The 143785-nt window shown below is 42.0% G+C and overlaps 4 protein-coding genes across 9 annotated transcripts; 2 read left to right on the top strand and 2 right to left on the bottom strand.

Annotated features, from left to right (window-relative positions):
* Positions 1-25358: 25358 nt before the first annotated feature.
* Positions 25359-42761, bottom strand: SLC25A17 (solute carrier family 25 member 17). 2 transcript variants are annotated; one of them, XM_027680168.1, is made up of 9 exons: positions 42598-42761; positions 38232-38292; positions 37118-37184; positions 34489-34640; positions 33352-33468; positions 32515-32660; positions 30539-30634; positions 26472-26554; positions 25359-26008 (listed from the first exon to the last, which is right to left on the bottom strand). In XM_027680168.1, exons 1-9 carry the CDS (start codon positions 42745-42747, stop codon positions 25861-25863), a joined length of 1020 nt encoding a protein of 339 aa, XP_027535969.1. In that variant the 5' UTR covers positions 42748-42761; the 3' UTR covers positions 25359-25860. The 2 variants fall into 2 exon arrangements, with proteins under 2 accessions (XP_027535969.1, XP_027535970.1); XM_027680169.1 differs by lacking the exon at positions 42598-42761 and adding an exon at positions 39529-40206.
* Positions 42762-51139: 8378 nt separating this feature from the next.
* Positions 51140-76008, bottom strand: ST13 (ST13, Hsp70 interacting protein). Of its 3 annotated transcripts, none has more exons than XM_027680166.1 (12): positions 75928-76008; positions 68641-68698; positions 67355-67424; positions 67179-67249; positions 66601-66667; positions 65941-66025; positions 63394-63504; positions 61964-62066; positions 58288-58404; positions 57548-57611; positions 56327-56427; positions 51140-52909 (listed from the first exon to the last, which is right to left on the bottom strand). In XM_027680166.1, exons 1-12 carry the CDS (start codon positions 76002-76004, stop codon positions 52781-52783), a joined length of 1053 nt encoding a protein of 350 aa, XP_027535967.1. In that variant the 5' UTR covers positions 76005-76008; the 3' UTR covers positions 51140-52780. The 3 variants fall into 3 exon arrangements, with proteins under 3 accessions (XP_027535967.1, XP_027535966.1, XP_027535968.1); XM_027680165.1 differs by lacking the exon at positions 75928-76008 and adding an exon at positions 73233-73392; XM_027680167.1 differs by lacking the exon at positions 75928-76008 and adding an exon at positions 72800-72954.
* On the top strand, positions 74044-91606 carry XPNPEP3 (X-prolyl aminopeptidase 3). 3 transcript variants are annotated; one of them, XM_027680163.1, is made up of 10 exons: positions 74044-74137; positions 75602-75718; positions 78211-78618; positions 80491-80693; positions 81544-81606; positions 82947-83060; positions 85455-85540; positions 86184-86367; positions 87822-87942; positions 88721-91606. In XM_027680163.1, exons 1-10 carry the CDS (start codon positions 74050-74052, stop codon positions 88885-88887), a joined length of 1551 nt encoding a protein of 516 aa, XP_027535964.1. In that variant the 5' UTR covers positions 74044-74049; the 3' UTR covers positions 88888-91606. The 3 variants fall into 3 exon arrangements, with proteins under 3 accessions (XP_027535964.1, XP_027535965.1, XP_027535962.1); XM_027680164.1 differs by lacking the exon at positions 74044-74137 and adding an exon at positions 74253-74348; XM_027680161.1 differs by lacking the exon at positions 74044-74137 and having other exon boundaries at positions 74402-75718.
* A 17933-nt stretch (positions 91607-109539) lies between these two features.
* Positions 109540-122646, top strand: RBX1 (ring-box 1). Its single transcript, XM_027680160.1, has 5 exons — positions 109540-109671; positions 111961-112039; positions 119701-119771; positions 121054-121139; positions 122468-122646. Exons 1-5 carry the CDS (start codon positions 109594-109596, stop codon positions 122478-122480), a joined length of 327 nt encoding a protein of 108 aa, XP_027535961.1. The 5' UTR covers positions 109540-109593; the 3' UTR covers positions 122481-122646.
* The last annotated feature ends 21139 nt before the right edge of the window (positions 122647-143785 follow it).

Genomic DNA, 143785 nt, shown 5'->3' with positions numbered 1-143785 from the left:
AAGGCTTGTTAACATAACATTCAGCCTTCCAGCCTTAATAACAAGATTTACAATTGTGATAAGAAACATTTTAAAATGTGATTTAAAATATGTATTAAAATGGAGGAAAATGCTCTGGAGGGAAATTAGAGTATTCTAATTTATGTTTGAGAGAGGAGGTATCAAATGGAAGGGAAAAAGAAAAGGAGTGCTTAATGCTGTCCAGGAACACAGCAGCAGCCTCTCTCAGACAGGCCTGATGTTCCTACAAAATAACCAATCCAGGAATGAGTGTCCCAGATAAACAAAGAGGCACAAACAACAGAAGTAGGAATGAAATTCAAATGGAGCTGCTTTCCCCTTGCCCCCACCCCTGCTGCAGCACAACGTTGAAACTGAGCAGATCAATTTGCTCCCAAAGAAAGATATCCTTGTGTGGCAGAGACACCAAAAGCTCTTCCAGCTGCTGGCAGCGTAGCAAGAGTGATGGGCTCCTGGCCAGGGCTCTCCTGATCGAGCCCATGTAAATCAGAGAAGTGCCCGTGGGCGGTTTGTTAGCACTGGGGACTGCTCAGCTTCTTGGATGCCAACACTTCGCAACTCCTGCTCAAAGGGAGCCATTTGTCAGAGTTCAACGTCTGGTTAAAGGGGCTGATGATAAAGCATTCTCACAGAGATGATTTCTCCAGAAATGTGCATGATGCTGGTATGTAATGTAAGGAGGCAGCTTTGCCTAAAATATCTGGGGGATCTCATTTCAAAAAAGGATACTGGAGAAAGGGTGTAAGTTGGAATTGAAGGACAGATATGATTAAAGGGAGGGAGATACTGCTATGTTGAAGCCCCCTGTGATTATTTAGTTTACAGGGAGACATTCAGAAAAGGGAACATGATAGAAAAGAAGAAAATACTGAAGACTATAAAGGTATTCTAGTAGGCCCTGATTGCTCCTATCCTGAAAGAGGACTCAGTGAACCTGAAAGGTGTCACATTTCAAAGTGGGTAACAGGAGATGTGTTTATTACAGAGTAATGTTAGGTGTGTACAGAAAATATATTTACTTCAGAGTAATGTTATTTGTGAGAGTTTCACAGACTATCATTGAGAGCAAGAGTCAGATTAAGCCTTAAATAGGATTAGTGAGGGGAAAAAAGAGGATAATCAGAGGTTGTTACTTTTATTCTCTTTCATGTTTGAGGGATAAAATCCCACTAGCTTCAGGGCATAGAGCAACCTCCGAAAGCCCATGACTAGAAATAACTTCTTATGTGGGCAAATTATCCTATTCTTCTCTTGAACTTCGCTGGGAATAATTTTCTGCTGGTTTCTGTCTCAGATAGCCTGCAGGGGTGCTTTTTTCAGCATGTTTGTTACTGCTGGGGTGTAAAGGTATGAGCTGGAATTTCGAAGACTGTTTCCAGGCTACTTTCACTGGCAGAAAAACACAGTGTGACAGATGAAAATAGAGGTTGACTGACTGACACATTTTTTTGACCACTCAATTCTGTCTCAAACATAAGAAAAATGATATTAAATCTATTTTGTGACTATGCTTCAGAGCATCTCCTAGGTTAATATTGTCCAATCTTGTATCTTGAGCATCATCTATCTCCTGAACATTGTTTGCATCTCTATTGCTGTAGTGAAGAAATCCAGCCTTCTCTGCTGCCACCATGTTCCAGACATCTTAGTCTTTGGAATTTGTCAACATATGAGCAGTGGGGTCTGGCATGTTGGGAGACCCTATGTTTTCTCCCCCCCACTATGGATGTCAGTTCTCCAGCACCCCTATTCTCGCTGCTGTGTCCATAGATCAATATTGATATTTAGCCACTCCTCACATGGTGCTACCTGCATGCAGATATTCCAAAAGATTAAGTCTCTTCTGCCCCAGCAAAATGCCCAGCTGAGGGTGAAGTGAGCCACACAACTGCTCTCAGTCTGATCTTCTCTATCTGCTGGGCATTGTATCACTTGCTGCCATAGATACATACACCCCCTGATCCTCATCTGCTCTTGCACCTGAAAGTGCACATCATTCTGGGCTGTGCACGGAGCTGGCTCATTCCCCTGTGTACTTGGTGGGTCATGAGAGCTGTCACTGGGTCTCTCGATCAGGTCAGTGGCCCAAGACTGGCAGGGACTGACCACATATTTGCCAAGAGGCAGACAGCAAGCCAAAGATTGAGAGTATTTGATCTAAAGGGGATCTAAAGAGATCTAAACAGGTACCTGGAGTCCAGAAAGACTTCAAAAGGGTGTTTAATTTTCCCTTGTGATTCCATGCTTTAAAATGTTTAAACAAATCCGATGCATAATTTGGTTGAATGACAACTATATATATAGAAGAGAATGGTGACAATAATTCACGAAACTTTGGAGGATATAAATGTCAAGGAAGAAGGAGTGGTTGTGCTGGTACTAGTGTGAGAGCCAGGAGGACCCAACTGAGTTTGAGAAAAGGAAAATTTTGGCTCGGTACAAGGAACAAAAATATAAACTAAATAAAGCGACCTAAAATAAGTAACTGTACAAAGCCTAAGAAACCAAACAAAGCCTTTCCTCCAAGCAGTTATTTTGGAAGAGGAAAAGTACCAGATACTACATTGAGTTCTCCGTGAGCTTCACTCTTGTGGGTTTTCGTATGGAAGCCACTCAAAAAGTTACGGTGATGGTGGCTGCCTAAAATGGAAAGAGACAATAATAATCTCTGTTTGATTTGAACAATCCCCAAAAGGGAGAGGCTGAAACCCCTCAGAAGCAGTAAATTAAAACTGAACAGAAACCTGGCACGTATGGTAAGTGACGCATACAGTGAATGGCACAATCTTCTGTTGGGCTCTGCACATAGAGGACAGACACATCATGATCTTCTGTGTCTAAAATAAAAAGACTATAAAAAGTACTTCTTCCCATTATGGAGACAAATAAATTTGACAAGAGTGATTTATCTTCTTGTTACAGAATTTTTCTCTTTTTTTTTTCCAATTCTAAGAATTTTTCTTTTTTTCTCTCTCTTTTTTTTTTCTTTCCTCCTTTCCCTGGTGAGCTTTAATTGCAGAAAAAAAAAAGGTGTCTGATCTGGGTAAGAGTCTGGCACAGATGAGGGGTCTGAAATGGGGATAGTATTGCTCCTTTTTCACATTGACAGTGCTCTCTCTTCACTGGAGTGTCCCTGGAGTTTAGAGGATGTGATAAAGCATGTTCAGTCCAAGTGGAGGAAATGTTGAAAGTTCAGACAAAAATAGACATAGTCTCCTATTAGAAAACTGTAGCAGGAGATAAACCAAACGTTTAAAGGTGTGAAAATTTAAAGTCAGGTTAATGGTCAAAAACAGAGATCAAAGTTATCTTCCCAAACAGACTTTTTCTATTTTTCAGTGAAGGTTTTTTTAAAATTGAAGGCTAAAAATATCTGTATACTGATGGCTGCACTTTGATAGATGGTGGTAAAACAAGGCTAGTCACTGTATCAGTGGGACAGATGCTGCAAAGGAGAGCATCCTCTTGAACTTTATGAAGCACCAATTCCTGCGCCAGCAGGGAGGCAAAGAGCTGCTGCGCCATGTTCACAGTACATTAACTGCTGGCATTTTCAGTGCATTCCAAACCCCAGATCAAATAACTCCACTGTTAGATCATGCTAAAAGGCTCTAATGCTTATTTCTCTCCATCACATCCCAGTTACCAGGCTGCAGGGGCACCAGTGAAAGCGGCATGTGGAAGTTTTAAACTATATAAACTTGGGTTCTTAAAACTAACAAACGTGCAGTGAATGAGCACTCATTGTTCCATTGTTCTATGTTTATGCTTTGGTGAAGAAGGCCTACAGTTCCTGCTGAAAAATGAGATGACAAGTTTAAAAGGGCACGGGCGCAGGACCAGGCAGCAAGTCCCCGCATCACCCACTCTGCATGGCCCTGGCAGGGCCAGGCTGTGCAGAGCCATCACTCTGCTCCTTCCTGCTCCCCTGGTTCCTGTGACAAAGGCATCAGTTCAGCCCTCGCCTCTCTGTCGTGCTTCAGGGCCAGGACGGCTGGTGGCTGCTGGCAGGAAGGAGGCAGGCAATAGGAATGTGCCACCATCACAGCACTCTCCATTCCTCTCCATGTTTTTGAGTTTTCGGTCATTTTGTTTCAAGGGCAGTGCTCTCCGGATGTTTTCATTCTCGTGTATTTGCAGATGTAACTGTCTGCCAAGTGATGTGCCTTTTTTTATCTGGGAAAATCCTTGGCGTGTTTTACGAGACAGATGTATGAGGCCCAGGAAGTACCAGCACGTACAAATGTCTGCAATCTCTCTTCAGACGAAGCCCTCAGGCCCAGTGCTTGCCATCCCATCCCAGATAGAAGAAATCAGTGCTCAAAGTGGCGCCTGGGTGTTGTTTGCAGGAGAGGCTTCCCAGCTGGCCCCAGGCCAGAACCCACAGCCCGTCCCAGCCCTCAGCAGCGAGGGAGACGTGCGGGCAGTGCTCTGCTCTTTCTCTGCTCGGCACAGCAGCCCCGGGATGACAGCACTGCTGATATGCTGGAGAAGGCTCTGGACTGCTTCAGCTGGAGTAGAGTTGGGGATGAACTGCATTGACCCCTCAAATGGTAAAGCACACGGATGCAGGTTTAAATTCTCTCTCTTGTTTTGCCAGTGAGTCCTGCAATGCTGTTGCTCTGTTTTTATTTAAAGGCTTATAACCTCAACAGGCATGGAGCAGAGAGTGATAGACAGCCTAGCTTTATGTCTGAAGTCTAGGCATAGCTGCATTAGAAAATCTTAATGAAAGAGGATGTGGTTTTCTCTTTACACTAACAAACTTTGTTTCCCTTAGTCAGGTATAGAGAAATGACTGCCTTGTTTTAGCTGAAATTTTCCTGAGACAGCACAGGCCATGGACAGACACTCAACATAAAAATTTTCTGCCCACACCACTAGTCAATGTTATCAGCAACTTTAAATATGACTTGGTAAGAGGAATGGTGAACTCAGTCATTAGTATTTTCCTCCCTGTGCCTCTCATAGTCAGATCTGGCCTTGTTCACCTTGCTGGGTCAGCAGTTTTATAGCTAGGTGAGGCACTGGAAGAGCCACATACATGTACCTTCAGAAAGCTACAATATTTAGCTATTGTTTTTGGTTTGTGGCAGAGGAAGCAATGTAAAAGGACAAGGGATATCCAGCAGGATGACTTGTGGTGTGGAGGAAGAACATCTGCATCCTCTCCGAGTACCCACCCCTTATATTGCTGCTAGTGATGGGTCTGTAACACCAATGAATCAATGGTGGGATTTGTGCTTGCCACTGAAAATATGACCATGGAAGTAGCTGAACATAGCCTAGGTCAGAATCAGCAGAAACAAATGTGACTGTGTGTCTTTTCTTCAGACATCCATATCCTGAAAAAAACCATGCACTGTCCAAAACAGAGCATTCTTATATTTGCCAGCTCAAGATCTGTTTCATTAGTGATATCAAGAGGGAAAACACAGATGTTAATGAGGCCAGGCTGTCTCAGTCCACGCTTATTGGTGTTTTAGATTTGCTGTGAGCGGAGCTCCATAACCCAGTGACGTGAACAGGGGGGGCATCCCTGGCAGCAGAGCCACTGTGTTGAGGAAAGGCATGTCATTGGGGGTCCTCAGGGAGAAAAGATTCAGCCCCATGGCTTTTTTTCTATAGCCTGTGCAGTTTATCTCTGAGGCCATCATCTCCTGATTCAGGGTCCTCACTAGCAACACTGATGCTCATGGGACCATTGCTTCCTCCTTATATCTCCAGCCATTCCTTCCTTCAGCTGCTCCTCAGCACAACCACCACCTCTGCAGCACCAGCACGATGGGTTATAGAACCAGGTGTTGAACCCCGACAGAAAACTGATCCAGGCTAAAACTCCAATATGGCAGCAGGAAAAGAGAGCTAGATCTCTTTAAATGGAGGTTGCCACAAAAAAGCCCTTCAGGAAATGCAGCCCTTGGGTTCAGATGGCCAGCCAGGAGCATGAGCAGCCCTACCTGGATTTGTTGAGCATGGTCTGTGAGCACTCCCTGGTCCTGCTGCCTTTTCCCAGCAGAGCAGGTGGGTACCAGGCACTGTACAGTCTGTGGCTGTACTGTACTTCCAGACATTTGGAAACCTGCTCAGGGCTGGAAACCCCATACAAATGCCCAGAGGCCATCTGGATGACCATTTGATGTGGGAAAAGCAAACGTGCCAAAGCAAACCCATCTGTGTAGTTGTCCCACTTGGATCCACTTGAATCCACCAAGACCGACTGGGTCTGTTTCTGCGCTCATTCCTCGCATGGAAAAAAAGAAGGTAAGTGCCTTTCTTTCCCCACTTTTTCTACTTCTCAATGATTAAAAAAAAAAACGTGATTGGCACAGTGCCCTTCCTACCTTCAAATTTGTCCTCTGTGTCAAAAATCCAGGTCTCAGCAAGCTGGTTCCCTGGAAAGCTTCTAGTGATAAAGCAGGAGCAGCTATGTGAATCACCAGCTGCAGCAACACTCAGGGGAAATATGAGAGAGGGTAAATCAGTTCATTGAGACCACTGGGAGCTCTGTGTGCCACTGAGAGGACCAATGGAGCAGAAAGCAGCAATGAAAGGTAAAGTTTTCAAGAACAATATAGAACCAGTCATTGCACAGGATTTCACTGGTAAATTCACTTTGCAAATACAAAAACTCCCAGAAGTGGATGTAATCTACAGTGCTACACCCTAACTAAACCCCTCCCTCAAATCACATCCACAGACTCCAATTCTACTTGCAGTTCCACTTACTCTTACATGTTCTGGACTTCCCAGCCCTGGGCATAGCTGACAGCTATCCCCACCTTCAGAGCCTCCTGCAGCCCAAGTTCTGCTTACTCAGTTGGTGAAATGGGGTTGTCCTTTTTGAAGTTCACCACACACTTCAACCACAGCCCTGAAGGAACTGCTCACACGTGGATGTGGGCTGAACCCCAGGCAGATATTGTTGCTAAATAGCCAGTGATAACAGCTCAGTTAAAAAGCAGGAGGCATAGTAAAAGCATGAGTTTCATGGTGAAAAGGAACGGTAAATTGAGCCTTAAGCACAACATGTCTCTCTTACACTTAATTTAACACTCATTTTGACAGCTACTGGTGATGCAGACCTTTTATCTGCTCGCTGCAGCCTCTCCCACAGCAGTGACTCAGCCAGCCCTTGCCTACAAGCCTTGTTTGAGCAGTAACCTGTCCAAGAGGCCCTAGTAAAGTTCAGTCCCCATGGCCCCAGCCATTTCTGACTTCTCTAGGAATGATTGCATCAAACAAAGCCCAGGAAGAGCTGGTCCGAGTCACTCATTGTTTGGGAAGGGGAGAAGCACTGCTTCAGGCCTCAGCTCACTTGTGGCCAGGAAAACCTCCAGGCAATTGTTGTCTGTCCTCCCCATCCTGTGTCCCATGTCCTTGCTGTTTTATTATATTAGCAATACTTGAGGAATTGCATTTGCTACTCCGTTTCTGTTGGATGGGGGCAGGGGAAAACAAAGATGCAAAGGCTTGATGGTACTGCCATCCATCAGTCTGCAGGTGGGAAGTTTGGTTGGTGATTTTCAAAATGTTAGCGTCTTCTTCATAAACTGGTTTTCTACCAAGTGTTATGGTCCCCCAGCCTCTCCCTCCTGGCAGGAGAGCTCTGCCACGGAGAGAAGCCACCCTACTGTCCCTCATTGTGCCACCCATGGCAACATTGCTGCCTGATCCCATGGAGAACCAATCTAAGTAGATAGAGTTTAGAAAAATATAAAATAAAATAAAGCAGAGCTTTAAAAGAACAAACAGGAAACTTTTTTATCAGATCTGCTCTCTACACTGGCTCATTAAATGCTTCAGTGAGGATTAAACCAGAGTGAGGATGGCCTCATTTACTCCTATCCTGGCATCGCCCCTGCCCTGGCCCTGCCTGGCTGCTGTCCAGGTGGCACAAAGCACTCAAGCAGAAGATGCCAGATGCAAAATGAACCAGGTGACATCTGGGAGGCAGGATGCCTGTGAGCAGTTTGACCATGCAAATGCTTGGGACAGCTCCAAGAGGGGAATGAATAAGAGGTGAAAGCAGGGAGATGCTGAGCTCGATTCCCCAGGACCTGGCAAAGAAGTTTCCTGGGCCGTTTGGGGGATTTGTTGCATACTGCAGGACAAACAGCATTGCCTGCAGTCCCCAGGGTCAGGGACCTGAGAGCTCCCCATTGTCACCCCAAGAAGGCATCCAGAGGCAGTTTTGGTCCTGAGTCAGCCACTTTGCTCCAGGCAGGAAATTAAGAAATGTGTTTATGTCTTCCTCAAGAGGAAAATAAAACAAAAACAGAGAAAAACCCTCCACTTGGGATTACAGGAATGAAAGATGGGTAACAGGAAACACTATTTCCAGTGTTGGGAAATGCAGTTGTTATGTCAACCAGCTGCTGCTGGCAGTCCCACATGGCATGATAAATGGGATCGGGCTTGATGTGGAAGGCAGCTGGACTGCATTGGTCAAATCCTTATGGGAAGAGAAAAGAGCTTGAGAAAGTGTTTGTCCACATTCAAACATGGTTTTGGAGAACATCAGCTATCAGTGTCCCACTCATGCTGTGGGGTGAATACTGCGAGCCACCAGCACCCTAAACCCACACACAGGGTTCGCCCTTGAGGGCAGCAAGAGATTTCAAGGGAAAACTCTTTCATGGTAACCTTCTCCTTTCACACACTGCAAAACCAACATCCTGTTCTGCTCAGTCTGAGATATGATCAGGGAGCAAAAAAAAGGAAGCAAATGAGCTGAGTGTCCTGAAAGCCCTGGGTGTGCTCTTGTACGCACCGGGAGTTTGCCTTCACCTGACGCAAATGAAGAAAAGCCACTGAGAAACCACATGGACCCCTTCAACACCTTTAACCGCATCCAAACCAGCTACATGCCTGATGGAACCACTGCCTCATTGACCTCTGTCAGTGACTGAGGGCTGAAAACCCCAGTGGGCAACTTCGTTCAAAAATAAACATCATGAACACATTAGCTGTGACATTTTGTGCAAGAAATAGTGTGGCCAGCAGTACCAGGGCAATGATCGTCCCACCACACTTCACACTGGTGAGGCTGCATCTCAAATCCTGTGTTCAGTTTTGGGCCCCTCACTACAAGAACAGCATTGAGGGGCTGGAGCGTGTCCAGAGAAGGGTAATGGAGCTGGTGAAGGGTCTGAAACACAAGTCTGATGAGGAGCAGCTGAGGGTGTTGGGATCTTTTAGCCTGGACAAAAGGAGGCTCAGGGGAGACCTTGTCACTACAACTACCTGAAAAGAGATTGTAGCAAGATGGGGGTCAGCCTCTTCTTCCATGCAACAAGTGACAGGACAAGAGGAAAAGGCCTCCAGTTGTGCCTGGGTTTTGATGGGATATTTGGAAAAATTTCTTCACCAAAATGGTTGTCCAGCAGTGGAACTGGCTGCTGTCCAGGGAAGCAGTGGAGTCATCATTCCTGGAGGTATTCAAAAGACATGTAGATGTGGCACTTAAGGACATGGTTTAGTGGTGGACTTCGCAGTGCTGGGTTAACAGTTAGACTCTATAATCTAAAGGTCTTTTCCAATCTAAATGATTCTATGATTTCATGATTCTATTCTATCTTTGTAGCCCAGAGATCATACAGATGAGGACTTCCCTGTTACAGTGCCAGCAGCTCTGCAGGATAATGTGCTGACTTCTGTAACCCAGAGAAACTTGGAAGAAGTCAAAACTGCAAGTTTTCTTGCAGAAGTAACCTTAAATAGTAACACTCTTGCAGGGGCCTCACACGCTGTCCTAGGGGAGACCTTACCTGCCTGTTTTGAAAAAGCAGTGTCTTCAGACAGCTGAACAAGCACTTCTCCCTTCAGTTTTAAATAGATTTTTTTAATAAAATGATGAGTTTGTCCCTATTTGGGGGGCTAGTTGGACCAGTTTGGATTGCTCAAAATTGGATGTGAAGGATTCTCTGATACAATGAAAGCAAATTTGCCAAGCAGGATGGCTTGAGAGCTGAAACAGCAACTTAGCCCCTTTCTAACGGTTGGTGGCAGTATCTAATGTGGTGGTGACAATGTGCCTTTAAAATTCAGAGGACAATTATTGTGTCCTTCTGCCCACACCTATGTTTGCCAGTTTTGCAATCCAGCCCTTCCAAGGAGATGGGGAAAGGCAAAGCCCACAGCAGTTGATTATTGGCTTCTCTGCCCTTTATTTTTATCCTCTGCTATATGTACAGCTGGCATTTTGTTTTCACACTGCTGTATTCAATGCAAATTAATCATGTTTAAAAGGGACAGGAATATTGCTCTCAGATGTACTATAGCTTGGCCCTCCCCATAAACTCTAATTTCCACAGATTAAGTTGTTTAGAAATCTGTGGATGTAATTAATAACAGCCAAAGGGCAGGAGTATTTAAGCAGAGAACAAAAGGGAAATTCTCTGCGAAATAAGCTTGATTTTTATTGCTAAAAAGATGATTTGAACTAAAGTATTCAACTTCATCAGTGAAGTCATGACAAAATTACCAATAAATAAAATAAAGAACCCTGACAAACTCACTCTGCTCCAAGGAGCTTTTGCCATCTCATGGCAGCTGCCCTGGTACAGAAAAGTTAAACTGGTTTTGGCCAGAAGCTCCCTCCAGCAACTCAGCCCGTAGCTGCTCCCAGAGGAGGCAGGGCAGAGGGAATGCTAAGGAGAGGCAGCTTGGCTCCTGGAGCACCATGACCACCCCAGCCCTGGAGAAGAGAAGGCCCTGGGAAAAATTTATTACAGCCTTTCAGTACTTGAAGTGAACCCTTAAGAAAGATGAGGACAAACTTTTTAGCAGGGTCTTGTTGCAATAGAATAAGGGGTAAACTGAAGGAGGGTCAATTTAGATTAAAGGAAGAAGTTTTTTACAAGGGTGGTGAAGCACTGGAGAGCACACATTGCCCGGAGAGGTGGTAGAGGTTTCCATCCCTGGAAACATTCAAGGTGAGGCTGGATGGGGCTCTGAGCAACCTGGTCTAGTTGAAAACACCCCTGCTCATTGCAGGGAGGTTGCACCAGACAGTCTTTAAAAGTCTCTTCCAACCCAAACCTTTCTATGATTTGAACATCCCTGAGATTTCGGGAAACTCTTAACCACTGATGGAGAAACCAAGTTACAGCACTCTCTTCTTGAAGGACCCCCAAAGCTGGAATGGATTCCAACACAGCGGCAGGCACAGCTGGCACTGCAGTCTAAGCTCCTGTCAAGGATAGCTGAATCAGCACAAAATTAACTGAGGGAGAGGAAATGAGGGAGGGAGTGGGAAAACAAAGGCAAGATGAATGGGAAGAACAGGAGAGAAGCAACCCTGTCACTGGTCCCCACAGCACCTCCTCTGAAGGGCTCTGTAGGCTCTTGTCCACCGCCCTCACACGTGTACTCACAATGAAAAGTGATATGTTGTACAAAAACATGACTTAGTTTCCTTCTTTTCCATCACTAGCTTTTAGCACGGTGCCTCCCTCACGAGCAGCTTCTGTGCACAGAGGATGTCTTGACACCTGCTACAACAGAGCCAGACTTTTCTCTAAGTGCAACCCTCTTGCTGGCTCCAGGGCTGCTGGCACACTGAGGGGGTGAAGCTGCCAATTGTCCGAGAGATGAAAATTTCAGCCCAAAGCAGAATTAGTGGGAAGGTGGGTTGGAATGGAGGCAGGAGGAAGCAAAGCTGTATGGGTGTGAAATGCCAGGAGCACTGAATGACAGTTAGGATGGGTGAAGAGGGCTTTTGTTATTAAAAACAGCTAAAAGATGTGGGGGGCACCTGTCCCTGAACTTCAGAGCGTGGAACAAGGAGCCCATCCATTTACAGCTGTAACTCATCTCTGCTTGTCAAGGCCACTGGTGGATGTGCATGTCCATGGTGACAGATTCCAAACTTGAAAATAACCAGTGACCCTCATGTCAGCTGAGGGAGAAGCAAACCAGCAAGAAACACTGTGGGCAAGGGGCAGGAGACTGTCAAGCACAGAGGAACAGGGAATTGGTGACAACTGAACAGGCATGAAGGGGACGGAAAGTCCTCCAGGAGCAAGGACAGGAATGGAAGGATACTCATGCAGGACTCCAATGCAGTGTTTCTGGGGGCCGATTGCAAAGCTGCTCTTGGAGGCAGGGATGCACCTGAGGGACCAGGTGGACAGAAAGGAAAGGTATTGAGAACTTTTGCCACAGGGCTTGTTGCATTTTACCAGCAGATACTTTGCAGTACCTTTAAGTGGTCACCTGGGCATCTGAGAGTCTCTTGAGCCATGTTGCTGTGCAAAGGGAGCAAGTGACAACGATGATCACAGAATATGCTGAGCTGGAAAGAACCCAGAAGGATCCTCAAGTCCAACCCTTAGCTCTGCACAGGACCATCCCCAAGAGTCACACCAGGTGCCTGAGAGTATCATCCAAATGCTTCTTGAACTCTGTCAGGCTTGGTGCTGTGACCACTTCCCTGGGGAGACTGTTCCAGTGCCCAACCACCCTCTGGGGGAAAAACCTTTTTCTACTATCCAACCTAAACCTTCCCTGACACAACTTCAGGCCATTCCCTCAGGTTCTCTCACTGGTCACCACTGAGAAGAGATCGGTGCCTGCCCCCTCCTCTTCTCTCATGAGGAAGTTGTAGACTGCAATGAGGTCTCCCCTCAGTCTCCTCTTCTCCAGGATGAACAGACCAAGTGCCCTCAGCCACTCCTCATACGGCTTCCCCTCAAGGCCCTTCACCATCTTTGTTCCCCTCCTTTGGACACTCTCTAAAGCTTAATATCTTTCTTATATTGCAGTGACCAAAACTGCACACAATATTCAAGATGAGGCTGCACCAGTGCAGAGCAGAGCAGGACAATCCCCTCCCTCGACTGGCTGGTGATGCTTTGCCTGATGCCCCCCCCAGGACAAGGTTGGCCCTCCTGGCTGCCAGGGCACTGCTGACTCACATTCAACTTGCTCCTGACCCCCAGGTCCCTTTCTGTGGCACTGCTTTTCAGCATCTAATTTCCCAGTCTATATGAACATCTGGAGTTGCCCAATCCCAGGTGCAGCACTTTCTCTTGTTGAACTTCCTGATGATGCCAGCCTCCGCAGGGCCTCTGGGGCGAGAGGCAGGAGCTAACAGGCAATGGCAGCATAGGGTAGGCTGCGGTATGAGCAGGGGATAGAACTGGCAGCAGATTTGGCCACAGATTAGCTGTCTGCTCACCTTCAAGGCAACCAGAAGGACAATGTGACACCTCTACCCAGCCCTTCTCTGCTGGGAGGTTCCCAGCTGGGTTGCAATGCAAGGCCTGGCACCGCCCCTACCTGAGCGGGAAGGGGTGTCACTGCTGATTTTTTGTTGGTGGCAATAGAAATCAGTCTCCAGAAAGGCTGCTTTGCTTTCACTTATTTTTCCAGCATGTTTAAATGTTTCCAGGGAGAAGATTTGGGTTTGGGGTTTTTTTTCCATTTTGGGGCTGTTTGGGATTTTTTTTTTTATTACGCCTGGTTTAAGAAAGTATGGGCTGTGAAAAGAAAGGCTCGAAAAATGGCAGATGTGTCCCCTCCTTCAGGCAGTGGGAGAGCCTCTGGCTGTCCCTGCCATGGGGTTGTCAGCCCTCATGGACACATTTGCCTGCAAGAGCTGACAGGAATTAAAGAATAATGTGACTTAACCCGAACAGCACACGTAGGCTTGCCTGTTCCTGCAATTACACAGTTAGGAAATTAATTTTGATCAACTGCTCCTGAATACCTTCCTATGCAAGCAAAACCTGGCAGGAATTCTTTCCTCTTTTCTCATTGGGGAATACCAAAGGAGATACTGAGAGGCCCTGAAAGCACGTTATGAAACCACCATGAGGGACAGGAACCTTTGCATGAAGAAGAACTGGATTCTTGCCCATCCCAGCCAGGAACACTGGAGACTGCTCTGTCTGGACATGTTCATGGGGATGTAGTGACAGCTTCCACACTGCCTTGATGAAGTGGTCTAGATTGTGAAGGGAAGTGAAAATTGTATGTATGTGACTCACCAGGGAAATTATAAGAGTAATCTTATAAGAGTATTTCAAAAGTACTCAAACAATCCAGCATGGATTTTGTATCAGTGACCTATACACACTGTTTATTATGAGGGTTTTTTGTATCAGTGACCTACACATACTATTTCATACGAGAAGGGTAGCTGCTGTCTGATTTCAACTCAGAAACCTCCCTGAGAATTGAACCAGAACAAGAGGTACTTGCTTTAAGAAATCAACCCAGATCCCAAAACTTTTCTCAATCAGCATCACAAACTGGAGCCATCCAGTATTTTTTACCAAACAGTCCAAATTTCACAAGACTAGCTCTCACTCCAGACGAGAGTCCCAAGCTCTTTTTTGTGTTACAGATGAAGTCACAGATTTATTTTCCTTTTGCTTTCTGACATACGTATGAAGTTTTAGAAGCCAACCACTGCCCCCATGATAAGAATTTTCAGATATTTCTGGCTGTGGCCCACCTTACAGGTAAAGCCTGCCCCACAGCAGTGGAAGGAGGCAGGGGAAGTGATGGTTCCCCACCCTTCAGGACAGGGAGCCACTCAACTCCTACCTGCAGGCCATCTGCTCCGCTCTACCAGACCCCCCAGGTCACCTGTCCCAGCTTAGCAGCAAGCCTGGGAGGAAGGGAAATGCATTTAATTTCAGACCTGAAACATCAGTAGTTAGTGCAGGGAGGTGGCAGATGAAAACTGTTCATCAGCTGCTTGAGTGAGTGCGCAGAAGCAGCCTGAACTCGCTGAACTTCTCTGGCTGCTTGTGGTGGGGTCTTTCCTTTGCTATCCTGGACTGTATGCTCTCACTTTGGGCAAAGTAGCAGGGAACACTGCACTGCTGAGTACTCCTGGCCCTTTCATCCATCCAACTTGGCTTATGAAAGATCTATCTACAATGCTGCAGCTCCCTTGAGTATTGTGATAGTCCAGATAAGGACAACCACACACAAAAAAATGCCTAAGTATTTTAGCTCCCAAACTTTTTTTTCTTTATCTGAATCTACTATGAAAAAGGACAAAGGAAAAAAATACTCATTTTCTGCAAAATGACTAATTCTCTTCTGAGGAGAATTAGTTCAGCCAGTTGACTCTCCCTCACCCCAACCTCGCATCCTATGACCAAGAAGCAGAGAGAAAAATTATGCCTCTATTTTGCACAAAAAACTCCAGCCATTGAGAATGACACTGTTTTACCACTATGTGTATTTTCTCCCTTTTTCCACTTAGTATCAATCCTAGCAAAGTGACACATGGAAAACTAAACCAGGAACTTCACACTTGCTTTCCATTGAAAAGTATTTAAAGCGTAAGGTTCCCATGTATTACCATAACAAGAAGGAGTTTGTACAGGGAAGGTAGAAAGGGGAAAGGAGGCCCTTCCTTCCTTTTCTGTTTGTATCTTTTGAAATGATTGACACTAGAGAGCAGAAATATAAAATAATGGCTTGATAGAGACTGTTCTCATTCCTGCCAGATCATTCTCTCAGTAAAAGAGCTAGTAGGAAGATTTCTGATGTCTTCTGCATGATTAGCATGCCAAACTTGTCTTTCCAGGATTCCTCTACTGAAAACAATTGTGAGTTCAAACCATACTCGCATTTCTTAAATTTTTAACCTATATTCCATAATAGTGATCACTACAACAACAGGTGGAAAATACAAACTCACTATAAGATGCAGCACCACACAAAGGACAATCAGTAGGAGACCAGAATGAAGGTAGCTTTCGTAGTCCCTGCTCTTTTTGGCTTCCCTTACCAGAATCTTTGCAAGATAAGGCAGGAATAAATCATTATCAGTAGTGACGGTGCTGGTACAGCGTAGCTTCCTGTCCAGAAACAGCTGATTGCATCAAACAACTCAAGCTGGCTCATCAAAGCAGAGTCAGGGGGAATTCCTGGACAGAGTTGTTGAGGTTCAGGAGATCTCCTAAAAGGTCTCCCACCAGGTGAGAGGTCGCAGTGCACTTCCCCAGCACAAATTGCATTGTGGCTAAGAGAAGAAAGATGTTAAACTTCCATCTTGGGTTATTCAAAGCCTCTCCTGGTTGTAACACTGGGCTTTTTTAAGCACCTCTGCCTGCGTTTAGAAGAAATAGGAGATGTGTTGGGTTCACATCTCTCACTATGTGCTCAGTGGACGAGGGGACATTATGCAGCTGCATCTAGATTGCAGCAACGCATTTTAAGTGTAATCAAGCTGTAATCCCTGCTTCATCTTATCATAGAATCATTTAGGTTGAAAAAACCTTTTAGATCATTGAGTCCAACCATTAACCCAGCATTAGAGGCCACCATTAAACCGTGTCCCTAAGTAACACATCTGCATGGTTTTTGAACACTTCCAGAGATGGTGATTTTACCACTTCCCATGGAAGCCTGTTACAATGCTTGATCATCCTTTCAGTGAAGACATTTTTCCTATATCCAATCTAAACATGCCTTGGTGAAACTTGAGGCCCTTTCCTCTTGTCACTTGTTACCAGGGAAAAGAGGCTGACTCCCACCTGTATATAACTTCTTTTCAGGTAATAGTATTATCAGTAGTACCAGCAGCGTAGACAGAGTGATGAAACAAACCTGCTCTGTAAACTCTCAGAGAGAGGCCTCGTTTGCCTCATAACCTACCCTGAACTTGATTTGCCCACATCTCTGCAAGCTGATGTTGCTGTGTCAGCAGTGATCACTCCAAAAGTCAGCATTAGGCCAGCTTACTCTTCCAGCTTAAAAAAAGGTGACAGTCACATGACATTTGCATTGACCCCAAAGCACTGAACAAGGAAATTACTTTCATAAGGTCTCTCCTCTTGGGAAGAGGCGGGGTCAGATGTTATCCCCATTTTACAGATCACGAGACAGATAGAAGGCCCAGAATTTGTTGTAAAATCAAGTATATGTTCCCTTTTCTACTCAGCACGAGACACCTGGAAAAGGTTTACAACATGATCTGAACTGCACTAAGACAGCTGGAGGATTGCAGAGCCCACCGTAGCCCCCAGACCCATGGTCTCTTCACATGGAGTGAACTGCACTGTATGCCCTGTGCTCAATTTGGTATCATATAGTAGAGCCAGATGGATTTTGGACAATGCCTGCACCCATTTGGTGCACCACATGGCCCAGCTTGCACAAAGGCAGCAGTTTTTGATGGGACCTATCATCCTCACATCATAGGCCTCACCTTCACTTCTGCTTATAGAGTGGTCAAGGGGCTCTGGAGTCCCTCAGCAAAGAGGACTTGCAGCTGTAGAGAGAAATTCATCTGGCCTGTGTCTGAAACATGTCTGTGAAGGAGAGGGACCAGGAGGATGCCCCAGGTAGAACTTGCTCTGGCCATAGCTGTCGTCCCTGCTCCTGAGGACAGCTGGCTGAGCAGAGTCTGGGGAGGCTCTGCCGTGGCATTGCTGCTGCCATCCCCTGACAAGGGCAGTCAGATGTCTTTTTGTGTGGCATTAGAAAGCTGAGCTTCATGCTCAGGCATCATATCATACATCACATTAGCTGCTCCAGCAGTTAGGAAGGGACAGTCAAGATTTATTAATGCTGTTTTAACGCTAATTATGTTTGTAGAGCAGTGCTGCAGGGAGCCTTTTGACCAGCACGTCCTTCCATGGCTACATCGTTTTTCCCTTCCTTTGCCCTCCAGAACCGCACACCTCTTTCCACCAACAGAAAAAGACAGAGTATTAAGACTTGTCAGGACAGAATAAAGGAGTTCAAGGTCATTGTGCTGTCCATTTAACAGGTGACTTTTGACTTTTCCTCCCCGTTTCTTGCAGTGTATACAATACTAGATAACAGCCCTGTGGAAACTAACCTGAATCCCACTAGCTTCTGGAAAGCAACTGGAGAGGTGGCTGCCTGGGACAGTTCTTGTTGCGAAGAGTCAGTTTTCCTTATACAATGCTTTGAAGTCTTCATTTGTCGTCTCAAAAGAAGGAAGTCTGTCACCACAAACCATACAGGCTTTTACAATTGAAAAAGCATTTTCCTCAGGTGTGAGGCCACATTCTCTCATTCACCTCTGACGTTCTAATGCAACTAGAAAGCAAACTCCTCACAAGAAAAAAAAAAAAAAGAAGATTATTTCTAGGCAGGATGAGAGCTGTGGTGTAGTTTTAGCTGGGCAGAGGAAGGATGGCTCAAGGCTCAGGGACTCAAATTGCATAAGCCAGAGACTGAAATCACAGATGTTCGCTGCACCATGAAATTATTTGGTGACATCTTTAAGCCAAGAGCTAGTAACAAAACTGTTCAAAATGCAAACAATCACACAGCAACAATATCTACTTTTGCCAGCCCAAGTAATTCACTCTGCCTTACAAAATCATGTCAAATCTGTGAAATAAACATGACACTGGCAGGTTTTGTGTTGGTGGCAGCAATGTGAAAATATCCCACCACATCCCTGGGGTGGCCTGAATTCAGACAACCTTTTGCCACAATCACAGTATAAATTCTTCCTTCTTTCAACTTAATTTTTCCATTCCATGTAACTTCATGGATTTCACTCTCCCCTCTGAAATATCTTACACTGAAACATACCACTTGGCCATTTCTTTTTCTTCCCACCAAACTGTCCCGCACTTGATTCAACATGTATTTTCCCAACTAGTGAATTTTTTTCCCCCAGCAGCATTCAAGGCAATAGGCAGCACATTCAATTCATTAACATTTTGACATGGCAACAAACAAAAATTTTGCCTGTATTAAAACAAAGGCCTGAGGTTCACCTAGGGTTTTAATTCACCACAATGACAAAATGACATCAAGGAAAAAAATTAACCCCACCAATGTGTACAAGCAGTGTTGGATGCACAGCACAGTCCAAAGGCAAGCACCCCCCCACCCAGTAAGGGGATGCAGCCTTTCTATGCAGAATAGCATCAGCCCTATCCTCATTTCCACCTTCTGGTGTGCCCTCCCTCCAGGCTAAGGTTTCAAATCTTCAGACTGTATTTTGATTTCTTTTGGCTCACAGAAAAGTCCCTCTGCTTCAGTTGTTGGAAGCGAGAGGGAGTAGGGCAGGGCAGCAGGGCTTGGCTGCCACCTCCTGGCGTCTGGCCTCCTTCCTCTGCTGGACACACACCAAACCCCAACGAAAACAGAATACTCCAAAAATACAAATAATACCAGCACTGCCCTCTGGCTTCCTGAATTGAGCCCTTTCTAACTCAGCAGGAATAAAAGAGACTCCTAAAGGAGAAAGGGCATGAGATCAAGTTGCTGAGCTTAAGGGAGCCAAGTTTCACAAATTAATATAGTTTTTATGTATATGAATATGTGTACGTTTATAGTTTGCAATAATATGAAAGCTTGTGGCACGCTACATGAGCAGTTAACATCTTGCAGACAGAAGCTACAAGGCATCCAGAGTCAGTTTTCATTTCTAAAAGGTTAGTCAAACAAAATACACATTCTCAAAGGTGAGGTCAATATGCCACTCCATTACAAAAAGGCTTCCATGAATGTTTCTGCTTCAGGTTTAGATAAAACTTACGTTTATTTGCTCCAGAGAAAAGTAACAAGGAGATAATTCTTATTAATTCTTTCTCCGTTTCTTTGTCTTCTTCCCTGCTTATTATTGATAAATACTCTCAGAGTTTTGAAAGCATCATATGAAATCTCCAACTTGCATCTTTTAAGACATTACAGAAAGAGTACAATAAAAGGCTGTCATGTGAAAAAAATACAAAACCCTCATATGTTGCCTGCTGTAATCCTGAAAATCTCAAAACTAGAAAACTGTGGTGTCAAAGTATTCTTGATTCATGGCCACAAGGCAAGCCTAGGAGAAACAATTCAAAAGAAGTTAAGACATTTGTTTTGTATGCAAAGGGTGGTTCCGAGGCTTGGGACTGTGTGGATATGTGCATGAGGAAAGATTATGAGAAAAATCTATCAAATTAGTTTTCTCACATCAGCATTCATGAAAGACAGCACTTCATAAAACCTTCACATCAGCAAGTCACCACGGCTCCTCAAGGACATTAAAAGAACAATCAACTTCCCCAAACAACATGACAAAGGAGATTTCTTTTTGTTCAAAACAGCATCTCCAGGCCTTGATGTACCATCACTCAGCTGAGATAATGGAACATCTAACGGGAGGTCCTATCCTGTTTTTAATCCACCCAGACATGCTGAAATCTGTCCATCACAGATGAAGATCAGAAAGGCCAGGCCAAGAATTATAAAGTGACAATTTTCAGTAAGGAAGCCACAGTGAAGCCTGCCAAAGCCTGGTTGGCATTTGTCTCTAATTCCAAATAAATCCTATTGGGAAAAAAACCCCCAACCTCATGCTCCATATCTGGATGTAAGCGTACAGAAGAGATTAGCTGTTACTAAGAATAAGACCAACGTGCACTGTGACGACAGCTGGATAACAAGCACTAACAATTGCAATTCTCCCAGTGTGAGCTGAGCACTGGCTGAAGTTAGAAAAATGTTTTCCTATGGATAAACTGGGGCTGATACCACTGCACCAAGCTGATGGTGTTTGATCCCAGGCCTCTTCTGCACAGATATCCCTGTGCCCAGCACATGTGTATCAATCTGGTGTTTGGCATTAGAGACAAAGCTACAAATACAACACTGTGAAGAGGATTTCCCTGTGGTTAAAATCTGCTTCTCTGAGGTGCTGCTCCCAGTGTGACCAATAACTGTGTGTCTTTTAAGTCCTTTCCAACTCTCTTACAATGCTCACAGCAAATTAAAAGTGCTGAGTAATGGGGTATTCAGCAAGAAAAAAAATTCTATCCAGACCATTCCAGCTCCAAAAGAATATACATCCAATTTTTCAGTCAGGGGTTGTAAAAATGAAGACTCAGTGCTGGTACAGCTGAGAGGATGATGAGACCTGTGTAGCTCATTAGTGCTGCGATAGCACCCCCGTGAGTCAGGCCCCACCCTGCAACTCCTATGCCAGGATCTCTTCACATGCTGGAGATGGATGTCTGGGAACCTCTCACAGATAGATTTTGGCCTTGTTATCACTTGTACATCTCCATCACTGCAAGCCATGGGGGCAGACTCTTGTCTTGCTGGGCTTTCTGATCTGGACCACCACCAAATTGCTGCTCTTCCCTCTCCTCCAGCTGCAGTAACTGCACTGGTACCTCCCCAGCTGCAGAGGGAAATAAAATCCATCTCTTCACAAGCTTCTGCCCCTTACCTTGAAGTGACTGTGCTGTCCTCCAGGCTGCTTTGACACATTCACTACATTGCTACGAACAGCAGAGAAAAATGTTGTCTGCCAAACAGAGAGGTGAATAGATCTCATTTTAGTTATTATTTTCCAGAAAGTTGTGGAGTCCATTTCTTTCAAGCACAAACCAAAGGAAGAATACAGAAGTTAAAATAATTCTGTAGAAGGCAGTTTATTGCATGGTGAAGTGCCAGTTCAAAATGAGCTCGTTTGCTGTTGTTCATTGAATCCTAAAACTATCCTATTTTATCTAGTGCTATGAAAACCTGTAAGCTATAAATATTATATAAATTATATATGATGTCTCACACTAGTAATGTTTTACACTGGGTAAGTACCAACAGCCCCCTACAGATCACATGGTCATGCACAGCTTTATTTGTGCAAGACATGGACCTGGCCCCTCTCCATACCACAGAAACTTGCTTTGAAGAGGACTCGGCAGCCCACACACGCCATCAGACTGTGCCTTAAAACCCCTCTGTTTCTGTTGTGAGAGACAGCAACTGCAAGAGGCAGAGAGAGTTTTATAATGCCGATGAAGCAGCATTTGCAGAGGCAGAATTCAGCCTTATAGATTAGGTGATTAAACAATTATATAAAAACACCTGGTTTAGATATCCATCTTCCTCATCTAACTCTTTGCTTTCAAAGTCATACTGATTAAAAAGAAAAAAAAAGACATAAAACGCAACAATGGGCATAAGCCCTGAAGCACTGCAGGCCTCTCAAACAGCTCCCTCTCTCCCACGGCCCTGCACTCTCCTGCAACACGTTCATCAGTTGAGAAATGTTTTTGACGTGTGGTGGAACAATAATTCCATTGATGGCCATGAATACGTTTTTCAACAGAGCACTGTGCAGGAATATCTCTATCTTGAAAGCTCACCTGTTTTTTCCTCTGAATGGACTGTGTTTACCTGCCTTTACTACAAAAGTCCAGCAAAGCCCAGGGTCAGTACTCCCCTCTTCCTTCCTCAGCAGATGAGCAGTAAGATATGTAATGAAAGGATTAATCTGGACAAGAAGCTTTGCAGTGCAGCACTGCAGCACACTCTATTCCTTTTGGACAGACTGGAGGTAAATCTCAGTTTTTCCTCCCACATAGGGTATTGCACCAGCTTTCAGGTTTTAATAACATTCTCCAGTGCAGCCAGAAAAGGAAAATCGTTTGATGGGGAGACACTTCCAGCAAAGTACAGTCAGCTCCGGCAGCAGACACTGTTATTTAGCAGCACTCAGCAATTCAACAAAATTACATAAGACAAAAAGAATATATTCTATCAGCTGTCATCCTCCTAACTGAGGCTTAGTGAATAACATTTCTGTTATACAATATTAGATAGAGATATATATATATGCAAATAACATAGTTAATAAGTTAAAATGTGTTAAATACTGACCTACTATAGAGGCAAACAACCTATAATCATAAGAAACATGGTTTGGAATACAAATAGGAGCAGAATTCATTCCAAACATCACAAATACCTGAGATGCCACTTGCTTTGAAATCTCTAAGATGCCACAGGGATTTCCTACCTTCAGTCTAAGGAAGTGAGGTGGGGAAGAGAAAGAACAGCATAGGATTAAATTTAAATCTCCTAAATTGAGCCAAGGTCAGAATTATCCATGACGGAACTTAGCTAAGACGGACGATCCTCTCTGCTGCTGTCCTTTATAATCATCTTTCCTTTTTCTCTTCCCTCAAAAATAGTATTAAAAATTAGGGAGAAGGTCTATTTTTCACCTGAGGACGAAAATATTTTTTGTTAGGTTCTCCAGAAGTGAATTGACACAATTTTTTGAATGGAACACACAGTTATGTACTGACTGCACAGCAGAAGTATAGTGCACTGGCAACTGAGGCTGCCACTGCAGGTACTTGTGCATAGAGCTGCTGCTGCCACACCACCTCATACTCTGTTTCCATGTCTATTTCCAGCTTCAACTGACACAACCCTGTCTGTTAGGAGTCATTTTTGTCCAAAAGAACACTTGCATATTTTGTGATGTTTGACATGGAACTCTGTCATTAGTTCTCCTACAACAATTTTTTTCCAGTGAAATGACCAAACTACAGAGCCAAATTAGCTGAATCATGTCTTTATACTACCCCTCGAAGTTATATGTTTGCTTGTGAGGGGGGACATCAGCAAATAACAATTTACATAAATATATTTTAAAATAGAGTAAAATGATAGTATTTCCATTTTATTTCTGGACAGTATTCACCAAGGGTGACTTACAACTTCAGTACAAAGATTAGAAATAGTCTTTCACAGATTACTTTGATAAATTATGCTTTTTTAATCTCAAAGATACTCACCTACACCTTCGAAACCAGAAATAATTTTAGGCATTACAAGAGAAATGTCATCATCTGTTCAAACTATGCCTGAGAAAACTAAGGCAGAGGTACCAGCTGCAACATGAACATTTGCCTGCTGATTGAATGAATGACTGAACAATTCCTCAACCACCTGTAGTTTGGCTCAGTCACACAAGGTTAGGTAGTCTTTCAGTTATTTCAGACTAATGCCTAAATCAATACTAGAGAATGGAGAAGCAAAAAAAAGTTTCAAATGCCACATGTCTACCACTAAAAGGAGATCGAAGGTGCTCCCGGCTTCAGTAGCTTTTGCTTTCATTCCTTTATGAAACTGTTTCATTATAATTGGTCAGCAGAGCCAAGTAGAGACTTAAGTGCAAAATGTCTGTTCCTTCCAGACTTGATGGTAATGCAGACACAGCCAAGGCCAGCACTCATCTACGTGGGGCTTCTGTATTCAGCTTTTTTGCAAAAATGAGATACTTCTTTATCCCTTTGAGTCCACACTGGCAGACAGAAAAGTATTTTTTGGCTAGTAAATGCTAGCAAGCATTTACTTTCTTCTTCTAGGTATAGCAACCAAAAAAATATTTCTGCAAGAATTGCTCCTTCGTGCCACAGACCGCAGCAACCTGAGCTGCTAAACTACAGCTCCCAGAAGCCACACAGATTTCAGCCAGTGGCATGAGAACCACTTTGCTACCCCACAATGATTCTGACACCAGGACTTTTGATGTGAGGTAGCTTTTCAAGAGCCATACTACCGATTCCAAATTTCTTACTAAAAACACCAAAAAGACAGCAGACTACCTGTCCACAGGGCACCTTGTTTCAGTCAGAGTATTTTCATGGAAATTTTCAGAACTGCGATTCATTCTTTTCCAGGGGTGAGGACTCCAGTCTTTCATTAGGTTTCATCCTTTAACAAAGTATAATTACAGCTCATTGCACTTTTTCATTCTTACTTATCATATGTAAATCCTACTTGGACTGAAAATCATCCAGTGTTGAACTAGATTTTTCTTGTATAGGTACTCTGAATATTATTAAAAGAAGCAATTGGCCTTTATTCTTATTCAAAAGACAACATCTGCAGAATTGCTTTCCAATTTCATACTTAAAATTAAGACTCAAAAAAAAGGTGCCATTTTGTAATTCAGTAACGTATTTCTTGCAGCATTTAAGTCTTTTCCCATATGTTCTTGGTGTTAAACTGCCATGACATTTTTCAATACTTCAAATAGAAAACTGTTCTTCAGAACAATCGTACTGCAAATTTAAGGATGAACACAGCGGGATTTAATGTGGATTTTATGGTCGAGGAGTACTGACCAAAACTATGCAAAAAGAACATACACATATACATTAACTGGGACAACAGTTATGACCTTTATGCTTTATAGTCTGGGAAGATCAGTGGAAAAATAATTAAAGCACATTTTTGAGATGGCATAGCAGTTCTGAAGCATAGGGCAGTGCCCCCTGTCTGCATGAGAATGTGTGAATTCACATATTCTCACAAGGAATGGGGTTACAAAACTTTGTGTATTTCTGCGTAGCAAGTCCATTTTCTTGAGGCAGCATGAAGAAGCAACAGGTTGTGTTCCTTCTATGTAGCCAGTATCTGCATTCAAAATTTTCAAGATTCAAAATAGGTGGATTCAAGAAGACAGAATCTCTATTTGCTTGTAACGTACATTCTAGCAGTTCAGAGACCTCACCACCAGGTACTCGGGGCAATATCACATCCTGTGCCACAAACATACTTGAAGGTAAAAGAAAACTATGCCAAAAATCTTAATCTTTATGAATTATTTTAATGAACCAAATATGAAGTGACAAACACAGGTCAAGGAAAATAACACAATTGTTTGGGGGGGGTGTGTCTGAGGCACCCAAGGAAGATAAAACAAAACCAGCCCCAACAGATGCTGACAGAAGGTAAAGATACAGGAATAACTGAGGACTATTTGAGGGAAAACAAGAAAGCATAGTGAGAGAGATTAATTCTTGCCAAGAATGTCAACCAAATCATATAATCATTAAAATTTTATGTCAAGTGCTTAAATAAGGTGTCTTTGTTTCTTAAAGTAGTGAGTCCACAGAACAATAGGGAATGGGCTCTCCCTGAATTTGTGGCAACAGGTCCTATAGAGCATATTCCAGATTTCTCCAAACACTGGAGACGGAGGTGGCTAAAAAAAGAAGTAGAGGAAGTGAGGACCTTTTGTTACCCAGCCTGGTCTCAGAAACAGAATGTGTTTTCTAGACCCCATAATCTTTGGCATAGGTTCCTTTATCAATGTTTGCGTGAGTGCTTTAATCCCATGACTGTGAAGGTTGCAGCAGTCAGTTTCTCATATACCAGAAACATAAGAGCAGCAGTAAGGACTGTCTGCAGGAGCTTTGCTTCAAGGCCTTTGTAGAGTCCCACTAACCCAAAACGCCTAAGGAGGAGAAAAAAAAAAAACAAACAAGAAAATAAGTGTGAATAGCTTTCTATAAGTAAATCAGTACACTACAATGAAGAATTAATATCACAAGTTAAAGACAACTGTAGGAACCTTAAACCCATTCTTGATCTCCAGTGCCAGCTACTTTTAATAATATTTTAAAGAGAAAATTCTGCAGAAATGAAAGGTCTTCTGTGCAAGAAACCTGCTTTTCAAGATGAGAGTTGGAATGAATTGGTATCCATATGTATCCTTAATGCCACTTACTATACAGATATTTAGGTGAATTTGGGTTTGTGGACTTATTCTGCAAGATATTACAAAAACCAGGTTGACTGAAATGGCAAGTTTAAGGGAGGCAAAGAAACAAAATTCAGATCCAGCAACATTTTCACCATATTAGTAATGCCTAAGTCTTCTATATCATGGTAGGAGAAAAAAAAATGGGAAAGCTCACCTCACTCTCTGTTGAAGAAGGTAAAGAACATTTCTAAGACTGCCCAGTGTTCGGTTCTCTGGGTTCAACCTGTGGCGTCCAAACTGAAAAAAAAAGGAAGAGCATTTTCTTGTACTATTTCCCCACAGTGCCTGGCAGAGAATGCCACACATACATGAAATCTGGAGAGCCTATCTTAAACCTCTTTAAACATTTTCCATGTTATATGGCCATCAGCTTGGAACTGAGGCCAAAGCTCACAAAGCAAGCATTAAAACTGTATAGGCTACAATAATTTGTTTTGGTTTTAAGATGGATTCTAACAAAGTGTTACACATGGCCGTATTTCCTCTCTTTTGGTTGCTGTGGAAGAAAGAGTTTTCAAGATTTCAAAAGCATAATTTGCAGAGTCTTAGTAGGGATATGACATTCAAAGCAAGTTCCTTCTGGCTTGCTCAGCTTTCACTTGACAAAGACTCAGTCACACATCTGCAAACCATTACTACATTGAGACTGCACAGCTGAACACAAAATTTATCTGCCCAGCAGTGGTCTTGAAGCAAAACACTTAAGTGTGGACTGCTGTGGAAGAATCCAAAACTATTTGATCCACCTACCTGGCCTAAATAATATTTCTTTTTTACTCACTGCACTTGCCTATCCCCAAACTGGTTTTCAGTAGGCACAATAGCTGCTGCTGTAGTTTTGTGTCTCAGAGTTAAATTAGCAACTTCAGCAACTTCTTTTCTAGCATTCACTGATACTCTTATCTGATCCAGGTCGACAGTACTGTCAGCAAGCTGTAACTATGAATTATTAATATACAAGAGTGGCACACTTCTGTATTTATACCAGCACAGCCTAATAGCTTTTGAAGCCCGTAAAAGCCTTTGTGCTAAGAAAGGTGAACTTGAACAACTGCAAATGGATGAATTTTTCCCAGAACTTGCTGAAACAACTGCTGCATCTTAGGTATAAGACATTACCATCGACAGTAGGTGAAGTATGCAAGCTGATTTAGGCAGTTCAGAAACTTTAAGAAAATGCCAGGATGATAGTGTGTGTCTCAACAACTCAGATGGAAACAGCAGCAAGAGAATGCTAGTGGAAATCTCCCTTTATTGGGTAAAATATGTGCTCAAAATCCACAATCTTCTCACCAGCAACTAACTCATTTGGTATTGATTAATCAGTATACTGTCAAAGACTCAGACACACCCCCAAAAAACTGCTAACTAGGCTCCAAGTTACAGTGTCAGTCACTGCCTAGATTACTCATAGCCTTCCAAACTACACCATGATTAGGTACTTCATTCTCCTCTTTTCTCTACCACTGGATAATTTTTGTACTGCAAACAAAGATTCATCAAGAGAGAAAAAAACACATTAATTTCTCACTAGGATGTTAACAGTTCAGTGGTTACTGCAGGAGATTTCCCAAAGGGACTAGCATTCTCTATGACAGAGAAGAGAGACTTTAAAGAGAATTTCTTCAACCAGGATCACTAAGAACATTAAGTGTTGCTATATCTCCAGAGGCAATTTTAATTTATCTGCTTTTTACTGACACATAGGCTAAAGAATAGTTTCACTGCATAATGAGTAAAACCAGTGTCATGTATGTCATGTGCCATCCTGAAAACAAGATAGACATACGAAATAGCAAGGCTGGAAGCTGCTACTACTGTCAATTAATTACACAGGATAACTGTTCATTTCATCAAGAAGAATGCTGTGCCAAAGAGTTGAAAGCAAAGGTGCAGAACCTTCATTACAAAGAACCCTAATAACTTTCAAACAAAAGTAGGTTTCTAAAGGTTAAAGGCTGAAAAGGAAAAAAAGAAAGAGTCCTATACTTCTGCTTTGATGACAGAACTTAGTTATGATGTGTAAGTTTATATGAATTACATTGAGCTTGTATTAGCTTCTGTGTAAATCTGCTAAAATTGTTTCAAAAAACTCCCTACAACTATATAAAGCATACTTCATGCAGAATGCTATTTCTGAAAATACTAAACCTTTATTCATAGTCTTTTTCTTTAGCATCACTTAGTGTGAGTATCAAAAACTTCAAACAGAACAATGCTAGCTTTAGATTAGAAAATGCATCATGAAGCAGAGCAAGTCTGAACTGGACAGCACAGGTACAACAGATGCATATTTCCGCTGTTCTCAGCAGACATGTTCAGGGTTCCTGGCTATTATTTCATCAAGTGAAGGGACTGAAGTCACACCTAGTGACTGCAGAACTAGAGAGAGGGTGCTTGTGTTCCTCACCATCACAGGGAGAGGACGGCCCTGCATGGAGAAGTATCATATAGGCCACTTCATTTCACAGTGGGCCACTGTGAGAAAAATCCCCCCTCTCACTAGGACACTGATGGTTTAGCTGTGCTCCCACAGAAGGCAACTCATCACTGCTTGGGAAGCCAGCAGGGAACTGGCTCACTGCAGCTGAGGTGAGCAGGAAGCTGCAGCTGGGCAGTACACCAAGCTGGCAGCACAACTTACCAAAGCTGTCGTTCTTTTTTAAAGAATGACACTGTCATCATGAGCCAGAAGAATTTTGTTCAAAAAGCTAAAAGGAGACAGATGAAACATGAAGCCACAAGACTGTAGCCACTTCTATAGCAACCATGAAAAGGAGCAAGGGCTGAAGCTCTTATGGGGATGTAGCCCCATGAAACCTGCACTGCCATGCAATGCTCAGGCTAAAACAGAGCATTCCAACTTTCCTTCTAGTTCTCCTTTACACCAGCAGAAAAAGCATCACAAATTAAAAACAGACTGATGTTGCAACTTATGCAAACAGAGCTATATTTGCTTAAATATTTTTTGTGGCTGTCACTCCAATAATAGAGTTCTTGTTATTAGTTTAGTTTCTGAGAAGTGTCCAGGCTGTTAAAACAGGATAAGACATTGAATGAAAGCACTAGCTCAGCTGATCAAAAATTATGAAAATTTCAGGAAAGATGGCAACTGACAAAATTACACAGTAAACATATTCAAGTCCTGTTGCTTTGAAATATAGCATCCAAAGTATCTTTTTATAGGCTATGAAAAATCAAAATACATTTATTTCATTCTAACTAGAGAGAAGAATAACTCAAATAATTAAAAAATTGCTTGAAAATTTCTTGAAAATTAGTTGAAAATTAATTCTTCCAGATGTACAATTAACAAGAAAATTCCTATATTAGAGAAGTCTGAAAAGTGATACCCTTAGCACAGAAGGCTCATTTTCAACAATTCAACTAATTCTCAAAATTTATACAAGTTTTAGAACATAATGGCTTTACCATTAATTTAAGACTTCTCCTTACTTAGGAAAATAGCATCATATTTCATGTGGAAACGTTTATTAATATTTAACTGTTATAAAAACAGATTTTAAAGCACAGAAATTAAAGTACAATATGCTTATGCATGGCCAGGTCTCCTCCTTCCTCCCCACTAACAAGTTTTGTCTTGTGTCAATATTCCAACAATATTGGTACATCCTGAAAGCAGCAGCATTATCCAGCATAGATACAAGCCAAAAGTAAGAAAAAGTGCAAGTGTTACCATTACCACTACAATTAGCCTACACAGCCAGGCAAGTGGTTAAAGATATTTATGAGGGACCTCAGCTTCCCCTGATGAATCACATTCTGGATACTGACAAGGTCAGACCATCATCCGAACAACAATGCCTATGAATAGAACTTTTATTACCCTAGGTCATCTGGAAACAGACTGGGTTTAGAAGACTTAAATTTAACCTCCCACTTGATGCATTTTCCTTTTATATTCAAAGAAGTAAATGTACATTCTTGTAGTGCCTAAAAGCGGCATAGTGCATCAGCTTCTGTTCCAATGCATTATGCTTGCAATCCAACCAGCTACATGAAACAAATGTGCACCACTAACATCAAGTCAGATCAGAAACCAAGAGGAGAGACATCCTAATCACTAGCCCGCACCATGCAAAAATACCTCCCAAAATGATGAGTCCATTAATTCAAATAAAAACTAGCCATATGAATAATGCTTGCATGATACAGAACAAGTCAAAGGCAGAGTTACCCTGAAACAAAATTATTACTTACCCTCAGAATTGACTGTACTGTCTGCAGAGGATAAGTGAGGGTCGTGGCAACTGCTTTGGCTATTGCACCAATGACAAAAGCATCCAAAGATGTGAGCTGTTCAATAGATAAAGAACATATTTATTTCCACATTGTACCAAAACAGCCCGTTACCCATATATGTTTGGGGATTCAGTAGTGGTACCTGCTACCAGACTATCTAAGGATCTTTGGCATGAAGATTTCATGAAGTCTCTAGATCTTCTCAATTTAAAGAGTTATAGTTCAACCAACTTACTTGCCGACAACTAAAGTTTATTTTTTTACTTCTACCTGCATTTGCATTTATATAAGGCCATACAACTAGACCAACTTAAATCACCAAGAGTAGACAAAAGATAAGGAAGTATAATATAAACATACCATCAATAGGCATTTCAGGTTTTGCAACTAAAACTAACAAGTCATATGGTGCTTGTTAAAAGGCAACAGCAAAAGACTCCTTGAACATCACCCTGTAATCCTGAGGCATAATTACTATGCTCTCGGGCAGAATTTTAGTCTTGACAAAGGCTAAAAATCTCATCCCCTATTACTTAAGAACACCTGCTGGAAGCCCATCCTCACTGCCAAAGCCCACACTGTCTCAGGATGCACCAAATATATTGTTATAACCTATACTGATTACAATGCATCTCAATCTAACAGTGAGTTAATCAAGGAAAATAAGTAGGTGCCCATATCAAAACGTGCTTGAAATTTCCAAAATATATTAACTGCAATCACAAAAATGCTTATACATGCACATCCTAAAAGGATCAACCTGATATATTTAAGACAATCAGGAAAAGACCAAACAGGAAGAAAAATATTGTCCAAAATAAAAATTACCATTGCTAGGGAAAAAAAAGTATTTTCCCTCTCCACTGATCATGGATAAAGAAATGCCCTAATTTAAGGTGGAACTAAGTAATTTAAAAGGAACACAAGAAATAAATATATAAATAAATATGTCATTAGCCAAGAGGCAAACAGCAATGCAGAGGGAAGCTCAGCTCATCACACAAAAAATGTACTGTCCATAATGTAACCGGGTAGATCCATCAGGCACAAATAGAGTGCTACAGCTGCAGTACCAACTAAAGACAGTAAAAGTCTGAAGTCTCATTGATAGTGCAAAATCTCGTGTAAAAATAATCTCACTATGTCTTGAGGCAAAACGAGATGGCTTTGAAACATACTGATATGACCTAACATTTTAAATCAGACAATGCATCCTAAAATCATAAATTAATAGCAAAGAGCCAGAGCTTAAATATATATTACGTTATGACATTATCTGAAAATGTAATGCAAATGCTTTTCAGTTTGCCAGAACATAAAAGAAACATGACTTCAGCTGAGCTTCTACATCTGATATAGTGAAATACAACAGAATAAGAAAAAAGAAGGGAACTATAAATCAGGGACAGAAAAGTGATTATGCCTCTGTTTAGAGAATCAGGAAGGTATGGCTGCAATATGGTTCAATTCTAGTATCCATCCTTGGAAAAATTACACTGAAAAATTGAGGGCTTCAAGAAAAAAATGTTATTAAAATGACAGGGCCCAGAGAAAAACTGTGATACTTTGAAGGTTCTATATACTTGATTTACTGGAAAAAGTGTTAAAAGCAGACTTATAAAACATATATTAGAATTGACATCTCTAATTTAAATCTAGATTGTGAACAAATGTAAACAAATGTGGACAAGAGGTGCAGTTCTATTTTTACAGGTAGAGGAATTCATCACAGGACTATCCTTCCTAAGGACGTGAAAGACTGACACCTCATTTCATGATGCTAGATCCTTTTTAGATATACTAACTCAAAAAATCTCTCCAAAATACAAGAACAAAAACCAAACCTACACTTCTGAATTTGTTCAAGTGGTGTATATTAAACAACTTGTCTTATAACAGAGCATGTTCACCATCTGGCCTCAAAACATACTCACTTGCAGCTGCTTTTTCAAAAGCTTTCGTTTAAAGCCTTCATAAAACATGAACTGTATGGCAGGATTGAAGACCAGAAGCAAGGAGGGGAAAGTACCGTTCCACAAAGCTAAGACTCCTTCATCTCTTATTATCTGATGAAAGGCATCTGAGACAAAAGGTGGGGGGAAAAAGATCATTAAAATTTTGAGTACAAAACACTTACCATAAAAGGTAAGAGAAGTTATACTTAAAGCCTAATACTCAAAGTGTATAAAAATTCACAGCAGACTTTTATGCAACTATTTTTACCTTCCATTTTAATCTGGAAGTTAACAGAAAGGTACTGACAAAGGAGGTTCTTGCTCACATCACCACCAACATAAACAAAGTTTATCATCTGCAGAGACACCTTGCTCTTTTTTAGTACAAGCATGGCATCAACATTAAAGTCTTCTAAACCTTCTTCAAAATTACAACAATATATATTTGTTTGGTTGGTTTTAAAAGGAAGGTAGCCTGAACATGTGGATGATTAAGAGATTAAGGTGAGTTAAGTTCAATTTGCAGATTGTCTGCCCAAACTCAGACTCCTAGCTACCACTTCACAAGGCTCACTACTGCTCCAGTATCTGTATGATAACATACAAAAGGCATTTTAGTCACAGGGGTGCATACTGTAAACTCTTAATTACCATTAGAAATAGCAAAGTCCAGTTTCCTGTAAAACTTAATGATTGCAAAGTGACAGAAGCATAGATATTACAGGGTGAAACCAATTATATGAACAAAAGTCTTCAAAGTCCTTGATATATTTCATTTCATGAACTTTTCTTTGGTTGAAGACAACAGGTGCTTACCTATTATGCCTCTATAATTAGTTGGTACAATGTCTTCATTTCTGAATTTTGCTCCCTGCAGCTTCAGACGTGTGTTCACTACCCAAAGAGGAGTGGTCAAGAGTACATTCACTACACCTAATGCAAAACACAGCACAAAGAAAAATCAGCAAGAACTAGAAGATTTAAAATTTACACCAGATATTATTTCATTATAAGGATATAAACTACAGACATTGAAGGAGAGCTAGACATTTAACTAACAAGCTGTCACTCTAATACCTGTAGCCTTTGTTCAAAAATGTAATTACATGGCATTTTACCACAGTGATATAACCAACTTAAGAATTTCCTTACTTACTTACTTCCGTCAACTATTTAGCCAGTCACTGTGCCCACACTGGAAGAACAAGAAACTGCCAACTACTCACCCCCCCAAAAAAATCGAAAAACCAAATCAAAAACCCAAGACCTTTTTTGCAGTTTTTTTTTTTTAAATCAGCTTGTTTCTGTGTGGTTGCATGAGCAATTGTTCCTAAAGAATATTACTGGCAAACACAGGCACACAGCGGTAATTTTTCACACTGGATTTGCTAGAAAAGTCTTTAACGTTATCATCCCTTCAAAGAAGCCACTGTACCATCCACACAGGAGGATGGAATGAAAAAAGAACATATGGGTCCACTGGACCTGCATGTATCTAGGGACTTCCTGTCACTTTCAGGTGACAACCCAAAAACAAGTCTGAAAACTGACACCCAAATGCTTACAATAAAATTCCTTGAAAATATTTCAGAATTGCATATCTCTTTTTCTCTAAATAAAAAAAAAAAAGGCAACTATTACCTCTCCCTGCCACTTATCTTCAACACCTAAGTGATGATTCTTAGATACGTGGCAAACACCACACCAGACACAAATACTATACCAGACCAAAGCAGCTTTGTGCTTTGTGTCAGAATTCACAACAGGAACGGTTTATGCATCTCCTTACGAGGTGGGCAGGACATAAAGGAGCAATCAGAAAGAAGCAAGTCTGCATACACTGGGAGGTCTGAGCACTCAGTGTGACCTCCAGAAGACTTCATAAAGAAAAACATTAGATAGAATATACCAAAAAATACATTCTTGACAAAACAGAGATTTTTAAAGTATTACCTGCAACAACCCCAAGAACCAAGTCTTTCCCAGTGGTTGAATGCTGACCTTTGACCCAGAGGGCTTTAAGACTATTAAATGTATAAAAATAAACAAAATTGGAGCAGCAAAGGCTGGAGATAACAGGGAACCATCCTCGATATGGTGCCAACCTAATGGAAAGCAAAACGACATAGTAAGGATCAGCAAAGTATTTATGTGATCTCGTTGATTTTACATGTTGGTGGAGGATCCCAGAGATACAACACTGTATACTACATAAAGTACAAAATAGATGTTTTTATATCAATGCTAACAAACCATACTAAATTAAGGAAAAAAGCAGTCCAGATTCTCACATAAAATTTAAAAATGGAAGACTAGTTACTGAAGTTAATATACTTCACCAAGAAGAGTTTTGCAAAGGATACGACCTGGGGTGCGAGATCTGCAGGTAGGAGGAATTTCTAACAAATGCCTGGCAGTAAATTCTGGAGCAAATTAGTCAGGTCAGCGAGAAAAAGACATCACCTAGTTAACTTTAACTATATTAATCACAGACGAAAAACCGAATATCATCTAAATCTATCTTGATTTAAGAACGATTTCGTAACAGCTGACTAACAAAGCTCCCTTCTCTCACAGGCCTGATGAGCCTGTAAAACAGGGATACCTCAACAGCTGCCCTACATTCCCAGCATGTTCTACAACACATTCAAAAAAAGATAATGATACACACCTTCACTGGAGTTGCACAGAACAGGTAGAGAACTGGTATCATGTTAAAAGCATAATAAATCTCCTCCACAGAAGTAATTATGGAGGCTCTTTAGTATTCATTAAAATATTGGGAATATATAGAATATAAGGATCTCCAAGGAGGCTGTAAAAGATGTAAGGCTGATAAACACACAAAAAAATTTGACTGCTTTTAGAATGTAAATGCTAGTTTTTTGTCTCAAATCCATCAAGTGCTTCTCCCTCCCATGTAGCTGGGAATACACCACATTATTAAGACTGCTTCTGAAGTTACAGCCTTAGCTAAACATACAGTTACAATTACAAATTAAATGACTATACAGTTATTCATAAGTCATATTAAAACAATTTTTATATTACCTATCTCTTCTGTGCTGGAAAAGAAAAAGAGAAACCTGCTGTGGGGACCATGTCCTCTAACTGAGCATGTTAGTTAGTTAGTTAGTTTTTTCTTGATTTATTAAGAACAATTTCTGATAATTATCAAATGAAACATCTTGCAGTACAAAACATGAAACTAAAACAAAACCCATGAGTTTATTTAAATGACTTAAGTCGCCAGTGGTAGCATCTGTAATTCACACACAAATACTTCTGCACACAAACCCCCCCCTAAGTTTGTGTTCCAAACTGCAACTTTGAGAAAAACTCAGTGTACACTAACAAACACCTTTCAAATCACCCAGAAAAATACAAAGTGCAAGTAAGAAAGCAAAGCTGTTTGATAAACCTCTGCAGAAAGTCCATTAGCTAAACCTATTTGCTTTATCTAGATGAGAACAGCAGCTCACAAAAGTATATTATGAGACAAGACTCTAAAGCTAATGTGAACAATACATTTATGACCTCACATAACATTTCAGTTTTGCTGTTGTTTGGTGTGTTTTTGTTACTCCAAACACATCTCTAAAATTAGTACCATTGCTTAGCCAGGCCTTCCCGATACCTTGGAAGAAGCGATGTTCTTGTCTTGCCAGAGTTACTGATTTTTCAGTTTCACAGGAAAAGTAGGATGACCAGTTTTGCAGTCTCTCCACCCCAGTTAACTTCTTAATTTTTCTTTTTAACTTTTTTCCTTTCACCTTTTTTTAATTGAAGTTTATTTGCCACATGACAAAAGCAACACAGGAATGTGAACAAGAGAGATCACCAACTGGCAGAGAACTCCTCATGCGCACAACTGCCAACTGCCCAAGTTCAAAGGTGGCAGAACGTTATGGGCCAAGTTAAACTTTTGTCAAGTTGAATGTCCTAGAAGCTCTAGTCTACTTAGGAGTTCCAGGGATTCACTTAGGAAAATACTTCTAACAAGGACAGGCATACAACAGTTTTTCCCAGCCAGCTCAGCTCAGACTGCGGCAAATACAAAAGTGCGGCACAGCCGAAAATTAACTGCTTTTAGATAGATCTTGAATCCCACCAGCATAGAGTCATATGTTATTTACTTCTACATGTTTAGGAGCAGGAAAAAACCTTCCAAATGGGAAACATGTCCCAATTCTCCTTTTGAATATGGCTCGGCTGCCCGGGAGTTTCATCTTGATTATGAGAAATTGACACACCCAAGAATCCAGGCAGACAGAGCTGGTTGATCAGGTACGTGAAGGTACGTTTGCATTTCTGAGGAGGCACAGCTACCTCTCTAATGAAGGCACAGTTACATCACTGAACAGATCAATTGCATAAGGTGCTCAAGAAAGTTAATCCTAATTAGCTAAAGATGAACACATAAGATTATGCAAGTCATATCACACTTACATGGAGACATTTCAATTCAGAATAAAAATCTGTCCATGCAGATACGAGCTAACTATTCCTCTTTAAAAGCAAAGTCAAATTAGTTTTAGAGTTTGTCTACATGAAGATAAGCAGAAAATTAGTATCTACTCACAAGCCTTCTTCTTTGATTATTTCCAAAAGAACTGCCGGTGTTGTCTTAGATTTCCGCTTCTCATCAACTGGAAAACAGAAGAATCAGACTTTTAGATTATTCCAATTTTTAGCACTATTTTTCAAGTCCTTATCCTTGTTATTCTGAATATACCCCAGAAGCACTTGTTTCTTCTTCCTCAGACAGGATAGATGTTCCCTATTTCTGCAGCAATTCCATTAAACATCTCCTTACTTTCATTTGCTAGGTAAGGCTACTTCCTTTTTTAATTTTTCCCCAAACCAGCAGGTTCTGCTGTGCCCCAGAGTATCTGTAGTTACCAATTCCTGATAGTTGTGACATGAACTGAAGGTAGGCTTCCCCTAGGTATGGGACTCGAATTGGGCCTGCCTAACTGCTCTCAAAATTGTTCCTTGGACACCACTAGCACCACTAGCAGAGCAGTCTCCTGTAAACAGGTATTTGCCAACAGCCAAGCCTTAGCAAAACCCTGTCTCTTCCTGCATTGAGAGCCGTCCAACAGCAACATGGTGCTCGTTTCTCAGCCACATACTTCTGACAACCTGGCTGATGATCTCCCTCGGGTTCTTAATAGAGCTTTAGTCACAGTAATAAAATGCTTGGTGATTCTGTGACTTTTGACCAGAAGATAGAGAGTTAGAAAAAAGTTTATACTCAGATGCATTTTTGTAAATATTGGATATTCCTAATCCCAGTTCTAATCCTGACTTTTTCCTTTAAACCATCCTCAGTAATAATTCTAGACTAGTTTTTCATGATAGTGCCCCTGCATTTTCAAGTGTTTTCAGCAGCCAAAACCAACAACACACAAATATAATCCTGTGCAATCTCACATCTTTGTTTTTCTCTTTCGTCTTAGATAACCATTTAAAACCCATGTCTGGCCACAGATCACACAGCCTTTTCAGCTAATTAAAAGGTTGCCCAACACTTTCAAAAGGAAGAACTACCTTCAGCTGGAAAAATGGTGTTAGTGTTAGACAGGTAAGATTCTCGTTCATGTAAAATATCCCCCTACAACCACCCTTACAAGCGCCCAAGTCAAGATGAACAGAAACGCCATTGTACAAAGAAACTAGAGTTTGACACTTACCCTGAAGTCTAAGCCTAGCTGTATCCAAAGGAAAAAATACAGTCATTGCAGTCATACTGCCCTGAAAAACAAAATAAACTGGCTATATGGTGTATCAGTTGCTTGTACTGTGCCTGCTACACTCTTTGTAGCCCTTCGCTTCTCACCCAGAAACCAGTCTGCTGAGCAAGTTTAAAAAGGGGATAAACTCCATAGAGAAGAATGTCTATATGAAGTGGGTTTTGGTCCCATACTTACAAATCAGGGGTTTTTTTCTCTTGCATTAGATCAAGCTATAATTAAAACCATTAAAAGCTTTTTGCCCAAGGAGGACGTTTTTGAAGTCCAAGAGCTGATAAAGTGAGCATCAGCAGACAAATACACTGCACTTTCTCTACCTCCCATTAGTCTCAATACCCAAATTCTAGTTTAAAAAACAAAAAAAGACTGACACAAACAACATTGTGTTACAATAACCTTATTTTGAATAAGAAAACAATGACCAAACTGAAATTTCTGTTCATTAAAAAAACGATAGTGCATGTTTTTCAGGACTTAATCCAGCTTTACACTAAATTCGAGTTTAGGTAATAAAGATCAGCTACCAAGACACCCTCAGTGGCATGAATTACATATAATGAATTCAATAAATCATGACCTAGATGTCACCAGATTCATGTCTTGTGAATCCAATGCCCTCTTCACTTCCTATGTGATCCAACCATTAAAGCCTCTAAATGGAGAAGCTATCAGACACCATCCTTTACAAAAGGTTAAATACGGTATTTGCAAATACCCATATCTTCCATACAAACAGTTGTTCCCTCTCTCTCCCTGCCATCACTCACCTTCTTCAGTTTTTAATACTCTAGCAATAATATTGCACAGCTTTTGGAAAAGAGATCTAACAATATAAAAAAAAAGGCCCTGGCTTGGTGTAAACCTGTTTTCCGTGCATCAAGTGATTGCTAAAGCTGTGGCACTCTTCCGTTAGCAGTCATGCAAACTGCTTAAATGGTGGGAAGGTCTGAGATACAGCAAGTCACACAAGTGCTGTGTTTAAAGCACAATGCACAGTGTGACTTGAGCTCTTCTAGAACTGTGTTATGCTATATATATGTGAGCTTTGCCTCTGGAAACACTCCAGCTCCCGAGCAGGCTGCTTCGATTTATCTCTACTACCAGCAACAGAGGATTATTTTTCAGGTGGTGTTTCCTCACTAGGGCAACTCTTGGTTGAAGTCTTTACCAGATTTAGGTTTCCCCAATTTTCATAACACCAGGCAGCAGATGAAGGGAAACACTTGGCCACAATTACCCGGTTATTTTAACCCATTCAGTTTGGGCTCTTGCCAAAATGGTTGGTTCTGCTCTCCCATGCACTTGTCCTGTGTCTGCTCATTCTCAGTACCTACCATGTACCCCGCTGGACAGCAAGTAGGATTAATGAACTCACCTGACTGAAAATTTATAAAAAACATATTTCAGTTAGGTTAGTGCCAGCACGAAAAAGTGCCAGAAAGAGCCAAAATACACCTCCTAATGATGGCTGCACTACCGCAATTTTGAAGTCAACCTCAAAACGCAGTTACACACACCTACACACAGAACAAGACTGCACAGTCACTACAACTTCCAGCCTTCCCTTGCTCAATTTATCCTGCTTCCATCCTCCCACATTGAGAGTCCTACTCTCAATGCAATCCACCATACAGCAGCAACACACACACACACTTGCACTCAAAATCAGAAAATGAAAATGGGGAAATAGCTGGGCTAGTGTCACACAGGACAAACAGGTGGACGCAAGACACAGAACCGACTATGGGAAGAGATCTACAATGATCATCTAGTCCAGCTGCCTGACCACCTCAGGGTTGACCAAAAGCTAAAGCACATTATTTAAGTATATTTTCCAAATGCCTTAAAGACTGACAAGCTTGGGCCATCAACCACTTCTCTAGGAAGCCTGTTCCAGTGTTTGACTGTCAAACTGGCTTAAAACTTATAGGAAGCTGTAGTTGAAGAGAATGTCATGAGATAACTAAGCTGACCTAATAAACCACTGCAAATAAAAGACAATTCATACCCTCTTCCCTCCTTTTGCTAAATCGAGGGAAATAAACTCAGAAAAGCCAAGTTACTTTTCTCCTGGGTTTATAAATGGAACAAGGCAACTAAATGATGAGAAGGCTGCCAGAAGCATCATATGAAGAAGACAGGATTTCACAGCTAGAAGGAAGGAAAAGGAGACGGATGAGCCAGACCAGTCCTTTCCCCAGCAACAAAAGCCCTCAAGATAGGGTCAGATTCCTTGCTGAATCACACTTGAGACCAGCAGGGAAAGTAAGTCATAGTACTGATTGCAGGAACAGATGCTGACATGTATGACCCTGCACTGTTGGAAGGATGAGGCTTTGCTGTCAGCCTTCCCACCACCTTCCTGTCAGCCCTGAATCTTGGTAGTTTGCCAAGTCAAGTCATTTTACTGCTGAATAATCACTAGGACAGGTACAGACTGGTTTATGTAATCCCAGGCTCTTGGTCAACTGTACTTGCACCCCTGCCTCCTCCAGTCTGGCAGCATAACTTTTCAAACACCTACACGATGGTGCGGACAAAGAAACCAATCTGGCTGAAAAACAATTTTTTCCGCTGGGCTACGTCTTCAGTCAGATCAGTTCAGTGATCAATCACAGCACCAGACAAACAACTGTGCAGTAGCCAAGAGGTGGCCAGAACAGATGGCCCGAGGTGACTGATGTCAAGAAGAGCTGTACAGGACCAAAGCCTGACATCTGGCTTTCTAAAAAACAGTAATAACAAAAAATTTAAAACATATAAAAAGACTAAATACTATGTTTCAGACAACATTGAGAGTCAAACAAAGCAGCCTGACTACTGCTAAAACGTTCCTATAAAATTCACATCCCTACAGCTTTTGCAACAAGAAGGTTACATTTTAGCTACATGCAAAGTTAAAGAATACTTATGTAATTCAATTAAAGTTTACAGGAAATCAAGCACTGATTTTTTCTTTTTTTTTACTGTTCACAAAACTATTCCTTTGTCTCAAGTTTGACTAGGTAGCCTAGAAGGTATGCAAACTTTCAGTATATTAGAAGATAAACAAAATTTATCATGTTGTGATCTGACATGTGCTTCTGACTCAATACCTCAACACAGCTCTGTGTTTATGGTTGGATTTACGACTTTGGATAACACCACAGACTTTGTTCAGGGGCACAGCCTGATTACACCAATGTGTTTTCAAGGGTGAGAAGCTAAGAGTGAGGGCTAAGGAGCATTACTGACTTCTGCAGAAGCCAGCAAAAGGCAAGTGAGCAGTATTTCAATAATGAGATAATTTGAGCGTTCCATTTTTTGAAAGCAGAAACAAAATCCCCATTGCCTTTGATGCTTAAACAAGCTGACTTAAAACAATTGAAAGAACAGGCAAAAATCTTGTGTTTATTTATAATAAAAGCAAAACATCCTTTAGTCTTTTTTTCCTTTTAGAATCAGCCTTTATCACAGAATCACAGGATAGTTAGGACTGGAAGGGGCCTCTGGAGATCATCTAGTCCAACCCTCCTGCCAAGGCAGAGTCACCTAGAGCAGGTTATGCATCCAGGTGGGGTTTGAATGTCTCCAGAGAGGGAGACTCCACGACTCCCAGGGGCAGCCTGTTTCAGTGTTTATCATTCAATAACATTTAGTGACTTTCACCCTATAGAATGCATGGAGAGTTCTTTCTATCCATCAGTATGCCCAACCCAACATGGTACATGCACCAAAATCCCTAATCTGTTGGAAGTAAAAGGCTGCTTTGCTGTTAAGACATTTAAGATGTTCTGAAAAGAAAAATCCAAGGGCTGGGCATACTAGGAAATCTACAAAAATTAAACACTACTTTCTACTTTACAAGTGTCATGGGAAAAAATTTAATTCTGTAACTGATACATACCTCCTCGGGCTGCACTGCACTCGCCTTACATTTTGATTAACATCTGTGCGCTGCCTCACCCTTCGCAACTCTTAAGCATTTGTGAGGCCGTGGCAGGACGACGATGCCTGGTGCAGCTTTCGGACCGCACAGCTGAGGTGCTGCCCCTCTGCCTGCGCTTCTGGGAGGCTTTGATTCTCACCACTGCAGTGATGCCCAGCTCCCGACGCGCCTCGCCGGCTTTCTGAGGGGCACCCCTGCAGCTCCTGCCGGACTCAGCAGAGGCTCCGGCTGCTTGGGCCCAGCGCTAGCCCCGAGCTGCCCCGAACCCCGCGCCCGGTTTCCCGTCCCGCCGCAGCCCAACAAAGGCTGAGGGCGGCCCGCGCCCCCCGCCAGGCCGGCACGGCCCCCTCCCCGCCCGGCGCTGGCTCGCTCGCTCACCACGGCCCCGGACACGGCGTGCACCAGGCTCTCGTAGGAGGCGACGGAAGACATCGCGGCGGCTCTCGGGGTCTGCTCCGCCACCCGGCCCTGCGGCCCCGCGGCCCCGGCCAGGTCTCGGCTGCCGCCCACCGCCCCCGCGCCCGCCATGGCGCCCGCCCCCGTCACGTGCCGCCGCTGGCCCCGCCCCCCGCCGGGCCCGGGATGGGAGGGCGCGGGGGAGGCGGAGGAGCCGCTTGGGGTGATTTCCGTGGCTTTTGAGAAAAATATAGCATTAGGGGATCCGGGAAATGCATTGTTGTTCCTTCCTCTGAAACTACAATAACGCCTTTTCCCTCCACCACCATCTTCGCTTCGAGAAGAGGCGGCTGGGCGGGGACCGCATCAGTGTCTATCAGTATCTGGAGGGAGGGTGCCAGGAGGATGGAGCCAGGCTCTTCTCGGTGGTGCCCAGCAATAGGACAAGAGGCAACGAGCAGAAATTCATGCACAGAAAGTTCCACCTGAACATAAGGAAGAACTTCTTTACTGTGCAGATGACCATGCACCGGAACAGGTTTGTCCAGAGAGGTCCTAGAGCCTCCTCACTGGAGATATTCAAGAACTGTCTGGACTCAATCCTGTGCAATGTGCTCTAGGATGGCCCTGTTTGAGTAGGGAGGTTGCACAGATGACCCACTGTGGTCCTTTCCAACCCGGCCCATTCTGTGATTCCCTTTCCCAAACATTTAACATAAGCATTTAATTACAAAAAGGAAGCAATATTTAACTTCACATTCTGATTCTGCATTTTTCTAACTACAGCCCCTTCTACTTACATAAAGTCCGGTATATCTAAAGTAACACTTTTTCAAGATGATTATTTCTTATTTCTTATTTCTTATTCCATGTGGACCAGTCAAGCCTGATGCATTTTCAAACAGGGGTGGTTTAGCCTGGAGAAAAGGAGACTCCGAGGGGGACTCCATCACTCTCTGCAACTACCTGAAAGAAGACTGCAGAAAGGTGGGGGTTGGTCTCATCTCCCAAGTAACAAGCTACAGGAAAAGAGAAAACAGCCTCAAGTTGCACCAGGGGAGGTTTATATTGGATATTAGGAAAAATTTTTTCACTGGAAGGGTTGCCCAGCATTGGAACAGGCTGTCCAGGGAAGTGATTGAGTCACTATCCCTGGAGGTATTTAAAAGACATGCAGAGCTGGCACTTGGGGACATGGTTTAATGGTGGATGTGGCAGTGCTGGGTTTGCTGTTGGACTCAATCTTAGAGTCTCTCCTAACTAAACAATTCTATGATTCTATTTTGTTTACTCCTTTTCCCTGTCTGCAAGTCCTCACTCCTCCCCCACTATCATGGCCTGCAGCCAAAGCACACCACTACAAACAGCCGTCTCCAGGCTTGTCACACCCTTTGGTGGCTGAGGATGGAATGAGAAGTCCTACCAAAACAGCACTAGACACAGGTAGCAAAGCCAAAGGACAGGGGAGGCACGGCTCACAGCAGTTAGTCAGGGTACATAACGACAAGGCTATTAAGTACACAGTTTGGGAAAATGTCAATAACCCTATAGTCTTTGCTTAACCTTTTATGTAGAAGAGGTTTCACAAGGTAGGAAGGATCTCAGAAAATTAAATGAGGTTGGACATGTCATAATTCATAAGGTCACTTGGGATGATACCCATGTCTGTTCCTCTCCTTTTGGGTTTTGTCCCCATTCTCATGGGTTTCCAGATAGCTTCAAGGTTTTGTCTGTTAACAATCCCTCCCCTTTTCTTAGCTTCACCTGTACTTCAGAAAAAAAACATAACTAAAGATAGGAAGGAATATTTTCTTTAGCTTTGTATCATGCTACTCCTGGGCTCTTTGGTTTTGATTGTTACTCCATCACGTTTCGTTCTCTTTCTGAAGAGAAAAACTAACTTCATAACTTGTTCTTCATATTTGCAGTTCTTAGTCCTTTGACCTCAACTCTCCAGCTGCCTCTTGCTTGAGCTGCAAGAGCTCTTAGTGCTTACACCTGTGCCAGGAATCAGCATACCATCCATTACCTAAATAAGGACAGGGCAGCTGAAACATTACATGCTTCCCAAGAGTTTCTACCACACAGCTGGATGAGCCATTTCCTTTTGGGAAGACGTCCCTTCATCAGGTGGCTAACAGACCCCTTACCTTCACCCTTCTGTGGGGAAAACACCATTATCTTCTCTGAGAGACTGGGGATGTAAAGAACATGGGCTACTCTGCCTAAGGCAAGTTTGAGAAAAACATTTTTCCAATGCAGTGTTCCAGCATCCCTGTGCTCAGACATTAGATGCCGATACCAGCAACCTAAGAGGCCACAATTCTTTTATACAAGGCTGATCCCATTGGTAGTCCCCTTTTTGTTTTTAATATAAGATGCCTATGATGGATGCACTCACTGAGTGAACAGTACTTTGGTTTGGGCATCACCAAAAAGCAGGCCTGACTGAAATCATCCCTGCAGTGCAAACCCAGAGAATCATCCTAAGCTGTATACCCAGGAACAAAGGAGTTTAGGCCACGTCTTTTTAGAAGCCCACAGTACCAGCCTGAGCTGGAACTAGTCAGATCTGAAACTGCTATAATACACCAAAAGGGGGGGTTTGACTGCAAGTCAATCACTTTAAATATCTGTAGCCCCATGAGCCCACTGAGCTCTCCCATTTGGCAGTGGGCTGCTTGGCAATGATTTCACCCTTGAGCAGGGTTGCCTCTTAAGGTTGATTCTCAAGGCTGAAAGATCCCTTTACCCAACATCTGATATCTATAATGTGGTAGTGACATTTTACACTAAACCTAAAAGTATATTGTATACCAGTGCCAGGTTTTATATATAGCCAGCTACAGCTTAATTATCAGAAGTGTAGCAAGTAGTAGAGTGTTTGACTAGAGTCTGAATTATTGTTTATACAATCATTTAAAACACTGTCAAATCAGTTTAATTACCATTCAATTATTGCTTAATAACAATTCTATCATCATCATCAGATTTTTATTCAGTTGTCAATTAATTATCCTTTGGTCATCATTTCATCATTAATAAAACCTTTTTAGTTAACCCCACATTGATGATTTAACTCACCTGCGACACCCCCCACATGCAAAAGACTCAAACCTCAGTTTAGAATTAAGATGTACACAGTTCACTAGCTATCTCCTGACACTAAAGCAGCCAGGAGCAGCTTTGGTTTTACAAAACCAGGGAACAATTACACAAAGTGACTTTACACAATCAGGTCCATGAGCTTTTGGGAGAAGTGCCTCAAACAGGACACAAACTCCCATTATTGCTGTCCTTTGTGATTCTGTCCCTCTTGTGCGGAGGGAAACTTTCACCAAAGAGTCAGTTTGTACTGCAGAGTGGATTTCCATCCTCATTGTGCACCCAAATAACTCTATACTATTATTATTCTATTTAGCAATATTTTAAATACAACACTATGCCCTGTATGTATTGCAAAACAATATCAACAGATAATGTAACCTGAGTATTAACAGGTAATGCAACAACTGCAATATTCCAAAAGCAACTTACCTTATCATTGGAACATATATACCTAGTGAGGCTGTCCAAGAAATACAAGGGAAACAATATATATTAAGTTAAAAAAGATATGTCAGTGTGTTCTACAGTGAAAAAAAAAATGGAACCTATCTAAAAACCTAACTACATAAAAAGCCCTTAGGTCTTCACAGAAATGCCACAAATTCAACAGGTTCCCAGGCAAACACATAACACGCACAAGTGCGGTTTAAGCAAGGACAGAAGGTCCAAGTTACCTGCTTTTCCTCAAATCTGTCAATTCTACTAGAAAGCCTGTAAGAAGTGAACTAATTAAGCAACAAGTACAAACATATTCTCTGTACATGAACTGCATCTTAGTAATTTCTTGTTTGTGTAATTCTGTAGATTTCCATACAAGGAGGTAATTGGTCTTGAGAAACTTTATCCTTGGTGGATTTTGACTGGACCACAACTTTGTTTCTGATTCATGACAAAGAATGAGGACACTGTTGGTGACTCCAGAGGTCATTTTACTGCCTCTGCACTGTGTGTTACCTTAGAAAGTACAGGACAAACTCTGAACTTAAAACTAACTCTACCCTACTACTCTCCTTTATTCTAACATTATTTAAAAAAAAAAAAAGATTCAGAAATGCGTATGTCCTTTATTTTTGCTTAGGAATTCGATTCATTAGAGTGCAAACGTGTTAAGGCAGAATTTAATGACTACTTTCAAAAGAACTTTCTGAATCTGTTGCAAAACTTTATCTCTCAGAGAAGGTGGATAAACTGGATTATACTCCCAGTACCTCATAGATAAAAGCTACTAGATATTAACTAATGAGATTGCATGTGCTGACAATCTGAATTCATTAAATAGAGCAACTTGATCACACCAACTTGTCAAGATCAGGCCTAAGTACTAAGACCACAGCACTACTAGCCTATTCCAGAAGGAAGCATTGTAATGACAAACATATTAAAAAGCCCATTTTTCAAATACATGTGTGCACACTTTGCCTGAATAGATTTTGACTGAGCCTCTGGAATGACGCAGAATTTTCCCTATGCACTTCATCTATGTCGAGGAACATCGGAGAAGTTGAAATTCTTTTCAATTTAAATTACTTGACTTTGTCATTATTAGTCTCCCATTAGGGTCCTTTCTCAACTGCCTTGCTAGACCAAATGTCCCTTAGTCACTTTTAGTTTTACACAAATTAAGTAACTGTCAAACACAAATTTTGTTACCTTGATGTTGTTGGTTTTTTCCCCTAAGCACTTGATAAATGTCTAACATCTGTTCTAATTGCAAATTTTTCTGGTCTTCCAGGCTAGTAGTTCATTCCACTTCACAATTTTTTTTCTTCTGGTTTGATAACTTTTCACACAAGAGGCAAAAGAAAAAATGTAACAGATTACAAAATGGCTTCTGAAAATCTATTTTTTCCAGGAACTTCTCATTATAGGATAACACACAAGAAAGTGAGAGAGAATAATCCTGTAGAACAGTTGTGTTAATTTTTCCTTATAAAGTCTTAGCAAAAAGCCATATTTTAGACCCATTTTTTAAAAATCTGAAATAAGAAAGCACAGGTGGCACTTAGTGCTTTTTTCTTCCAAATAAGAACTAGACACTAGTGGCTGAGCGTCAGCCTCATTTTCTCTAATGAAAGGCAGTGCAGTTGGCAGCAGCTCAGACACTTCACTCTCAGTATAGTACCTTGATATTTTTCCATCTAATTCTGATGATTTCCTAACAGCTTGTACCTTCAGCCCATTTTAAAAGGTAATTTTATTGAACACGGTGCTGGTTTTTATGTGATTTCAGGTATGATATTTTTCTTCCTGAAATGCAAAATGCAAATTCAACTAATTTCTAGTAACTCTTACTCACCATGACAATGTTAGAAAACAAAATGTTTCAATCGTGGAATTCAATCTACTATTACCTGCTTTGGACCTCACCTCCTTGTTATTTACTTTACACTTGAGTAATAAGTACCTTGTCTTTCTGAATACCTTTGTTCTACACAAACCATGCTTACCATCTGACTGCTTCAGCTGCTGTACTTCAGGAAGAAATTCCAAGATAAACTGCTAACCCAAATCCTGTAATCCTTCGCATTTCATTTCTTTACATACAGTGCCAACTCATATTCCTTGTAGCCACTGAAATAAATAGTTGTACATTAAAAAAAATCCTGTGCAACAACAAAGATACCAAAATTTGTAACCCACTTACTTAAAAAAAAGAGCCGCTAACACATTCTGTAAATACATTTATTTATTGACAAGATCTCAAGCTTGTCTGAGGTCATCCGTCTAGAATATACCTTTCAAAGTGTATGTACATCAGACAGGTACAGCAGTAACACTTTGTTAGAAGGATTACAAGTTAACATCTGGATCTGGTTAGTCATCAAGATTCAGATTTACAGGAAAGTCCTCAGTATTTACATTCACTGGGACCTCAGGATCTCCAGTCAGAAGGGATGAAGGAAGGTTTATCTTACATGAAGTTCCTGTTTGTGAGGACCACATCAAGTGCGCTCTGATTCACAAGGTGATCAATGACTTGTAGCCCAAAGTCACCTGAATTTTATCATTGCTCCATAGCACAGGACCACCAGCCACCCCCGACCTGCTTCACTTCTTTGTCACATTAAAACTGTTCTTCCTGCTTCCTCTGTATTTGCATTTTCTTATATCACACTACTGACCTCCTATGACTTGTCTTGTACTACTGAATATGGAGGTGTCTGCATTCAGTTGGACGCTGCCATTTTTCACTCCACTTCAGCTCTGTGGTAATACAGAAATACTTTGCTACATTTGTGTCCTTACTCCATCATGTATGAAGCAAGATCGAGGCCCATGCTGCAGAGCTCTGAATAAGGTTCACAAGACACCTTTCTTTAGTCATCAGAAGAAAATACTGCTACTGTTTTCCAGTCGAACTACCCTCCAGCTCCAGGACACCAATCCACTTCAGTACCAGTAACTGCCAGTACCAGACTGCCCTGCAGCAAACAAAAGGAAACAACCCTCTAGCCTCTGCCGCCAGTTCAACAACTTGCTTGCTCTACAACCCTGAAAGCACTGAGGCATTCCTCAGCTTAGATGCCCTGTGGGATTGCAAAGGGACTGCAAACACTTCCAGTAAGGAGCATGCCATGATCCATGGGAAGGTACATGCCAAAGCTACCCTGGCTCCAGCTCACTCAGGCTAGGTCCACAACCTCCTATCCCACTGGGTGAAGGACTCTGCGCAGACAGCAGTTGCCATGAGCTCCCATAATAATATTATTTGCTCTTCCATCTCACAGAAGAGGGATGTACAGGTATACATCAGAGTGTTATTTGTACAAGCTTTATGGAAAAGCCCTGAAAGTAACAAACAAGAGAGACGAAGTGGCATTTAAAGACATTTTAAACTACAGATAGTACTTGCAACAAGCTGTTTCTATAACATGGTTTTACCTTTACATGGCTTTTTAATACTCATTTATTGACCCATTCTGCCTCTGGCCTATCACTGCTCTGCCCAGGCTCATCCCACCTGCTTTCATCCAACTTTGAGACAGTCTGGCTCCTGCCCATCTGATCACTGCCTTCCAACAAAGACAATCCAAGCCATTTTGACAAAGAGCATTTATTCACAGGGCAACACCAAAGCAAGAGAAATTTTCAGAAAAATTCTGGTAAAGGCACCAAGCTTTGCATTCTCCACATTAATATGCAATAGAGGTCCCTGTGAACAACAGCTTGAATGAGACAACTGAGCTGACACCTATTTTCCCTTGGGGCAGCAGGTGACTGACAAGAGAACAGTCAAGTCACTTGGATTCACACACACAGTAACAAGGCTATGACCCTCTGCTCCCAGTCAGCTGCAGGTGTATCACTGTACTCCTTGGCAGGCCAGGTCACCTAATCCATGGCACAGGATCAGCCAAACAGTGCAGTACAGGAGTTGCTTCACAAGGCAGAAAGGCACACCTGAACTGGGGTCAGAACCTGGCAGCACCCCACCTCAGCTGACATCAATACCCACTTACAGCTTTGGGAGTCAAACTGCCAGCAGAGCTGATTATTATTACATTATTATTATTATTATTATTATTATTATTATTATTATTATTATTACAAGAACCACCCCTACTCTGTGCTGCAACAGAATAAAGAACCTGAAGGAGCTGCCAGTAAATACTGGAGCAAGCAATGAGAAAAACAACATCCTCATTTAGCTACTTACATCCCACATTTGGAACTTACCGTCTTTGCTCATCTCCTGTGCAGTTAGCTTTCTGTACCTGCACCTCTGTTCAAACAAGTTTAGCTGCTTGCATGCCCCATGGCAACTCAGGGAACTCAGGTGAGGTCCAGACAGCTCCTCAATTAATTTGCAGGTAACACTAAAACCAACAAAAGCTCACACACCAGAGAAGTCATAGGATGCATATTCCCAAAGAACAGGAATTCAGCTAAACTGCTAACGTCAACATCAAAATGAGGGAAAATGTTTTCTTTAACCAATCAACTCTGAAAAAGGGCAACTGATGCATAAGCACGCAGGTAGGACACATATATGACCATTTCTACTATCTAGGGATAACTTCCTACTTTTGACTATTAATAGGTAGACAGATACAAACAGCCAAGACAGAGTAACAGGAAAATGTAGGGAACAAATCTATATTCAAGATACTCTAATACTCTAATTTGTGCACAACACATAAACACCAGCCTGAATGAAGAAGTCAAGTTTCAGCCTATAGTGAGGGGTGACCTACTTTGCGTATCGCCTCTTGGGAACAGGAGATCAAGACTATGAACAAGAGCCAGGCACACAGCAACATGCAATTGTAATTTGAGTTCATTTGGTCATGAAGACAAGCCCTTAGGCACCTAGTTCCAATTTAAACCATAGCTTTATATACAGTTTAATTAAAGCACTTCCACATTTAATTTAAGCAAAATAGGTTTTATCAGAAAGTTAAACAAACCCAAAAAGTTGTATTTTTCAAAACCATACTTTATTTTTTAAATGCTAAGAGAAGTATTCAGAACTATATTTCTTAAGCAAAAAGATTCACATTTCATTCTCCAAGGTCATTAGTATGAGAAAAAGCATTTGGGGATTTACTTTTTTGCAACCATTGTTGAGTTCCTACACCAAACCAGATGTGTTTCAAAATGGTAACGTCAGTTATGGCTTAAGATACAGAATTACAAAGAAGTAATACAAACCTTGAGACTCAAGTGTTGAACAGGTAACTAGGGTCATTTTTTCCACAGAAAGATGTTTTAGCTAAGACAAACAGAAGCAACAACTTGTCTTTATTGGTAGACAAATCCACTGGACATCATCAGCACAGACACTGCTTCAAGGATACCCATGCTGTTAAACTGCAAGTGTTAAAGAATGTTCTGTCTGCTCCAATTAATTCACCTTTTCCTCCATATCCCATACCTAGAAACCATGGAGGTATGAAACCACAACAGCTTTTTGTTTTGGTTTTTTCTTTTGGGGTTTTGCTTTTTTTTTAAAGAAGAGGATACAAGACGGAAGACTACAGAATGCAGTGAAGAAAGAGTCATCACCTCTAAAGAGACAGCAGGACTTTGACCAAGACATTTTAATCAGTAAGCATTTAAGAACTCAAACAGACTCAGAACCCAGAGCTGCAATTTCGTTGAGAATTCTCCCCTTCACCGATTTATAACTCTGCATGTACATGTTCTGGATGGCTTGCATTCAGTGGGACAGAGGTAGTGATGGGAACAAGATTCCTTCCCTAAAGTTTCCAAATAGATGCAACCTGGTAAGCATGGCCCCAAGGAAGGGTGAGTGCAACCAGTGGAGGATCTGCCAACTGGGGAAGGACAGGAGCACATGCACAGGCAGTGAGCTGCTCTCCCAGACCCAGACTATAAATAAAATGTTACATAAAGGTGCTGGACAAGAATTGAACAAGTAACAAAACCTCTGTGGCCTCTGCAATACGTACGTCATGCCAGGCTGTGCAAAGGATAGGTTTGTACCTTTTCTGCACAGTTGTGGTGATCAAAAATGATACAATATTTGAAGTACTGCCAGAAGTTCCAGTGTGTAACTAGCTAGCATGATTATATTGATAATAGCTATATAAAGTCAGTCACCTATTTAAAAAAAGGAAAAAACCCCTGTATTTGCAGACAATTCCTTTATCCAGTTAATTCTTCAGACTTGTCCCACCTTTGCTACTTGTGACTAGGCCAACTTTTTTGTCCAAAGGGGATTAAGACACTTCAACTGTTAAAGTTCTTTCCTCTTTAGAAAAAAAAAAAAATTTGCATGTTTTTATCTTACACTCCTGAAATATTACAATTTCTCACAGAAGCATTCATTCAGAGGAAACTGTCTGTAACACTTATAATAAAAGCTGCAACTCTGGGACAAGAAGGGATGGTTGAAACTAGGTTATCTGAATACAATTTGGGTTTCTATAAACCAATAATTGAATAAAGTAAATGCTTGGGGCTAGAGAGCAGTTCTCCTTAGAACTTCCTCTTCTTAAAAACATCAGAGGTAAAGTGGTTTGTTTTATTGCAACACTGGTTAGCCAAATTCAATCCTTCCCATTCAGATATGATTTTTTAAGAACCAGGGATTTTATGGTTTACTGCCAAATTTGGCAGACAATTTACTGATGAGATTCATGACCTTGGGATTGTTCTGGTACTTGGACATATTTGCTGGGTTCTGCGCAACATCTTGGAATGCAACCATAACTTCTGGATCCTGCAGGACAAAAAGCGAAAAAAAAATTAGAGCATTTGTAAAACAAGTCTACAAAAGTTAGTGGTTACGTGGTTCCACATGAACCTAGTCTTGCTCAGCTTTTAACATGACAAGACTACGTTAGACTCTTGGCAGGAAGTCTGTAAAGAGAATCCAATGATACAGTGCATGTTGTTAAAGCTGTGTCAGTAAACACCAGAGTCATTACTGAACCGGTTACTCTAATAGCTCACTGTGTGAGAAGGGGAATAGGATAAGAGTTCTGTTTCTCCAGAACAGGAGCTATTAAACACAGCTACACCTACTGCATTATTTCTGTTCAGGCATCTTTCAAATGCATTTTGAAGAAGGAAGCAGCTCCATGTGTGTAGCATTCAAAACTGTTTAACAAGTCTGATCCTAAACAGCATTTGGTAGGTGTGGACTTGCCCTGAAATTACCCATGCACTTCAGGTATATTTTATACATGTTAGGAACCAAGAGTCTAGTCTTGGTTCCTAAACCAACTGGAGTATTTACAAGTGTGTTGTCTTCCTCACAAAAGATAATCTGCAAAGTCTATGAAAAATGGAATGCTGAAGTTCAGAACACAGAGACTAGACATATTTTCTCCATTTTACTGTATTCCCATGCAAGGAAAAAATGAAGGCTTTCCAACCTAAAACTTCTTGAATTCATTTCAAAATAGGGCATGTGATTATAAAGATCATGTCATGTTGTTAAATCTGATTTCACCTATATATGAATCTGGAACACAAAGCTGAGTAAGCTTAGTCACTGGTTTGCGTCAAAGCACACCTAAATGAATGTTAAATATCCAATTTTATGCTACATGTTTCATGGTCCTATAAATTCACAGCAAGCAAATGATTTTGTACTTGTGCAACTTGGAAGCTCTCAGCCTTAGATGGTGTTTATAAAAATGTTATACGCATCCAAGGTTTCACACTGATAAGCAATATTAGCAAAATAAAGTTTAAGACTGAGGATATCAACACTTCCATAGGGAAGTGTTTAGTATATAAGGTGGAATGGCAACCATTCTATAAATGACCCTAGGGAGACATTCAGATTTCTAATGTCCTAGTGTTTAGTTACAGAAGGATGAAAAATATTTCTAAGAAAAAAATTATCACTGGCCTTTTGTTTCCAACTTACACATTCTGGTGGAAGTCTGGGTCTAACATATAGCTACATGTCAAATAAGGAATCCATAGGTTCATCTTTCACATCACTCCTTATGAAAAGGACAACTATGTGACTCAAAACACAAATGTCATGTTGTGTCTATAGAAAGCAGTTGCACATGCAAGATAGGAAATTCTAGAGAATCCTCTAGACAGGCAAAACAGTAAAATAAGAGAAACACTAAAATTTCAGTCAGTTCTTCTGGAGACTAAAAAGGCTTAGGGGAAAATGAGCTAAAATTACATGCATTAAAAGTCACTGCAAACTGTCACAACTTACTGTCATTAAGAAGAGATGAAAAGAAATGCTAAAGAAGTTTTGCTGCTTTGAGTCTTTAGTGCTTAGAAGACTAATATCAGTGACAATAAAAAAAAAAAGGAAACATCATCTGCAGATCATCCAGTCCAGCCCTCCTACCAAGGCAGGGTCATCTAGTGCAGGTAAGATTATCTTTACGCCAATGGTGAGCAATAACTTCCCTAAACACGTCCATAAGCAGCCATACCTGGTTCTTTGGTTGCTTCTACAGATGATAAGATGAAGTTGACAGCATAACCAGTTTAATTTAGCTCGTGTTCAGGCACACACACTTGTCAGGTTTACTGAGATGTTAAAAGACTCAGGCATATTTCAGTGTTAACTCATAGAGAATAGTCTCAAAGATGATGAGATGATAGCAAGTCTAAAAAGACTGAGGTGATGGTCTTTACTCTCAGAATACTCCAGTTTTTGGCACTAACTCCTCACTATGAAAAGCCTCTACACACTATCAGTTAAAACAGCAATTTGGGAGTGACTTGTGTGATTCAGTATCTTCAGATTTTTTTGTAATACCTCAGATAACAGACATAATAGCTGCCAGATAACATTATCCACCAACACATTTCACAGTTGCACTGAGCAGAAGCCAAGCAGTAGAAACTATTGTCTTTTAAGACTAGAGCCTACACTGTCAATTCAGAGAAGACCAGAACACAGAGTTGGATATTTTAGGAAAAGGTGGCAGTGCTAAATAAATCATACTCAGATGTAAAGTTTGTACAGAGAGGTCAGCAAGAGACTCAAGGCTTTGCTGACAGGTTGTACATGTTAAAGCCTGCCTGCATTATCAGAAAACATTGTCTACACACATTCTTGCAACAGAGTCCTACCCTACGTTGGAGTATATAAATCAACATGCAATGGAGTCTTCTTAAAGGCATGTGGCAAGCACGTAAGATTTAGCTGCACCTTAAAACTCTGTTTTCAGCAACTCTAATTGCAAACTCCTGTATTACAGCATAAATTAGCCAGGTAAGGAACACAACTACAAGTCAAGGGCCTTCTCTGGATGGTTTGCATTCAAGTGAACATTGCTGACTGTGGCCACGTATGTAAAGGTGTGCCTCCCAACATAAGCAACCATTAAGGGAACCTATGAAATCACATGGAAAGTGATGATTTTTTTTTGTGATTCCAGGGCATTCTGAGTAAGATACCCTTGTGGTGCCTTTGTTTCAATGAGCTGAGAACAACATGTAACTCTAACCACAGCAATCCAGAAAAAGAAACAAGACTCTTTTATACTTGATCATATTAGCATGCAAATACAACTACATGACTCCAATTTTTCCTACCCCACCTGCCCTTAAAACTGATGTTGTCAGATACGTTCCATTTAATCTGCTGGAATACTTTTCTTGAGTAGAATTAGTCATGACATTGAGCAATTACTTAATTGAGCAATTAATCAAGCCTACTAGAGAAGTAAGCTTTATGAACATGAATTCAGAAAATGCCAAGATGCAGAACTATTCTGATACTACTTTGTCTCTCGAAAAAACCATACACTTAACCCCTTAAGAGAAAGGCAATCCTCATCTCAACATTACTGCAATATCTTATGTTACAGCAATAATTTTTTGTTTGGGCAGTGAACGGAAATGATCATTTGAGAGACTTTTTCTAAAGACACGACAAACTGTAAACAGCACATAGTGTTGCCTATCATAGACCAGGGTATGTGCGTGTGTGTGTGATCTTTAATTAAGCTCCCATTAGTTTGAAAAATAGCTAACATTGAATCTAGACAGTCTGGCGTCACATACACAAGGAAAGAATTTTACAACAGAAATAAGCAAGCCTTCCATTGCTTTCCAGAAGGTCACATCTTCTTCCCTCCCCTTAAGCTCATAAGTGCTTTTCTTCTCTCATTCAGAACATGTAGCTTTGATTTTACAAAATACTCACCTGCATGGCTGCAAGAACTTCTGGATCACTGAGAATCTCATTGAGACCTGGCATACCTGCCATTCCTGGCATACCTCCAGGCATAGCCCCAGGAAATCCACCTGAAAACCCAAGACAAGAAAAACGCACGATGAAAAACATTTAACTCATCTGTACAGGAAGCTCACTGAGACTAAGACATACTGTCCTTGCCACATCTCTAAAGCCATGTCTTCCATAATGCTACAGCTGGTCCACTGAATGGAAAGCAGGGTCTTCAACTTCTCTTTCTGTGAAGACCTACATCTTATTTCATCCATGTTTTTAACCCAATTGAATAGGAGGCTTGTAATGAGTACAGTTATTTTTCTGGTTAACTTAAATCAGGTGGGTCTAAAGCCCAGGAAAATAAGGAGTTTGAATGCCTGGGGTGAACCATTCAGGGCAAAGGCAGATCAGTAGTAGTATATCCCGGTACATTCCATATTTGGTGGGAACTTTAGGTTTGAAAAAATTATACCACCAAAGGAAAAAAAATGCACTCAATCCTTAATCAGCAGCTTCCCCAGCTGTGCTGAGCATGGTACATATCGTCTCTATCTGGCTGCTGATCCAACTGGAGCACACACATACCCTACCTCAACTACATCTCAATCTTCAAGAGCATTAGTACTTACTCTTGTTTCTCGCCAGTTCATTCTACCAAAAAATGAACATGGAAAGCCTGATTTTTGTGGAACTGTCAAGGACAACTTTTCTATAAGATAATCTGCACTACCTCCTTTAAGAAACTCTTCTGTTCAACAACAGCTTGCAACCAGCACAGATTTCCATAATATTCAATCCAAATTTTCAACTTTAAAACCATTGTTCTTAAGCAGAATAGGTCCAAGGCACCCTGGGTAATTTAGAAAACATTTTTATTCTAGATTTTTAACACATTATCAAGCAAACTCTACTTCTTTGTTTACCCAGACCTAAATCCTTTTATTCTGTTAACTATCAATTATTGATTTCTGTCTTCCCTCTACTTGCTACACAGCATCAATCTTCTTTAGGAGAAAGAATCCCATCCCTCTTCCTACTAGTGCTCCAAGAGTTATTAGTAGACAAGTTCTAAACTTCATAAAATATTTTTCTCTCTGTCTTGAGAACAAATGCTGTAAAAACTGTAGTTATAATACTCCATATGGAAACAAGAGCCACCTCTACCTCAAGTATTGGTGCTCAAAAATAAAATACCTGGGAAGCCACCTGGGAAGCCACCAAACTGAGCTCCTCCTGCCTGTCGTCTTGCTTCTTCCTCCTGCAGATGAAAGCACATCATTCCACACAAAACAATGGAACTGCAGCCTGTTTGCTACTGCTCAACTGGGTTTAGGAGAAAAAAAAAATAGCCAGGACTGTTTCAGGCAGGTAGGCTACCATGATAAACAAAGCACTTCACTATGTACAAAACCACTGACAAGAAATAGCTGTCTACTCTTCTTGATGTACGTTATTGCAGGTAAGTTATGCAGAATATGTTTTTACTGAATATGAACTGTATGATTTGTTTTAGTTCCCCAACTGTATTTTTAGAACTCCCACCTCCAGTGTATTAAAATATATCACTACAGCACAAAGAAAAACCAAGCAAACTGCATCAGGAATTGAGGAAAAGAAGCAGAGTATTATCCTGAATTTAAAACCTACCATTTTGAGATATGTAAGTGAAAACTATTCCGGAACAGTCTTACAATAACTGACTTTTTGAAATACAGGATTAGTAGAGATTCCAGAGACTGTTTTTGTCATAAGCAATAAAAACAGATGCAGTAAAATGCCCTCTTCTCCAGGCTTCATTATTGGTCAAGTAGTCGAGACAGAAACCAACTCTCTAAAATTTAAGACTTTAAATTTAATTTTTTTTCTCTGCAATTCATTATAACCAAAATAACACTCTCCAAATTACTAAGAAATATTAAAGCCTAAATATTCACCCTCTGTGCTTTCTCATGCTCTTCCCGTGCCTTCTTCACTCTCTCCATTCTTTCCTTGATTTCCTTTTCTTCACGCTTCCGCTCATATTTTCGTCGATGTTCTGCAATTTTCTGAGCCTGTAACAATAGAATACCAAAACTTCATATACATTTCTAGCATATCACACAATGTATTTCAATACAAAATACATGACCCCTGGTGGTCTAGTGGTTAGGATGCAGTGCTCTCACTGCCGCGGCCCGGGTTCGATTCCCGGTCAGGGATACTCCCCCGGGCAGATGGAGCTCGTCAGCCCTGTAAGGCCATCCATCTATGAGAAGGTCACTCTAAACAAACCTACGTCCTGAGGACCTCACTGCCATTGTCCAAGCTCGCTTGGCCCCGGCAGATGAACCTGAGGATTAAAGGGTGGGCTCAGTTCAGCGCATGCTGTGTCTCACCTAAAAAATCCATTGCACAGGCTTGAAAGGTAAAAGACCTTTCCCAAAATCTTCGCGAAGACTGGCCATACTATACGTGCAAGCTTTTTTGCTTTCACCAGAAAATTAAGATCTGATTTTACATCCTAAAAGCCTCTTTGGTTTAGGAGCCATTTGCTACTTTCTTCTCATGGCAATCAGTTATTCATCTCTACTCAGCCTTGACTGCATTCACCAGAACATGCACTCTAGTATACTTTTTTTGCAATAGTTTTGGGACTTGCACCATAGTTAGAACTTATCATTCCATGTCCCCTCATGCTTTTATGCTGAAATATTGATTTCTCCAGGGCTAAAACCAGCAAGTACCCTGGAAAAGGGCATAACGGAAAGTGTAATTCCCCCTGTGCACACACACTCTATAGATAATGTTATGCTGTTGCAGATGCCTCTACAGCACATAAGCAGACCAAAGAATTTCTCAACCAAACCAGGAAAGGGCTGGTGGGGAGGAAGTTTGCCTCCTATCACTAACTTTTTCTCAAGTGTATCAAATTTACAGCCCCAGCAAAAGAGAGGAGTTAGCAATGAATTCCCTAAGGCTCCTGAGTCAGGGCTCATTTAACAACTAACTGCAGCACTGCTTTCCTGAAAACAGAACGTATCCGTACAGATCACTGCAAAAAATGGTTTGTTATTTCACAAATTGTGTACAATGGTTGCTCTCCAACACTCCTGTAATAAAAAAACACACAGCAAAATCACACTGCAAGAACAGAGATACTACTATGACAATGGATACTCTCGTATTCTTTTAGAATACCCTTTAGAGGAAGAAATTATTTTATAAGTAGCAAAGCTTTGATATAATTTATTTTAGATGGGAGATACTCATTCAAGACCACATTATTCCTGAAGTATATCTGCCAGAGAAAGCACACTGCAGGCAGCAGGACTGACTGAGATTGAATGCAGTATGTGCTATCAGAACCTCATGTTACTGCCATTCAATGGCTCATTAAGAGAGAAGTGTCCTATTTGCTTTTTAATGAAGCATAAAGAGTTTCCAAAGTTTGGATTTTCATTATTTCAAAGTATTTATCAAAATGAACTAAATATTTTTAGAATTTGACTCAGACTTTTAGCTGAAAGTGCTACAAAGTAAAAAGTTCTAGGAAAGCTTGAAGCAAATAAATTAGGTGAACAAATCATCTTAACAATTTTGAAAATCACCCATGAAAAACTCATACATTTTTCCTTGAGCTACATACACAAATTCCCATGCAGTTGGCAACCACACATCAATGTATCACAGATACTCCGCTGTTTCTGTGCATCAGCTGATTAACCAGGAAACAGAAGGTTCCCCCTCAGCCAAGCATTAAGTATACCTTTTAAAAAAAAGAGTTGAGACCTAAGACTTAATTACATTAACCACAGATCAATAATCTCCAACACAGAAGACTAATAGGTTGTGAAATGGTTTCCATTGTCATTTTGCTGGAGACAGCATCTTCTACAAAGACAGGGTAGAAAAATGGAAAGCTTAAGTTATTAGACACAGGAATGTTTATGCATGTGGTGGGTTAAGCTTGGCTGGTTGCCAGATGCTCACTAAGCCGCTCCCTCACTCCCCCTCTTCAACAGGACAGTGAGAGAAAATAAGATGGAGAAGCTCCTGGCTTGAGATTATCTCAAGACAGAGAAGATCACTCATCCACTACCATCATGGGCAAAACAGAGTCAACATGGGGAAGCTTAATTTAATTTATTGCCAATTAAAAATAGTCAGACAATGAGAAACAAAGACAAAACTAAAACCACCTTCTTCACAAAGGTCAACTTTACTGCTTCATTCCCCCACTCTTTCACCTCCCCAACCTTGAACAGCACAGTGGGATGGGGGCTGTGGTCAGTTCACGACATTGCAGCTCTGCCACTTCTTTCTCCCCCCAGCTTTTGTCCAGCCTCAGCTTGTGGTCACCTCACAGGATTCTGCCCTCCACAAACTGCTCCAGTGTGGGTCCTCCCCACAGGGTCCTTAAACAACAGACTGTTCCAGCATGGGTCCCTCAGGAGCTACAGCTCATGCCAGAAAACCAGCTTCTGCGCAGGCTCCTCTCCCCAGGCTGCAGTTTCTGCCAGGAGCCTGCTCCAGAGTGGACTCTCCATGAGCTGCAGCTTCCTTCAGGGCCCATCTTCTTGTTCTGACATGGGATCCTCCATGGGCTGCAGGGATCCTCCATATGTGCTCCACTGTGGGCCTCCATGGGTCCAAGGGGGACAATCTACTTAACCATGGCCTTCTCCAAGGGCTGCAAGGGAATCTCTGATCCCATGCCTAGCACACCTCCCTCCCTTCTTCACTGATCTTGGTGTCTGTAGGGTTGCTTCTCTCATATTTTTCTTCTTTATTCCCCTCTCTCTCACAGCTGTTGTGCTGCATTTTTTAACCCCTTTCTTAAACATGTTATTACAGAAGCACCACCAGTATCACTGACTGGCTCAGCTTTGGCCAGTGGTGAGTCAGGTCAGGAACCAGCTGGAATTGGCTCAGTCTGATACAAGGGCAGCCTCATGTCTCTTCTTACAAGAGGCCAGCCCTGCAGTCTCCAACTTCCCATGTAAACCCAATACAACGCAACTGCTGCCATCTGTGGTCTGTCAACCACTTCAAAGGAACGGGCAGAAATAGATGAAAAAGAAAGCCTGCTATCAATAGTGTAACATTTGTTACACAGAAGTTCTTCCTTAGAAGAATGCTGGGGTCAGCCACACGAGAACAGCTGAAAATCAGTTGTGCAGAGCTGAGGCTGCCCTCATGGGGCAGACTAATGAAAGTACAAACCACAGCAAAATGCTTCCTTTGGAAAACGTGCTTAGGACAAAGCTTTGATCAATTCAGAAACATCTTGGGAAAAAAATCCATTATCAATGTTATCTTGCTCTTCTGAATGTTTTTAGTCTAGATTCTAAAATACCTGGCAAACTTCAACTGCTTCAGATTCTTCTGTTAAAATGTTAAAAAGAAACATATTTCATATTTCAGTTACGTTCCCAGTCTTACAGACTCAATTTCTCTACACAGCCATAAACAGCTGTGACTGAAGACAGAAGGATTTATAAACTCAGTTTCCAGTGTCAGATAACACACGAACACATTTCCACCAGGCAATGCATATTAGTGAAGAACATGAAGGCAGCAATGTCACTCAGAAAAATACAGGAGAGATCTCCAACATTCTTCCCCACTTACTCTTGGTTGCACCTCCTTCAGCATGGCACTAGCATCTTCATCATAATCCAGTTTGCAAGCTAATGCGAGATCATGAGCAGCCTCCTCCCAATGGCCAAGAAGTCTGGAATGCAGAAGACACCAACATTCAGAAGGAAAAAGCAAACTGAACACCTACAGCTCTTCAAAATATTTAATCATGCAGCATTCAGAATTTTTACCTAGAGTTACAAGGACTTATGGACATTTAATAATCATGGTGTTTCCTCTAAGCTGCACACTACAATACCATTAGTGGATTCTTGCTTGCTTGTTCAGACACTTAGAGTAACTTTTGTTTGAAGTAACAATAAGTAAAAAACCCTCTGTGAGCTGGTGTCTTTGTCTGCTATAAACAAGAAGGATCTAACAGGAAGAAGGTACCTAAACATGTGAAGCACACTAATAAAATATTCTGCACCATTAGGCACATGTTCAGTGTAAAACTAAACGTTCAGTGTTCTGTACAAGTCTATACCACTACTACCTCAAGTTTAAGTGAACCCTCTTTACTCAACACTCAAACTTCCTAGCTGCCTGGATGCACCATGTCTTAGTTGAAGAGGTCATACAAGCTCCTGTGCACACTTCTTTACTATTAATTTATACAAACTGCGGGTAATAAAAAATTTAAGCAAATGGTAGTATTACTAAATGGTCAAAGCACTTCTGCTCACAGATAGAGGTATTAATTCAAACTATGCTCCAGTCTTCTCACTCTTAGGCTCCACACTGTGTATTAAAACTGTAGACATTAACATACTACGCTTTGAACACTTTTTTTTGAAGTTCTATTAACATTTACTTCTTCCATTTTCATACCGACCATGAGAAGGGTCACCTTTTTTTTGACTTACTGTCATTAAAAAAAAAAAAAATCAAAAAAAAAACCAGTTGAACTATAGTTGGGGGAGATGCTTAAAGCCATTTTAAATAACTACACTGTTTGCTTAACACCACTCTCAATTGCAACAAATGGTTCCTTAATAAGTAGGCATTTCAATTTACTATTTAAAAGAGTTCTAGGATCTAAGGAATAAGGACAGCAAAGATGTCCAAGAATTATAGGTTAGTAAAAAAACCTGAACCAAGTGAAACCAAAAGACTTCCAAACAAATAAATAAAACACACAGCCCTAGATCTCATATTTCAGAAAAGCAGTAAGCTATTAGAAGATATGTTAAAACAGAGAGAGAGACAAAGAGACAGTGCCAGGACTGCTCATAAATTGCCATCAATAAATCACCATCGTCCTTTCTTTCCTCTAAGCCACATACTCAGCACAATGGTTTCTTGGCTCACAGTTACTGCTCTCAGGCAGTTCAGAGACACAGAGAAGGAGAGAATATATAAACAAAACTGTTCCCTCCAAGTAAGTAAAGACAGTATCAAGTACAGGTGCGGTTCATTACCTATGTGCTTTCCCCCTCCATTTGTAGGTCTGTGCTGAGTCAGGATTAATCTTGATGGCTCTGTCACAATCTCTAATGGCAGCATTTGGCTTCTGTAGTTTCACAAAAACACTGTAGGAACAAGAACATTTATTGCACATATTGAAATACCAAGTTACTAACTTAAGCTGGAAGTAATTTTGGATGACTAACAGGCAAGCTAGTGAAATAATGTATTTGAAGAGCTGAGTTAAAAAAAGATTTTGTAGCGCTAACGAAGTCACTAAAATTTAGTCTCACCCTCCCAGAATTGTAGGTGAATCATTAGCAAGAACTGAAAGCATTTGTTGTTCAGACTCAAGCCTGGTCAGCAAGAATAACTCTAGTGCAGAAGGAAAGGACACATAAATGCAAAGGACAGTTCAGCCCCACCGGTGTTTGAAGTCTATAGAAAATGGCAATTAGCAATTTGAACAAAACAACAGTAATATTCTGCATGCTGTATTATATAGTCTTTAACACAGTAACACAAAGAAAGCATGAAGAGTTATACAGGCTACAAGGATCAACAGCTCAAGTCATGAGGAGATGAGGCATCAAAACTAAAAGCAGCAAAACAAACACAAACCTAGCAAGCAGCCCCAATCCCTTGTCAGTTAAGTGTAATAACTGCAAATTTTAGAATATACAAGCATATCAGATTGACTATTAGAGTGGTACTTTAGGAGGTTCAGGCATTTCAAATTAAAAATCTCCGAAGGAAACACTAGAAAACATTCCTGAATTGACAAGAGTATTCAATATTCAACATACTCCAAGTCAGAACTTCTGTCCTTTTACATCTACTTGAAAACAGTTTATCAACAATTATAATGCCTATAAGTAACTTCATCATTAAGGCTTGTTATAAAGCAAACACCAAGTCACACATTGTCTTCCAGAAACAAATAGGTAGACAAAGTGTCTGTGTTCCAAAGCTACACTTCACCAGTGACAAATGTTCCAATGCTGCTGGCAGCACAAACCCCCCAGAATCAAAATCCAAGGGGTGAATTACTCATAGCACTTGGATCAGCAGGGCAAGTTTTACAATATCTTAATACATTGTTCATTTCTTTCTACAACAGACCAAATTGAGGTAACTTTTACATTTCCCCTAACATTCTTATTTTTCATTGCTAAACCCCAAGAAGATATAGTACTGTAAGAGATTTTAAAAACACCATTTTGATGGCAACAACGACAACAGTGTATTAAGGTACACAGGTGCTGTTACATGCAAAAAGTTTAATATGGAAAAGAAAAAACCAGCAGGGCAGATACCAGTTAAGGTGTACTAGAATGGAACAGTTAAAGGACACTAATTAATCTCATGAAAGTCACCAAAAGTTGAACATTTATTTGAATTATACTTTGCTATGAAAAAGACCTGGTAAACTATCAAATAATTCACAGTTAGTGGGTTTTTTGTGTAAAAAGAGAAAGAACCCCATACTTCTGCTTCTGCAACCCATACTTGCCCAGAATTAGATAGATAAAGATGTTTGTGCATTATGAAGTTAGGGTTACCACACAACAAATCTTACAGTTTCCAGTGCATCATCTGCAGTCTGGCAGATGTAATTAACAGTAAGGTGGATAGTGAATGGGTTGAGATATAGATGTGTCCTATTCAAACATAAGAGTGTTGAACAGAACCAGGTCTACTTCACAGTGAACAAATCCATTTAGCAGGTATGACAGGGAGAGAATTCACAGGATTCATAATTAAGTTTGCATTTAAACAGGATATCATTTCAATCATCATCTTAATCCCAGAATAAACTTCAGATTTTACAAATGTTTATTACCCAGCATTACTCTATCTCAACATACCAAAAACCATATTGTTGAGGAATACATTTGGTGCGGGCAGGTTGATGTGCAGCTGCAGGTTGAGCTCTGGGCGAAGAGACCTTTGCACAACAAAAGGCCCAGGGACCTGTGGCCCAGCCAAGTGACCGGACACTCAGAGACACTGCAGGAGCTGAGGACTCCAGGTCTTCCAACACTTAAGGCTGTGAGGGCATAAAAACCCAGGGCTTCCGTTGTTCAGGGTCCCTCCTTGGAGGGAGCTGTTATTTTGTTATTGCACCATGATTAAATTATTTTAAGGATCCAGTTGTCTGAGCCTCTGCTATGGGAAACCCAGGGTCAAGCCAGCAAGGACACCCGGACTGACTGAGTGTGGGGTCTGTAGCTACAAAGGGGCTTCAGGCCCAGGGCAGGTGGTGTGAGTGTGACTGCTAAAATGGCTCCTGGAAGGTCAGACAGGAAAGTTTCCTTAACAATATTACCACAGCGCATTTTGGAACACCATTCTGTATTTACTCTATTATCAAGATCCTTTATATGGCTGCTTCAGCAAATCTGGTGAATCACATATAAGGAAAAAATGCATGAAATGAGCTCTTCTCTTTGTCTCATGTGATTTAAGTTTACATAGATCCTCAAGTTGCCATTATATTTAGACACCTTAAGGGAAATAACAGAACAGGCAGAAACATACATCAGCAGTTTATGACTCACCTTGCCCTCTTGGCATACAAGATGGCCAAACAAGGATTCAGCTTGATAGCATCTGTGAACAAGTCAACAGCCTTCTGAAGTTCACCTAAATATAAGTACCAGTGAAGTTTCAATCATTATGCAATGAAATTACATCCAAATTCCCAAGCCTGCCTTACAGGGTGTTAAGTCCCTAGGCATTTCTTAGACAGAAAATTATCAACAAAGGAAAATCAATTTCTCCCTCTTGTTATGGTACTGACATACAAACTCCAAAATTAATGCTGGATGAGAAGAGAGACTTTTCCCAATTAAATTGGTACATTTAACTTTGAATGTAATCAATTAGGTTGTCACATCTTTATTATACAGCTTTTCGCTGCATTAAGACAAGCCACTAGAGACACTAATCATAGTATGCAGGGAAGTACTATAATGATCAATTTGTCATTAAGATGCTGCAGTGCCTCATTCCCCTCTCCTGCCTTCCCCAAAACTATAATGACATTGGGAAGGCAGTACTTAAAGAAGCTTTCATATTCTGGATAATTTTGAATAGCAAACAAGCAGTGGGTTTTCTCTTCCTTGGAAGCATTCAAAATGGTTCAAGACATTTACTTTTCTTTTAAAGGAGAATGAAACCTAATGTCTTTGAATATGTACTAAAAAACAATTTATCACCTTCGCTTAGAGCATTTATTGCTTCAATCTTCTTTTCATTAGCTTGATCCGCCATCTCTTCAGTTACCTAACAAAATAAAATGAAAAATATACAAAATCCAAAAGATTCCAGGCCAGAATTACCATGCTAAGACAGCACCAAAGGAAAGAGCTTCAGTTTTCCAATTCCTGAATATTTACTTTAATTTGCATTGAAATCATAGTTCAAAAAAAGCCACAGAAACCTTTATTTTCAGCTTGAAGACATCATCCAATAATATTTTTGGCTACAAAATGATCGAAAGCTAATTTTAATAATGGCAGAATTCTACATATCTAGTTCTCATGGGTGTTTTGATAAGGTTCTTTGTTGTTTTCTGACCTGATCTTCCTTGTGGAACTTTTTGATTGACTCTAATCTTGAATAAGAAAAACTGTGACTTTAAGCTAGTAAGTTTTCTGTTTAGAAGAAAAAGAGACAAAGCAACAGCTGGCTGCACAGATAATACAGTACTCATCCCCCCTCAGCTGCTATCCTTGATTAAATGCAAAACCTCTCCCTATCTTTCCTCCTGCCACACTGAAAATATTGTGCTTACCTCCACATTTTCATCCCCCATTTCTTGAGGGTCATCGTTGTCTGGTTCAATCACTCCCTCATTGTCAATTTCTGAAGGAAAAACAAAACACACAACTAAGCACCATCTAAAGAGAGAAGATTTTCAGAATAATTTTCACATTGGCAAAATGCAATAAAGTAATCTATTTTCCCCACCTAAGTCACTCTCTTCACTTTCTGGTTCTGGTGATTTAACCGGCTCCTCTGGCTGTTCTTCTGCTTTGCCCTGAGAGAGAAATATATTTGTAAGTACACATTATTTCTGACTGATATTCTATTTCCACTTTCATAAATAACAATGTATTAGAAAAATCAGATCACTCTACAGCTGAACCATTTTATTTTTAAGATACTAATCTCCTTTTTTCCTGCTCTCAGATTAAGTCTATCATGTATGCAAATATTTCACAGCCCAAATCTGGACTCACAAACTTCTGTAATTGGTAAAGCTTGTCCTTCAAATTATGTGATTCAATAATCAAAACCAAATAATCAAAATAACACCTAATTCAGTACCAGTTTTGCAATGATTACTAATCAACCTCTCCAACCTTCCTGCCTTCCCTCACACATTCTCCAGATCAAAAAATCTCGCCATCTAATACTATTAAGCTAAGGTCCTTTAGCAAGGAGCTGATGACAATGATTTAAATATTGTTTCCAATATTTGCCAAGGTCAGAGATTGTTGCCACTTACACATACTTAAAATGTTTTTTCAAAAATTTTCAAAGGTTTTACCAACTTCTAACTAAAGTTCATCTGAAACCCATAACAGCACATTCTGCTTTATCACAGACATAAGCTGCTTGTCTTCAGTGTCACAGACTACACTCAGTACATACACACAATCCCTCCATATAGCTCAAACCAGCCAGTAATTCCAGCATCCACGGTGTTGTTAAATTAAAAAAAAAATTCATTTTTCCAAAAGAATTTCATGCTTGAAAAAATCCTGATATAAATATCTACAAGGCAAATTTATTATCTCCCTTAAAATAAACAAATTCCAATGAAAATCTCTTCCACAATACTATGTTAAAAATTTGATAGTTCAACCGTTCACTTCATTACTTATCATGCTCATTAATATTTCTTCTCATGAAAAGATTATAATTTAATCCACTAATGACTAGAGAAGAGGTTTATAAACAGACAGTGAGAACATAAAAAAAGAAATCAAGACTCTGTTTGGCATTTGCATTGCAGAGAACATCAGGCATTCAGGATTAGGGAAATGGAGCATGATAACACTTGAAATAAACTAGGAAGCCATCTGTAACAAGTCATCTACAACACACAATGGGCAGGCTTCAGACTGAATTGTCACACTCACCCACCCTATCTGAGTGAAAATTGACAACAATTTTTCCCCTTCTGCTGCTCAGTAATTTCTGCAGCATCCAAATATTAATTTTCAGTGATAAATTTTTTTGTATCTCACCTTACTTGTCTCCTCTGTGGAGGCATTGGCTGGAGCAGGTGGAATTGTGCCTCCCATACTTTTCAGTAAAATAGAGAAAAGAAAAAACAAAACAGTAAGATTATCAGAATAATGTCATGTATTTTATTGAGTCAAATCCTGATAATCTCAGCTTTCTGTTGTAACACAAAACATGATGATCCAACTCATTTTTAAAACAGCAAACTGTGCACACATCCCCCATGCTTTCCTCAGTGCAGTACAAAGCACACTGTCTGTTGTACAACTCCACTGAGACCTGGACTCACGAACATCACCCTTCACCCACTCACTCACCCCTTCTCACCAGGAAAAGCTGCCTCCTTGGCTTAAATGGATTTTCTCCTTTAAATGTAATTTATGTTTGAATCAAAATAAATATTATGATTATAGATATTACTAAAATTAGAATTATTTTTGGAACAGAGGTCAAACAAGTAAAGAGAATGAGTCAAAATGCTTATGCAATTAAAAAAAATTGCTGCCTAGGAAAAAAAATCATTTCTCTTATGTATTGCAATATTCATGCCTTCCCTCCACTACAATCAAGGAGCATTCTTTGTAGAGACGGCCTTCTGTCAATACAGAATAAACTTCACATGATATCGATCTTGGTTAGCAGCCAGGAGTAAGCACAGGTTGAATTCTCCAGCTGTTTCATAGAACATCTAATCATACCCAATGGCAGCATGCCACAAGGAGTAACATTCCCATCCATCCTCTGCCCTGCATTCCCATCTACTGACGGTTTTCAATAAAAATGTTTCTATTAACTCAGTGGGCACAACCAGCTCCTTGGGGTCCCACACAACTGGTTTGATGGGATGCAGGGCAGAGGAGAAGGACGTGGGCAAACAGGGGTGGACAGGAGGAACTGGAAGGGTGCAGGACTATCTGCTTTCAGGAATTAGTGCAACATAAAACTATATCCTAAGGATAAGAAGTTATAACTTCTGAAGTCAGGCTACTGCAGTCCAATTCTTCCCTCTTTCCTCCCTCCTGTCAGCAGCACCATCTCACAGCCAGGCCCCAAACTGGCTGAAAACAAACCTGGATGAGGCGAGACATTACCAGGACAGGGATGTATTGGGGGAGAAAGGGTAGAAGAATGAAGAGGAGACAACAGGATTGACAGGTCCTGGCACAAGGGCCTGCAGCAAAAGGCAAGCAAACAGCACTAAACTACTCCTTGTTTACACAGAAAAACAAGGGACAAACCCCAGCATGTGGTGAAGCTATTGCAAAAATCTAGATGGGTCCCTGGAATGTTGACATTACTTAATCTAAGTTATACTGCAAGGACTAAACAACTGCAGTCTGAGAAATCATTACAGAGCTAGGCAGAACACACAGAACACGTAGTAACCATTCCTCCTAAATTTTTACCCTTGTAGGCTGACAATAGAACACATAACTCTACTAGTCTGTAAAAACCAAAGAGACTTCTTCAAGACTACAGGAACCATCTAGTGAAGCCTTGGAACTTTTTTTCTGCACAAAGAAAACTACAAATTATGAAGCATTTTAGCAGTGCTAATAGCTAATATCCATGGTAACAGCTTGTTTTAAGTCCGGCATCTTGAATCACCTCAAGACCAAAACAATTTAAGTATCCTCTGTCTTCTTCACATTCCCCCCCAACCTATCCAAGCTTGGAACAGTTTTGAGATCAGTTTAACTAATATACATGCACATTTTATAATATGCTATTTTATCAACTTCCAAGGCTTAACGGTTTCACTCAGTCCTTGAAAATGCTTTTGCTATCCCGTTATTCTCTATTTAAACTAGTTACAATTCCAGAGCAATTCAAAAGCAAATTACTCTAAAATCCCTCAACTCAGTATTTGATTACAATGATTAAACGCACAGCAAGGATATCTGCAAAGTTTGCAATGTATTTAACCTCAACAGTATAGGGACACACAAGATACTCTCAGAGGAAAAGCCAGGTACTGAGCTGTATAAAAGAAACACACACACAAACAGATTCTGAATTAAACCTTTGTTTAATTAAAAAAACCATAAAACATAATAAACTAAAACAGAGTTGTGCAATGCCAGTAACAACTCCTGGGAGTTGTCAGGACTCCACTGCAACAATGACTGCATTCTTCCACTCATCACAGCCTCAAGAAGTGTGGTGTTTATGACTTGCTGGAAGAACTGCAACTGTTATTTCTGCATCCACTTTTATCACTGACAGCAAAATTACCTTTAGAGAAAAACTGGATTACCATGAAATCGAAAGGGTCAAAGTCTATTTGGCCAAAACAACAACAACAACAAAAGGCAAAAAGCCCTGTTCATCAATTAGGGATTCTGTGCTTTACTTCTAAGGACTGTTATTGTTTCTTTGTTCAATTGTAGGGTTTTGAAACATGTTTCCTTTAATGACTCATTTCATAATAATTCAAGTAAAACATTTGTATTTTTATGTAATTATGAAAAAGTGAGCATGACTAAAAGGGATGTCAAAACACTTTCCAAACATACTCACACACTACTGTATGCTTTCTCTGTGAAGAGCATCCATACAGAAATTAAATACAACAGCAAGACAGAATAAAGGTTAGAAGACAACAAGTGCTTGAAAACAGGTAAGACTTAAGGTTTCTGATGCAATATTAACAGCTAGTCAGAAATAAAGTATCTCCTTCTGGCTTTCTGAGCAGCTAGCATAATCTAAGTTAGAATCATTAAGTTTAAGAAAAAAAAATCAAAGCAATTAGCAGCATTTTAGTTGAAAATTCAGTGGGGGATATAAGAGTTATTGAACTTATTTCCACCTGAAGCCAGGCCATGCTGTTTCAAGCAGTTTCCAAAGAAGAAGGGCCTATAAATGCACTTAATAGTCCTACTGCAAGCAGCACTATTATGGAAAAGCAGAGGGAAACCCACCAGACTTCCAGAGAGTTTTACGTGAAAAGTGATCTGGGTACCACTACCATCTACCAAGTGTATAACTTAGGCAAATATTTAGCTCAAATACCTGAGGAAAACCAGAAAACTTCAGAGAGCTGTAGAAGGTTCTACTCTGGAGTATTTTTCTACTTCTGAGATAAAGACATCCAGTGAAGATTTTACATGAAAATACACTCCACAGCTCTAAAACCTGATTTTTATACTTATAAGAAAAGCACCGAGCATAACTCTAAAAATTAATCTCGAAAATAGAGCCCTCCCCATTAATATGGAGAAAGGGAATGGAAAGGTGACCATCTAACTAACGCTTTCTTTGGCCAAAAGAAGTTAGTGTTCTTCCTCTCTCTCTCTCTCAAAATACTCTGTCCGCACCTTCAGAATTAGGCAACAGAAGTAATGGAGGAAACCTAGGGTGAAGTCTTTTACGCAGCAGCAAAAGGAACTAAAAAACCTTCAGCAGGATAAGACAGACATCCATCTCCTTCCCACATGTAGGTGCAGCTACTATCAGTACTGCAAAGCCAAGTTAAGTTAAATAGGAGTGGTTTTACAACCACATTAGTATTCAGATGCATAAAAAAGTTTAAGCATCGCTGTAAAAAACCACTAATAAATAGTTCATTGTAGACATTTTCATTACAGGACATATTGTAAAATGCCAGTATTAACTTTTTAATAAATATATATATATATGCACACAAAGCCCTGCTGGTTTTTCAACTAATTACAAATACTATACAGCAGGAAGTACAGTTAAAATACCTTCAAACTAAAACAAATTTTCTAAAACAAATCCCAGTTTGTCACTAGATAAAAATCTTTTTATCTCCTGTTGCATAAAGTGTGCACCTGCAAGAACTTCCTTCACTTTTTAAAGTTCTTTAGAGTAGCAGCCATAAAAGCCAAGCAGAGGTACTATAGCTAAACACAGGGGCCCTGTGGGTTCTATACCAGCAGCAAAGGACCTCAGCCCTTCCAACCTGGTGTTTCTGGGCACTCAGGGTGGAACCCAAACATGATTTTTAATTGAGAAGCATCTGCTACGACAGGCCCCGGGCAGCATAAACAGCAGATGTCTGAAGAGGCTCATGGGGAGCACAGACTTCGACTACTTTATACGTGGAACTTCAAGGAGCAAAACAGGCTTTGGACAGGAACCGTAGCTGTCAGGTATTTTATGCTTTTGGGTACCAGGGTGTAAATTAACGCCACCCACCTCCCCACAAACTCGGCTTCTTTTTAAGACAGGCTAGCCAACTCTGCTGCGTAATGCGAGAATTAGCTCTGTAAGTATTACTCTCGGGCTTTCCAGCCTGGAAAGCTGAGACACTGAGATGGCCGGGGGGCAGGCTTTTTGCAACAGGAAAAGCCGGCGTTAACGAAACAAAACAAACAAAAAAAATAACAAGACTTTTTAAGGCGCCAGTGGTACCCCCGGCGGGCTGGGCGGGGCCGAGGAGGCCGCAGGGCCGGGCTGGACCCTCGGAGGCGACACCGCACGCCCCCGAACCCGGCCACACGGCGGGGCCGCGCCTGCACGCGCTGAGGGGACACGCCCCCCTCCCCTCACACCGCGTCCCGCGCCACAACACCCTTCCCCCCGCTCCTCCTCCCCTCACGGCCGCCTCCCGCCACGGCCCGGCACCGACCTCTCCACCCACTCGCGGAGGAAGGAGAGTTCCGGGGTGTGCAGCAGCCCCGGGTTCTGCTTGCACAGCCGGACGAAGGCCCGGAGCTCGCTCAACTTGCGCGCGTCCATGGCGGAGCGGCGGCAGCAGCAGCACCAGCAGCGGCCCAGGCGCGCTCGCTGCCCCGCCCCCCCCCCCCGCCGCGGAACCTTCCAGCCCGCCCCGCCCCTCGAGGCCCTGCCTATCACAAGGCCTGGCCCCGCCCACCCATGCACCGGCCCCGCCCATCCATGCGCCGACCCCGCCCATCCATGCGCCGGCCTCGCCCACCCATGCACCGGCCTCGCCCACCCATGCGCCGGCCCCGCCCATCCACGCGCCGGCCCCGCCCATCCACGCGCCGGCCCCGCCCATCCATGCGCCGGCCCTGCCCAATACAGGAAATGCCACGCCCTCTCCAGGCATTGCCCTCCACATTGCCGCGCCCACAGCCCCGCGTGGCGCCATGGAAGCTTCCAGCGCGCCACGCCCCCCCGGCCCCGCCCCCCCTCGCCGGGCCCCGCCCGTCTCGCCGGGCCTCCCCCGCCCTCCGCGGCGAGGCGGCAGGAATTTTCTGAAGGCGGCGGCGGCGACGGCGTTCAGCTCTGTTCTCTACTTAGTGTTGCTGCCCGCCCGCTCGCTCTCCCCCGACCCCACTGCCGCGCCGTGGCCCGTGTTCCCCCTCATGGTCGGGCAGGCGGCCTCCGCGGGCGCCTAAAGCCGGCGCGGCGCCGCTCATTGGCGGCAGGCGGGCGGCGCGCGGCGATGGTGTCAGCGCGCATGGCGGGGAGGTCCCGCCATGCGCCCTGTGCCCTGTGCCCCGGCCATGTCGCGCCTGCGGGGCCCGGCGCTCGCCGTGGCGCTGAGGGGCTGGCGCGGCGCCGCAGGTCAGACACCCCTCCTACCCCGCACCGCCGCACCCGCGCCCCCAGGCCCTGATCCCGTTCCCAGGGCTCCGCTAGCGACACCTAGTTATCGCTGCTCAAAGCCCCGCGTTCGCTCTCCGGTCCGCTGTCGGTGCTGCCTTCAAAACGTTGCTCTGTTTAATGCCCGCTGTGTCCTCTCGTCTCGTTGCGAGCTGCCCTGTTTGACTGCTGTGTACGTGGAGGGAAACAGTGGAGACACTTGTTTTAAACTGAACTGCCCAAAAAGCTGCAGTTGTATTTCACCGCCTGGGTCTCCAGTCAGGCATGACATAGTGAGCGCTTCGTGTTTTGACAATTGGTTGTCGTGCATAAGTGATCTTCATGAGTGGCTTCGTGAGCCAGTCATGCTCGCTCCCCCTGTGAATCCACTGTCTGTATGTTTTGCTGTAATCCCCTGAGTCTCGGCTCCCTCAAGGGCAGCTGGTTTGTTTGTCTTATCCTTGCTTATGCTAGTGAAAAGTTAATTACTGTGTGTTCTAAGAATCCAGTGCCATGCTATAGCAACTCAAATTGATTTTGTAGTAGGTGCATGGTAAGTGACAACCCGTTTTCAAGACACCAGGTAGACGTTTACCCTCTGATTATCTTCTCCTTCCACGTGTCTTGATGATTTGTACCTAGGCACAAGCAGTTTTTCAGCTGCAAAAGGCTGTGGCTGAGAATTCTAAAGTTGGTAAAGTTTCTGACAACTCATGTTTCATTTTAGCTTTTGTCTTACCATGCCCACTCCCAGCTCCCAGATGTATGCTTATGCTTGTAATTTGCTTTAAAACTTGACTGCTTTGACTGTGTGTGGATTTGGAGGTGGGATACATAACTATTCAATTTGGCTAATGCTACTGTCCAGTAAGTTGAATACATAAATAGGGACTCTGGAGTATCTTTCATACAGGAAAAAAAAATCACATTGCTGTATAAACCTGTGTTATTTGATGATTTCTTTGCTGTGTTATTAGTAAAAAACAGAACTGGAAAGGCCTTGGAAAATGTATAGTTTTTCAAGGTGAGGGATATTTTTTGAAGACATAGTCAAGAAGAGACAATATACAGGTGTTGTGCTTGGAGCCCTGTGGTGTTTGAGGGAAGCAAGGGAGGGAGAGCATCAAGTACCTCCTGAACACCAAGTGTATGAATTGGGATGTGCAAACCAACAGAGCTTCCTGGGTTTTCTTGCTGAATTGTTGGGTTTAGCATACGTTCGTTTCTTTCAATCTGTTTTATGAGTATTTGATCACTAGTTGAGTTGTGTGCACATTGTTTCATAAACTATGGTGGCACACAACAGATCGAGAAGCTAAGCAGGGATATTTATGCCATGTAAGTGAATGAATGCTCCTAAAAGTCTGAAGACTGTAGTAGTATTCAGCAATTTTCTAACTGGAAGGGTTTTTCTCACCTTGACGTGGTGCATTTCTTTTCCTCCAGTTTGCAAGTCATGTGCTCTCCGAAGATTTTCCATCCAGCCTGCCCAGCAGAAGAAGATTCCAAACCGGTATTTGGGCCAGCCCAGCCCTATCACACACCCACATCTGCTCAAGCCAGGTAAGGTTTGGGCACTGTGTGAGCGGATTATTGGTATTCATTCTTGTTTCTGCTTTTTTGAGCGCATTGATTTGCTGCATCATACAGTTGTCTGGAGTTTCAGCTGTTTATGATTACCTTCATTAGGCAGTAATTATATTTAGGAACTAATTTCCTTGTCTGAGATGATACTGATTCCAAAAATAGGCTTCACAGGTTTGCTTTTTTACCTTTTTCTCATGGTGTGGTCAGGGTCCTTACTTGGGTGCTGCAAACCTTTCGTGGCAGTGGCATTTTGGGAGCTCATTGTCCTGAAAATACATATGATTTTTATTAAGAGTGAGTCTTTTGTGCAAGCTGAACTGCCATAATGTTTCATATAAAGGTGCCATTCAGAAAAGGTGACTGGGGAGGGACATTGATAGATGGACACCACTTGTCTAAAGAATGTCCCCTCTTCAGAGGGGATTCAATGTGAGGAAAAGGGGAAAAAGAGACTTGTGACTATGAAGTTTGACAGCAACAATGAAAAAGAAACTGAGGTTTTAGATTTTTTTGAGATATAATGAAAATAGGTATGAGATGACCACAACTAAATCTAAAAAACTCCCTAAAAATATTTAAATGTATTCAAGAATATGTCCAGGAAAGCATTCTTTTCTGTGTTCTTCTTCCACAGGTGGGTATACAGGGAGAACAGATGAATATATAACCATATACTTCTATACTTAATTGTAGAATAATTCAGGTCAGAAGGAACCTCACAGGTGAACAGGTTCAACCTGTGCTCAGAGCTGGGCTTACTTCAGTATGGGATCAGATTGCTTAGGGCATTGATTGACAGCTCACTGTAAGTGAGGCCAACCCTTTAAAAGTACTCAAAGCTGAAACAGTGGAAGTGAATTCTAGCTGCTCATAGTATTTTTCCTTTTAATACAGGAGAGGTGTTTTCCTTAAAATAATATGACATAGTTTTATTGCAATTATTGTTTTAAAAAACAAATGCCTTTAAGGCAAAGAGAATTTCCAGGCCTCACAGTTGGAAGACAGCTGGGATTCCCATGTTCCACCATATTGCAGCTTCTAAAATTCACTGGACTGTGGCAGTTAGAAAGCTGACTGGAATACAGTGGAATATAGTAAATTTGCAGTATAATATTGCAGAATTGTGAGGTCAGATTGCACTACAGCGGTTTCTACGTTCTCTGTAATTTCCAGATCTATAGAGTAAAACAAATATGGTGGGTTTATTTCTTTGTTGTTTTGGGGATTTGGGGTTTTTTAAAGACTTTTACACCTAATAGATGTTGGGAATGTAAGTTTTTGAAAAGGTCTAAAATTTAACACAAATACAGCATACATAGTTTTCTTAAACTCTTTTGTCAAGGAAAAACATTTTGGATAGAAGTTTCCCCTCCCACTGCACTTATGCAAGAATTCACTTACAGTACAAGTCAAATGTAAATTTTTATTCTAGAATTAATACCATGTTATACGTTAAAGAGGAAGAAAAGATTACTGAAGTAGAAAGTGAAAAGTATCAAAATGCAGTCTATGTTAATATATTAGCCAACGTACTGATTAACGCTCTTGTATTAATTTAGATCATAGTTAGGGAGTCTCACATTTTTAAAAATACATACTTCAGCTATTGTTGGTTGTCCTTTCAACTTCAGTCTGGTTTTGTTGAGTATCTTGATTGCTGTACTTCATATCTTTTGTGACTGGAGCAGTTTAAAGAGTTCTTTCATCTAAGAGATCATTTGTTTCGTGTCATTAGAAATATAGTATTTAACTTTGGAAAAATCTGAATTGTTAAATATTGAGAAAAGCTACATCTGCCCTGGAGAAGATCCCTTCTCTTAATCGGAGTCTGATGCCAGCCTGCAGTCCATGATTTGGTTCTGCCTGGAATCTTGTGACTGGTTAGACTCTGCAACCTCTATGTTTCTGCATGATCTCCCGGAATCTGTAACACTCAATCTGCCCCTTATGGTTTAGAGCTAGTCGTTTTATGAGTTGACTTAGTGTATATTTGAACAGACATTCTAGCTTTATCTGAGGGAATTAATGCTCAACCTCAGGAGACAAACTTCTGTTCAATGTCCAGATGCTGTAAAACCCATCAGTTTTTAGCAGTTAAAGTTCAGTTTGCCTCACTCCTTCCTTTTTTTTTTTTTGCATGTCTCTATGCAAACATCCATCTGTTTTGGATTTTTATCTAAATTTACCAGGTTTGTGATTTCTACCTTTGCACAGAAATACGTAACACAAAATCCAATTGGCTGAAATAAATTTCTGTCTCCACGTGATGGAGAAGCAGTTTGAGTGAGAATGTGCTGGAGGGATAGAAGCTGAAGAGGTGCACAGGAAAGCAATGGAAAGGCTTGTGAGGGATTACAGCAAAGCCATGCACATGTAAGGCATCAGGGAGTAGGCAGGAATCAGGTTACAACTAATAGAATGTCCTAAGTGTCTTGAATTTCTCCATATGATTTGTTTTGTATTCACAGGAGAGGTAACCCCAGGATTGTCACAGGTGGAATATGCTCTTCGCCGGCACAAACTGATGGTGTTGATCCAGAAGGAAGCCCATGGATGGGATGGATTGGACCACACAGTGATTCTGCTATCCAACCCCACATATTACATGAGCAATGACATCCCCTACATTTTCCACCAGGACACTAACTTCCTGTACCTCTGTGGGTTTCAGGAGCCTGACAGCATCCTGGTGCTGCAGAGCATTCCTGGCAAAGCGCTGCCATCCCACAAATCCATACTTTTTGTGCCCCGGAGAGATCCAAAGCGAGAATTGTGGGACGGGCCCAGATCAGGCCCAGATGGGGCCATTGCTCTCACAGGAGTAGATGAAGCTTACACCATTGATGAGTTCAGGCACTTGGTGGCCAAGCTGAAAGGTAACAAAAAATAAAGGGGAAATGAAATGAGATGTGGTTTTCAGAGTCTGAATGGTATGGGTTTGGGAGGTGACATCAATTCAAGACTATAATGAACTTGAGGAGGTGCAGTGGTATTAATATGACAAAGACAATTGGAAGTTCTTGTTAGTTTGTTGAGGGCCACCAGTGGAAATACGGTTTTCGCAGAATCACAGAGTCTGTTGAGTTAGAAGGGACCCACAAGGATCATCAAGGCCAACTCCTAGCCCTGCACAGGACCATCCCCAAGAATCACACCATGTGCCTAAGAGCATTCTGAAAATAATAGTTTTTTCTCCCCTCTGAATTTCTTGTGCAGACTGTCATGCACATGGATACACATCTGTGAAATGTTCAGGAACAGGATAAGCAAGAACATATTAGTGTTCTAGTCATATCTGTTTGCTGACAGAGCCAGAACCAGATGATGTATAGGAAACTTGAAGGTATGTTATTCACAGTAGACTTGGAAAATTATCCATACAGGGAGTTTGTTAGTCCACTCACATTTTTTTAGCTAGATGATGACTTACTCTTGAAATATGAACACTGCTGTCCTCTAGAAATATTCCTTTGCATTTAACATCACTGTGTAGCCTCAGTACTTATAATCCAGGGGGAACTTAAGTGCATTATAGAATGAAGCTGAAGAACGCTTATGATGATATAATAAGGGCAAGTGCTTGGGGGGGGTCAAACAACTAGAATGAGTGAATTTTGGAGTTTTATGGGACCTAGTAACTTTGTTTCAAAAAAGGATATATTGAAAATAGATAAGTCACAGAAAGGGCCACAGGGATGATCAACAGTATGGAGTGTGTGAGATACATGCTGGATGAACCCACTTAGCTTGAAAAAGAGAAAACAGAAGCCAAGGTATGAGATGTATGTGGTTGTGGAAAGCACAGAGAGGATGAGTAGGAACAATTACTTGCTGGTTTTCATAATTTAAAAAAAAGACAACACTGAATGAAATGATAACATGGCCGGTTTTGGCACCTTCTAAGTTGTAGGTCACTCATGGAAGGTTTGGGATGTGAAAAATTTTGAATTCTATGGGGGAAAGATCCATGAAAATCAGTAAATCAGTGTTATGAAGATGCAGCCTTGAAATGAAGAAACCAGAAGGGGGATTCTGGGGAGCGTGTGCTAAGGGAAATACTCTTTCATAAATGCCCAGCTTCTTAGACACTTTCTGTAAGCATTTGCTAATGGTTACCGTCATCAAAGAAGGGGGCCTAGGTGGGCGTCAACTGTGACTCACAATGGCTTTTCTCCTAATTTCTGTTTAAAATGTTCCTGTGGGGAGAATGTGAGTGCTAACTTTGTTCTAAATAAATGTCCACATAGTTAAATGTGTTTGTCCTGAGTTAGTTTATCTCAGAATGGTTGAAATAAGCAGTTGTTCCCCAAACTGTTCTGAAGTATAGTTGATCATGACCCTGATTCCATGGGTAAAAAGGTAAATTGCCTTACATCAGTGGGGACAGGCTAAATGACAGAACAATTCAGAATGTGCATCACTACAGTGCAATGCCTACTTAGATTACACAAGTGCGACTTTGACAAGATGTGTATATTCAGTGTTGGTCTTAAATCCCATTATTTGCCCAGAAGTGGTGATTTGTGAAATCTACTTGCTATGAATTGGTAATCTTCCAAACTTAGAAGAGATTGCTAGTATCCTGTGACAGTGAAAGTGTCTATATGGTCTGTCAATGCAAATTCAGAGGAAATTATTTGTCTCAAATATAGCAGCAGATCTAATTTAAGAGGAATGAGTCTGTTCAGTGTGGGAAGGACATGTCAACATTTATTTTTGTCTGTGTCAGCTTTTGTTTTGTATTCCAGGTGAGTCAAACATTGTTTGGTATGACTTGATTAAACCAGTGCATACAGAGCTGCACTCTGACTACATGCAGCCGCTGGCCGAGATAAAAGCTCGGAGCAAAAACCGCATCCAAGGCATCCGACATTTAGTGCAAAACCTTCGACTGATCAAATCCCCGGCAGAGATTGAAAGGATGAAGATAGCTGGACGGGTGACAGCAGAGGTAATGGGGTTGTGTGCTCTCTAGATGTGTGCTCTCTAGTGCATTCTGTTGATGGGGTGACATTGGTTGGAAGGATACCTTTGGTCTAATTTGTTACTGAACTGCTGTGTTTCAGCCATTGGCTGGGCTCAGCTCCCTTCATGTGACAAGGAGAAACAGGAAGACTGCTTGGACGACCAGCTTCTCTCAATCAGTGTAACTCAAGCAAAGACAAGCCAGCAGCTGTTAGACTTTGTTTAAAAGCATTATCTGTTCAGGGGTAGCCTTTTCACTCTCTTACCAGCTTCTGCTCTGCTTCCCCTCACCATTTTCTTTCCTGTCTATTCTGTTTATTTTGAGGAAACAGAATTTTTGTGAAGGCTTTGCCTATGTATGTCTCTGTATTCCCCCTTCTCCCTCAAATACCTTTTGAACTCATTGGCCATTTTAAACGAATGTGACAGATAACTCAATTGCAATTATGTTTTTGTAAATATTATCAAAATAGATAGCCAAATAGAAAAGAGAGGTACAGCTTGTCCTTCTCTGAAGGAAAAACTGCGTAAGGCACTCATACGTGAAGGAATCCATAGGTGAGACAACTCCTAAAATGCCAACCCATGGGATCAGCCTCAACCATCTAATCCTTTTTATCAAAACGGGAGTCAATCAGCTCCTAAATAGAGTTTCATGGGGAACAAACCTTAATTGGTTCTAGTCTTGACAGCACCTTGCACTTTCAGCTGCCTCTGGTGTTCTGGGCCAGCTGATCTTGAGCCTTCCTCAAAAGACAACAGGTTAAAAAAAAAAAAAAAGAGCTTCCCTCAAATTCAGGCTCTTTTGCTAACTGAAAGGCCTTTTTTTTTCATAGGCTTTCACAGAGACAATGTTTGCCAGCAAATCCCCAGTGGATGAAGCCTTTCTATATGCAAAGGTGAGTACTTTATAGCTGAAGGTGAGATAGAAGGGCTGGATGTTGGTTATCCTTCCAGCAAACGAGAAATGTCTGATCTCTTTATAATGTGTCTCCCACCATAGCACATTTCTTCTTCACCCAAATCTTGGACATGCAGAAGAGTCAGTGTGAGGAAATCTTCAGCAGTACTTCCAAAACCCTTATTGAAGGAGTGTAGTGGTTGTGTGAATTTGTCTGCTATTGATGTCTTTTTCTACTATATTTGAATACCAAACCTGCTAAACAGTCAGAGATATAGTTATTATCTTATCCTATAATACATTTCTGTTGTACAGAATTAAAGTAGTTATAACACCTGTTTATAAAGCCTGCTTCTCTTGCCTCTAGCCTCTTACTACATCAGATTACCACAGCTATCTTGAAGCAATTTAGATACTCTCAGTTACAAAATAAGGACTAATTGGCCTGCACATTTGGTAAGGAACTTCATGAGGAATTGCAGTTAGATGCCTGTTTGAGAAACATCAGCAGGATTTGACCCTCTGTTATGACGTAGATGGGCCTGTGCTGACGTGGCACTGAGCAGCAGTACTGAACTGTAAAGAAAACTAATTAAAGTGTATTTTACAGATCAATTTTTCACTCTAGATCAGGATTGTAAAACCTACTTTGCTCCGTGAATGCATCTTGGAGTTTTCTGTCCCACGTGATCCTGGTAGTTATAGAAAAGAGGTGCTATTAATATATTGAGGGTCTTTATAGATGTTAGTTCAATTCATTTCCATGCTTCCATCAGCTTCATCATTCAAGAAGGGTAAAGATCTTGAGGCCTGTGGTGCCTTTTTCTTACATTCTCTCAGACATCAAGGTAGTGCATGTTTTCAAACCTTCTTAGTTCAACAGTCATGGAAATAGATACTGCTGTAAATATGCTGGTACTTTGTAATTTTGAAAGACAGCAATAAAACATGACTATTGTCATGCTGGCATTTAGGATCTTTGAAAATTCAGAATGTTATATGGCAAATAAGCATTGTTTCATGTAAGAACAAATCCTTACCTAGATGCATGACAATGTAATGAATTTCATATGGTATTGAATAGCTTGTACCAGAAAAAGCTTCCATGACACTAGATGCAGGCTTAAAACACTCTTGAAAAGTGGATTGTTCTGTATTTTTTTCTCCAGAGTTCTTGGATAATATTCAAGGCTGCTTTCATTTAGTAAACTCACTTTCCAGTTTCACTTTGTGTTGTACAAATTAAGAAAACAGTTGTAGGACATGGATTACCCAGCCCTAGGGCAGTTAATCACCTGAAAGAGCACTAATGTTCTCCTCTCTGAATTATTGTTCCAGTTTGAGTTCGAGTGCCGGGCTCGTGGTGCTGACATCTTGGCATACCCCCCTGTTGTTGCAGGTGGCAACAGATCAAACACTTTGCACTATGTGAAGAACAATCAGCTCATCAAGGTAACCCATCTACTGTCCGGTAACTTGAAATGCAAAACTGTGACACACATGTATGTCCCCTAGCTGCTCTTTGTTTTGACTAAACATATCAAAGCACTTAAATATAAACTGAGCAAGGGAAAGGAATCATGCCCTGGTTAGTTTTTCTGTCAGTGGCAGATTAACTTCTCTTCCTCTCCTCTCTGCACTTGCTGCAGTATTTTCTGAGCAGTGGAAGGCCTTGCAAACAGGGTTGCAAATAATTTAGCGAGTACGTCTGCCCTCACACCGTGCGCAGCAGGGTGCGGTGCTGGGTGGGTCACTGACCTCACAAAAGAGAGGAGCCACTGCAGAGTGAAGGCACCGTGGGAGATCTGCTGTCACTTACATTGCTTAGTCTTGCTTTGCAACCTAAGGGGCAATAGTGCATTCCTGCTCTGGTGAAGCTGAAAAGCATTTTGGTCTGCACGTAGGCCAGCAAAGCAGGAAACGGGAACAAGGAGGGAAAGGATCAGCATTAAATGTCAAGAGGTGGATTATATGGCTTTAGGTAAATTAATGTTTTGTCTTATTTTGAAGATTCTCCTTATTGAATTGAACCCTCTCCAGCTTTCCTAACAATAGACCTTTAGATTCAGATAAGTATTTTCAGGAGCCGTATTCCCCCACTGCTCTGCTCACTATTCACTTTTCAGAGGAGCGTATTTTTCCTCTGTCTTAATGCAGGATGAAACTTTCCCACTAGCATTGTCTTTTCTTGAAGCTGGCATCTAGCAGACCTTGAAATGATCTGCAGAGGCAAATGTACAAAAGATATGATAGGCTGCTTTTGGCAGAAAGAAGCCTCCTTTGTTGTTCTGTCATCCAAGGTCAGGCGTGCTGATGTAACTCCAGTTGCTTCTGCTGATGTAACTCCAGTTGCTTCTGTTAAAGTTGTTCGGTTAAGTGACTGTCACTTGTTTTTTTTCCAAACTATTAAGTAGGAGGTTAAACCCGTAAACTTGACTCTTTCCTTGCCTTTGTGTGCTGCTTCCTACAGCTCTTGTTTCCAAATAGGCTAACAAAGTGTCTAATTTGGTAGGAATCTGAATGCATCCTTCAGTTCACCATTTAGTGGGCTCAGCTTTAAAGAAAGAGGACAAGAAGCACAACATAAGGCACTTACTGAACAATCAAACCACAAGCAGAATTCCCTTAGCCAATAAATTTGTTACTTAGCTTGTTTAATTGCTTGGAAGATGCAGGTGCTATAATTTCAGATTTTCTGCAATGGATTGAACCAACTATTCTGAAAAAGTTAAAAAGTACAATTTAAATGGATAGTTAATGGCCTGTCTATTCAGTGGGATAGTGAGATCTGCTCACTGGTAATTTATCTCCTGTGTATCTGTTTGTGGCACTTGACTGTACACAATGGTAGTAGATACCACTGGAAGTAGCACTAACAGTGAAATTCTGCTTGTTATTCTTTCCCTGAATCTGCTAGAATTATTCCTTGTCATTCCACATCATGGCTGCTGGCACAGTCATGGATCTGTGGAGTGAATCTCTGTAATAAAGTCCCTAGATTATATGTAGTGTAAATCTATAGAGAATTTAATCCAAACTTTTTAGAGATTCCACTGCTCTATTTGTTGTTAGCTTCTTTAAGGAGGGAGAGTAAAGCAGTGGTTTTGTTCTTGGCTCTTTGTCTTCCTTCTGTGTGACTTTTTGGGAGATGCATAATCAGTGATTTAATTGACATGGAACAGTTTTGCTGAAGTGAATCAGAGGTTCACATCTCCAAAAACTTTTTCTTCATCACCAGACAGATTCAGAAAGATATCTTAGAGCAGTCCAGAAAGTCCTAGAAAAGGATGGGGAAGATGATTCAGACTATTCAATAGTGCATTTACAGCAGTGATACACTGTCAGAGAAATTATTTTGCTGGGTCCTCCTGTCCTATGACAAGGCTAAATCTGTAGCTGTTAGTGATTTTACCGATAGCTCAGAAATTAATGGTTTTTTTGCAAAACCCTTCTGGCTCAGTCACTAGCAGAGAACTTCTAGTGGAAGGAGTCACTGGTGTAATTTGCAGGAGTAAGCAATCCAGGTGTGAATGGGATTGAGAGAGCAGAATAGTTCACGGTAAATGTTATTTTACTCCAAAATGTTTGAAAATCAGCATGGTAAGGGTTCAGACAGTAGATAAGCATAACAGTCAGAGACTACCTCGCAGAGAAACAATCTAACTGGAATAGCCTGTTTAAAACCAGTAGCACCTGGGGTGTTACTCTGCAACAAGAATTCACACCTCTGCTACTGCTTTGTGAAAATAAGTGCATAACCTCCTTTCCTGCTCTCAGACAGAAAAAAATCAGTTCAATTAATAGCTGGACTGACCCACACAGCATTTTTTTCTTGTTATTCTGCAGGGTGGTGAACTGGTCTTGTTAGATGGTGGATGTGAATTGTCCTGCTATGTGAGTGACATCACACGTACCTGGCCTGTCAATGGAAGGTATGCCACAATAAGGTGTTTTGAAGAACACTGAGAAGCTCTTAAATAATTGATGGATGGAGTGTATGTGTGTTTAATCTCTGTATGAGTAGTTTTAACGTGTCCCATTCTGTAGTTCTTCAAAGTAATCAAATTATATAAACTAATCTTTCAGCATGAGAAGCTGTATTCCTCACTGCCTCATTAATTACTACGTGAATATGTGTGATCATTGCTATTTTCAGCTATTACAGCATGCTTAAAGTGCAGAGAGGGCTTTTTTGTACATTTAGCTGTGGCTGACTCCAGTTGTATGTGAGAAAAAAGGAGTGTTAGTTGACATGTACATAGCTCTGCCAGTTATGAAATTGCTGGTGTGATATCTCTATGTTTGTGTGTTTGTGTCCTTATTTTCTTTTTCCTGCAGTAGCTTGGCCTTGCTTTTCTTGGGGGTTAGGTTCTCAGCTGAGAAACCCTGCCTCTACATGGTGTATTGAAGGGCATGTTGCAGGGATGCTTTGTCTGGCCTTTCATATAAGGAGACAGTTGCTTTGCTTTGTGACTTTTCCTGCTCCAACATTGCACTGAATCTGTTCCAAAGATGTGTTCTGAGTAGCAATTTATTTGTGAGATATGTCCTTTGTTCCTTCTCAATGGTCTTCAGGTTCACCAAACCCCAAGCAGAACTATACCAGGCTGTCCTGGATATCCAGAAGTCCTGCTTGAGCCTCTGCTCTCCAGGCATGAGTCTGGAAAATATCTACAGCCTCATGCTGAGCCTTATTGGACAGAAACTGAAAGAGTTGGGTGTCCTAGAGAGCAGCATCACTGACAGCCATTTCTTCAAGGTACTTGAAGATTTTTACTCCAGTTTACCCTTACTAAGCCTGTATTTTCTCCTTGGGTAGTGTTAGTTGCTTTAGTTTGGGTCAGGAATGTGTTTTTGAGATGTCTCTTCTAATTTTTGCCACACACTGTGCTATAATTCATGTTGTGGGCTGGTCTCAGCACAGGCCTGGATTTCTTTCAAGACAGGGCTAAACTTGGAGATGTGTTTCAACAAATTAATCTGAAGTAACCCCCCAGTCTTATATGCACATAGTGTGAATATTTGTTCTCAGCTCTTGCTCTTTCACTCTGCAGATCCATTCCCATTGCTCTGCATTATTTGCGATTTTGCAGATTCAGCTTCAGACCACAGTCTGAAGGGAACCTGTAGGAACATAGGCGCTGACACAGAATTCTGGGTCCAGGACTGGCTGCAGGCAGTTATTTGTAGTTTTCTGATCTGTTTAACATTGCATAAATCTGCAGTACTACCAAAAGGTGCAGCCCATTCTTCTCAGTCATTCCACTTGCTGCCTCTTCTGTACCATTTTGTGTCAGTATTGGGATTCACCTGGTAAACAAGACTGGGAAACTCACCTGCCTTAGAGCTGAACGTGGGGATAAATAAGATTGGTTTGCAGTTACATAAGTTTATCCAGTCACACCCACTGCAAAACTGCATGATTGCTGATGCCAATACAGGAAAGACGGCAGAACCAGGTGACGGCACTACCGCTTTTGGCAGCCGGACAGGTTCCTGCCGGATTTAATTGTGTGCCGGTGCCATGGCAGCGGCGGAGGCTGCCGTGCCGTATTCCCTCGGCAGGTGGCAGCACAGCCAGACGGGAGCGGCGCCTGCAGCTCAGTCCTCTGGGAATGAGAAGTGTGGGGAGAGAGGAATGAGGAGGGAGGAATTAGCTCTTTGATTCCCCCTCAGTAGGGTGGGTGATTAGGATAGTGCGGGGGGAGGCGGTATCTGTGCCCTGTAGAGGTGGATTAAAATCGTGCTGTAGCTACTGAGTGAAATCGGCACAGCGTTTGCTCTGCCGTGCGTAGGACCTCGCTTTGCCACAGCACGGAGCAGCTGTATCCGCTGCTGCCGTTGTCAGGGTCTGCTGATGGAATCATGCAGGGTTTGGATGTTGAAGGAATAGAAAGGGTTGGGGCAGCAAAGCTCAGCGCACTGAAAATTGACGTCTTTCCTGACATGCTGAGATGGAGATGGGCTTGGGCTGTTCTTTTTAGCGAGGGGGAAGGGCAGTCTGCAATGTGCCCATAATGGGCAACTGGTACTGGTGGGTTTTGGGGGCCATCCAGTTCTGGTAAATGTAAGGCAGCCCCTGGTGATCTGGTCATGGCAGTAAGACTGCTAGTTAAGCACACGAGTATTCTGTCTCTTCTTGCTATCTTTTTTATTGGTACGAGTTGGGCTGTGTTTAAGTGCCTCCGTGACACCTGTTCTGTCTTCTGCTAGGCTGTCCAAAAGTACTGCCCACATCATGTGGGTCATTACTTGGGCATGGATGTTCACGATACCCCAGATATATCCCGGTCACTCCCGTTCCAGCCAGGCATGGTGATAACCATTGAACCAGGTAACAAGACATGCAGTCAGTGGTGGACAAAAACATGCAACGCTGAGGATAACACTATTGCTTTCAGTGTTTAGTTGGTACCTCAGATTAAAGCTTTCAGGTTCTTTCTGGTGAAACTGAAAATTATTACAGTATTGGAAAGCCTTAAGTTATTCCCTTCCCAAAGTCATTAAAGTATTAGAACACCCCATTTCCTTCCCAAACACAGCCAAGGTGGAAGTAAACTCAGGCAGCAAAGTATTGTGGAGCACAGATGCAGAAAAGCAGGGTTGGTTTGCTTGTACTGTGTTCTGTGTTCCTGAGACTGAACCTCTACCATCTCTGGTAGTGTAAGTCTCAAGCATACAGTCTGCAATTCACAACTTAGCTTTGCAAATTGGGCATACTGCAATGAATCTTTCTTTTTACTTGTCACTGGATTTGGAGCTGTCAGCTTGAAACTGATATTTAATGCTTGGCTCTTCTCTCTCTCTATTCAGACCATTGTTAAAGTCATCATTGTGAATGTAACGTTGAGAGCAAGAAGTGCAGAAAGGCCAGGTGTAATTGTGGAAGTTTTTATTAATGTGCTAATATCTGAGGGCACAGAGGGACACTTTCCTTCCTTTGCCCACCAACAGCCATGAGTGAGGAGAAAGACAGTAACTTGCCATATTAAAAATTTTTGGGATCAAATGTTATGTTGCTGAAAATCCAACCCTGTTCTCATGGTGGTGCAGTAAGGGAAAGGTCTTGTTCTGGAGAGTGTTGTGTGTTTTAATTCCCTTTCTTCTTTCAGGCATTTATATCCCTGAGGATGACATGAGTGCTCCAGAGAGGTTTCGTGGCATTGGTGTGCGCATTGAGGATGATGTTGTGATAACAGAGGAGGCACCTCTTGTCTTGTCTGCTGACTGTCCCAAGGAGATCTACCACATCGAGCAGATCTGTGGCCGCAGCTCATGATGCCCCTTCTCTGCCTCTTTCATCCTCCTCAGGATACGCAGCCCTCCAGGGATGCAGATCCCTGTAACTGGCTGTAGTTGTCAAGTGATGAAGGGCATCGACAGTTGATGGCTGTTTCCAGGACTGGGGCTGGACAGTGGAATTTAAAAGGCATGGGTACTGAGGGATGAAAAAGCAAAGCAACCTTTTCTGTATGCATTTTTCTTATTATTTGTGCTGATGTTGAGCTGTTATAGGACATGGGGGTGGATTCATCCCTCTGCTGTGTGGATCCATGTGTTCTGGTCCTGCTGGGGGTTTGAATTTTTTCAGTGCCAGCAGCAGGGCTTCTGCTTGGTCCCTCTCCAGATGCATAGGTACAACTGCTGAGACCAGGGCCCCGTTTTTTCCCATTCAGCAGTAGTTTCACAACAATCAGATTCTAAAAATAAAGCTTTGATAAATGCTGTTTTGGGATAATAAAGTGTGTCAGACAGATTTGATTTTTATAGAGCCGTGTAAGGAGGGGGTTTGGTAATCAGGAAGATGGATTTGGTGGAGAGGTGGTTTTCTCTGAAGCCTGTGGAGAATGCTTTTGGTATTTTAAGGATAAGGATGGGTTTGGGCCTTGTTCAGGCATATGTAAAAGAGGCCTGCAGCAGGGAAAAACACCTCATCTGGTCTTTCAGCTTATTGGAGTGTTTGATAATTTCAGAAAGGCTGAATAGGGCTCAAGCATTTGGACATACCTGTTCTTACTGTCTTCCACATTCCCTTCTTTTTGTCCCAAAGGTCCATTCCTTTCTTCTATTCTGAGTCCCTGTCTACCCTAGGAAGCAGGGCCGTGTTGGCTGTGCTGGACTCCACTGGTGAGCTGCTGGCTGTCACCTAGATGTGAGGTGTCCAGTTCTGGGACAGTCACAGCACCTTTCTGGTTTATGCTTACTGTATGCTGAAAGTGCCAGCAGCTTCACCAGTGTGTTTTTGAAGAGTATGTCCTATGGCGAGTGTCAAGTCTTTACACAGCTTTGATATGGAATTTAATGGAATTTAAAGTAATTCTCCTTTTCAGAACTCTGAGGGCATGATCACAATTGCCTTTTGGGTTTTGCCAAGTGCTCTGTGATAATACTTTTGAGGCAGCTGCTAATATGATTAGGGGCTGGGCTGGATAAGGATTAAAGAGAAGAGTTGTCTACCCTCAATATCACCACCCGGTATTACCACCCAGGCTATTGTATGCCATAGTAAATACATCTACTAGAGGCAAACACGGCATCTGTGTATTTACTGAAAATATTTTGACAATCAACTATTTAACATGTCTGAAAAATGCTTCTCATCAGTGCATCTCCTGTTATTTATGCTTGCTGCTGCATCACCTTACTTCCTTTCTGATGGTAGCTTTCAGTGCTTTTCATCTGTTATTCTAAATTTTCTTTTTCTCTTCTTTTCCTAGATTGTCTGTTTTTGACCCACTAGAATGTCACTGCTTCCTAATCCATTTTACTTTCTTATCAACGTTGCTAGCTCTTCCCCAGTTTGCCCTAATTCCCCATAGTGAATGTAGCCAGAAGCATGTGGGGAAGGTGGTCAGGGTTCTGGAGTTTGATCTCTGGCTCTGATGCTATGTGATCTCTAGTGAAATCTGAGTGCTGTTTTTGGGTTTGTTGTTGGTTTTTTTCGTTCTTTCCTGTGTTTCATTTCACTTAGTGAAGGCCAAATGGACAGTGTCTTGCATCTCTCATTGCAATTTGATGGGAGCTGGGTGCACACACTGGGGTTTGAATTTTGGCACCTAAAAGGCAACCAAGACATGCCATAATTGTATGTTCTAAACATGACAAAAATAAATGCTTTTACGGGGTTTAGTGTATCAAGTTTCACCTAGTTAAGAGGATCTGCTAATCTTTGATGGCAGCATTTGCTAAATATTCAGGTGTTGCAGTGATAGGTACAGTGTAAATTGTTAGAAGGAAGGCTTGCTAAGTCTGGACACAGACCTGATGAATACTTCTGATGAATACTTTCTGATCTGTAACATGTTTGTTGTTCCAATTACACCTGTTAGAGCCATATCAACTGGGCCAAATATTGGGGATTTTGGAACTATGTAAGCAGCTTAAAATAAATTAATCTGAGAGCTACATGTGTGTGCTGGTCTGCACATCTGCCCATATACCTAACAGAGTTAATAATTGTACTTACTGTAAATAAGCCTTTTAAGTACATATTTGAAAAGGTTATTTTTTAAATAAATTTGTAGAAAGTCATTTCTCAGGCCATCAAGTTGCGTGGCTGTTGAATAGATATAAGTACGTCCAGAAAAAGCATTATTTTTCAGGGAGATTTATAAATTACCTGTATCTTGTCTTGGACTTGAAATAACATTGCCAAATGTAGGCACACACAGATTCCTACTCCTCTCAGGAAAACCCTGCAACTTGTGAACACCAGTAGATCTTACGAATGCTGTAGATGAATGTTTCTGTCAGTAAAGAAGCATTTGTGGCTCTGCTGAGTGGGGAGTAATGGATCTGCTATGGCTGCTGTGCCTCACTGTGCTGTGACTGATTTAGGCCGTGCATATTCTGTAATTCTTCCTTTGGTATCATGATCTGTAATTCTTCCACTGTGTTCAGCTATTTCTTCAGCATAAACCTCTGCTATTTTGAATCTGTTGTTCCATATAAAGAGTGCATTTTGCACAAGGTAATAAATCTACGTCCTATGAACCTAAGTTTTTGAAGGCCTTTTCTTACTTGTTGCAGAGATGAATAATCTGGGACTTACACACATGCTGCAGTGTCCCTTGAAAACAATAAATCCTTCAACATTTTACATGACCTTCATCAAGAAACTCTAAAGAACCCCTTCGCTGGCTGCAGACAAGGCACATACCTGTGGTGTATCTCCCCTGTTGCTGATTCCATTCTGCCAGACTTACTGTCTGCCTCTGCCACAGAAGAGATTCCTCAGTCCAACCACTTGGGTGCAGGAGCAGCTCTCACTGGCAGCACAAGTCGACAGCTGCCTGATGAGGGTGTTGGTGGGATCACTGGGACCGAAAGACAAATTGAGGTCTGCGCAAGTTCACTTGGGGACAGATTTTGTTTCAACTACGGCACAAGTCTTAAGGGCATCAGAGTATGAGAGAAAATGAGAGCCAGCCATCCCTATGGAGAAGCTGCTTTGCTTCCAGAGGAAGCCTGAGAGACTTCTGGGTTTCCCGTTTCACCACTTACCAGGGGACTGCTTTGCCTTGCAGAGAACTGGTAAAGTCCTGTTGTTAAAATACAATCTGAGCAGAGGTACCAATTCGCAGATATGCTTCTGTCATAAGAGTGGAAAGAAATGTGGCATTTAACACAATTTGGTGCTCTATCTCTTTTAGAAAAATAAAATATGTTTTTCCTAAAAGTGCATTCATTATTTTGCAAAGGAACCTGATGGTGTAGGAAGTAGCAAACCGAGGGAGCACAGAGAGGAGAATGGAGGTTTTTGGGAATGTACAATGCGATAAGAGAAGAATCAGGAGAAGGCTGTGATTTGGAGCTGCAGGTATGTGTGCAGGGGGATGGGAGACCAAGGAGAGAAAAACAGGGCATAAAATGGCTATTCAGTATGTTGTCAGAATGGTGCAATAACTCCAGAAAACTGGTTATGCTGTTTCATAACCCTGATTGATTTGTCCTACTCAGTAGGGAGGAACAAAGGAGTCAGATTGTATTGATGAACTTGGTCTTAACAGTTAGTTTAATTATTTCTTTTAAAAATCAATAGAATTATCATATGAGAAAGTTTTCTGCAGTTTCGTATTATTGATCATGTGTCATATTTTAAATAATGTGAAGGGGAAAAAGTATGTTTCTAGGCAAAGTCTTCATTATGATGGAGGGAGCAAGGCTGAGGTTACATGCTCTTATGCTACCCAAATTACTGCTTTGGAAATTGAGTAATTACTCCCAGGAGAACTACCATAAAGCAAAAAAGAGATAGGGCTAAACTTGGGAAAAAAAATCTATATGAGATAAATGGCAAAAATGTTTTAATTATGAGGAGATATTTAATACTTTGTGTAATTGGATAACGAAACTCTGCACTGCAATAAACTGACAGTTTTTAATTTCTTTGAAACTGCATTGTGCAGAAGCCTATATGGGCGTCTCTTCATTAGTATGCAGATCTAAACTGCATTTAAGTTTATAATTCCGACATCATTACAGCACCTCTGTTAAACCTGCTCCCTACATGCGTCCTTAGCCTATGCTTGATTAGAAATCATTGTTTGGACACTGTCACAATGCTGGCTCCAGGAGCGGGTCTGACTTATATGTTGTGTTTCAGAGGTATAACAAGAAGTTACATTCTGCTTTAAAATGTATAGTTGAAATGGTCAGTGAGGCACTCTGGGCTCAATGACACTCAATTTCTCCTCTCAGGTCCTTTCTCCTTCTCAGAGTCTGTCTTGCTGTCTTAATTGCTGCCAACTCTGAGCCTTCCTGCCTAGCAGCCAGTGGAGCAATGAACCCTTGTTTTCCTGGGACAACTTGGGCCTCAGCCCACCTGGTTGTTTCTCTGAAGCATCACCCGATAGTTGGCTAACCAAAACCAGGCTCTTCAGAAGACAGACAGAAAGGAACAAGGAAGAATTTGTAGGTCCTCCATGTGTGTTACCTTCACTTGCTGACTCATACCATGTATGCCTTTTTAACTACCATGACAGAGTTATCCATTAACAATGGCAAAGGAAACAAATAATTCCTGTCTGGGTAAGCCTGATGAAGAGATTTTTGAACAAAAAGTTAACAAGCAAGTTAGTTGTAGACCCAGGAGTGAGAATGACTATTATAGGCTTCAATATGTTCCTTCCAAGGGGGGAACAGGTTGGGGAAACAAGTAGCACTGCAGGAGCAATGTGCGATATTGGTTTGGGAGCTTTTTGCGAATGCTGGTCTCAGACGTGCTGTGGTGGGCCAGAACTGACAGTGGTTAAAGCTCTGTATTGGGTTTTTGCCTCTCAAGACCATGAGGAGCCTGCAGCTTTTTAAGGGAATCTCAGTTTTTCGTAAGTCAGTCAGGAATGGCAGCAGAGGTTGAGAACACTCAGCCTGTGGTTCAACTAGAAGGAGTTGGCATTACAGCAAAAACTTTTGGAAATGCAGCTCCTTCCAGGGAAATAGGCTCACTGCATTTTTTTTTCCTGAGTAAATCAGGCCAATGTGAACAATATTGCATGAGAGGGAGAGAGGCTCAGCTTCTTTTTATTCCCAGCAGAGCAAGGCTTCTTCCTCCGTGCACCTTTGGGATACTAATGCAAAATGGGATAGGCCACTGATCCAAGTTAAGATTAAGCAGTCTGACTCTTGTACCAGGAAATAGTTAGCAGATGTCAGGTAATCTCTTATCATGTGAATATTTTACTCAGAGAAGTAGTGCTTTAAGTTTGGGCATAATATACTTCGCTTTTTTAGTCTAATTTGCACACAGAGTGTAATATATAACATCAGTTTTGCCTGTGGGAGCCATAACCAACATCTCTGTAATTAACAGTATTGCATCTCAGTCATGTACATGTAGCAAATACAGTCATTCAGAGAAAGCACAGTTGTTAATGGCACGGCAGGGGTTGGGGTTTAAGTTTTCTCAGTGCAGGTCTTGTTCCAGGCTACAAAACCTGGGATTCCTGGTACTGCCTGTGAACACTCTTTCTTTCTTCCTGTTGGCAGATCAACCATTTTTATTGAGTGGCCTCTGTGGAGTTTGTAACTTGTGTTGGCATTTCTGTGCTGTTGTCCTAATGTGTCATCAGGATCTGCTTAACGTTTTCAACATTGCTTCTTGGATAGACAAGGTTTGATGAGGCATCAGGTTTGGCTGGCTCCTCACACACCGTGCGTGTGCTCCATCAGCCCAGCTGCATGGGTCTTCTTGTTCTCTGAGGGACAGAGAGGCACGGCCCTAGTCATGGCTCAGGAATCTCCAGTCCTTGCACCCCCATGCAGCTGCACCTGTCATGGAGGCCTTAAATCTTCAACTGTCCTTCTACTGTTCCCCCTCCGGACTTGTAGAGGTACCAGTCTGCAGCCGAAAGCCGTAGCCTCTGGTGTGCTTGTTGCACTGACCTTTTGTCAGATTCCATGAGGTGCCGCTGAGGTTCCTATGATGCATTGCAGATATCTGGTATGTATATTGCTTTCTAATTTATGCTTTCCACTGTTCTTTTTTTCCAGGAGATGAGCTATTTAACGGCTACATGGGTGTTACTGTGGTGACTGTAACCAGGCAAAAACATGCTGTTCGTATTGAGGTAATTCTACATTTGTGGACTCAGATATGATTAAGAGATTTTTAAAGGCTTGCTCTATTCTTTGCTCTTCCCAGCAGAACAGAGAGAGGTTTCTCATGAACTTTCAGTCACACACCATGAAGTAGAAAGGTATGATTCATCTTCAAAAGCATGTGTGTATTAATATCTATATACAAACACCACATATTAGGCAAACAAATGTTGTGACTTCTAGCTAGTTAGATATTTAGAAGATATTTTCTCCAAGCATAATTAAGATTGTTTAGATATTTGACTCTTAATTTCTTTGTACTTTAATTGGATTTCTTATTAAATTTAATTTTACCCTAGAATTTTCAGGGTTTATAATTCTTGGGCTTTGAATAATTGCATTATGTCTGTCATATATTTTACTGTAAATCACTGCCATGTAGCCTTAACTTTGCCTCCCATCTTCAGTGGGGTTTTTTTCACTTTTGTTGTGTAATTTCCCTGCGCTATGAGGCTTTTTGAGGAGACAGCATTCCGTAATTCTCACCTGAGGAGTGCCCTTCCAAAAGAAGGTGTGAATGTGCTATCTCAAAGATGTGATTATTATTCTTGAAATTTAAATCTGTAAACTGTGTGAGTTTTGAACCCAAATACATCATTCTAACTTAGATTCTCAGAGAAATAAAATAGTACAAGTGTAGCAATTAATGGGAAGAAGGATTGTAGTGCAAACCTGAATTCCTAATATCCTGATAACTGTAAATTAATCTCAGCAATTAGATATGAAAGCTATTTCCCTCCAGTGTGCAACTTTCTCTGCAATTTTAGTGAATGTTAATAATAAATTAGAATGTAAATAATAAGAAGACCAATAAGCTGTTTCTCTAAGCTCATTTTGGACAAGAAATGCACCAAATGCCACATTTCTTGAGGACTCAATTTTTAATGAGTCACAAGCTAACAGAGGACTGAGTTGAAAATCCCATAGAATATTGCCTGTATTCTGTTAATGAATTTCAGTGAATGAAAGGGTAGGAGGGAGGACCCCTTCAATCAAGTAGTTTGAGCACCTTCCTATTGCAGCCATTGTGTTTCACCTCCTAAGTTTAGTGCTGAGCCTGGCAGCTCGTGTGTGACAGCAATAGATTCCTCAGTAAGGCATCAAGCCTTGATCTAAAGGCTGGGGGAGGGAGAAGGATGAGGTGGAGAACCATTTCTTTCAGTCATTTGCTCCAGCTGTTAACCACCCCATCATCAGAAATCTATGCACCTTTTTTTCCTATGCCCGTAACAGGCATTATAGGGAGGATAAGGAGCAACTTTATATGTTTAATGAAGAGTTTGGATAACTGCTCTGTGTTCAGTTTAGCCTTGACAGTGGAACTGTGACTGTATTTCTATAAAAACGTCTAAAACTCTGAAATTCATTCTCATTTCTCGGAGTCCCCAGAGCTGCACAACAGGGCCATTCACACTTTAGCAAGGAAAGCAAACCCAGAAGGACAAAGAACCAGAGAGGAAAGGAAGAAAATGAGCAATGAAGAGACGTGTGTGTTGCATGACTCTCCTCTGGTAGAAAAGATCTTGGACATGTACATACACACAAAAGAAAATCAAGTCTTTCAGTAAATAGTGCCATCTCCTTTTTATTCTTTTTTTCCCTAGTACTTAACATAATCTTTGTGTGTTTAAAAAATTAAATATAATGATACAAAAGGGGCTGCAAAGTGACTCCTCTGGACCTGGATCCATATTATACTGGAACCTGCCCTGCCTGCCCCTCTTTTTGCCATCACAGTTGTTCCCTTAAAATCAGCAACTATGAAGGACATGAGTGTAGTCCAGACATTATCTAAGTCTTCCATCTATTCCCTGAATTACTTGGCTTCACAGATCTCTGGCTACTCATGCCCATGCAAAGTGGAAGAAAAAATACAAACCTGAAGAGTAAGTAGAAAGGAGAGAACTGAGTAATCCTGTGAATTGTCTGTTGGGTGACATTCTGATTTCAGGATGTGGTGTTTCGGAAAAAAACCATTCTTGTCTGTGTTCTGTTATGTTTGATCACTTTAACCACCACAACAGGAAAGGTCTTCCCTTAAAATCCCCAACTTCTGTTTGTTGTTCTTGCTTCACGTTTGAAATCTAACAGGCACAATACAAATTTCGTGTACCTCCGACTTTCTTCCATCCCACTTGGTATATTTGTATTGATCCAGCTATAATATATTTAACAGGTGACAAACATACTGTGGCAGAGATGTTTTCATCCTATCGTCTGATATTTTCAGAACATTTCCATTGGAAAGCTTGTTCCAGATCAAACCCTGGAAGATGTGAATGCCACTGAGCGTAGTTAAAAGAAGGGATGACCTTTTACAGGATCCATAACCTGGATTTGCTCTGGAAAAATTTTGGGGAAGGTCTGGAGAAGACTTGACACAGGTAGCCTGTCCCAACTCCAAGCACTGACCAGGAGGATGTCTCTGTGAGAACTTTATTCCACGCCTGGAGAAGAAAGGTTGTGAGCCCATGTACACCCACCATGTGCTTTTCTGCACCCTTCCCATTTCAACTCCAATAGGGGGAAGCACATACACCCTTACTTTCCTCTCTTCAGTAATTAATCCAAGTGAAGTGCCTATATCACACAGCAATTGCAAACTGAGCACACAGTGATGGACAATCTCTATTGCTTGTTTTGAACTCACTATTTCCTCTATCTTTTCAAGTCAGTCGTGACATCATTTTGCTCTCCGTGTGCCTTGCTCCATTTTGAATTTTGCTCTTCAAGCTCTTCTATTCAGTCTCTCATAACCTGCTTGCACACAAATCATTATTTCATTTTATCGAGAGGTGACTGGACTGATGATAATATTTAATCTGTTTCAGGAAGTTTTTAGAGGTCACCAGCATCAAGGAACAACAATTTGCCTTAGGCCATTTATTAAGTGTATTATTTTTTCAGTAGAGTATTATTTTACTGCAAAATAGAAGAATTCTTGAAATTTATGCTTGTTGCAGACATCATATCCTCTTCCCCAACTTTGAAATAGTTACATAAACCAGAGGATTAAAAACATTTTTTATGATAAAAATCTGGGCAAGGAAGAAGTTGATTCTTTATTTCTAGCTTTTTTATTCAATAAATACATTTTAAAAAATAATAGCATTTTAAGCAGAAGATGAACTGATTTACAAAAGCTAACAATATGAATTGCAATTAATTTTGTAACTGTTTAATATATAAAATTTTTAAAGCATCCTTTTCACTGCTCCCAGGTATAAAATCTTCTAAATAAATAGATAAGATTACTGGTCTTGAACTGGCATGTTCCAGTCTTTGACTGGAAGTGTGATTTCTGTACAGGCTGCTATTGCATGTCATTCCCTCAGCTGATCTTCATAAAGAGGCCAGCTGAAGTATTGCTGAGCCTGTGGAAACAGAAACAAGTGTTTCCAGTGCTATCCCAGCAATGTTTTAGTTGTTAGGAAAGGACTTTTGCTCCCATGAATTCCAGTCCTGATGGAAGTGACTGATGTTCTCTGTCATACTCTAATGAGTATTTGAAACATTAAATATTAATGATGCATTCAAATCATGGAAAAAATTTCTTCCAGCTGATCTGGCCTCTGCTCTACTTGAAGGATTGCTCTCCATGAGGCTGTGGCTGTGCTAGTCAGGTGCAACAGGGCAAGAGGCTCTCTATGAGCTTTTGGAATGGGGGCAGAAAGAAACGTCCATTCTGAGAGAGCACAAGGTCTTTCTCACACACCTGTGTGGATGTGATAGCGCTAATGGCAGAAGCCACAATTCCCTTTTTAATTAAAACACTCAGTGTTACAATAAAAAGTCACTTTCTTCACTTATTCTGCAATTTTAGTTAAAATAAACTAGTGCTAAACTAGGGTTTACCCTAATGCATGCAGTGTTCATGGAGAAACGCATTATCCTTTTGTTGGGCAGTTTGTATCTTCTGGGGAAAAAAGAAAGATTTGACCCTTGACTGCTTTCCATCAGTTTTCTGTGCCTCATGGTAAATTAAAAAAAAAAAAGTTACTTCTTTTATATACTCTTTCCCTGACCATTGAGAGATTGAAATGTCCCCAATGTAAGTTCAAAGCCAACACACATGTACATACTGTGCCTTGCACACCAAGTCTTTTCAGTGTGATTTGAATAAAGCATTCAAAACGCTGTAGAATCATCTGTTAAAAAATAATATAAATGGCATTGTTCACAGCCAGTCTATAGGAGTCCTTCAGACTTGTGAGCAGTCCACTGCATGGCCATAATGTTTAGAGGATGAAAAGCAGTTGTACTACTCATGTTCAGGTTCCCTGAACTTAAACTCAGAGGCAGTTTATACCAGGTGGAACATGCTGGTTGCTTTCATCTCAGAGAAACATATCCTTGAAAATTGTATGTATACTTTGGTGACAATATGCCTGTGAATCAGGAAGAGAGAAAAAATTTGAACTTTGAAAATTTGTATACATCTATTATTTCTTGACCTGGAAATAGTTTGATTTTTTTTTTTAAGTTTTGAATAGTTTTGAATTTGCAGAGGGATGGTTTCTGCAGAGTTCCCTGGTGTTAGTTACATTAGCATTTTATGGGCTGCTAATATAAACTCTTGAGCTTTCATGGCTTTCAGTATTAGCTTTTTAATATAACACAGTTCATATTGGCTCTTATTGCTGTTTAATTTAGGTTGTGTTTTTTATGTGACTCCTCAGCTGCAAGGAACATGGCCTACACTTTTTGGAAAATTTTCTTGTCTGTGTAAACCTGCTACTGATGTTCTTTTTTTCCCTACATATTGTAACACTCTAAGAGCTAAACTTGCCTGTATTTGTCATGAAAATCAATTATTCTACATAGCAAACCCAGATCTCATATTACAGGTGGGAACCCAGAACTTTTAGATAGCAAACGGATGTCTCTTCCACCTTTGTACCATTATTTTGGTTGTTCCACAGATTCAGAAATCCATAGCTGAATTGTCTAAATAAATTATTTTAGCATATAGCACTCCTTATTCCAAGGACACATGTAAATAATTCCCAGCCAAATATTAGTTATTGGCTTCTAAGTTAATGCACTTTTTGAAGTGATCCTAGTTTCCCTCTTCTCTTTTGGGTATCTGAAATTGTTCAAAGCAACATGTGGTTTCTCACCCTCCTATAAGAAAAACATATTTTCTACATAGGGTGAAGAAAAATGTAATTTAAATAAAAGTGTATTTTATTTTGGATATTAATGTCTATAATAGCAGCTTTCCTGAACACAAAGAGAATTTTCTACCTAAAAAGACCTGTTTTAATAATTATTCTTGATAAATTTCTATAGACAATTCAGATAGTTTTTAAAAAGTCTGTGTAAGGTACTGAGTGGAGCAAAGCTTATGTTTTCACAAGTCTTATGAAGAGAAGATGTTCTCTCATGCATTAATGTGTTTTATTAGAATTCCTGGGAATCTGTCCAGCTATACATAGTAAATATTTCACATACCAATAAAGTGATTCTCCAGCAATTCAACCACTCAGCACAAATGAGAATTTATGATGAATGCCTACACCTGTTCAACAGTGAAATAAGCTACTGACAAAAGCAATCCTTTCATAATATTATTTATCTAAATTTTTTAAAAGGTCCTATCTTCCTAGATTCTAATCTTATAAAGATCATAATTTCAAAAATATTCCCGGGCCTGAATTTGGAAATTTCATATTGAAGAAGGAAAATTTGTGATTTTGAGCTAAAATGTGTATGTGTAGGGTTAAGATCAACACCATTATGGGAAGGCATAAAATATGCCTATTACTGAATTAGGCATTTGTTTTGTGTATCTAATGATAAAATCAATATGTGGCTCCATCAGAGGAGAGATCCATCAGCCTCTATCTTGCTAGCATTCAATCAAGAGATTGAATTTGCAAACTTCAAGGGGGAGAAATGTTTCTCCATCTTTTGACAATCCATATTACGCTAATTCGGACAGCTTTTACACGGAGCTGCACCAGTTTACTCAAGCGTTGTCTTCAACATCATTTCATTAAATCAATGCAAAAGGTTGTGTTGACCTTTTAAGTATATATTTAAATCTGATCAGTGGAGCTTAAATCGATTAGGAACTGATTTTAAGACAACTCTTAAGGCAAATAAGTGTGTCCACACAGGGTTCCTCAGCTGTTCAGTGAATTGATGTGAAATCCAATTTAAATTAAGCCACTGTAAACAAACCATTGTTGCGTTGTATGTGAGTCCCAAATGCGCCCTCCAAGTTCTTTGAGAACTTTCTAATTTGAACAGAGAACCTGAGGGAGATACAGTTATAATGGAGCGAAATCTGCTCATCCCTGTCAGGAAAGGAGGGGTGACTATAAAACACAGTAAGAAGCTTCCAAACAAATATTCAAGGTTCAGCAAAAAGCTGCATTTGTAAACCTGTTCACTGTGAAAGACAGATGTTTTTTACTCTCCTCTCTTGGCACTGTAACTGCAGTGAACAAGGCAGACTCTGGTAGGAGGAGGCCTCCTCCATATCTTGCAGATTTAAAAGATACAAAGTGATCTTAAAGGAAATCCCCTGCTACACGGAAGGTTTTCAACCTTCTGCTTGCCGTCACAGCAGCTTTGGTGTTTTCATAGAGTAGATTATTCCTCTCTCCTAAAACATCATCAAAGACCTTTGCAGGATGGCAGAAAAGCACCTTGATTTTCACAGCCCTTAAGTCTACAGGGGAATTTCAAAGATTTTGCTCTTGGAGCAAAGAAATAGGAGTTGCAAAATGAACTTCACTTCATATTGACTGGTAAGGCAAATAAGTTGGAATAAAATGGGTATTTGTAGAAGGGAAAGATTACCCAGTAATTTCTATACATCAACAAACCTACAACCTGGGTTTTAATGGCTGAGTTTAAAAACACCAACATACAATCATAGAATCATACAGAAAAATATACTGTGAGAGAAAGCAGGCATGAAAGGAGTAAATAGAAGGAAATAGTGAGGTAAATTGAGGGAAAACTGGTTTAGTATAAGCAACTACTTTAATTATTAATCTGATAACATGGGAATTCAAGTTGCAGTCGTGAACTTCTGGGGGCTATTGGTCCCTCAACTTCCCCCATCGCACTCTTACCCAGATATATTGTCATCTTTTCCATTTTCCCCTGTCCTAGAACTGAGGAAATTAAGTGAACATTCCTTATACTCCCCAAAATGTTTTAATTATTTGACAATTTTGCTGTATGAAAGGAGAGTTTTAAGGGCTCTTCCTCAGCTTCACACCCCTTTCTAACCAAAGGCTGCTGTTTGATGGGTATTTGCAGGAGCTCTCTTTGCCAGTCCAAACCCCAGCAGGAGAAGAATATCTAAATGCAAAGGTAGATACTTTATCACTGGTTGTATGAACAAAGGGAGGTAAGAGAATGGGCCTTCATCTTATTTCCTCCAGGGATTTAAAAGGGTCTGGTGACTGCAGATGGTTTGGATGTATGTGGTATTGGCAGATTTCTGGCCTCTTTCCAGTTCTCCTGGTTCCTCAATAGTTGTAACATTCCCATTAAAACCTGTGCAAGTGGTTGTCTTGAATGGTTGCAGACTTGCAAATGGTTACAGGATGTGAGCGAACTTGAATATAAGGACCTTCCATAATAAACTCGTGCGTATTTCTATACATTGAGGTAAAAGAGTTAGCTCCTTGTTACCAAGTATAGTAAACTCTCACCCAACATAGAGGTTTCTACATGTCTTGCTGAAACCTTCCTGAAACTGTTGCATCTTGTTCTGTTCTTTTATTTTTTAAACTCTTGTTGACTGAAGGTGGGTGGAAGCGTATTCCTGGTGCTGGATATGGCTCTTTCATCTTTCTCCTAGCACAGATAGGAATCAGTGAATCCTTAAACTGGGTTGAGAAACACAATTTATGAATGTGGTGAGCAGAAGGAGAAAGAAAAAACCACAAACCCTCCACCGTGACTGGAGGAGGGAGAAGAAGGGACTATGCCACTTTGCAGTGGTAAATTACCAAAAGCAAGAATTGCCAAAGCAGTAGGCTCTGCACCTTACACTTGCTTCTCTGCTCGCTCCTATTTTTTGCATTTCCTGAAGCTGTTGGAGTTGGGGAGCTCATGCGTTCCGATCAGTGAGAGCTCACTGCTTCAAATGGCCCTTCTTTCCATTGGGGTTCTGGAGATCCAGTCGTGCTGAGTTTTGAAATTAAAGGAAAGGGTGTTAACACAGCAAGACACATGCAAGGTATGTGGACCTGCAAAGAAGTATGACTGTTTATTAATTTATTTTGCTGTTCAGTGTAGAACTGGCAGGCAAACTATCTCTTGCGGGATTTGCTGACCTAAATGCTGTAATGGACTTTCTAGTGAAGTCCGAAGCAAGGCTAACCTCAGTATATTGTCTTTATCTAGGGATTCACAACAGACAGTGGTTAAATGCCAGCAATACTTAAAATCTTGCCTTCTGAGGACCGCCTGAGATAGGTATCACAATTTTTTGTTCCTGCTGGCAGTCAGAGGACTGACTCCCTCACTCTTGGCTTATTTTTGTAATATGCATATAGTTTTTGCACCAGAAATTACCATGTCTGTGGACCACCTAATTTTTTTTCCCATTCCTTTCTGTCTTTCCAAGAAGAAATGGTATAAAATTAGGGGTTTTTTCCCCTGAAATCACATCTGAACTCACTTCAACCATCTGTCCCCCCCAAAAAACTAATAAAACCAACAAAAAACGAACCAAACAAAAAAACCCAAAAACTAAAAACCACACACCAAAAAAAAAAACAGAAAACTTGGATCTTCACAGTTTTCAATTGCTAAGTGGTACCTTTGCTGTGACTACCAGAGACTTCAACAAAATGCTTTTACCAACATCTCTCATCTCTCCTATTGTGACAAAGAAGGATGATAAAGGCTAACAAATTGTCTTATTGAGCAGGGCCTGCAGTTAGGAACTTGATTCAGTTAAAAGAGATCTTTGGAGGAATTTTGGGATACTGTATTTTTTGGGAAAAGAACAAAGAATTAGTTTGGGAAGACAAATGCAAAGCTACAGCTCAGTGGTTCTCACCTCCTTTCAAACAGCATCAAAGTCTTTGACTCAGTGGAGGTAGCTTCCAGACCTCTCTTTTTGATACTGGGGGGTTTTTTGTCTGATTTCAGTGTTTATTCTCTCTGTATGACTCTCTCCCCACATTTAAGACTGTCAGAGAGAAGTTGTAGATAAGAATATCTGTAAACAGTGTTTCAGTGTCTCCCACACAGCAGTCTGGAACTGCCTCTCCTTGTGTTACTGAAGGTTCGTGGATTTCCCAAATCAGTAGGAGTTCATTGATTTATATGCAGGCAAGCTTGTGTTACTACTTTGGTTACTCTTGTAGCTTTTCCTGGCTATTGCTAATTAGCCTGGCAGATCTTCCAATGTTTCTTACATGAAGTAGTATATGAATATAGCTACTTGTACTGAGTTATCATAATGTCCTTCTTTTTTTTTTTTTGTATCCTCCTTAAAAATCTAAAAGGCACTTTGAAAACCCTTGTCTGAGCAATGAAGGAGACCCAGCCTGTGATCTGATACTCAGATGATGTCTCTAGTGTAGTCAGTGGTGCTGTGTCCTGCACTTGGACTATCCCATAGCCTCTTGTCACCTCATGCAGTTCTTCTGGGATGTTCAGGTTAAAAATAATCACTCCCTTGCTACCACTTTCCTATTAGTTACCCTCTGAAAGACTTACCCTCTCTCTCAATTACAATCTCAGCCTGTCTCTGACATCTCATTGGGATCCCAGCTCAGGTTAAAGAAAGATTCTCTCTCAAGCCCTCACTCCTGTGTGTGCATTTTTTTTTTTTTATCTGCTGTGGGCAGTCTCACTCTCCTGCTTCTTCAGCCTTGTGAATAACAGAGGCGGCTGGGCTGCGGTGACCTAGAGGTGTGGCGACTCTTGGGCCCACGCCTTGTCTCCCCAGGCTGCAAGCAGCGCGGAGAGCCCTGGCTCCCGCGGGGACCTCCGTGCAGGCTGGGAGCCTGGCTGCAGAACATGTCCTCTCCCCTGAGCAGAAGCCGGGATGCTGATTTCTCTCGGGAGGTGGCAGCACAGCCAGATGCGATCAGCATCTGCAGCTTGGCGCCCAGAACTGCAAAGGGTGGGTGGCAGGGAGGAGGTGGAGTTGGTGCTGGATTCCTTCCGAGATGGAGCTCCTTAGTTGGGAGCAAGGATTAGGATGGGAAGCACGGGGTTGTTGATGCACAGGAGGGATAGTTTCAAGCCCTTTCTTGAAGCGGAGTGGAATCAGCCCAACATCCTCACTGTAACACGCTGGGGTCCCTCTATGCTGATCACACTTCTCTGTATCAGCTGCAGTGGATTGCGGTGTGGGGCCAAGATACCCACTGTGGGGACAGTGTCACGTGCTGAGCCTACAGCCACAGCCCCAACTGCTTTTTTATTCCTGTGTGGGGAAAGGCTCTGCAGGAGATCGGGCACAGTCAGTACGTAATGTGATTTTTGCAAGCACCTACTTACCTGCAGACCACGATGGCTGCATGTTATTTTATCTGCAAGCTATCAAACAGCTTAAGGTTCATGAGAAAGGAAGAGCAACAATTAGTCACCATCCCATTAAACGCTACAACTTGCTCCTCTCTCAGAACCTCATCTGTTCCTTTTAGCCTGTTTGGAGTTTCCAGTAGTCTCCTGAGGTTTTAGTAATGGATTACAAAGCCAGAGGTACTACATGGGGTATAATGTGACCATCATCTGGAAAACATACACAGAGGCAGGAGGTTTGGGTTTCTGCAGAAACCAAGCACACTCTGGTCCAAAAATCTATGGGATACATTGCTTAATCTACCCCTCTGGCTCTGTTATTTGAATTTGGCTTTCCTATGCCAAGCACACTGAATCAGCTGGAGATGCTACAGAGCCTTGTACAGAGCCTTGGTGGGAGGTTGTTTGCCTACTTTGTGAACTTTGAGAGAAAGTTTTGTGGCAACACGGAATAACCATAGATTCAGCTTTGCCCCAACAGTAATTTGTGAATGCTGTCTGTGGATTTGTGCATCCAAGAGCAAAGAGTGCTAGAAATCCTAACTTAGCCAATTCAAATGGTTTTACTAGCATCAGCAATTGGAGGGCAGCCAGCCAGCCCTACAGTTCTTTAAAAAGTAATAAAATGCACCTGATTTTTGCTCCTTGGATGGCAACCACTGGCTGGCAACTTGTCTCATATACCAGGTAATTCCTGCTTGATGCTGCTTAGGGCACTACTGAAACCATGCCTTAAGCAGGCAGCACTGAGAGGGTGAAGCACAGAAAGGCAACAGAAAACTCAAGGTTTATAAGCATTAGAAAGGGGCCACCTCCCTTTTTTTCTCCTCTTTTCTCCTGGAAGTCTTGGAAGGCCCATTCTTACTCTCATGACTGTACAGTAAAAGAAAGTTGTTGCTCTGAAGAGTGTTTGAAAGTGCTGTAGTTCTCTCTTTCAGAACTGTTTCTCTCCTAAGTGACACAAGTGCCCCCAGAGAGGTCCTGTAGTATTGAAGGATGAGTCGTGGTGTCTGGGAAGCAGAATGCAAACAGCTCAGGCAGTGCAGACAGGAAAGCAAATCCACTTTTTCTCTCTTCATTTTCCTTCTGACACAGTTCTAGGGGATCCAGCTGCCACCATGTGGATCCCTCTCTTCTGGAGGGACAAGTTTTGTCAGTATGACCACCACCAGGCCTTGCTGCAGAGAGCCAGGGCTGCGAGCAGCCATTCCATGGCAGTCCAGTCAGGCACATGCATTCAAAGGGTGCACACACAGAGAAGGGAAGCTTTTGAGGGATAAATCCCACAGGGGAAAATGTTGGCTGCAGAAAAATAAACAACAAACCACCAACAGAATGAATGTAAAGGAGAAGAGCAATGAGCATAATGCAAGACAGTTTTTGAAAGGTGGCTGCACTGAGACACCAGGTTCTTGGTACCTTGCCTTTTGCAACAGTCTTTGACAACTGGGAGAGAGTTTGTGTCATTTTAATTGGGACTAACTATATTCACAGCGGTTGTCACGTGTCATCTAGTCTGTCTGTCTCCCTGCCTTTTCAGCTTGGCAGTCTCCTCTTTTTCCCCTGCATGTCCCAGAGATTTGAAAAATGATCCATTCTTCAAAGCATCGGTGGTAATTTGGACAACAGTGTTATATTTCTTTCGAGACTGATGCTTTTCAAAGCTGCAGCCTTTCTTCCTGCAGCAGCTGCTGACACCCCTCTATAATATATAGCCTTAAAAGGGGGAAAACAGGTCTGAGGGCCTGACTTTTCCTAGGAGGAGAGAGATTAGAGGTGGTACTAAAATCAAGAGAAAACAGATTTCATGTACAGCAAAGAAGGTAACTTAGCCCTTTTTATGAAGTGGAGGACTATACCATCACTAATTTCCCTTTGCAAAGCACACTTGAGGTGTCTTTGTGCACTCCTCATTGTTGATATTATGTATCTGCATACATGAATCAGCAAATATTAAATAAACATGCAGGTATATGTTCTGCTCTGCACCATGTTTGTTACCTTTTTTTTTTTTCCCCTGAAAACATCACCACCGTCTAAGGAAGACTTAACTCGAGATCTGAGTTGCTACATTGTTTTTGCTGCCAGATACAGAAAAATAAATCCAAGCCATATGATTGTTGACTGCATGGCTGTTATCCACTGGCAACCACCTCCCCGTGGTGACATCAGCTGAGGTGGGGAGACTATAATTTTATATTGCAGTAGTCACTTAAAGTGAAAATGAATGTTAACATTTCTCTGGTATACATATGCCCTAGTCTACATGTTTGTTCAATGTCCTGGATTCCTACTGAGAAATGTCCTACTGGGGGCATTACCATACACATTTAGGGTTAGAATTGATGTTTCTATTAATAAGAAATCTTGCAAATTCTGCTTTGAAAAGAGCTATTTTTTTGAAGGCAGAAAATAAATTTTCTCAAGCACCCACTTCCTATTTTCAAAATATTCCTTTGCAATAGTCCTGAACACAGAGCAACAGGACAAAAACCTGAATTCTGTGCAGCTTCATGTTATTGTGAGCAACAAGAGCCACCCTGTAACTGAGCAGCATCCAGGGAAAGGGGCGGTTCAGTGAAATGGAAGTGTCCTATGTAGATAACTAGAGGTGTTAACGGGTGTGTAAATGAGGGAGGGTATTTTTCTTCTTCAAACTTACCTTTATTGTGTATGTAACTTTCACACTCAGCCTGACCCTGCAAATATTTAGGTATGGACTTAAGTCAAGGCACAAATGTTACATATCTTTCAAATATGAATCCCGATCCAAATATGAAAATTACTCCAACGCATCCAATGGCAGCATCATCTCATTCTAACCCCAGGTCCCTTCTTTAGGTTAAGGTTTATTTGGAGACTGCAAGACACCCATCCCAGCAAGCACTGGATCTCAGGTAAAAGCTGTATGCATACAGCAAGATAGATAGGATGGAGCCAGACCAGGATGGTGCTGCCTGGCCCAAGTGCTTACGATAGGTACAGTACAGATATGGCTTGTCTGTATATGTGCAAGAGAATGCTCTTTTTGTGCTTCTACAACCTCCTCCTTCCCGCATCCATGGAGTGACACAGTGTACAAATGGATTTGAAGGCGTTGACTCTGCAGAGACATCGCACATCCACAGGGACCTGCAAAGCTGGGTGACATTTCAGGACCTGCACTGTCCTTCTGGGGAGTGTATTCCCCTCAGCTTCTGTATCTTGCGGACTACTACCTCTGACCTTCTCGGGAACGTACTTGGAGCCGTACTGACGGAGGAAGCTCCCAGTACCAGCGCCCAGGCCCATGTTCTCCATCTTTGCAACAGAACAGGCAGGGCTTGGGCAGCTCTGGCAGCACCAGTGAACCTGTGTTAATTGTAACTATTGTTAGCCCAAATCGCGCGCCGTAAGTGTAGCCTGGACGCTGCGCGTTCTGTCTCCGGTAATTCCATGTTCCGTTTAAAGAAACCTCTGGAGTGCAGGAGAACAAAAGGACCACAGCAGGAACCCCGCCGGACCCATCTCGTCCCGCACTCGCCAGGGGTCGATTAGGGTGGGCGAAAACAAACCAGAAGTTTACTAAGGGCCGAAGGAGGAGGGCAGGGAAGCAAATCCCAAGGGATTTCACAGAGCTGCTGTATGAAGTCCCCGACACCCGCAGGCATTGCAAGGATGAGGTAACTGCGCGCGGCCCCACCCTGACAGTCGCTTTACGGGGTGCTCACGTGACTGCACCCACGTGAGCGCGCTCCCGGCCCCGCACCTGCCGGTGAGGGGACGGGGCGGGCGGGGGGCGGGGCCTCCGGGGCCGCCCCTCCCACCCCACCCGTTTTTCCGCATCCCCAGCCCCGCCCTGCTGCGCACGCGTGAGCCGACTCACGCACCCAAAATGGCGGCCGCGATGGATGTGGACACCCCCAGCGGCACCAACAGCGGCGCCGGCAAGAAGCGCTTCGAAGTGAAGAAAGTGAGGCCCCGCCGGCGCGCTGCTCCGGCTGCTCCCGGAGGGACGGGGAGGGGCCGGGGTCGGCCTCGTGGCGGCGAGCGGGTCGGAGGAGGGGGCGGCTACCCGCTCCCCTCACGGAGCCGGGCGCCCGGTTCCGCACCGGCGCGGCGGGAGGGGGGGCGGGGCCTGCGGGGAGTCCTGGCGTGCGTCCAGGCCAATGGCTGAGGCGGACCGGCGCACGTGCAGAGGGCGCTGGCCAATCAGCGGGCGCGGCCGGCGGGGGCGGGAGCGGGGGGCGCTGAGGGGGCCGCGCCGATCGGGGGCTCCGCCGCTCGCTCCTCTCGGGCGCAGCCGCCTCGACGGGCCTCGGCTGCTTCGTGCCCGGACTGTCTGGGCATCTGGGGACGGGGAGCAGGGGTGGAGTTTGCCGGCTCCCCATCAGCCCCGGCCGCTGTGGCCCAGCCGCCCGAGCTGTCCCCGGTGCTGTGTAAAATGTAAATGGCTGTTGCTGACTTTTTTTCTCCTCCATCGTCTTTAAATCGAGCCGTAACAACGTGTGTGTAGTCAGAAAATGCTCTCCTGTCACCCTGGCTTTGCCTGCTCGCTGAGAGCAGCCACAATAGCGCTCTTTGTCCAGTGCCACCAGTTTGTCACCTGGATCATGGTAATAGTCCGAGCCTGCTCATGAAGGCATAGAGAAGTAGGGGGAGGCTGTGTGGGCTTGTATTAAAGTATGATTTGAGGAAAAGTGCCCCCTGGATTGGATATCAGTAAACTTTTCTAGGGGTTCCCACTTGTAGATGAGTTTGTTTTAAATGCAGCTGCCATCAGCGATGATGGAAGCCCCAGATCTGTGCAGGGCTGCAGGTCTGTGAAGGAGGAGGTGTTTGGGTGACATGATTGTTTGCCCTTTGGAAATAAGGACAGATATAATAGCACATGTGAGGAGCAGGAAGTGGCACCATTTATGTGTCAGTGGCATTCCTCTTCCCCAGCAAGGTACCAAGGCCTTTGTTACATGTGTGGCTCAGTACAGGTCTGTGGGTCATCAGAGCAGATCACAATGGGACAAGAGATTAAATACCTGAGTGTGTGCGAGAAATAAGGGTGCAGAGAACTTTTATCTCAGCTGCCTTGAAGTGTGGATGAAGTCCATGAGAGATGAATACCTCAACCAGAAGGCCAGCTAGACTTGAAGTTGGAAGATGGGGAGAAAAAATGCGATGACTAGTGATGCATGTCCTAAAAGATCTACTAGTAGTGTGAATACTTTTTATATCGGCACTAATGAAAATTTGAAGTGCTTATTGAAGTCGGTATTGCTTATCAGTACTTGGCAATCTGCATTCCTCCTTCAGAGTCCCAAACTGAGGGAAAGCAATGAAAACATTGAGATGGAAATGGAACACAGTAGAGAAGATTTACTATAGTACAGTCGATACAATCATATACTGAAAAAAATAGAGAGGAAAAAAATCTAGACTATTTAAGTAGTAAATGAAGATTATCCTGATTACCAATATGATTATCTTGGATTGCTTTGAATATTGAAGGCAAGCCCATTTATTTAAAGAGTTTACAAAAGGCCTGATTATGGATTTTTGTGGGGAGGAATAAAAAGGCACTATGTTTTTCTGCATAGTGTGTCTTAAAGTCCTCAAACCCTTCCCCTGAAGTAGCATGGGACAGTGATACTACTTTATATATATATATAAACAAAGTCTTTGAAAGGTTAATTTGGTAGTACTTTGAAATTTTTATATCCAGCCTTGCTGATAGATCATTGCTTATTAAACTTTTGTAGAGGAGATTGTTCAGCAGTCTGCAAAGAGTAGTGTTAGAGATTTAGTTCTTGACCCCAACTGCTCTGGGGAATGATTACTAGAAGAACTGCTGCAAATAGTGGGAATTCCTCTTAATAAAATGGCATCTGAATTGGCCTTTCTCCAAGGGACTGTCCCTTCCATCAGAATCGTGGATTTGGCATGAGCTGCATCCTTGCGTTTGGATCTTGAGTAGAAATCCAGACATTTGCGTTTGTTTCACAAAAAAAATATAAATAAAAAGGAGAAACTGTGAGAGTTATCTTGTTTCTGAAGTGGGAAGGAGACATTGGGTCTGGGAGGTTTGTCAGAGAAATGGAACCTGAACTCATGATGAAGAGTTACTCTGGACTTCTGCATTTATTTCTTTTTTAATATCCTATCTTTTCTATTTAAAAACATACATGGGATCTTGAAGAATAACAAGGATTTCTGTGTGCTGTAAATTGAATCAAAACTGTTTTTCTTTTTTTCCCCCTCTCTCTAGTGGAACGCCGTAGCTCTGTGGGCATGGGACATTGTGGTTGATAACTGTGCCATTTGCAGAAACCACATTATGGATCTATGTAAGTAAATGGTGGGGAACACAGCTGACAGTTTGAACTTGTTTGTGTTCAGCAGCTGAAATTTCCCCAGTCGAGGATATAATTCAGCAAATTGAGCTTTCAGTTAGGAACTAAGTCTTCTACTAAGCTCTATTTTATGTAACACTGAAGTCTTATAATCTACGTTTGTGACCTCTGTCACCATACTGCTTTTCCCCTCACCTTTTTTTTGTAAAGAGTAGAATCACTTGATGCCACATCAACAGACAAGATGATGTTGCTGAGTGTATTTTGGATGCAACAGAGAGAAAAAGAAATAATAATAAAGAGCTATGAGGAATTGAAATTATTCAGGGTCCACAGACATTGCTCACAAAGAGAGGTATATATTTCAGAGTTTTGGATGTTGCTATGAGTATCAACTTTTTGATGCTACTCATGAAACCTTGTAACACTCTCTGTGTCTGGCCAGGAAAGGCACGGACCAGCAAATCAGACTCATCATTCTACAAAACTTACCTTGTCTAACTAAGTCTGTGTGTGTTATAGTAGGGGGAATTTCGTAGCCACCTAAAAAATTAATTGTTTATTTACAAAGGAGAGTAATCAAATCCCAAAATAAAAAACAATGCATTGCTAGTATTGGTTTGATTTTATTTTTTTTCTTCCCCCCCAATAATCTGGATGGTTCATTTCTATCACAAAATAGGTGTGAATGCATGAAGTCACTGATTTCAGTCCCTTTAAGTATTGGTTATGAGAATAAACCCTTTTTTCCCCTCAAAACTGAGAAGATACTGTTGGCACCATCTTGTTTCAGTCATGAGGGACAGAAGACCTTTTAATATACCCCAGACAGAAATGTTCCTATATTACTAAGATATGAGGATAGTGGAACCCCCAAAAACAAGCACAGGTACAACTGCAGTGCCTGGGGATGGCCTGTCATGATCCCATTGCAGTATTTTGTTGCACTTTGGTTTTATGTTGTTGGCCTTGGAACTACATCCAATGATAACTTACTGTCAATAAGCCTGTGTGAAAATGAAATGTATCACAAAAATGAGACTTCAAATTTATAGTAACAGCTGGTGGGAGATGCACAATGTATTTAAATACATCGTATTTAAATAATAATTACAAAACTACTTTCTGAAATTTTGGTTGTTTTTTTGTTTTGTTTTGTTTTGTTTTTTGGTTTTTGGTTTTTTTTATAAAGAGAAAACACACTGGTCTGAAAACAGGTTAAGCAGGTTCAGTTCTCTTCTTTGGGGCAGATATGTTTATATTTTAGCCAGCTACTGCCTATCCATACCTCAGTTTATTCTTGGTTAAAGGGAATGATAACATTAAAAGGAACAGGGATTATGAAATATACTGAGATCCTTTGATATAAAGATTTCCTTTTCAAGTGCCTCTAACCTGTATCATCTTGGAAAGTAGTTTCAAAAGGAGGTGGACACTGGACTACTACTTAATCTCTCAGGTTTATGATATTAGAGAGGAAAGCATGTTGCTGACAGGCAAATGGAATTTCAAAGATTTGTTAGAATGTAAGTTACATTTATAGAAGTGTCATGGTTTGAGCAGGCCCAAAATTTAATTCTGATTTCTAGTCCTCCACTCACATCTCAACCCCATGTGAGATGGGTTTTTCAGACAAAAACACGAGACTCAATATGGGGGAAGGAATATATTACAAAGACTATATACATAAATAAATACTATAATACACTGTATACAATCTTAACTCTATATTTATCTCTACCATGATAATAATATTTACAATGGGTCTAATCTCTTCTCTCTTTAAATAAAAGTCTAGGAGAGAAGAAGAAGAAAAGACTCCTTCTAGTCTGTCAGTAGTAGGGTTTTTTTTAGGTAGCAGGTTCTCTTCTTCTCTTCCAGGTAGCAGTAGTTGTTGCTGGCTCTCTGCCAGCACACACGAGGGGGTCTCTAAGCTCTTCGGCCCTCCGTCTTCAAACGGGGGTCTTTCTGTGGACTACGTAACCTTAGACAAGGTCGCATCACCACGGTCATATCACGAAGCACGGGGGTCTTCGTGACAGTTTGGTATCTTCAGGGGAAATTAAGTTCCTGTGCAGAGCTCCCATGCTCTGACTCAAAGATGGTTGCCAGCTTCTCTGAAGCTGCAGCAAGGAGGGGGGGGGGGAAGTTTAAGGTTACCCCCTCCACACACATTTTTTTGGTTGTCTTGGTTTTAGTTCTCAGGATAGTTTGAGTTTTTTGCTTCTTTCTGTAGTGCATACTGCACTCTAAGACTTTTCTAAGTGAGTTTAATTATCCTCCTCTTTCTCAGAGGAATTTCTAGTGAGTTTGGGGGTTTGGGTTATCTAATTCTTACCCCGAAACTCTGTTCTTGTTGCTGGTTTAGTTTTCTTTTAGGTGTTGTCTTTCTGTTTTCTTTTTTCTTCAGACATTTCTGTGTCTTTTATGTAGTATACTGGCTTATGTTTTTTTTTTTGGTCTTTATTAGTTGGTTCTTTGTCACTGTTTTTTAGATGTTGTTGTTTCTGCTGCTCTGTCATCTACTCGTAGTGGAGAAAACTCTTTTGGTATTTCAGATACAGGTACTTAGTTCAGTTTTGAGTCTCTGCAGTTTCTTAACCGGGGGCTGGGGGGGGGCAGAGGCCTCCAAGGGGCCGGAGCCCCTTCTCTTCGTGGCTTTTATAACATGGCCACTTCTTTTTTTAACAATAAGTACCACTGCTTTTTTTTTGGTTTCTAGAGATATGTTTATATTTTGCAGGAGCACTGATTGGGTCAAGTTTCAAGGGTCACCACCCCCTGGGGGTTATCATTTTCTTAGTTTCAGGGGGAAAACTTGGCTTAAACCACTACAAGAAGTTACAAATATATAAAATAAATATATAGAATCCTTTAAATCAAGGTAATTACTCACCATAAGTGGGATGTATTGTAAGGTAGTAGATGCTGCTGTTTCATTCTATGAATCTACCTCAAAATTGATAGTGCTTTCCATGACAGACCAAATACAGTCTCATGTATTTGCTATTTTTTTTATAAATAGCAAATATGGGAATGAAGGAGAGGTGTGGAGGAGCTGAAAGAAGAATGGACAGATGCTATTTACCAGTAATGAATTTTGTTTGTCAGTTCTTAAAAACAAAAAAATTCAAAAAGTCCTACCAAAATGTGGGTGGGGATTGAGAGCATATAGGTAGGTTAGGAAAAATAGTAAAGGAAAAGGGCACAGGTAATTTTTTTTCTTTTTTGAGTTGCTCAAGCATTACTTGTTATTAATTTGTGTATGAGCAGTGCTATGAAAAGCCTGGACTGCAAATGACAGACCAAAATTGACAGTATACAGAGTAGAAGGGATATCTAAATTGGTATTCCGAGATCAGTGTTGGCTCTGGATTTACTTACTTCCTTGTTACAGATCATTAATGTTGTTAAACAACCCTTTAATTAGATTTTCAAACATAAGATGTGAAGTGATGGCAAATTGAGGAAAAATAATAGAATATGCAGGGAAGAACAACACAAGATTCGATTTGAGAAAATGCAGGATACAAATGTCTCCCACTCCTAGCGACGAAGGGAAACCTTGAGTGATAAAATATTAAAAGAGTGATAAGTAATGCCAGCCATGGTAATGGAAGTTTGTTAACATTATTAAGTCAGGCATCAGTGTTAAGGTGTCCTGCAGTTCTCCTTGTGCATGTACCTTATGACTCGGTAATAATGTGGCTGAAGAATTCCCTCTGCCCTCGGTTTGTTTTGTATTCAATGTATAGAAGGAATGAGTAGATTTTCAGTGTTTTGGTTTCATTCTTCTCTGGAAAGACCCAGGTCCTGTTTAGACCTTATTTTAGCCTTTCTTCAAAGGCTTGCTCTCTGGTGCTGTTATTGCAACATGGTAAATTGAGGAGTGTTGCCTAAACATTGCATTTAGTATGTTGGATTATCTTTAGGTCTTAAAATATGGAATGTAATATTGTAGTAAGGTGATTGGCATAGTTTTGAACTGCAGAAAATTTGCCATCAAAATACTGTCCCCTTGCTTCGACAGTGAGATGCAAAGTACCATGTTTGATATTCCAGTCTCACAAAATAGTTACCTTGCATAGAATCCAAAGAATCTCAGGATGCTTAATAGATGGAATATTTTTGGATTTATGAGAAGAGTAAAAGAATGGAACTAAGTATATATAGTTGCTAAGTCATGAGTAGGAGTGGAAGATGATAGCTGTGTACATGTATTTTAGGAGTGTGATACTAACAGCAAATACTGAGAGTCATATTGTAAGTAGAAGGAATCAGATAATGATGTGATATAGGGGAGCTTACAATAAGTGTTCAGTAAAATCTGCAGATCATTCCTAAGTAACCGCAGGGAACTGCAAGGGGGAAATTCTTAAGTTTGAAAAAGTAAATTGAAGAGCTCATTCTGCATTCTGGGGTACTAGACTAGGCCAGAATAGGCTACGTCAGTTGGAAGAGACCTACAGCGATCATCTCTTCCAACTTCCTGGCTGCTTCAGGGCTGACCAAAAGTTAAAGTGTGTTATTAAGGGGCTCTTAAAGACTGGCAGGCTTGGGGCATTGACCACCTGTCTAGGAAGCCTCTTCCAGTGTTGGCCTGCCTTCTATTGCTTTGTAATGTCCAGACTAAACCTGCATTCCCATGCATCCTATCACTGGATACCAGGACAGCTGCTCCTCACAGGACAAGTAATAAGTGTAGTTAAGTTTATTAGCCTGGTTATTTGGTTTTTCTGTCTATTTTCTGAGTGTTGTGTTAGCCAAACTGTGTGTATTTATTTATTTCTTCCCAATAACTCGATCCCTTCATGACAGTTTTAGAAGGCAACATGAATAAAAAAAGGGAAACCATACAGTGGTTACCCTTGCCTAAGCAGAAACAGATTTGAAGAGCTCTTATCAAATTTACCAGTGCAGTGGGCTGTTTTTGTAGCTGCAAACAAAAGAGATGTACTTTACTTCTGTTACCTCCTGTTATGGCTACTTAAATCCTGAGATACAGAAGATTTCTGCAATAGAAAATGTATAGAAAGTGGGACAGTTATGATGCCAGGATTCAGAAGCTGCCATTATATAAGATGTATTTCCGTAACTCCCTGAGTTGAAATGCCTCCCTTGCATCTTTCACAATTATTTACAAGTATTTCAGGTTTTAGCTGTATCTTTCTGCCCTCACCTCCAGACACACTGTCAAAAGCAAGGCAACAGAAGAGTTGTTCAGTATTCCTCCATTACCTGTTACTGTCTGACTCTTACTGCTTCTCTTGGATCAGCAGATGGTAAATAGCTTCTCTTTCAGAATCATCAGCTTTCATTCTCTCACAGATACTGTTCATGTGTTTTATTTCTTTGTTGATATATTGTCCTTTTCTGAAATGAAGCAGGTAGGAGACCAAAAAGTGGTTCAGCTTTTGGAAAGCCCTTTTTTGGCAGCCAAAGGTAGCAGTGCCAGCAGTGGTCTCCAACCTGTTTGATGAGGGAGTTAAATCTGGGTGTCTTGTTGGAAAGGGCCTTACATCAGCACTAGAGAACTTCTCCTCAGCTATTTCCATGGAAGCTCATCTGTCCTCTTAAACTTTTAGTACTGTAATGCTTTAGACTGTACTTGCTTGTCAGAGAATGTTTGAGTAAGACTAAAATGAATTTCAGTGATGCTTTTCTTCCTTTCCTAAACCACCTTTCTTCTCTCTCACTCCCAGTCAAAATGCAGAGTTCTTTAAAGCCAGAAACAAAAGTTTATAATTGTGTTCCAAAGCATGCAGCTCCCAGGTTAAGGCCACTTAGAGAGGGGGAAAAAAAAGACAAAATGACATAAAAATGGGCAAGATGGACTTCATGTCTAATATGCCCAATGTTTTGTTTTCAGCAGGAAAAGAGAAAAAACAAAATAAGTGTTTCTTGTGTGCTGGAGCATTTTCCTTGCTTTCAACAGAGACTTCCTGAGCTAAACTTTGCTTATCCGTTGACTTTTCTCCTTCAGATGAATGTTCTCACTTTTTTCTACTACTCCTCACCATTTTCTACTATTCCTCACTATTCAGTTACTTTACTCATGCCAGGTGTTCAAAACTTAATATAATACACCCCATGATCATGAGTCTATACTGCAGTAACAGTAAAATTGTTGCATCAATCTCAGGTGTAAAATCTTGTGCAAATATCCAAAGTAATTGAAGTTCTTCAAGGGTCTTGAGCATCTTCCATTTTCTTAATCAGATTTAGTTTTATTGCTTTTTGTATTGAGAGCTTCAGGAATTAAGACATCAAACATTTCAGGTGTACTGGATTTTGTTCTCCTCTGTAGGCAAGTAAGGGATTGAGCTTTGGACTTCTGCTGTGGTGTATCGTGTCTTGATGTAAACCACGATAAATACACTTTCTTTCAAATCTTGCAGAACAGCTGCTGTTACTGAGTTTCCTTAGACGTCAGTTTTTGTTTTGAGTAGTCCCTCACGACTAAGGTTAACTGACCTCTCTCATATCTCAGAAAAAATGGGTCTTTCTTTTATTTTGTTCCTATCCACACCTGAAAAAGCATGAAAAAACGAATAAAGGGATGAATAGGACAGAGCAAATAGAGATCACATTTTCTGAGCCAAACCTGCAGGGTTTGAAAGTTTTTGAATCTGAGCATATTCAAGCTCACAAACAGTGAACATAGAATTAGAGCTCATTCAGACATCTTCTTTGCCAGGGGAAAAAAAATGATCTGCAAAACAAGAAAGCAGCAAGCCTGTGTGTTGAGTTCTAAGCTGATTGTCTATCAGCATGTCTTTTTAAATCATTAGGGCACAACTCTTAAAGAAAGCATCCTTTAGCAGGAAGTAAAATGTTGGTCTCATAGGTTTGTGCTGCTGACTGTGGAGGAGTTGGAAATATCCTTTTTTCTTCTGAAGTTTCTTCTTGAGGTGGAGCAAAGTGAATTGTTCAGGCTCTAGAATGGAGAACCACATTGAAGGATTTATTTTCTCACTGCTGTTCTTCTTTCTTTCCTTACTCTCTCTTGTCTCCTTCATCCATACCACCTGACACAGAAGCCCAAAACATAACCCAAACCCATAAATAGTTGGGGGGTTTTGTGAGGGTGATCCTGGGTACTTAGCTCCAAGGTATAAAAAGTCTATAACATAAATTTTTAAACTATTGTGTGTTTTTGGGGTGTACTTACCTATCACAAGACTACAGAATAAAGACAGGCAAGCTCCAGATTACATGAGCAAAGTAATTTATAAATAGAGTACATAATGTCTGACAAGACAGTGAATTTATTTATAGAGAAACCTGGGTAAGAAATTTATGTAGCTTCAACTGATCATGAAAAGATATATCTTAAAATACAGGAGGAAAAAATTAAAAATATTTATCCTTGAAATTTGGGAAGGAGACACATGTTGCCAGCAGATGAACTATGTACTCTTGCCCTCTGGAACTTTGGAATACTAAAAAAGTAGAGGAAGAAGGAAATCACAACTAAGTATGTTTTGGTCTGGTACTTTTGGAAAAACAGTACACGTTAAACCATAGCTCTTGGCCCTTTCTGATGTAATAAATCCCCCCCTGCCCTCACTTGCTAATATGAAGAAATCTATCACTTAGTGTTACATGCACATCTTCTACTCCTGTGTATATCTGTTTAATCTTTGTTTTCACAGGCATAGAATGTCAAGCAAACCAAGCATCGGCTACCTCTGAAGAGTGCACAGTTGCATGGGGCGTCTGCAATGTAAGGAAAACTGGTTTATTACTGAGCTCATGTGTGGTGATGCTATCCCCCTTTTCTGAAGACTCGGGACAGAATGAGTTCTATGAAATGTTTCACATAATCCACCACAAATAAGAACTTCAAACTCCATATGTTTAGTAGAATTTAGAAAGGAGAGAGAGAAGAAAATAAAGCAAAAGTTGGAGAGATGTTATAAGGAAGACGCGGAAATGAAGGGAGGAAGATAGACCTTTACTTTTTTTTTTTTTTTAAGAATAATAGATCTTTCATTCTGAGCATAATTTTTCTGATCAAGGTTTGCCAAGGAGCTATGCCTTTTTTTTTTTTCTTCTGGTAAAAAGATTAATTGGATGTCAGCATGCTTGATTGGTCTTCATACAGGCTGATTCAAGGATTCAGTGTGGGGTAACTACATGATTTGCTTCCAGTTTTGGAGGAAAATCTAATTGATACTAATGGTTTGTCTCCAGCTCTTCCAGTGTGTTGCCATATATGCTCCTTTGTACATGGTCCCACCAGCACATGAACTCCAAACTTGAATACCTCTTAGCTAGCCTTGGCCTGAGTTGGAAGATAACATTTTCCATAATAAAATAACTTCCTCTGTTCAATCTTCACTAAGCTGTGGGATCGAGTTACAGCATGATAATGCTGGAACAAGATTATAAATGTTGCAATCCTGTTTGCAGAGGACAAGAGCAAAATTTTTAACCATGTCAGAATATTCTAGTGTCAAAATTATATTGTTGTGTGCAAGAGTTACCACGAGTGGAACCTTGGTTTTAAGTAGCTGTATGGAGTATTGAAAAGGGTGTCCTTATTAAACACAGAGTTGGTTTTCTTCTTCCTAATTTTTCAAATTCCTTTTCATTCAGGCTCTGATTTCTCCTGAAAACTGACAGAAAGCTTTCTTCAGCGTGTATACATTCATATCATCCCTGCTACTCACTCTGAAATCCTCTTTTCTTTCTGATTATGCTTCTTAGCAGCATCTGCTCTGCCAATTTTAGCAGCTGCTAAACTCTGCGCTCTCTCCTTCATCAGAAGTCAGTCAGTTGCCACTGCGTGCACTGTGGAACAGGCTCCCTGCTGCCATTTCACTAATATTTCTGCCCTCTCTGAAAATGTGGATCAGTTCCTTGGTGTTTACCAGCGAATTGGCTGATCAGTCCTCTCCACTTTTGCCTGCAAACACTTGCTACTCTCTATTTGCCATGGTAACTTTCACATTGAGATATCTTCGTATGTTCTGAAATGATGTGATCTGAACTTTGTCTTCCAGCACGCTTTCCACTTCCACTGCATCTCTCGCTGGCTCAAAACTCGCCAAGTATGTCCGCTGGACAACAGGGAATGGGAGTTCCAAAAGTAGGTATCCTGCACAGATGTCAAGATGAAAAATCCAATTGTCCTTCTGTTAATATAAATGATAAGATTTGTGGGGCTGAGGGCGTAGTTGCTGTTGGGAGAGGCTTTTTCCTCTATCTTGCTGTATAGGGACCTTTCCTTAGCTTCCTGGTGCTAAATGAGCTCTGAAGGAAGTCCAAACAGCTGTGGGGTAAGTGGGAGCTGTTAAAAAATAGTGATTTCTATTGACATTCCCTCTAAAGGATGGAGAGCAGAAGAGAAATGGAATTCACTAAAAGTGGAGCCTCAGGGGAATGCTATACTGCCGTTTGAGCAATTTAGGTTTAGAGAATTACCTGAATTCAGCTGCTTGGGCTCCAAAGTGTTTCCGCTGAGGTGCCAGACATCTTACTGGGCCCCTCTGTTATCTTGGTGATTTGGTTTATAACTCAGAGCCCCAGAAATTGCTATAGCTGATTTCCTAGCATCTGGAGATCAAGTCTCCATGTAACCATTGCTGCAGCTCAGGCCCATTTAGTCATAATTTCTGTATTGTTTTTGTTTTGTATTTTTCAAAGGTCTGTTGTTAGAATAGTAATAGGAGATCAATTGATAGATTTTTGAGGGGTAATTGTATTTTGAGAGGTATTGAGAATAGTTAGGAAGTTTGCCTGACACTCGCTTTGTTCTGCACAATTTATCCATTAATCTTTCCTTAACTGTGGATTGTCCCTCTCCCCACCTCCTTTATTAAAAAATTACATTAATTCTAATCAGAGTCCAGATGGAAACAAAGTAAAAAAGATAAAAGTATTGAGGATTGTCTTTGGGATCTGGTTCACAGTCAGTTGCGCAAATCATCATTAACATGACAACTCAAGTACCATAGTTCTGATACTAAGATGTTTTAGAGAACGCACAATGAAAACTAAGTCCATGGTGCCTGGCTAGTGACTTAATATTGCATGGGCAGCATGATGAGAAATGGAGAGATGAATTAATATCTTCTGATGCATGCTCAGTGTTACTTCTGGGGCTATGACAAGCTTTGGCCTTGTTTTCATGCAGGACATATTTGAACTGGGATTCAGGGCAAAAGATGATTATACTGAGGATCTCTTACACATGGTGTTGTGAATTGCTCAGGCTCTCTTCTAAGTGATGTCTGGGTAGACCTTTAGGGGAAGTGAAATGTAGAGAACCTCCTAAGATTTCCCTAACATAGCATTTCACCTTCATCCCATTTACATGTTAATTACATTGTGGCAGAATGAAAATAAATCCACCCAAATCAGCACTACCATGAATTGTAATTTTTAAAAAGTCATTAATATATTATCTATTTGCAGGTATGGGCACTAGAGAGATGGTCACCATGCTTCTTGTTATGTCATCAGACTCAGTTGTTCTTGTCACTATGGGTTTGTTTTAGCAACTTGGAAAGTCAGTAATGTATACGATTCTTCTTTCATCCTAATTTCTTTGTTGTACACCACTGAATAAAATCTTGCTGGAGCTTCCTGTCAAAGTTTTTTGTCTTGTGTTCAGGAGGGGGCAGTTGGAGCATGAGGGAGGGGAATTATCTGGAGACCAGGGACTTAAGCTAGGCTTAATTCTTTATTTAGCTGGGCAGTGCTTCTTGTTGCTACTCCCACACAACTGAGAACCACACCTCTGGCTCACCGAGGTCAGCGTTAAACTCCACTGTGTAGTGTGATGGGTGCAGGACTTGGCCTGGCTAAGAGTAATTTGTGCAATAGCATTTCATGTGGACATGCTTTCTTACAGCTGAGTTGAAATGATGATCTATACAATTAGGGGTTGTGTCATCATTAGAAAGTACTCTCTTGCTTCTGCCCTTGCAGAAGCTCCCCTGCAGAGGAAATTTTCTCCAACTTCCCAGTTCCAGCAGTTTAACCTTGGGGAACACAAACTGACTGTTACTTTTTGTCAGTGTTCATAAAGCACTTTCATGTGTCAGGTGAAAATAAATAGAAGCTTCATGTGCTAGACTGGCTGGAAAGCTAAAAGTATGCAGTGTATGTACAAACTAATTTGTGGTTGGCTTTCTACTGGTATTTTTCCTAGTTCAAGCCAAACTGGCCAAAAAATGTTCCTCTAAAAACTATATGATATTCTGTTTAGTGTCTCTTCTACCAAATGGCCTGGTATCCTGCTCACAGCATCAAATTTTGGCCCTTATGTCAGAAGCCTCAGCAGAGCTGGGATCTCAAACAAGGTCCAAGAAATTCTTCCAGCTACAACAGGCTGTGTCCCTTTGTGCCAGCAGTGGTAGATTTCTTTCCTTGGCTGTTCATGATGCCACCTTTGGATCAACACTTTTGCTAGTTATTGAGGATGGGAAATTTGATAGCTGATGCTAAACGTTAGTGTACTGTAGTGATAGGGGATAAAGATGGTCATTGACAGAGCCCAAACTCGCATGTTTTTCAGTAATTGCTGGGGCTTGCTTTAATCTGCAGCAAGTAAATGTCAGGATTATTTTGTCAGCTGGTGTCAGTGCTCTGAAATGAGATGGTTCACTGTTTTCCACCCTGAAGAAGAAAAGAGGAGCAAGTAGGATCAGGAGAGTTTATAGACAGTTTATTTACAAGAATTCTTGGTAGAAAGTTCATCCCAAGTTTGCCAGTTAGTTTTGGTGATGGAGGCAGGAATGGAACAGATGATCTCAACAGTAGTCAAAGTATTCATCCAGGCAGCAGGGTATCCAGGTTAAATGCCATTCCCTGAAATTTGCACTCCTATTTAATGTCCTGTCCAGATGAGTGAAATGACAGATGTCTCTGGTTTTGATTGTCCATTTTGTTTGCAGTATTTGGTTTTTCAGGACCTGGAACCCAGATGCTCACTGATGGGGGAATTTATATCCTTGAGAACTTTGTTTTGGGTCCAGCTACGTCATTCTGATTTGTCCCTCTTTAGTCTGTGCATAGTGCCCTGAGCATATTTTTTTGGCTGGGGACAGACACATCAGTGCAGGCATTTCCCTCTTCTTAGTGGCTTCATGTGCATTTGCTTGAGGCTGTGTCTGCAAAAAGACAGAGGGGGCTGGTAATTTTTATTGCCTTTTTTTTTTTAATGGATCCCTCCAAATGGCCAGCTACAGGCACTCTCCCCACACACCCTTCGAACCTCTGCTCTGCTGCAGTGTGTAAAGCCCTGACTGTTAAACTTGATTTCAGATTGCTTTTATAGTGTCTCTCCCAAACCTGATTCTCCCAAATGGAAAAAATATGGAGAGTAAAGCACCAGACCCAGGAAAGAAAATCCTTTTTTCAGCTGCTGCCCATTGCAGCGGCCCTGCTGCCACTTCCCTATCGCGATCCACAGCTGTTCCAACATTGGGCTGCCGGCAGCCCCGTCTTGCATAGCGCATTAAGGGTTGTATTTGGAGGGAGGAGGAAAAGCTTCAGCAAGCAACCTTAGAGAGAAGCACTACAGCACAGGCAGTGCCAGGTGAAGGTATGAGGGATCTCTTGTATCCGAGGGATCTGTTTTATCCGAAGGCACAAAGTGCCCCATTTCCCCAGGACATGATTGCTCGCTCAGGCTGGCATTGCTCTGTCCTGACTTTTACTGTTTGGCCTCCATCTCTGCTAGATGTGGTGGTGGTGGAAGGAAGAAAGGCCATGCATTCCCACTGCCTTTTTCCTAAAGCAATGGTAATTTTTGACTGCAGCTGCCCCTTTTTGCAATATATGTGTGCTGGTTTAAAGGTAAACCAGCAGGGGAAATGAACTCAACTCAAAAGAGAGATTATAAGTCAGAATAACAATTTAATAAACTAATACAATAAGTACGATTATACAGACAAACAATTGGTTTTAACCCACAAAACCCAAATGTATAACCTAGCACCCTGGGACATGAACAGAGTGGTGTTCTTTGGGCCCTGAGTCCAAAGTAAAAGGAGAGGGGAAAACCTGTTGGTGAGAGTGCTGTTGCAGTCTGGTTGAAAAGTGGTGGTTGCAGTCCAGTCGAGAGCAGTGGTCTCAGTCTGGTTGAGAGCGGTGGTCTGCAAGTCTGGTTGAGAGCGGTGGTCTGCAGTCTTCCTCTGGATCCCACAAGTGGTTAAAAAAGTTCCAAGACTCCAAGATTATATATTCTCCAGTTCATGCAGGAATGTCCAGTACTTTCCTCAGGCCGGGGAGTTTCACAAAGGGTGTGAGGAACAGGGAGGCACCCTCCTATCTCACAGGCCTCTTAACACCTAGTTTATAGCCTGAGGAGTCAGGCTGCTCTGGGCAAAGGATGTAAATAGTCTATTGAAAACAGTTTCTGGGAAATGGCATGGAAGGCTATAGAATACAGTTTTGGGTTACACCCATCCAGTGATGAACTGGTCCCAGCTGTCCTAACTAGGACATTATGGAGAGCTTTTTGGGGAGGAAGGAGGAAGAAGGCACATTTCTAAGTATCCTGGGGGGAAAGTAGGTGTGCAGGGGAGAAAAGACTTGTGTCAGTGCTGTTTGCCCATCCTATAAATGGAGAATGCATCTGAACTGTGGACCCAAAAATAAAATCAGGAGAAAATGACAGCTGAAACTGTAGAGAGCAGCATATCCTGCAGCTGCCCAGCTTAGAGAAAAACAAATCACTGGTAGACCCACTGTGGAGCAGAAGGCAATTTTGACATTTCTGATTCTTTCTGCAAGTTTGTCAACCGAGGTGAGCTGCATCCCTGAGCAGGCCCTGGCAGAGAGCAGCCAGAACAGAGCAGACCAGGCAGAGCTTTCCTTCTCTGCTTTTTGCAAAGCAAACAATAAGCTCCAGGTGCTGTGTGGCATCGGCTGTGCCTTATGCACCAAATCCCTCGATGGTCTTGCATTAAAATGCCAGAATGGGGATGATGTGACACCAGGATGGTGCGGCACGTGGGGCTGCATGGAAGTAGGAGGGAACAAACAGGACTTTCCCTGTCAAAATCGCACCACAGACCATGCATTAAAAAATGTCAGGCTGTCGGCAGTCTGTTGGTTGAAAAGTGTCTGATGGCTGAGAGAAATGGCTGAAGCCTCAACCGGTTTTCAGCCTTGTAGCGACACACCATGGAGTGAACTTCATGATCACGTCTCCTGCCTCAGGAGCAGATAGGGAGGGAGTTTCAGATGTGGAGATGCAGATGTTTAGGCTTGAATGAGGAAGCTTTGCAATTGTTTTGGGGGGCCCTGTGCAAATACCCCTTGCAGGGGAGCCCCAGGAGCTGCTCCCACTGCTGTGTGGTCGGGTGCGATGGTGAAACCCAACCCACACATAAGAAAACACACTTTCAAGGGGGGAGCTGTCTGTGTGTAGGCAAGCAAAGGGGCCAGCAGCCATCAGCCTAATGAAGAAGTTAATGGCATCCCTAAGTAGTCTGGGGCCACAAAATGGCAGAGCTGATGTGAAGATGAGCCAAGCAGCACTGGCGGTGTGTGAGCTGCAGAAAAGCTCTCTCAGGCAGAGGGCTGAGCATCCAGGAGGGGAGCAAGCACCTGAGAAGATCTGCCCTGTTACTGGAAAACTACCTTCTCCAGAGGCATCAGGGCAGAGGATGTCAGCAACACCACTTCCCTGACTGACTCTGCCTTGAGTTTCATTCCTCGAGCTAAAAAGGAGCAGCCAAGAATGAGTAGGAAGATAAAGAAGAGATGGGCAGAGGCAGAGACCAAGACTAAGTCACTGATTGTGCTTGCTCCCATCGTCAGATGGGCAAGGAGATGTTTTGGAATGTGGGGACCACCCTTTGTGAAGAGCACAAGCTCTTCCCCTTGTCAGCATGGGAGTGATTCCACATTGTACTTGCACAGCAGGAACACGGTGCCATTATGGCACATCAGAGAGGCACTTGCAAGGTGCACAGCTGATGCCTGTGAGGTGTTGCTTGGCCAGCATGCTGATGATCCTTTCCCTGGCCCACCATGAACTCCCATGCTTCTGCCCAATGGCAGCTGCTTTGCCACCCAGTGAAGGATGAACCCCTCAGGAGGCTTTGGGTGGGCTCAATGGGCACTGGCACCCCAGATTGCTCAACCCAGTCTGGGCGAAAGCCATCACTGCCTAGAGATCCCCAGGCCACAGCTGGGGAGAAAGAGGTGACACTGCTGAGGGTATTTTCCTAACGATGATTCCCCTGAGGGCTGGAGGGGAGGAGGAGGATGGGTGTGGAGAAGCATCCTTTGTCTCCCTACTTTACTTACCCTGTTCTCCCCACAAAAACTGTGGGAAGAGTGAGCTCTTCTTGCATGCTTTTACTTTTCCTCACAAGCTCACTCTGCCAATATCACTGCCAGCTCTAATCTGCTGTGAGGAAACATGCCGTTCCTCCCACCAGACACTCCATACATTGCTCTGTTCTCTTCCCCAGTGCAGCAGGCTTTGCAGTAAGCCTGTTATTGCTCACTGCGGGGGCACCTCAGTGCACACCCCTCACCACACCACCACCCTCTCCCCATTCCCTGTGGCTCACTCTGGCCTGTTCTCTGCTCTCCTCTTTAATTTCCCCTCTCTCTGATATGGTTCCCATGGAGATCCTGAGGTACCAATGGTGCCTGTCCTCCACAGCCTGAGGGAAGGGGTTGGTGGGATGATTTTGGGCTCACCTGGGCTGACATTGCATCCAATCCCACAAGTCAAGCTACAAGTTGCTGAAATTTCTGTTTTACCTCTCTGCCACTTGACTTCTTCACAACAGGACACTAGCCTGTCCTTTCCTTTTTTAGCTGCTTTCCAGCCTCTCCCCATTGGACACAGAAGAGGCAGCTCATCAGGTTTTCGCATCCTGTCATAAACAGCAATGCTCCTGGCTGCAATAAGGAGGGACGGGGAAACCATTTGAGGTTGTGATTTAAAGATCTGTTAGAAATTAGCACCAGCTGATTCTGGAGAGACCAAGTCCAAGTGTGGGAATACACCACTGCCTACTGCCTTGCTGAATTTACCTGCTCCACTACAGCAGCCTGGAGTTTGCCTGTTTGCTGCCTTTTCTTTCCATATTGCTGTGAATATGGCTCAGTCACCTGATTTCGTGGTCCTTGTGTGAAAGGTGAGCCCTGGCCTCACTGCTCCAACGCATAAACCAGGAAGAGGGCAGAGCAGTTTCCTCTGGAAGGGTACCAGACGTAGCAGTGCAGTAGGTATCAAAACTCAAGATAGGACTGCAAAGCAGTATGACCCTGGGGCATCAGGTAGGTGTTTTGAGTTGATCTGCTGTCACAGGCAGATGATCCTGGATGCCAGCATGCTGGCAGTGCCTTTGAGAACATGTCCTCTTCTTCTGGTTGTGCTGTTCTTCCTCTCATCTCCTCTTTATCTTCCTGTACTAGATCTCAAGTGGATGCTTATGAGCTGGGGAAGGGTATTAAAGGAGGTTTTCTTCTCTTGAGATGCAGCCTGCTTAGTATCCTTTTTATTCCCCTTCCTCTCCCATGTCCTAGAAGACATCATTTTCAACGCAGATCAAAAAGGGCATTCATCTCCTGCCTGCTCGCTGAGAGAAGTGGTGTGTTGTTGGAGCAGTGTCTTCATTGCAGTTGTATTGGATGCATTGAAAGGATTCATTTTGATTTTTAGACATGAAACGTTACGATTTTTTAATGAAAAACATGGGCTTGAATGTTTTGTGCACTCCCCCCTCCAACCTCTTGCCAAAAGTCAGTATTGTGGATTTTTTGAGGGACGTGTGTTTGCCAAAATTCATCCCAGAGCTGCAGCCTTTTCTGTAAAACATGAGTTCAGTTTTGCATGGTTTCAGTGTGTAAGTCATTATGCTTGTCAAAAAACCCTTTCGCTCATGTTCAGTTTTGGGAGTGAGAGATTGCTGCAGGTGCCAAGGCTCTCGCATGGCCACGCAGAGTGAGTGGCTATCCATCTCCCTGCTTAGCTAAGCGGAGACCAAAAATTTAAACTCATAAATCACTGATCTGCATAATGTTCAGAGATGAAAGTCTACAAAGAAAGACAATAGTTGTGTGAGGATCACCCCTGAGCCTCTAGTTTCCCCAGAAACCTTCCAACAAGATAAACTGCTCCCTAAAGGGACTTGTGTGAGGAGCAACACAAACCTGTGCTCCCCAGCAGATATTTGGGTGTCTCTTTGTGCCACTGTGTACCTTTCCAGTGGGGTAATAAGATAGCAAAAAGGTGTTGCTCCCAGGTAGGAGGCAGAATGGGATACTCCATTCTTTTTCAGTCATTTTAGAACAGATTTCATTTTATCCATGTGGGTTCTTCTTGAGAGGGTTGAGGTAAGTGTGAATCCCAATGGGTCTGTTGGACACAACTTCCAGGAGGATAAAATTCAGAAAGATCCATGCTAGATTTGCTTCAGAAGATTTTTACCTATGTCTCAGACCTTGTTCCTGTGCCTCCTGGCATCACCCATGAGCATCAGCCTCTTTTCAGACAGTCACCAGCTGTTTATAAAATCAAACAACAGCCTCCTTTTTTTGGTTAAGCTGAGACCTACCTTTAAAACCTGAGACTGGCACCCAGAGATACTCCCGCTGATGGAGAAATAGAGCCCATCCTTATTCTGTTCCCATATTACAAATGACATCTGTCTCAAAAATTGTTTTTACTGTTTCTGCAACCACTGCGCTCATGCAACATTTCTGTCCCGGGTTGTGACCACCTCCACCACCTCACCAATGTGGCTCATCCTGCTTACAGCTGGAGACCTCTGACAGGCAGGGTGGCATTCATGGGAAAGGAACATATCAATTCCTCAAAATCACAAGCAGCTGCAGCATTTGGGCCAAAAAACACTGCTATAGCCCCAGCCATTGCTTGCTTTGTGGCTGTTTCCTCACTTGATGCTGTAGGTTGCTTTGGCAGAATGGAGCTATGGGTGAAGACAGTGGCCCTGGAGTTGAGGCTGCTGTTGATCAACCATCTCCTGAAGCACCAAAAGCGGCTTCCGTAAGATGAGGTAGCCTCATTTACTTTCTCCTTTCCCACTTGTCTCTTCTGGGATCAGTATGGTTTTAGGCTTTTTCCCACAGGCTCATTGTCAAGCTCTTTGAGTTGTCTATAAATGTAGTATCTTCATTAGTGTTTAATAATCTCTGGTCATCTCCGAGCAGCAGCCCATGAAGATGTTGTGCTTCTGACAGGAGGCACCTGTGGACGGTCGCATCTATCGGGGTAGCACACACTCGTCAGAGCTTTGCGCAGAGAGCGGATGTTCCTGGAGCGAGGATGATGAGCTCAACCCAGCTCCTTTGTGCTGCCCATAAATCACACTAGGGTATATCAAAGCCTTGAACTGTCAGCGCTACCTAGATGTAAATACCGTAATTATCCTAACTAAAATTAAGAGTTTATCAGACTTCCTGTGTTGAATCTTCTTATTACAGGCTTTTTTTTTTCATCACAGATTTGATTTGCCATAGAGTTTATGTGACTTTGGATTATAAATCTCTGGCTTTCAAACACTACCTGACATCATAAGCTGTTGCAGCAGCTAATTGGCAGCTGTTCAGAGGCTTATTTTGCTGAGGAGAAGGCTTTTTTCCTGACTGCCCTGAAACATGTTGGTCCCTTTCAAAACAGGTTTTCCCGTGCGATGAGTGATGCCGGATCCATACCAAGGTGCTATGGGATCACAGCATGGATGCAACCCTACTCAGCTAAAGCAATGAGCCTGTGCCAAGGAGCACATGGGGTGACGGGTGTGGGGAGAGGAAAGGGCTTGAGCCTTCCTTATCCCTGCAAGGTGGCAGCATCATGCAGAGAACACAAGGATGATCTCTTCAGCCCACCATCCCCGCCAGTGACTGCCATCATGGATGCCTCCACGTTAGGCGAGGCTGCTCACAGCAGCTGCCAAGGTAGGAGCTTCAGAGAGGCGCCTGCACAAAGCTGTGCTAGCATCACAAGTTATTTATAACACGGTCAAATCTTTCTAATGATTGTATCAGGCTGCAGAGTTCAAGTTGTATGGAATAACCTTTTTTTCCCCCTGTCAGAACAGCCACTGAGCAAAATTACTCCAGTAACAGAAAACACTTGACAAAGCCCAGTGCTGTGTTTTCCACTGCCCATCTCCCTGCAGCAGAAGCCAGAGGACAGTCTGCACAGACATTTCACCATGAGTTACAAGTGGTAAAAAAAAAAAGGAGGCTGTACTTTGAACACATAAAAACCCGAGCCTTTTCTCACACACACCTTTGCGCAGCATTAGGAGACATGGAACGTTATTGCTTTTGTCCCAGCGGAGCCTGGCACGACAGGTTTGTCTCAGATGTTTTTCCTGCCTGTTCAGTGCCTTTCCACCAGGTCCACGCCTCCTGAAGGTGATTCAGAAAATGAAACATGACAAAACAAAACTCATTTTAATAGCTTGTCTTGGCCAAGGCCAACTAGGAATATAGCTGTGTTATTATCATGAGCTGGAACGCAGAGCTATTTACTTCATTAGCAGGAACAACAACAAAATAGCAGCCCATGGTGTTGGCAAGGGTAGAGCCACAACTAAAATATTGCATACAAAATAGAAAAAGACCTGGAATAAACTCCTTATTATGGATCTAAAATATTTTTTCTTGGGCAAAATAGGCTTAGAAAGCTCCAACATCTTGTGAGAGGTTCCTTGAAAAGTGGGGTTTTATCCAATGTCTGACTGTGCAAACCTCTGACACCCTGAGGAGATGCCTCCAGACAAAAGCCAGGGGCTGAACACTGGCACTTCACTGATGAGTGAATGCTTAAATGCTGGAGACTGAAGGAGAAGAGAGCTAAAGCAATTTATAAAGTGATTTTACATTTTGGACAGAACACAGTTCTGGAACCAGGGCAAGCATTGAATGTGTGTTTCCATTCCCAGACATTGAAAAAAGAGAGCTGCAGGTAGATTAAAGTAAGAGTAGGCTGAATTCCTCATCACAAGACTAACATAACCAGATTGAGGTTTGGTTTGCTTTGCTTTTTTTTTTTTTTTTTTTTAAGGTAAAAGACTCTCCATATGATTTTGACAAGTCTTTTCACTGACTATGGACAACTTCTTTCAAGAAGGAGATTTCATTCCCCAGCTGGACCTGGAGCAGCTCCCCCCAGCAATGTGGATATGGAGGGGTTGCATTCTCTGGAGAGAACACTTCATCGGAAGTACAAAACATGAGGATAAAACATAGAAAGATCTGCAGTAAAATCTGCTTATCTTTGAAAGAGGAACAGACTGTTTATCTGGTTGTAACAACAAAATGTCCTTCAGTTTTGTTCCAAATTTTCAGTCTATCTTAGATTATCTTTTGCATTTTAAGTAGATCAAGCTGTCCCTAAATACCCCATGAACATACCTGAAAGCAACATGTGCTGTACCTCAAGCATGTACAATGTTGTCTTCTTCCTCCTCAGTCCACTGGAGAAATCTTTTAAAACAGCCCTTCAAACAGCTTTCCAAGCTAAGGAAGGGTTCCCTCTGTGGGACTTCAGTTTTCTCTCTCTTCTGGACACTCGGTCCATCCACCCTGCTCTGCACCTCCCCATCTCTCCAGCCATGCCTGCTTCCAGTACACTTGCAGGCACTGCCAGAGGAGACCTTTCATCACCTGTTCTGGTGAGCCAGAAGGTGGCTGTGGAGGCGAGCACCAAAGATCTCCAACAGCTCCAGAGACCAGCATGAAGAGGATCCCAATTGGCACTGGGATGTGCCAGGCTGCGCCACTGATCCTCTGACACAGTACACTGGGGAAAATGGCTTGTTCCTGGGGTCATAGGTCCTCCTACTCCCAGTCCAAACTGCTGTGAGCAAGAGATATGACTATATGTGCTTCCTCCAAGCCATGTATATTCATGCCAACTTTCGGAGGAGATATAAAAGCTGTCAGAGCCGCTCTGGCTTCCTTCTTTCTTTGAATTTCCACCACTGTTTTCCCCCACACTGGTGCTTTGGGTTCAGCTGTAGATAAGCTGTATGGAGGCTTGAAGAAGGCAAGGCAATGTATGTGTCCTGGAAAGGATGAGCTTCGAGGTATTTAGTCCATGGGCATGTTTGAGTGCAGAACAGTGTTCAAAGGGACAGCAGAAAGAGAAATGCAGACGAGTCCCAGCTCTGCCTTTGTGGAAAGGCTGTGTGCAGCAGGGAGAGATGTAAAGCTCTGCCACACCCGCGCTCTCTCGGTCTCACTCTGTGGCTTTTCCAGGACGTCAGGCTCACCCTCCACCTTGGCTTTCTTGTTGGCAGGCTTGGGAAAGCAAGACAAACATCTGTAGCACAGGGTTAGAAGTGATTACTCAGAGTCTACAGCACTCCGGATCAGAAAAGTGCAGGGAAGGCACTTTTATTATTTAGGTGCTAAACATGTACAGTAATTACTCAGTCCTCATGTGTTTGGGTGGCTTTCTAAGTTTGTTTAAAAAAAAAACCAAACTACCACGAATCAGTCACCAGTAAAGATGTCTCGCAAAGATGAGCTAAGGTAGGGAAGTTTCTCTAGTGAGTCACAGCAAGATCACAAGTAATTTGTCAGTGACTTCCTGTCCTTGGCTGCTCAAGCCATTTCCCATCCCTCTGGGTGGCCTCTGGGCAGCTGCCTGCTGCTGGTAGCAGCATCCAACATCCCTATGCACGGCCCGGATCCTCACCTGTTTTCTGTGAGTCACAGTGCATGGGTCCCTCTGCACACCTCTGTGAGTGTATCTTTTTCCTCCCCTAAATGTACTCTTTCATGGATTATCCAGAATGTAAAAGAGATTTATGTTGAGGCTGAAATGTAACCTCTTCCTTTAACAAGACGTACTGTTTCGATACAAGGAAAACCAAAAATCAATTTGCTTACCCTCCTTCTGCATACACACTGTTAGAAACACGGACTAAATTAATTGCAGGAACATCAGGCACCAGAGGGGTAGAGAAAAAAATCCAAAGCCTTGTAGTACAACTGTAACACCATTTCATGCTCTCTGGGGTTTTCACTCACAGTGACTCTGAATCAAGGTTTTAGTCAGACAGAATTTAATGCCAATTTTTATTCTGCTCATCCCATGCCAGGGACATGCGCTTGACCTCTGCAAAAATACACTTCAAGGCCTCAATGTATCAGTGCTTTTTGAGTCTCAGGTATGAGCAAGCCCCCAAAATGATTTGTTTCTTTGGTCCACTGTGAAACAATGAGCTTCTCCTTCCTTTCTTCTCTCTGGCACTGGTTTAACAGATAGGCACTATCCATCTGTGCCAAGGTCCCAGCTCTTGGGCGAGGTGATGAAATTGAAATCTCAGCTCCAGGAGCTGAGATTATTTCTTTTAATACATTGAACTTCCAATCTTTCATCATACTGAGAGGAAATCTGAAAACAGCACCTAAAAGATGTTGGCTGAAGTCTGTGGAGATGTTGGAGCTGTAGCTCAAAGAAGATCGTGCTGCACTGTGCATCTCAACTGGGAGTTAACCACAAGGGTTATTTCTGCAAGAGCTCTTCCCTGGTTTATGGCTGGGACAAATCTTATTGGTGAGGTGGGAGTTTTGGCAGAGGTCTCTCTTACTGTGGGAGGTGTGGGAGCCTCACAGCCTGGTGTGGGGTTTGACATTGTACCGAGGACGGGGACTCCCCACCACTGAACTGCCAACGGGAGTATTTTGGATCACCTTTAGAGGAGATGATGATTTGGAGGCTACAGCAAATTGCAGTGTGTCTGGCTGCTGGCACGGGGCAGTGAGCCCTGCAGATGTGCAAGGAGGGATCATGCTGCAGCCTCTTTTGGAAGGCTCTTTAGGAAGACTCCCACCCCGAGTGCTACAATTACTGCAACCTCTACCTGTTCCTTTATGAGGGTGAATTTTTTGGGTTCAGTGACTGAGATGGTGGTGCAGGGAGCAAAGTGCTCTGGTAAAGCTCTCCAGGTGCCTGTGAGCAAAATGCCTGGCTTGGAAAACAAATCCACCAACCTTTTACTGCAACCAAACATCTTAAAACACATGCTGCTCAGTGTTCTCCGTGGACCTTCTCTGTAGGATTATCTTCCTCTCAGAGCATGTTGGAGCCTGGACATGTCAGTCCTCCAGCCTCTGGAAGTTTACTGGGGAGAGCCATCCTCGGGGCAATTATTCTCTGAGCTCTGAGTGAGGAGCCTTGTCAGATAAAACCACAGCAAGCAGTTAGCAAAATTCTGATCACTTGTTTTGCCATCAGTGTGTGTGCCTTCTTGCACAGAAAGATTTCTCAGCCATCACTGAGGCAATTGCAACCCCCATACCGTGCCAGTAGATTGTTCTGGCTTTTCTATATAAAGGAACTCACTTTGAATCCTGCTTCTTTAAAGTATTCACTTCCTCTTACTATCTTTTTTTTTTTTTGGTTGGTTGGGTTTTTTTCCCTTGAGCAAGTGAAAGTAATTTGCCTGTTCTTGCAAGATCTGTTTTGCTCGCTCCTTCCTCAGGATTGACGTATCACTGCTGGGACCAGGAGGTGACTAAGGGCTTTGCTGCAGCACAAACACCGAGCAGAGCCCCTTGCAAAGTTGCATGTCGTGTAGCGGGAAATGCTAAATATGACAAAACAGTTTCTGCACTCGGCATTTCAGCAGCCAATTATCCCAGTCCAGGATGAATCACCCCAGAGCTGCTGCAGCCTCGGGCAGGTGCTGCCACCAGAGCCCTCCCACCACCTTCCCCATGGCCTTTTCCATCTCCTGCCAATGCTTTATCCAGCAGCAGCAACATGGATAATGCAAAGCCACAAGCACTCTGCTCTCCCAAAACAGCTCCAGAGTGATGGCCAGAGCCTGTCTGGCATGGTGGGACATCGCCACGGACTTACTAGATGGCATCAGCAAACCAGGAGAGAAAATCTCTAGCTGGAAAGTTTTAGGGGGTGAGGGGTCTCTCAACCAGCTCTGGGGTGACCAGAAGATGGTTGGTTTTATAGTTGGAGACAGGCTATTTAGAAGAAGAAAGAAAAAAATACCCCTTAGTGATGTGATAATTCATTGTTTTGTCCTGAATTCAGTTGCTGTTCTTTCAACTTCCTAAGAGGAAAATACAGTAAAATAGGGATTTTTCAGCCTCCTTTTCTTTACAATAAAAGATAAGATCAATACTGGGCCCATGTACTGAGCTTTGCCATGAAATCCCGAGTAGGGGGGTAATTCCTTTATGGAACCCTGGACTGCAGTGAGTTCGACACTTTGCATATTTACAGCCCTTCAGATATCCCAAATCTCTGGGAGCTCAAAAAATGTGTCATCCACTTATAACCTTTCCTATAAGTGTATATATATATACATATATATAAATGTGTATATATATATATACACATATATATGTATGGAAATTACGCTCTGAGCTCACTGATGGGGAGCAGGAGCTGGCTTTGGGGTAACATCTAAGCCTGTATGCAGGTATTTTTTATGTGAAATGCTGCATTTAAGCTTATGCTTTTTCCTGTTGTTTACCCCTACACAGCCTTCGGGCCCTTTGCTTAGGAGCAGGACAACACTGAGAGGAGGCCAGCCATGCAGCCACAGCCCAAGAGGGGTTTTTTCCTCTCTTTTTTTCTTTTCTTTCCGGGATGCTGAGTGAAGCAGCTCTTTTGTGAATAGCAGTTGTTTACATTCTTCCTAACAAAAGCTGGGATTTCCTCTGATGCTAATAATCTTGTCATTAATGTGTACAGCCAGCCAGAGTGCTTGGAATATCTTTTTAATAATGTCTGGACCAAACTGAGTGTGCTGGACGCTGGGAGGAACAGCCTCCCTAAAGTCAACAGCGTGCCACCAGAACAGGGAGGCAACTTTTCATCACTGCCTTCCTCAGTAAGGGCAAATTCCATGCCTTGCTCCCCGTAAACCTCAGGCCAAACACTGGACTGCATTTGGAGGTTTTCAAAGCACCCACCATCACCCTTTGACTTGCTGATACACATTGGGGTCCCTGATGTACAGGAGGATATCAGCCAAAGCGTGTCAGACAATTCCCAGTTATCCCAGGCATTCAGACAGGTTTTCCACAGTTGTATTTGTGCTGTCTAGTAGGTTAAGGCAGTGTTTTCTCTCTGCTTGAGCATTTCTGTGCCAACTCAGTTTTTAACTTCTTTTCTCTCTGAGGGGCAGTGCTTGACCTTGGTTTCAAATGTGTGGTGAGGTGAGAAGACTGACGGTTTTCTGCATTCCCATTTGCAGGTGGCGATTATCCTAAGGAGGAGCACAGACATCGGGGACAGCTTCTGCCGGGTATTTGCTGCTGTAAACAGGCAAGAGTCTTCCTTTCAGGAGCCAGTCTTGGCAGGCACCAGCCTGCTGTTGAGTATCAGCCCATGGGATCACAATTCGCACCAGAGGATGAGGTGGGCTTGGAGCAGGTTGTGATCACCAGCGAGCTCAGCAGCGTGGAGCAAAGTAGCTGCAAGGGGTTGGCTGTGACCAAAAATGGGGAACAAAACAGACCCCTTTTTTTTTTGTCCCCAGCATATCCTTCAGAAAAACTATTTGGTTGCACGAGCTGCTGTGCCCCTATGCTCCCATCATGCCTTTTCCTCATACCCAGGGAGGACAGGAGCATCCCAGTGAGCTCCCAGCTCCTGGGGTGCTGATGGCCCTCCATTCCTTGTCCCAGACCTCTTCCTATTGCCACACCAAGACCTAGATGAAAAAGAAAGGTCCTTTCCAGAGGAACTCAAGCAAACAGACACCCAGTGTTTTGGTTCTGCCCATAAAACTGAAAGGGTTTATCAAGGCCTACTGTTCAAGTACCCTTTTGCCATTTAAGCAGATTTGTTTAAGAATGCTACATTTAAGAATGTTCTATGTTTTAGAATACTGAATCCAAGAGCTAAACTAAAAATATTAGGATATCTAAAATGAAAGTAATTTACTTTGACTATTCAGAATAAATGAACACCAGCAATCAAACTACATGAAAACACAGCTAAAACCATAACCTTTATTTTCTATATATGAAAGCATTCTGAGCAGAGCTCAGTTTTTCTCCCCAATAATCTCTTGATTTCATGTCTGTACATTTTTGTTATTAGTCTCCTAGTAGCTTTTTTTAGATTACATGTTAAGAAATAAGATTTCTTCAGTGATAATCTCAAACTTACAGAGCAAACCATGAGTTTCCAACCAAACAGCTCTTCCCAAGTCAGTACAAGATGCAAAAGTTTGAAATGCAACAAAGGTAGAGAGAGGTACTTCAATGCCTTTGAAAGCAAATATCTCCCTGAAATATTACTATCAAATGCAGAAGTACCATCATTTGTCAAAGTTCAACACAACTTCACCTCATACAACTGCTGTGGTAGAGGGGTCAGAGCAGCTGGAAGAATATGCAGAAGGCAAGGAATAAAAACTCTCTCTGAAAAACAAAGGCAGGAACCCTGGACAGAGATGGGCCAAGAAGGAATGCAGGTTCAAGTTGTGATCCTTCCTTAAAATAGTCATCAAATCAGAAGTGCTATGATCTGACAGGTAAAAGCTTTAACTCCTGGGCTCTCAGGAGTGACCACCAGGGTTTAAAATGTCCCTTGGTAATGAACAAGCAGGTGAGCAAAGGTGGGTGCAGTTACCATGTGCACACTCTGAGGCTTCACCATCATTGCTTCTCCTTTCCATTCATCCCCTAGTTAGGAGCACCAAGAAGGAGATTGCCCTGGGCTACCCACAGGTTTGCTCCAGGGCAAAATTACCTTCAGGCCCTGAAGGGTTCCTGGTCCATTCTCTTGCTGGTCCTCCAAGAATCGGGGCAGGGGAGCACATGGGCAGCCTTGCAGCTCCTCTCACTGCCACAGCCAGCCTGGTTGGGTCATGAGGAGCAATTTGGTGGGGTTTGCATCCAAATCAGGGGGTGAAGTAAGGATTTTTCTCTTTCTCTCTGATGTTCTCAGAGCAGTGTCACAATGACACAAAATGGATATAAAATTGACAAAAAGTCTTTTTTAATCATTTAAAAAATAAAAGAGAGAAACAGTGGACCACAAAGGTTTCTGAAAGTTTTTCCTCACAGTGCCTTTTTTCCCTCTTGAATTCAAAACCACCCACTAGTGATTTAAATTAAAATAACTGAAAATATAAAAGCTACCGAACTGTTTCTGGTTGAAAGAGGTGGACAACAAACAGATTGTAAAACTGCACACAGTCACCATAGCAACGGGGCTTCCAAAAGGCCGCAGGGGAGCCTCAGCCTCCAGGAGCATCTCCAACATCCACTGCACCAGGAGAAACAGGAGCATCCCAAAAGGGGGACTGAGGGTTGTCCTACACAGGGAGCCATTCAAGGGGACAGGTGGGAGGCTGCACAGGCAGGGTCCTCCCTGCCAGCCCCCTTGCCAAAAGAATCACTGAGCAGATGTGGGGATTTTGGGATCTTGGGAAGAGACCTTCAGAAGCATGGCCTTAGGACAGCTGTTGAGTTGTCTGCGCTTACCATGGGCCATGGGGATGAGAGGTGACCTCAGCGTCTTTGCCAGCCCAAATTTCTAATTGAGACCGAGCTCTGAAGAACTTTTAAAAAAATAAATAAATGAAAAGCCAACACAGGCCAGAAACAAACCAGCTTGGCTCCATACAATCTTCCCTGTCATGCACTGATTAAAAAAGAAGCACTGGATGCTCCTGACTCCACCATGAGGCACAGTTCACAGAGGACATCTCAAATCGTAATAAGAAGATGAATAAGGAAAAGGGTTGTTCTGCTGCCAAATAAATAGCCAATGCTATTGATAAATACTGTCAATAAAGTCAAAGTTCTTAATACTTTTTTTAGTATTGGTCATCAGTGAATATATTGCTGCCAAACAGGCAGCCCAGAAAGGGAATGAGATACAACCATGGAGGAAATAAATGGTTAGAGAGCACCTGGATGATGTAAATGTGTTCAATCTCATTGTGCAGGAGGAATTTCACCCAGCACTAAGTAACAGGAGTGGTTAATTTGGGGAATTTGTGATGGATATGTCAGGGTTCTCCAAGTTTAAAAAAGGGTAAAGGAGTTTCTATCAACAGAAAGGGGAAGACAAGAGGAACCAAGAGAATCACAGACCAGTCAGCTTAACTTAACTCTCTGGAACAAATAATTAATTTATTTGTAAACATCCAGGAGATGGCAATGAGATGAGAAGCAGCCAACTTGGATTAGTGAAGAGCAAGCTATACCAAACCAACCCCCTTTCCTCCCAAAGCAGACGAGCAGCAGAATGTCTGAAGGTGCCACAGCTCAGCTCCAGCCAGGCTTTGGCCCAGACTCATGCAATGTTCCCTTGAACCAAGCAGAGATACACACTGGATGAAATCAGCAGAGGGCCAGTGGCAAAGCCCTGTGCTATTCTGATCTTTAGCAATGATTTATTTTCCAAATGAAAAGCCGTACTGGGCAAGGGTGAGCCGGGATCTGGTCCAGGCACAGGCCTGTACATGGCTTTCACATAAATTATTTGCCTGAAAGAAGAAAGATTAGGTTGGTTAAACCTGCAAATGACCCAAAGCTGCGTCAGGCTGCAAGTAACACAGACAACTCTCCCTAAAAATAATACAAAAGAGGCTTTATAAAATAAAATAAGACATTCAAATTTCAGGTATGCTTACTAATAGCATCTCAGAAAGAGTGAATATACATATAGATGAGATCAGTCAAAATCCTTAGCTACATATCACCTTAAATCAGGAAATTGCTTTCTACCAGAGCACTGTGCAGAGCTCACCTCCTGATTTGTGCTGTCTCTGCAAAAGGGGAACAAGAGCATCTTTTATTTTACATTTTCATTTTTTATTTTTAAGGCCCTCATATTGCTTCAGGCATGCTATAATTCACATTGGTGACAAAGAAACGTGAAAAGGCTTCACCGCATTACGAGCAAGCCTGGAGCCTCCATGAACTGGGAATTCAAATACATTTTGACCCTTGCTTGGACTGGACATTGTGGAATGAGAATAGACCCAAAGTAGAGTCAATGCTGAGGAAACCTGCCAAATACTGGTTAATGTAACAGTGTTTTGTAGGTTTAGGTCAGAAGCCATGAGAGTAAGGAAAAAATTTACCCCAAGTTAGCAACCAAATTGTTTTCCATTAAAAAGTTCACAATATTTTAACTGTAGGAGGAACTGGCACAAGGAAAACGTACCAAAGAGAAAGTTTGCTGAGCAAGATACCAGGTATGTTTCTGAAAGTTGTCAGATTTCCACTGACAGCATGTTATACTCTCTTCACCTCTGCTACAAAACTGACATCTGCCTTACTGCAAGGTTTCCTCCCATACATATCTCTATAATATATTACAGATGAAGGTCTGATCTGGCAAAATTAAAGGTCACTTGCTGGTATGACTTCTCACCACAACTTGTGAGGGACCTGGATGACAGACACCATCCAAAACACCAGGGTTCACAACTGGCCGACAGCCCTACAGTGTGAACCCGAGGCTGATTTAAGTAGAAGTTACACCAGTACAAATGATAACAATGTGGGAAACATGGTATTTGTATCATTCATTCTCCAAAACAAAACCACCAGCATTACCTCTCTGCCTTGCACTGGACAACACATGCAGAGGAAGATAAACTGGACTCGAGCAAAGGCTCTCACCAGGCTGGGCAGGCTGCAGCCTGCTCTAGGGCCATGTCAGGCTCCAGGCTGTGTGGCCAGAGGAAGCCTTCAGTGCTGTCCATAATGAAGAAATATGGACATGAATTAAACTCCTCAAGGAATGATGTAGATGAAATGACATTGTTTATTTTTACCTTTGTTTCAATGGATCAATTCCATCTCTTCTTGTTTTTCTGTTGGTATGAGTGGGGGAACGTGTGCGTTGCTGGGAAAAATACCCTTGGAGGACTACTAAAATTAAGTTGCAAATTAATTGGCAGTCTTTGGAGCTGAAAACAAGATTATGCAGAAATATCTGGGTTTACCTAAGCATCCTTCTGCTTTGGTAGTGGAGGAAAACTGGGCCACTTGTGAAATAGGGCATATGCAGACAATAAATGTTAATACAGTTAAAAGTAGGCTTAAGGAAGATATGTTAAAAGAAAATCATCATGGAGATGTCTGTTACGTTACTTTCCCAAACAGAGCTAAAACAAGATTACCATATGACCTGGGTCATACAGGTTGGCAAAAAAACCCAAAGAAGACTGGACATCCCTCTTCGAAGTGGAAGAGATATTTTCCTCAAAGGAAGGATATATATCTTTATATCTTTTGAAGACCTATGTTCTTTACCCAGGGGGTCACCACATCTGCCAGAAAGCTGGCTGGTGCTTTAGCCTGAAAAGACTCTGCCTCCCCCTTGAAATCTCCCTAGACAAGATTAAATCTAAGTAATTCCTTCAGTGGCAACTTCACCAATTACTTTGATAGATATATAATCTGATGACCAATCATTTGAACCTACTGATTTATTGATTTGATCTTAATCATGATCTCAGTGTGATCACTTAACTGGTCTGCCTTTAATTAGCTTGGTAAAAATAATGAATTAGTCTAGCGATATCCTTGCTCAGGTGTGCCTTCATCTGTTCATCCATTTTAATCACTCCTGCAGGGAATATGCAAGGTAGGTTTATCCTATCAAATAGTCACTGAAGTCACAAACCTGAGGGGAGCAGTAAATTTGGGTAGGGCATATGCCAACAGCTCAGCTCTGCATCTCTCCTGCCAAGACCTCACACACCCTGTGAATAAGATTATTTCCAGGCATGTTTGATCTCCAACATCTCCCAAAGATCCCGCTGCATTGCTGAAAGTGGCAAGGAGGGTTTCGTCTCAGATTTTAAAGGATGTCTTTCTCCATGGTGCACAGCCAAAGAGGAGAGGACAGGGCATCCTGGGCCCTACATCGGATGATTTTTCCTGCCTTAGCCCTCACTTGCGAGTACACAGAGCTCTCTCTGACTCTTTTAAAGTCCTTAGGAAAAAAGTTGCGACTGAAGTAAACTGAAAGTGAGATTTTGAACTGTAAGATTTTGAATAACACATTGCTGGGGTGATAAGCATCCCATCCTGTTTTTTATTTTTTGCATTATCATAGTTCTTGGATACCAGGAGAGATCACACACCCTGTGGGACAGGTACCACACAAAGAGCAAGTGGACTTTTATGTGAGATGGATGTGTGGTGGAAGGAAAGGAGCACTGAAAGGCTCTTCATTTGGTATTTGCACCTAGATACTTAGAAATTTTGAGCAGAAGGGGTGAGACTTCATGTTTGCTGCAGGATGTGAGCGAAGAGAAAGAGAAGGAACTGAGCCAGTGCCCATGGAGTAACCCACCATCACAGCACATGTTCCCCCTGCTCCCAATGCCCAGGTGACTCTTCTTTCAGGATTGATGCTTTCAAATTCAGGTCAAATGCATAACCACAATAGAATCAGCAGCAAAAAAAAAAAAAAAAAAAAAGCAGCACATATTACACAGGCCATCACACTGCAAGTGGGTAAGGGATGCAGCTTTCCTGACCACTCAGTTAACTAATCTTGTTCTTTATGGATATTGCTATCTGTTTAGCTTTGTGAGGAGATCAGAAGACATCATCTGAAATGGCCTAAAAATTACAAACAAGCTCTTAGTTTATTTTTTTTTAACTGGAGAAGCTGTTAGAGGCCTGGTTTGAAGCCAGTTTAAGTGAATGGAAGGATTTATCCAGGCTTTGTTTCCAGGCGTGGTGGTTGTGTCTTTTAAAGTCATTCTTCTGCTTATAACAGGACTTGTCCCTGTCAGATTTTAATCACTTCTTCCTAGA

This window comes from Neopelma chrysocephalum, unplaced genomic scaffold (assembly GCF_003984885.1).
Source record: "Neopelma chrysocephalum unplaced genomic scaffold, ASM398488v2 Primary Assembly neopelma1_59, whole genome shotgun sequence".
Lineage (NCBI taxonomy): Eukaryota > Metazoa > Chordata > Aves > Passeriformes > Pipridae > Neopelma > Neopelma chrysocephalum.
The sequence above is the reverse complement of the archived record's forward strand: the minus strand, read 5'-3'. Positions and strand labels throughout refer to the sequence as shown.

What these genes read in the sequence shown, in the direction of transcription:
- XPNPEP3 (XM_027680161.1), top strand. Translation starts at nt 75,502, where the DNA reads ATGAATGCTCCTAAAAGTCTGAAGACTGTAGTAGTATTCAGCAATTTT. An exon ending in CTGGACGGGTGACAGCAGAG is followed by an intron (nt 80,694 to 81,543) that starts GTAATGGGGTTG and finishes TTTTTTTCATAG; the next exon opens with GCTTTCACAGAGACAATGTT. An exon ending in AGAACAATCAGCTCATCAAG is followed by an intron (nt 83,061 to 85,454) that starts GTAACCCATCTA and finishes GTTATTCTGCAG; the next exon opens with GGTGGTGAACTGGTCTTGTT.
- SLC25A17 (XM_027680168.1), bottom strand. Translation starts at nt 42,747, where the DNA reads ATGGCGGGCGCGGGGGCGGTGGGCGGCAGCCGAGACCTGGCCGGGGCC. An exon ending in ACGCCGTGTCCGGGGCCGTG is followed by an intron (nt 38,293 to 42,597) that starts GTGAGCGAGCGA and finishes TTTGTTTTTCAG; the next exon opens with GGCAGTATGACTGCAATGAC. An exon ending in GGTTCTTGGGGTTGTTGCAG is followed by an intron (nt 33,469 to 34,488) that starts GTAATACTTTAA and finishes GTTTTGCATTAG; the next exon opens with GTGTAGTGAATGTACTCTTG.
- ST13 (XM_027680165.1), bottom strand. Translation starts at nt 73,342, where the DNA reads ATGGACGCGCGCAAGTTGAGCGAGCTCCGGGCCTTCGTCCGGCTGTGC. An exon ending in CTCCGCGAGTGGGTGGAGAG is followed by an intron (nt 68,699 to 73,232) that starts GTCGGTGCCGGG and finishes TTTACTGAAAAG; the next exon opens with TATGGGAGGCACAATTCCAC. An exon ending in TGGAGGGGGAAAGCACATAG is followed by an intron (nt 62,067 to 63,393) that starts GTAATGAACCGC and finishes TCTGCATTCCAG; the next exon opens with ACTTCTTGGCCATTGGGAGG.
- RBX1 (XM_027680160.1), top strand. Translation starts at nt 109,594, where the DNA reads ATGGCGGCCGCGATGGATGTGGACACCCCCAGCGGCACCAACAGCGGC. An exon ending in AGCGCTTCGAAGTGAAGAAA is followed by an intron (nt 109,672 to 111,960) that starts GTGAGGCCCCGC and finishes CCCTCTCTCTAG; the next exon opens with TGGAACGCCGTAGCTCTGTG. An exon ending in AAACCACATTATGGATCTAT is followed by an intron (nt 112,040 to 119,700) that starts GTAAGTAAATGG and finishes TTGTTTTCACAG; the next exon opens with GCATAGAATGTCAAGCAAAC.